Source organism: Melozone crissalis, unplaced genomic scaffold (genome assembly GCF_028551555.1).
Source record: "Melozone crissalis strain CALT ecotype California unplaced genomic scaffold, PUWL_Pcris_2 ptg000063l_1, whole genome shotgun sequence".
Lineage (NCBI taxonomy): Eukaryota > Metazoa > Chordata > Aves > Passeriformes > Passerellidae > Melozone > Melozone crissalis.
Window position 1 is genome coordinate 12,046,552 of NW_026535841.1, and position 106,154 is coordinate 12,152,705.

A 106,154-nucleotide genomic window follows, 5' to 3' on the forward strand; every position below is an offset into this window, starting at 1 on the left:
CCGCACCGTGGGCGCGGGGTCCGGCCGTGACAGAGCGGTCACAGCGGTGCCGAGCAGGACCGGGACTGGTGTGGGTGGACACGGGTCAGGCTCAGGCACCCCGCTGCCATCCTGGTGCCATCTCATCCCAGGGGAGCAGGGGCCCCGCGGCAGAGCCGCAGCCGCCCACTCTGCCGTGGGAAATGGAGCAAAAATAAACTTCCACTGCACCTTTTTCCAGTAAAGCGCTGGACTGTGGTCTGCACTGTCACGTCTGGCCCATTGACATCCCCCACTCGTGTTACCGATTGTACCAAGAGTTCCTACAAAGCCTTGTCTGGAATGGCAGCAGTGCCAGGGACACAGGGACAGATCCCCACGCAGAGGCCACTCACACTGGGCGGGCAAAAGTCACGGCAGAGCCCAGGATGTGGCACTGGGATTTCACACACACCACACAATGGATTTGCGGGTGGTGGGAAGGTGGAAGCTGCAGGAATTTGCCCTTGGAGAGTGGGCTGGGACACACTGAGCAGTTTGTGAACATCTGTGAGGGTCCATCCTCTGTGGCGCTTTAAATACACCTCAGTTGTTCACCCCATCCATTCCCAATCCATTTCCAGCGAAGAAAAGACTGAAATGCGAACTCCCCGCTGGAGCTGCGCCACCCCTGGACCGCAGCCGGTTTGGACAGAGCCCTGCTGCCCTTCTGCAGCCTCAGCAACCCCCCCGGATCGGATTTGAGCCATAACCCCAGAGCCCCTTCGGGCATCGCCAGGGATCCAGGTGGCTCTGCGTCCAATCAGCCTTTCCCAAACCCCACAAGGAAGTGGCTGGGAGCAGCTGACACGATAAAATCTTACCTTGAAATCTGCTTTTTAATTCCTCCCGCCGTTGCTTTATGCATAATTGCCCCTTCTGGCTCTTTTCCTGAGAGCGGAGGAGCGGCCGGCGGATCCGGGTGCCTGCCCCCCTTCCCGCGGGCGGCTGTCCCGGCTCCCAGCGATCGCACTTTCCTTTATCAACTTCATCTACGTCAGGTCATTTTCACATCTTTTCCCATCAAAACGCCCTCTCAGCGCCCTCAGCCCCAATGGCCTGAGATTTCTCCTTTGTTTTGCTTCCTGTATGGATTTTTCTCAGTCTCCAACTGCTAATTCACTACCCCCGACTTCTGCTTTTTTTTGTTTTTTGTTTGTGTGTGTGGAGCTGCGCAGATGCTCTTACACACACACACTCACTCACTCAGGCGCTGCTGCTTCCCTTCCGCTCTGCACTGCCCTCAGCTTTTAACCATTGCTGCTTTCTTCTGCTGTGTAAAACCCTTTACCAGCCTCCAGCCTTCCCGATTCCCTCCTTAACTGCTCTGCTCTGCCCCATTCTGTTTGCAGGATGGGTGCGGTGGTTTGGAAGAGTCTCATTCGCACATCTCGAGGTGCGGTGTAATGGGTTTCAGGTGACCTCTTCCACTCTGAGGTCTTGTCCGTCCCAAGCTGCCCGGAGGGGGTAACGACACCTGGAAATGCTCGGCTGTGAGGGTCGGTGCCGAGCTGCAAAATGCTCCCCAAAATCTCAGCCTGGCTTTTACCGAGGTTGGGTGTGGGGGAGATGGTAATGGAGGTGATTTAGGGATGGTTGGGTTGGTTTAGGAGGGGATGTTGATGGGCAGGGCGGCGATGGAGCGGGATGGAGGCGGTGATGGAGAGAGATGGAGGCAGTGATGGAGCGGGATTGAGGCAGTGATGGAGCGGGATGGAGGCGGTGATGGAGCGGGATGGAGGCGGTGATGGAGCGAGATGGAGGCAGTGATGGAGCGGGATGGAGGCAGGGATGCAGGCAGTGATGGAGCGGGATGGAGGCAGAGATGCAGGCAGTGATGGAGCGGGATGCAGGCAGTGATGGAGCGGGATGGAGGCAGTGATGGAGCGGGATGGAGGCAGTGATGGAGCGGGATGCAGGCAGTGATGGAGCGGGATGGAGGCAGGGATGCAGGCAGGGATGGAGGCAGGGATGGAGCGGGATGGAGGCAGTGATGGAGGCAGGGATGGAGGCAATGATGGAGCGGGATGGAGGCAGGGATGGAGGCAGGGATGCAGGCAGGGATGGAGGCAGTGATGGAGCGGGATGCAGGCGGCGATGGAGGCAGTGATGGAGGCGGACAGAGGCAGTGACGGGGCTGGCTGCCCCCGCAGCGCTCCGGCCGCCGTGCCCGGGCTCCCGCCGCCCTCTCCCGGCCCTTCCCCGCGCTGCAGCCGCCGCCTCCGGCCCTTACCCTGCTCGGAGGGGTCCCGGTGCCCGGTGGAGGCGGCGTGGGACGAGAACCCCGCGTGGAGCGGAGCGGGGCAGGTCCCGCACCCCCAGAGGCGCCGGGAGCCCCCCACGCCCGCGGTCTGTGACAGTCGGGACTCGCTCGCCTTGAACGCCGAGGCACGGCCTGGGATCCATTTGGGTTCCATTTGGGTTCTCTGCACGGAGCCGGGTATCCGAGAGCCCCCGGTACCCCAGCACCCCAAAATTCCCGGCACTGGGGGTGACTCAGAGCCCCCGCTCTCCTCTCTGAGCCTTCCAGCACTCGCTGCTGTGTAATCGCCCCCAGTCACCGGTCATGGGAGCAGCAGGAAGCGACGGCCAAGGCCATCCCACGTCCAGAAATGTTCCTGGCACCCCTCACCTCCTTTCAGACCCTTTTCTTCTCCCTTTCCCCTGCTATCGGGAAAGTCCAACATGGGAGGTCATTTTCACATCTTTCCCATCAAAACTTGATGGGGAAACTGAGGAATGAGGTCTGGGCTCCTCCTGGGGGACAAAAGGGAAAACATGGAGCTGCTCAGAAAGGGAAGTCCTGGAGCTTGTGCAGCAACACATGACTGTCCCAAGAGAGACTCAATGGGAAGCAAAAATCCACAGGGGAATTTTGTCGGTGTTTTTGAGGAATTGGGATGATTTTCCAGAGCAGCTGTGGAGGGGGAACAACTTCTGCAAGATGAACATGTGGCTTTGGAGTCCCAGGAAAGGAAAGCAGAGCTGGGAGCGCTGTTGCCTTTTTCCAATTACCCGAGCTGCTCTAATAAAGATATTGCTTCTCCCCACAGCCCTTCCCATCCTAATCTTGCCGTGTGAAAAGCCATCTCTGAGCTAGGCAGGGAGATAAGTGCTGCAGAGCCCCAAGAGCTTCCCACCAGCGACCTTGAGCAGAGCTGCTCTGTTCAGGAGGGAAGATAAAGCCCAGATGGTTTTAGTGCTGGTTTGAATCCCTTTTTATAGCCTGAAAGTGAAAGTCTGCAGGTGACAAGGAAAACCCTCGGTGAACTGAAAACCTCTGACACAAGCAGAAAATTGCAAAGTCCCGAGCAGCTGTGCAGGGAAATGAGGGCGTCTGTGGGTGGGGATGAACCACAACCTGCGGCAGAGGTCAGGGACAGCAGGGTTTCTGGGATGGGGACCTGTAAAATTGCTGCCAGTGCCTCGATTGCCAAAACGCACGCATGTCTGTGGAGCAGAGCAGAGGGGTGAAGAAACTGGAGGAAAGGGACAGGAGATAAGGATAAGGAGATAAGGAGAGCAAATCCTTGACGCTGGCATTCACTGGGACGTGGTGAGGACAGCAACACTGCCAAGGTGGTCCTGTGAGCCTGGCAGGCCAACCAAGAGCAGAAGTCAGACTGGAGACTTGTCCCACTCACTTCTTCTGTCCCTCTGCACCGAGACCGCCCCACACGTGCCTGTGGCCCGAGGATGTGGCTGGAGGGTCAGGAGAGCAGCCAGGACTTGCAGCCTGGTCCCCTGCAGCATCCCCCACCCACACAGGACCAGTCCATGTCCTGCCACCAACCTTCCTTGTGGGGCTTGTATTGTCCACCTCATCCACCAACCTCTGCCCTTTCCCTAACAGATGCTGCCGGAATCCCAATTCTTTCCCTCCAAAATATGATCAAAAATTCAACGTTGTGCAGCCACCTTCAGAACTGAACTCCTGGGTTTCCCACACGTGCATATCCCCGAGTAAACCCATACATTCATCCCGGGATGTGCATATCCCCTGCACCCTTCAATGCGTGCCCTCATCTCCCCCTTCCCCCCTCGCTCTCCCCGCTGCTGTCCGGTGCCCTGAGCCGTGACCTGCCGCGGGTTTTGGGCCGAGCCAGGATCTCCCTGCCCCGGGGCCGAGCTCCGGAGCGCTTTTCCAGCTCCTCCCTCCCTGCCGGCCGCGGGGATGGGCGGTGGCGGCGGCGGAGGCGGGCGGGAGCAGCGCTCCGCCCGCGGGGCCGGGCGGGCCGGGCCGGTGGGAGCCGAGGACAAAGGTGACGGTGCGGGAGCCGCGCCCCAAAGCCCCCTCAGGCCCCTGGCACCATCCCACCCCGGACCCAGCGCTCTCACGGCCACCGCGGCCACTCGCGCGTCGTTGATGCTGGTGAGCGCCGCACACCGCAGGTAGAGCCCAGGTGAGTGCAAAGTCTGGCGCGGCGAGGCCACCAGCGATTAGGGGACAGGAGCAGCGGTGGCCTTGCCCGGGGGACAGGGTTCATGGCCACGGCTCTCCGGAGCGGCAGCCAGATCCGCGGCGCCGGCCAAAGCCTTCCGTGCCGCCGCAGGGAGGAGCGAAGGGACACGGAAAGCGCGGCGCCGGCGGGAAGGTCACCTGCGCCAGGTGAGGCACCGGGACAGGCCCTGCCCGGGGCTCCTCCCTGGGAAAACACTGCCGGGGTGGTGGTGGGGGGCGAACCTCATCCCTTGGGCAGCCAGAGCCCACGGGGCATCCGCCGGACTCAGCCCCTTATCAGCGAGTCCTCTTATCCCGGCTATCCCGGCGTTGTTTATTCAGCAGCTCCATTTCCTGGGCGCCAGGGCTGCTGCTGCCGCCAGCACGAACAAAAAGGCGCTGGTTCGTTTCCGTGCCATCAATGCGCGGCGCTGAGCACCCCCTGTCCCCGCAGGGCGCGCAGCCATGAAGCTGAACGAGCGCAGCTTGGCTTTCTACGCTACCTGCGACTCCCCGGCCGACAACTGCGGCTTCCTCTACAAGCGCGGCGAGCGGCACACGGCCTATCACCGCCGCTGGTTCGTGCTCAAGGGAAACATGCTCTTCTACTTCGAGGAGCGCGACAGCCGGGAGCCCGTGGGCGTCATCGTGCTGGAGGGCTGCAATGTGGAGCTCTGCGATTCGGCCGAGAACTTCGCCTTCGCCATCCGCTTCGGCGGCAGCAAATCCCGCACCTACGTGCTGGCGGCGGAGAGCCAGGAGGCCATGGAGTCGTGGGTGAAGTCGCTGTCCCGAGCCAGCTTTGACTACATGCGGCTGGTGGTGCGGGAGCTGGAGAAGCAGCTGCAGGAGATGAGCCGGGGGCTGCCCGGAGGATGCTCCCAGGACGCTCCCGACCCTTGGAAGCCGAAGCCGTCGGGGCTGGAGCAGTGCCGGGAGCGGCTGCCGGCTCTGCCCGCCGTCCCGCCGAAGGAGAACGGCTGTGCGGTGTGGAACAACGTGCTGGAGGCCGAGGAGCGGCCGCCCGACACCTCTGGGCACGATGAGGAGGGGGCGCCGCGGCCGCCGCCGCTGCCGCCCCGCCGGAGGGTGTCGAACGGCAGCGGGACAGCGAGCGCCGTGGCACAGAGCCCGTCCGCGTTCTGCCGCCTCCACGAGCAGTACAGCCGGGAGGTGGCCCGGCTGCGGCAGGACTGGCAGCAGAAGCGGCGTGGCTCCCAGCCCTGAGCGGTGGATGAGCCCTGGGAACCTAGCAGGAGCTGGGGCAGGGTGGAGGTGGCCGTCCGTGGTGATGGACATGTCCCCTCCTCGCCCCAGGGTGTGCAGACCTGGCTGTGGTGGTGTTGGTGGTGCCAGCGAGGGCTGGGCACCAAGGGACACCAGTGATGGTGAAATGGGCACCACAGGGGTGCTCTCAAGCCATCCCTCATGTGGGTTTGGGGTGCTCCACTCAGCACCAGCAAACTACAAACCACTCACTGCCTGAGTGGAAATCAACCTCTGCTCTGGCTCTGCTGGGGCCTCTGGGTGCTCTTGCAGTGGGATCACACCCTGACAACTTCTGGAGGAGGATTGTGATGGGATCCCGCCCGCCTGAGCTCCCTGTGGGTTCCACAGTGGAGAGAGCCTGCCACCGACTTCCCCTCCTGGCCCAGCACAGGGCTGAGGTCGGCTGAGCTCTGCCAGATCCCTCTGCTCCAGCAGGATGTGGTTTGAAATGAAAATATCAGTGAGTGCAGCCCTTCCTTAATGGCAGCAGCAGCTCCGCACGCTCCGGGGAGCTGGTGACGCCCAGCCCCGGGCATTTCACAGGGAGCAATTGCTGCTTGCAGCCTGGATGGTGAATGTGGGGGGGGTCGTACCCTGGGGGAGTTCAGCAGCTGCAGACATTGCTTTGCTGGTGGGTATTTTGGGGCAGCACATCATCCCCGTGCCAGCTCACTAAGGGGAAGCATCGCTCGTGGTGGCAAAGGGGAACGTGTGTGTCAGCAGCAGAGCGTGAGGAATGATTCATGTGCCAAACCAGAGCAAAGCTGGTGTCTCATGCCTGTGTTCCTATCTTATTTCCACATCAGAAACTCAAGCTGCTGGCCCAGAGGTGGGGTGGCCCGCCCTGGAGCAGGGGGGAGCAGTCAGGGTGCCCTGGCTCAGGGCTGGGTGGCTCCAGCTCCCTTTGCTCCCTTGGGACAGGCACAGGGTTTTTTTACAATAAAAGTTGTAGATTTTTCTACAATAAAAGTTCAGAACTTCCCTCCCATCCATGGTCCTTGTTTGTGCCTCTAAGCCTCTAGGGATGGGGGTTCAGGTGGGAATAAATGATTTATTTTAATTCTCCTTCTGTCCCCACCATGTCTGTGGGGCTGGTCAGGGAGGGACTGTGTCACCTGAAGGGGACATGGCCAATGCCAGGGTCTTGCAGTGCCCTGGAGCCCCATATCTGCCTGCAGCGATGGGGTGAGATGGGATGGCGCCACCCTGGGGACATCAGGACACCCAGTGCCAGGGTGGTCCCCTGTCAGGGCATCTCTTAACCAGGACAAAGTATCTGTTCCCCTGTCGATGCCCCACAGGGACCAAGGATTCTGCCCTTGTGAAAGTGGCCAGCACATCCCCATGTCCCTGCCCACACATCCCAATCTGCATAAACGTCTCCAACTTCTCTTTAATACAGGGTCTGGCAGAGGCTGGGCAATCACTTATTGGGGAAACTGAGGCACGAAGCCAGCCAGGGTCACCTACTCACTGAGAGCCCTGCAGAGCATGGAGCCTGTCCCTGGCCAGGCAGGGGACACCATCCCTCTATGGAATGTGGCATTTGGAGCAGTGCCAAGGGCAGCCAGGCTGCAGCTGCACCCAGATGGTTCCGTGGCTCCGTCCTTTGCCACAGGGAAGATCCTGGTTTCCATGGCAGCTGGCACAGCTTCGCCAGACGTTCAGATATCCATCAATAAAAGTCCTTCTCAACATGTTAGCTGACAAACAAGCTCAAACAGATATGCAACATATGGATTTATTAATTCATCAGACACAAACAGCCCTGCCTGGTGTCAGGAGCTGCCGACTTGCCCAGCAATGTTGGCTCTGAACAAGAGCCGTGCTGGGGCACGGTGCCACTGGCACTGCCAGGCTGGACAGGGCTTTGGGCAGCCTGGTCTAGCGGAATGTGTCCCTGCCCATGGCAGGGGGTTGGAGTAAGATGATCCCTAAGGTCTCTTTTAACTCAAACCATTCCAGGAAATGATGATTTTATGATAAACTCATGCTGGAAGATGCTGAGCTACCCCAGGGGCAGGAGCAAACCTGCAGCAGGGATGAGCACAGGAATTTCATGGGGCAGGATCACACCCTGAGCTGGACTAATCCCATTTAAAACCCTCTTTTTTTATCCCCCACTCACTGGGATAATGAGAGCTCTTGCCACAATCCCAAAGCAAAGCTGTGACTTCTGAGGGTGCCAACACTGGGCAAGTGCGAGAGGGGTTCCCATTCCATCACCTCCAGACAAAACACACCCCAAGGCCAGAGTCGTATCCAACTTCTGTATTTAGTGGCTCTTTACAGAACTTGTTCCTTCCAAAATTGTTAAACAAAGTTCATCGATCTCATAGAAACTTTTGAAGTACAGAACATGAGCCTAACAAAAACGTGACCGGTGTGTCCCGCTGGCTTTCATACATCAGGATTGCCGTGCTCAGGACTGTCCCAAGTGCTTCCTCAAATCCCATTCCACTGAAGCTCCCTCTAGCACTCAAAGGAGAAGGCAGGCAGTGCTCACACCTCCACCTGCCGCAGCACGGTGGCAGAGCAGCCCTGGGGTTTGTCAGGGCAGGAGAGGCAGGCAAGGAGAGCTGTGCCCCCACCCAGCATTGCTCCACTACCACCCGAGTACAAAAATACCCTTTATTCTGATAAAAACATCTGCAGTGGAAAATCTGTCAATGGGAACCTGGGAGCCAGCCAAGCACCCACTTGGTGGGTGATGGTTGATGCTGTGTGGGCAGGGGACAGGGCAGAGCAGGCCAGGGTGGGACTCTCTACATTGTTTAAAGGCATTTGGTTAGCAGAGGCTGGCTGGAGGTGGTGGGGTCAGGGAGGTGACAGGGAGCATGCCGAGATGGTGCCACCACTGAACTTCTGCGTCTGCACAGGATCAGCCCTGGAAAGCCAAAGCTCGGTGGTGCTTTGCCCAGCTCAGGGTTGAGCTTGCCCAGTTTAGGCAGGAGCCTGCTGTGACATCCCAGAGCTCATCCTGGCATCACTGACACCCACCACCTGGGACATGGCTGTGGGAAGGGGATGCTCTTCCTGCCCAGGTGCTCTCCCTAAAAATGTGCTGGGCTGTGATGCTGGAGCAGCCCTGAGGAGGGCTCAGCCTGTGAGTGGGTGGCTCACGATTTTTGGGTGCTCACCTCAAGCACTGCTGCCCTAGAGCCAAAGCTCAGAGGCTGCATCTTTCTCTTTCGTCAGTGGATGGGGAATCGGGATGCCATGGATATCCATCCCCAGTGAGCAGGTACCATCCTCAAGCACCACACCCAGGGACATTTTCCCATCCCAAGCTCACTCGGGCTGCTTTCTTTGCTTTTGCCTCATTTTCTCTCCTCCTTTGGGAGCTGGCACAAGCTGCAGATGGCAGATGGGAGCTGCCACCGGCCACCAGCTGGAGGAAGCGCGAGGGACGGCGTTGGGACCATGCTACATCTTGTTCCAGAAGGCTATTGCAGACATTTCTACAACATATACAACCGCACGGGACATTCTGTGTTACAAAGGCTTCCAAAAACATAAACCACCAGAACTAAATACATACTTGATGGCGTCGGGGGCTTTAGAGTCTTCAGGGACTAGGACGCAGTCTCTGGCTGGGGCAGAAGCGATGCAGTGTCTTACAGACAGGGGTGGAAACTGCAAAAGTTTCTTAAATTTGGTCAGTCTCATAGTGCTTCTTGATGGCTTTGCTCAAAAAGTCTTTCTGTGGGTTGGTTTTCTTTTTTTTTTTTTTGTTTACTTGTTTTTAATCTCATCCAGTGGCAAACTACAAGACTTCAGTGTACATTTAATGACACGACTGCTACATCATCTTGATTTTATAGCTATCTTTAATATCAAAGCAGCTTAAGCTGTTAATAAATTCCAAAGTATCCTTTTATTAAAATATCTAAAAGAGGTCTATAAATATTTTTTGTTTTTTTGTTTTTCTTTTCTAAAATTGTTCCCAGTTTTTCACATTTAAAACAAAGCCAGAGGGGTGGGGCGGATTCACAGAGAGGGGTCCCCTCTTTTTCACGGGCGCTTCTCTTCCGTGGCGCCGGCCACTCGTCACCTCTCGGTGCACACTGCATTTATCAAAATATATATATATGTGTGGGGTGTGTATATATATTTGGGGTGTCAGGGGGCTCAGAACTCCCACTCGAGGGCCTCCTCGCGGTTGGCAGCCCGCTCCAGGCGGTGGATGATGTTGTTGAGGTTGGCCATCTTCTCGTGGCGCCGCTGCACGCTGGTGCTGAGCCGGGGGCCGGCAGCCGGTGGCAGCGCCGGCGACACCGGCCCGGCAGAGGACGGTCCTGGAGAGGCTGAGCCGGTGAGGCCGGGCGAGGAAGCTGCCGAGGGTGACGTTGGGGACACCACCAAGCTGCAGCGGGACGAGCCCGCCGAGGACTGGGAGCTGTCGGGGTGTGGTGGCGGTGGCGGCGGTTGGGGTCCCCCAGCGGTGGCACCGGCGCGGCCTCCCCGCCGCGGGAGGCTGGGGGCGGCGGCGTGGGGGGCCGCCCCCCGCTCCTCGTGGGGAGGTCCGGTCCCTTCGGCCGCGCCGGCCGGGCTGCGTGAGTCCCGCCGGCGGCTCCAGCCGCCCGGATCGCCCTGCTCCTCCTTCACCTTCACGGGCGCAGCCGCACAGGGGGGCTCGCCCCCCACCAACACGGGTTTGTGGTCCTCGGGGTCCGAGTCGGGGCTGTGGGGGGCCCGGCGCCCGGGGATGGCGGTCCCGCCACTCTGCTCCGGGTCCGTGTCGTTGTCCTGCGCGCCCTCCACCAGCATCTCTCGGCGCATCCGTGACCTGCGGGACACAACCACGGAGGGGTGGCAACAACCACCCACTGCCCCATGCCACATCTCCAGCCAGTGGATGAACTGTCCACTGCAATGTCACCTAAGGATGAAACCTGTGCTGCTCCCCGGGGCTGGGCTGCTGTGGGGATGGATCCCGTGCTCCAGCAGCCTCCATAAGGCTCTCCCCCTTCACAGAGATCCCGCTCTGGGGTGAGCAGGTGAATGTGAGCATGGAAACCACTTTAGATGCTCAACATGACTTGGTCAAAGTAGCCAACACCACCTACCAACCTGGAGACCTCCAGTGAGTCTGCACCTCTCATCTAGGGAAGAGTGACATGGAAGGCTGGAAGGGGAACAGAGACACCCCCTCTGTGTCACAGCACCCCCAAAGCCTGGGAGTGCCCATACCTGTAGTTGTGGAACCAGTTGATGACGGTGTTGGTCTTGAGGTTGAGCTGGAAGGAGAGCAGCTCGATGGTCTGCTGGGAGGGATATGGCTCCAGCTGGTAGGCTTTCTTTAGGGCTTCCTTCTCCTCCGGTGCCAGCACCACCCGCGGCTTCTTGATCTGGAGCAGGCTGAGGTCCTGTGGCGGCGCGCTGGGGCTGGCGCACTCGGAGCGCGCGCTGGGGGACTCGCTGTCCGAGCCAGCGCTCATCAGCCCGTACCGGCGCTTCAGGTAGGCTGCAGGAGAGGACACCCAGCTGGCACCACTCGCCCCCCAGCCCAGGACCCCCCCTCAGCCAGTGGGATGTGTCACCTAACACAGCGGGGCCATGTCACCCCGTCCCTCACCCTTCTTCTCCAGCTTCTTCATGTCGCGCAGCTTCTCCACGTTGTGGGGGTCGTTGAGCCAGAGCTGCATGCGCACGAAGGGCTCCCTCCCCTTCAGGCTCAGCTTGTGCCACGGCTTGGGCCTGGAGAGGAGATCGGACACCGAGCCCTGCGTCAGGCCCAGGATGCTCTCCCCAAACAGCCGCTGGCCTGGCGGAGGAGAAGCAGAGGTGGTTAGCGGGGTAGAGCAGCGGGACGGGCGCTGCAGTCCCCCTGCAGAGCAGGTGCACCCCATTTCCCAGCCAGCATCCTCCTGGAATTCCCATGACCACCCACAGAGAAACATCTGGAAGGGGGGGTTGCACCTACAGGAACTGGGGGGCTGGATCCATGCAGTCTCACCAGCAGCTCCCAAAAACCTGGGCAGAGAGAGGGCCCGCACCTAAATTGTTGTCTGTCAGGACCTCCTTGACCTTCTTGGTGATGGAGTAGGTGTCCAGCTCGGGGGACATGGCGACGATCTCCTGGATGCCCATGGGGCCCTGGTTGTTGGGATACATCTTCCCACCCAGCGCAGGCGTCGAGCGGCTCTCGGGCTGCTGGTTCTCCTTGCTGCTCTCCAAGGCCAGGGTGAGGGGCTCCTGGCAGCCCTTCTCGTGCTCTGAGGGGCTGGGGGGCGGCGAGGGGGACGGCTGGGGCTCTGCCGGGCTGGCTGTGTGACACCAGGGCACAGGGGTCAGCGGGAGGGGACGGGGCAGGGAGCAGGAAGGGCATTTGGGGGAAACCTGTGGATTTGCTCTTTAGAGAAGAGGGATACCAGCCAAGCTTCTCCAAAGTGGGAGATGATGGTGGTGGAATAATTAAAGAGAGAAAATGCCACCAATATAACACAAAAAATCCAGTTATTGCTTTATGTCAGGCACGAAGCCCAAGGTTTTCGATGTGGCTTTCCTTTTATTTTTGTTTTAAATGAAGGAGGCTGGGGATGGAAGGGACTTCCCAGGATGTGGGTGCTAGTATTGGAGTTGGCAGGGACAGCTCTTCCCAGTGCTGGGGTGGGAGCAGGACAAACTCCCTGGGATGCAGGGGATGGACACAGAAGTGGTGGGGACACTGATGGCACATGGGGACAGTGACGTCACTTACCCTGGGAGGGTGTGGGCTGCTGGCTGATCCCCTGGCCCAGCTGGTCTGTCAGCCAGAGCTGCATGCGGATGAAGGGCTCCCGACCCTTCTGTGTCAGCTTGCTCCATGGTTTGGGCCGCGACAGCATGTCACTCACACTGCCCTGGGACAGTCCCAGCACCTGGGCACCACGCAGGTGTCACCCACTGAAGGTGGGCTGCACTCCCCCAGTGCTGGGAAGCCACCTGCCCTCCACTCCCCTGTCAGGGGACGGGGGGCAGGATGCCACCCGCTGCCACTCGCTGCCCCACAGCATGTCTGGACCCTCTGTCCCCAGCCATGGGTGCTGATGGTGGGCCCCCCGGGATACCCAGTGGGATGGGAGGCTGGTCCCCAAAGGGCTCTGTTTAGGGGACTGTGTACTCTTGGGGGAAGTGACACCAACCAATTAATGGTGGCCACTGGGAGACTGGGCTTGGGTCAGATCCTGAGGACTCAGAGTCCTCCAAGGGGAAACAGACCAGGGAAAAGGAAGACTCTGGAAGGAGCTGGTGAAGGCTATCAATGAGCCCCAGGTCCTGGGTCACAGAGCAGAGGGGACACCAGACCCCCCCTTCTCCAGGCTGGTACCTTCTCTCCGAAGATCCTCTGGCAGATGCCGTTCTTGGCCAACTTCTCCTTGACCTGCCGGGTCAGCTCCAGCGTATCCACCTCCCTGTACATGTACATCTCATACTGCTCCGGCGTCAGCGGCGGCACCGTCGGCTTCAGGGTCCGTGGCACGTACGTGGGGTAGTAGGACAGACGCCCACCGGCCGCCGGCTCCGCTCCAGCTCCCTCTGCCTTCATCTCCGACAGCCGCTGGGGCTCCTCATCCGCCGGCTGCAGCTCGTCCTCGTTGGTGCCGCCCTCACCGGGCTCCCCCCGCGGCCAGCCCCGGCCGTTGGCCATGCTGGAGTAGCTGGAGGAGGAGGAGGACAGCGAGGGCGACACGGAGGTGTAGGGCCGGCTGAGCAGGCTCCGCTCCGACGCCCAGTGCTGGTCGAAGTAGGAGCCGGCGTCGCCGATCTCCGACTTCACCTTGCGGATGATGCTCTGGACGAAGGCGGCGGGGGAGAGCACGGCCAGGGGCGTCTGCGGCGGGCCAGGGCTGGCCCCGCTGCCCTCCTCCTGCTTGACCAGGGCGGGGGTGATGTTCTGGCTGACGGTGCCCAGCGTGGAGCGCTCGGAGGGCGCCGTGTCCCCTCCACGCCCGCCGGGCCCCGACTCCATGTCCAGCAGCGCCTGCTGCTGCGCCTGCATCTCCCGCCGCGCCTGCTCCAGGATGCTCTTGATGGCATCCTCCGAGCTGCTGCTGCCCGCCCCGTTGGCCACTGCCTGTGATGCTGATGGTGTTTTGGGCTCCCCTGTAGAGAAAAGCAGTGAGGGCAGCCCCGAGGAGCAGCAGACATCGTTTACTGTGCGGCCACAACTTGCGGTTTATCCCAATCTGGTTTGGACCAGCAGCATCCACAAAGCAAAAGCGTCAACAGCCCCAGCTCAAAGCCAACTTCTTTTTTGATGATTGCAAAATAAATCCTATTACCAACAATGCGATAGACAAACATGTTTGTTTTCCCTGCCTGTTTTTTCCACCGTTGCCGTCTAATTTAATTCTCCGGGATTCTGCTTTCTCAGCAGACTACCTGTTTTAATGTATTTCATTTCTTGTAATTGACTGTGAGAGCAGCTGCTTTAATGGTTCCTCGTGCCAGATGGATCCTGAATACTCATTTAATCATCTGGTTTGGGGCAGGGGGGAGGAAAAAGAGTGCATCCAAAGTTTCTGAAAGCCCAGAACTGAACTCTGCTGCACAGGGACTCTTCCATCCCACACAGCATTTCCTTCCAACATGCCCTAAAATTCTACATGGATGTCAATGGGTGAAACACCCACAAAAAGCCAATTTTTGGGACGGGTGCTGCTGCCACAGGGCAGAGCAGGGACTTGACCACCCCCATGGCAGCACCTACCTCCCTTCTGCGACTCAATCTCCTTTTTTGCCTGCTCCAGGATGCTTTTGATGGCGTCGTCGGAGCCGGTCTCCGGTGTCCTGATCCGTGGTGTGATGCTACCTGATCAAAGAGGCAGGATAACAGCTTTGTCACCAGCGCTGGTTTTACAAGCTCCACTTGTATGTCAGGAAGTATTTACTGCTCCTCATGTTCGGTTATTTTTAGGGATGCTGGTTTGAAGACAAATGTCACTCCCGATTAGTCGCTACCGGAGCACAGGGAGCCCTGGTAGCCCTGGCTGCCAGCTCCTGCCTCTGGCACAGCATCTCCCACCACCTTGCTCATCCCAGCCAAGGGCACCCTCTCCCCACCAGGAGCAGAGACATGGGCACAGAGACCATGTCCCCATCCTTGGCACTGTGCCCTCCTGCCTGTTAATAGAAGTATTAATGACGGATCAGATCCAGGGGATAAATCAGAGCCCTCCAGGCTTAAACCAGCAGGTGCATGGACCATGGGTGTGCATTGTCCACTCCTGGTGTGCATTGTCCAGTCCTGGTGCCACCACGGGGACTCGAGTGACCCGCTGCCACTGCTGAGATGTGGCCAGCAGCCACTGTCCCCAGAGACGGGAGTCACCATTCCATGACAGTGCCAACGCCGCGCCAAGGTTCCGCAGCACTAAAACTTCATTATTTTAATGAAATATTCCCCAGCACATTGATTCATACAGCACAGACCAGCCTAATGAATAATTAAATGGCACTTGTCAGAATAAATGAGTAAAGCACGTCCGGGGATGCAGTTCCACAGCCATGGGTTGCTGTTAATTGCTGCCGTTTGCCAGGGCTCATCCCACCCAGCAGCCAGCTCCATCCCAGCAGGGAAAATCCTGGGGAACAGCATCCCAGCACATCAGGGTCTGGTGAGCAAGCCTGCCACGGCATGGGGCACCCCAGGGTGAACTGGGGTGCACTGGGGTGCACTGGGAGGGGGACAGGACCCGTTGTCCAGGGCCACCCCAACCACTCACCTCTCTGGCGCACCTGGATAGTCCTCAGGGCCAGCACGTTCTGCTCGTCGGACAGGAACTGCTTCATCTTGATGAACGGCTCCTTGCCCTTCACCGTCAGCTTGTGCCAGGGCTTGGGCCGCGCCAGGATCTCGCTGACGGAGCCCTGGGACAGCCCCAGCACGTAGTGCCCGAAGACCCTCTGCCCAATGTTGTGCTTCAGCAGCTGCTCCTTCACCTGGAAGGCGATTTCGGCCGTGTCCAGCTGCTCCTCCTCGCCGGAGCTGCCGGCGCTGCCCTCGGAGGGCTCGCCAGGAGGGCTGGTGGCACTGGTGGCCGGCACGGGGACGGGGTGCACGGTGCTGCTTTTGGACCCGAAGAAGGAGGAGGGGAAGGGCGGCGCCCCACTGCTGCTCTCGCTCTTGTAGCTGGGCACAGCGAGGTGGGGGGCCTTGGGGTCCCCTGAGAGCCGCTCAGCCCCCGGGAAGGGGGACAGCGAGAAAGTCCGGGGACCGTCAGGGGCCACGCCGGGGCCAGGCAGCGGCGGGAGGGGAGTGGGGGACGCGGGGTCATCAGCTGGGGCGTGGTGGGGAGATGGGTACGGCTGCTCCATGCCCAGTGGATCCTTCCCTGACTCGTCTTCGGAGTGATCCTCCTCTAGAGATGAAGGAGAGAGAGGGAGACACACTAGAGTCCCCCTGGCCACGGCTCAGGCACAGCCCTGCAGCCAAACAGCTCCTGCCTCAGTTTCCCCAGGCGACATCCCACCCCACCACAGTCAGGCCACCCACATTCCCACGGATATTCCCAGCAGGATGCCACAGAATCTAAGGTCCCTACCAGTGCTGGCCAGCAGACTGGGCTTCTCCAGCAGGTACTTCTGGGAGGGGTAGAAAGCCTCCTTCCCCAGCAGCAGGGCCTCCTCCGCCTTGGAGATGCTCTGCAAGGAGCCAGGGCGAGATGGGGACAGGCGGCGGAGGCACCGTCGGCAGGGCTGGCTCAGCCCGGCCAGCGCCTCGGGACGCGCCACGCCACTTGCCTGGGGCAGGCTGCAGCCAGCAGAGGCCACCTTCATCGCCTTCAGGATGCTGGCAGGGAGACAAGGGGGTGACATGGTGGCTGCGTCACAGCTGTGGTGCTGGGACACCAGCGAGGAGGCAGCCATGGGTGCCGGTCAAGCCATACCTCAGCTCGGTTTTGATCTCCTCGTAGTCAGCCTGTGCCTGCAGCTTCTCCTCCAGCTTCTGTGGAGCAGAGGAGGGGACTCCTTGCAGCCAGCTCCTGGTGGCCACACGGCACGGCTGGACCCATGTCCCCCACCCCTGGCATGGCAGGACCCGTGTCCCCCACCCTGGCACACCCCAAGCCCCCGCAGGCGCACCTCGATGGCCTCGTTCTTGGCGGCCAGCTGTCCCTCCAGCTCGGCGATCTGGGTGGCAGAGGACTCCTCCAGCTCCTGCAGAGAGCTCTGGAGGTGCTGCACGTCCTTCAGGAGCCGCAGGATCTCCCGGTCCTTGGCAGCCAGAGCTGCCTCCAACCTCGACCCTGAGCACATGGAATAGTTCACTTTGTCCTGCTGGGAGAGGGGACACTGTCAGCTCCCGGCCGCCCAAGGTGGGGACAAGGGCCACCCTCCCCGTTGGACATGTCCCTGCAGGAAGCAGGGCTCAGCTGAGTGCATTGGGGACATTGGTGACAGAGCCCTGGGGAGGGACAGACCTTCCTTGTGACCTTAAAGGTCTCCCAGGTGCATTTCAGTGCTGTGGGGGTGCGTGTCCCCGTCTCTGTGAGAGGCTGACAGGCACAGCCAGTTCTACTGCCTCAGGGTGGAAACACTCCTCATGCATTTTGGGTTTCCTCCCCTCAGGCATTTTGGGCTTGCTCCCAAACACAAAAAGGTGCTCCCTGCATCAGCAGGGTGTTCCCAAATGCAGTGGGACGCTCCTGGCTGTGACAGATGCTGCCGGCCCCAAAGGATGCTGCAGGCCCCAAAGGATGCTGCAGGCCCCAGGGCTGTCCCTGGCCCTAAGGGGTGCTCCTGGCCCCAAGGGCTGTTCCTGAGGGGTGCTCCTGGCCCCAGGGATGCCCTCACCCCCGTGGTGCCCGTCGGGGAGCAGCAGGCCAGGCGCAGGGAGCTGTTGACGGCCGCCAGCTGCTCCCGCAAACTCTCCACTTCCCTCTGCGCCGCCTCCGCCCGCTGCAAGAGAACAGAGCAGGAATCACACCAGGCACTGCAGCTCATCCCACCCCACACAGGGCCCAGGATCTGCCCCAGTCTCTGCCTCTCCTGAGCATCCCACTCCCACCTCCAGCATCCTAAGCCCAGCCCAGATAATTAAGCTCCCCCCATGTATTTAAGGTCCCCATGTCCTAGCACAGTTCCTGATCCCAATCCTTCAGCATTGGCTGCAGACCATCTCCAGGACATCATTTTTTCCCACCCAAAAGGGAGGTTTTATTTACATAAATTGTTCTTTAGACCTCTTGTATTATCCACATGCACTTATTTGTACCTACATTTTCAGAATTAAAAAAAACACTAATTAAGAGGAGTGGATAAGACCAAGAGAGATTTCAACGGAATCTAACACAGGAACAGTGGGGGTTGTGTCCTAAAACACCCGTGGGAGGCTGGAGGTGACAAGTGCCAGCTCCAGCAGCCAAATGGAGCCTGGCAGAATCCCAAACACACCCTTGACCCCATACATGGGGCACGGGGTCCCACCAAGGGGAGGAAACTGAGCCCTCCTTTGTAGGAATTCCCAATCTTGGTGCCTGTCAACCCCTTATCAGTTTTGGGGACAGACACCCAGGCCACACAGATGCCTGGGGTGCATGCATCACCCTGGGCTCTGCAGGGCCAACCCCACCAGCCCCTGCCCAGTCAGCTCCTGGCTCACCTGGTTGGCTTTCTCAAGGTTGGTCATGATCATGGCCACTTCATCTGCCCTGAGACAGGAAACAAGAGGTGTCAGAGGGTGTGGGGGCACAGACACAGCCCAAAGCTGGTGGAAATTACACAACTTTCAAAATTTTTTTACAGCTTTAATCAGGGGCTTGTTTGCCTTTGCCCAGGGGGAGGAGAACTGAAGTTTCTCCTCAAAAGACTCCCGGGGAAGAACTGGGAGTAGCCAGGAGATAACAGGAGATAAGCGAACATTAACAAACATTTCCCCCCTGGTGGGTCGGAGACACCTGGTCTGGGAAAAGATCGATAAGAGAACCCTAGGATGAGGACCCAATTAACATCGAAGGTGAAGGAATTAATAACCAATAGGAGATGGAATACTAAGGATTGCGTCATTTGAGATCAATGAATGTGAATTTCTGTGGGGCTTTTATGTACTAATAAATAAAGGTCTGGTACAAAACCAGGCGTGATTGAATGATTTTCACTTCGTAACCCGGGCATGAGTGGATGAAACAATTTCTGTTGCACATCCCGGCCAGAATAAAGCAACACCTTGGCTCTCCAACACTTAAAAGATGTTGTTGGAGAGTTTATGTTTCTCTCACAATTTCGGTGACACCACAACTCAGGATGTTCCAGCAGGGGCTTGAAGTACCTCAGCTCCTCAAGCAGCACCACGGAGATGTCCCAGTGCTGCCAGAAGTGGCTCAGCTCAGCTCTGAGCACAACCCAGCCCTGCTGGGAACTTACTTGGACGCCGCTTCCTCGTCGTATTTACAGCGCAGCTCCAGCAGCTCCGTCTGCGTGGCCTTCAGCGCTGGCAAGAGGAAGAGGAGGGTGAGCTGTGGGGTGGGGGCCAGGCCCTGCGTGGTCAGCAGCCCCTGTCCCGGCCCCACTACCTGCGTGGAGCACTTTGATCTTCTCCTCTGCCTCCCCCAGCCGAGCGGCCAAGGTGACCTGAGCTTCCTGCAGGCCCCTGCGAGAGACGGGCACCAGGGATGGACCAGGGATGGAGTGGGAGACCACCGACCCCACAGCCCCCCAAAACCACACAGAGACCCATCAGAGTCCCCTCCTCTACCCCATCACTCACTGAAGCCAGGAAACTCCCACCAGTGGATACCAGGATGTGTCCAAGCTGTGTTACCCCTCAGTAACATGTTTAATGTTTATTGCCCCAAGTGTAAAAAAAATTCACATTGGGTTGAAAATGGTCCCTGATCCCTGAGGCTGAAACCCCTCTGAGGGGGGCATGGCAGCCCACCCCCACCTGTAATTAACTGGAGGAGAGGGAAGCAATCAGGGCAAAGTTATTCTGCATTATTTATAGCCTGCACTTGCCAGGAACTTACTCGCAGAGATCTGCAATTTAGGGTTTAAAGATTCTTCATTTGTTTCCCTGGTGCAGCGTGTTAAGGAATAACAATGAAGGCACCAGAGCATCCGAATTAAAAGGTCATCTAATGAGGTTCACACAGCGACCTGGATTGAGCCCACCAGTCCGAGCAAAGCCATGAGCCAGGGATTCCGTGGAAGGGGACAACAGGAGGGACCTGTCCCCGCTGTGCCTGTGCCTGCTGCTTCCCCAAAACCACCCGGGATGGGGATGGACAGACAGACAGACACTGGGAGAGTCTGGTGTCAGATTTCTGAGCATGATGTGACCGCTCCCAACCAGACAGCAAAGGGAAGGAGAAGATGGATGGATGGATGGATGGATGGATGGATGGATGGATGGATGGATGGATGGACGGACAACCCGCTGCAGGAGCAGGGAGAGAGCCAAGCGTCCTCACAGCGCCCCAAACCCACCCCATTTGGGCTCCCACGTACTTTTGCTTGTCTGCCTCATGTCTCTGCAGGGGGGTCTCTGCGCCGGGCGCTTTGGCTTTGCCGTCGGGGCCGGGCAGCGGGGGCTCGGCTGCGGGCGACCTCGCGTCCCTGCGCTCTGCGGGGACACAGGCACACACACACGGCTGCGGAGGGGACACAGCGGCGGCCAGGGGGCAATCCTGGCCCTGCATGCCAGGGATGCTCCCAGGGGCTGCCCCTGTCCCAGTACCTTTGGTGCTGCCGAGCTCCGGGTGCTTCTTCCAGGGCCGGCTGAGATCCTTGAGGGGCGGCGGCGGCTCCGGCTCGAGGCGCTGCAGCTGCTGCAGCCGATCCTCCAGGCTCCGGGCAGCCTCCAGCACAGGAGCGGGGTCTGCGGGAGGTGGCATAGGCGGTGAGCAGTGGGATGGCTCTCCAGAGGCCCTCTCCCACCTCCCTGTGCTGTGGGGACATCCAGCGTCCTGCCTTGCCCAAAGCCATGGGGACACGCCAGGTCCTGAGTTTCTAGGAGGCGTGGGGACATCCTGAATTCTGTCATTCCAGGAGCCATGGGGACATGCCAGGTCCTGCTTTTCTAGCAGCCATGCGGACATCCTGCCATTCCAGGTGCCATGGGGACACCCCCCTAGTCCTGCCTTTCTAGGAACTGTGGGGACACACCAAGTCCTGCTTTTCTAGGAGCCATGGGGACATTCTGAATTCTGCTATTCCAGGTGCCATGGGGACAAGCCAAGTCCTATTTTTCCAGCATCCATGGGGACATCCTGCCATTCCAGGAGCCATGGGGACACCTCCCAAGTCCTGCCTTTCTAGGAGCCATGGGGACACATCACATCCTGCCTTTCTAGCAGCCATGGGGACATCCTTCTATTCCAGGAGCCATGGGGACATCCTGCCCTTCCAGGTGCCATGGGAACACCCCCCGAGTCGTGCCCTTCTAGGAGCCATGGCGACACGCCAGGTCCTGCCTTTCCAGGAGCCGTGGGGACACACCAAGTGCCTCTTTTCCAGCAGCCGTGGGGACATCCTGCCATTCCAGGAACGTCCCTGCCTTTCCCTGCCAGCCCCGCGACACGGAGGGACGGGCTGGGGACGTGGGGACATCACCTCCCCGGGCACGGTGGCTCCTGCAGGGCTGCTTTGGGCACAGACAATGGAGGTTTGTGCCGAGGTAAGCAGGTGCATCCGGAGCCGTCCGTCTTCCCTCTGTCAGCATTACACCATCATTAGCTGGTGTCTGCTCAGCGGGGTGTGCCATTATGTCTCCCAGGGCTGATGTAATTATACATTGACATAATTAACCCAGCAAGCCCATTAAGCAGGCCAGCTAAAAATTCATCTATAATTATTTGTTGTGTGCATGCTAATGAGTCCATCTGCACTGCCATTGTACAACATGAACAAATTAATTTACAAGTCTGGGTTTTTTAATAAGTTCAAGAAAATGCCTCCTATTGAGCCAGGTTAATGTAGGTTTGGAGGATTATTTTTTTTTTTGTTGGGTTTTTTTTTTTCATGGAAAAGAAGAGGAGAGAAAATAGATTTGAATTCTCCAGGGTCAAAAAGTTAGGCAAACAGGGAAGTGGGGTGGAGTTGGGCATGCTACCGTACGGCACGTGGCAGGCATCCAAGGGTAAAAGATAATAACAGTGGGTGGTGGAAAAAAATTCCAACAACTGGCTGCCTCCACTCAGAACGGGACACAGAGCAGTTCTGCTGCTTGGCAAGCCCCTGGCTGAGATGGAAGAGGGATGAAGGGGGTCAAACATGGGATTTGGGGGTCAAACACAGCACCAGACGATTTTGGGGGTGAACCCGCCCAGAAGATGCAAGATTTGGTCCATGCCAACGTGGATGCTCCTTGCAAACAAGAAATGCCAAGGCTGTGCTCCTCCAAAGGGGATTTGTGGGTCTGTCTGTCCCATTGCTGCCATCCCACACCATCACACCCCACAGCATCCCCCCAGGATTAGTGACTGCCAGACCAGAGCATCCTCCACAGGGAATGTTATCCCTTCTTTCTGCTGGACATCACAAATGAATGGATGGAATAAGAGGTTTGTGCCATGAGGATCCAGAGGCAGATGCTGAGTGCTGTCAGCTTTGTCACTGAAACAGGGACGTGGCTCCAGCTGGGACCCTCATGGGGATGCTCACGGCATCCCTCAGCTTCTGGTGTGTCTCACTCAGCTCAGCATCCCCCAGGCTGGCTCCCCACCCAGGGGTGTGGGGTGGCAGTGATGCAGCACAGCCCCAGCCAGCCTGGATGCTCCCACAGCCATTAATAACTCCATAACAACATGAGGGGAGATAAGGATATGGATAATTAAACCCTGCACTCCGGGGGCTGCTGGGATCCCCCCTGTCCCCCCCAGCCCTGGGGGTGCTGGCAGGAGGCTCCGTGCCAGCCTGTGAGCTGCCTCCATGGAGATAAACACTGGGACAGGCCCTGTTTGATCCACACCAGCAGCTCCTCCTGCCTCCAAGATGAGAAATAATATGGGAAAAATGCGTCTGAGTGATAAAGCACCAGGGATTTTCCTCGGGTCAGCATTTTCCTTCCCATGAGCTGCAGCCCTCCGTGTGCTGTTCCCTGTTTGGAGCTGCCAGCCTGGGATGGAATGGTGGGAGCAGCGCTTTGGGAAGGGAAGAACAAACCTTTACAACAGCCAGGGCAGCGCAGATGCCAAATTCCTGGCTGGAATAACTGCACTGAGCTAATGCCACACTGCCCACCCACTGGGAAACGCCATCCTCGGCTGTGGGGCTGGCTCTGCCACCACCTGTGAGATATTGGGGTGTAATCCCTTCCTCCATGGATCACATCTTCCACTGGGACAGGTTAGACCTGACACTGGCCAGCAGCACAGATGGGTGACACGAGGGACACGTGTGCCTAAACAGGACCTGAGGGCATCACTCTGGGGCCATAAATATATATTTATTTATTTAATATATATAAACTGCATATGTAGTGGGTGAGGATATGAAGCGATAGATCAGCATGCCTGAGAAACAGTGTGTCCCTGCCCTGGCACGCTGATCTATCCCTCCATACCCTCACCCATTATATTTGCAGTTTATATATATTAATTAAATAAATAAATACAAATATAAGTGCCACCACTAGCCGGCGTCATTGGCCATCCTTTAGTGGCAGTGCTGCAGCAGGATCACAGAATCACAAAATATCCTGAGCTGGAAGGGACCACAAGGATCCAGGAGTCCAAGCCCTGGCCCTGCACAGACACCCCAACAATCCCACCCTGTGCGTTCCTCAGAGTGTTGTCCAAGTGTTCCCAGAGCTCTAGCAGCCTCAGGGCTGTGCCCATTCCCTGGGGAACATTCTCTCTGGGGGAGAACTTTTCCCTGATATCCAACCTAAACCTCCCTGACACAGCTCCAGCCATTCCCTGGGTCCTGTCCCTGCTCACTGAGATTGGAGCTGTCCCTGCACTGCCCCTCCTGAGGATGCTGTGAGTTGGGATGAAGGCTCCCCTCAGTCTCCTCCACACTGAACAAACCAAGTGCCCCCAGCTGCTCCTCAAATGACTCCTCCTCCAGACCCTTCTCCACAGCTCTCCTTTGGTTGCTCACTAACAGGGACAGGGGCAGCTCTGAGCGCTCCTCACCTTCTCCTGAGCAGACGAGCACCTGTATCCCTGGGCATCACCAGCTAATCCCGGTGCCAGGGCCATGCTACCCAGCCCACCTTCCATGCTGCTGCCGCCTGGCTCCAGGAGGAGCACAGGTCACCCGTGGTGCACCCATGGGACACCTACTGCACCTCCATAGTGCTGTCACCTCTCCTCTGCCACCCCATCCCAACCTGCTCCAACACATCCAGCAGCGCCCTACGAATCCCTCCACGAGTCAAAGTCAGCCTTAAATCAAATCATCCCCAACAACAATGACATTAATTATGCTTTTAACACATTTTACTGCTTCCCCCCCTTCCCTTCACGCCACATCTGTGTGAACAATATCCAAAAGATTTACGGTTTTCTCCCGTAATTACAGACACACAGCCAGCTCACTTATCAAAATACTTGCTGAGCAATCAGGCTCCGTTACAGTCTCTGCCAGAGATTTGTGTTGACAGCAGCCATTCAAAGCAAAAAATGTCGAATCAGGACTTATGTGGCGCTTGGAAAGTATTCCACAAAGAGTTTGCCTGTCGAGAGACATGCGGACATGGAACAGACGGGGATGAACCGCGGGAGGGAGGATTTGGGGTGCAGGAGAGGAGCCAGAGATGCTGTGGAGAGCAGAGAGAGGAGAAGGAGGAGTGCAGAGAGCTCAGGGAAGGAGTTTTGGGGCGTGCATGTGTGTGTGCATCCATGTGCAGGCGGGAGGAGCCGGCGGGTGAGCGCGGGGAGGTGGGGAGGGAAGATAACTGGGTTCTGCAAGCCGAGCTGACATTTGGTTCTCGTAGCACAGGAGAAAATTTAATGAGGACAAAAATATGTCTCCCTAATTCCCCTAAGAAATCATTAAAACATTTTGTTATTCCTAAATGTCTGGAAAATGAATTAGTGGCCCTGCAGGAGCCTTTCCGCGCGTTTTCAGCCGTTTGCAGCTCTCAGCCCCCGACGTGCCGGGGGACGCTCCGTGCCTGGCGCACACCAAATCCCCCAAAGTGGGGAGCAGCAGGAGGGGGCTCCCAGCCTCTCACCCATCCCTAGGACCAGCTCTGCCAACACAAACCTCAGGGCTGCCCCGTGCCTCAGTTTCCCCCTCCCAGGACGGGGTGACAGAGGAAGGATGTCCCCGTGGCGGTGCTGCGAGCCGGAGCTCGGCCGTTTCGCTCAACTTACCGTCAAACAGACAAGTGGGAATAGCCGCAGTGTTACTACACGGGCTGAGCAAATGTATTCCTTTCCTAATGTCAAGATGCATTTGGCTCAGGGGCTGAAACACAGCGATGGCAAAAGCTGCTTCCTCTCCTCTCTTCGGCTGGGATCTCCAGAGCACCATGCGCCGGCCGCGGTGGGCGACGCCAGCCGTGCCAGGGACGGTGCCAGCTGTGCTGGGGACGGTGCCAGCCGCGCCAGGGATGGTGCCAGGGATGGTGCCAGGGATGGTGCCACGGTCCTCGCTGGCTCCTCTGGGCACCGGCACGCGACTCGTTAGGCAGCCAGGTCGCCACCACGCTGCTTACCTGGAGCTCCGAGCAATTGCGTGTAAACGCTCAGGAAAGCCGTCTCAGCCTCCTTGCTGCTCTTACTAAGTGCAATCACCTGCGGGGAGAGGGAAAAAGGGGTCAGGGATGGGCTTGGAGGGAGGAACTGGCCGAGCTGGTGGGATCAGCACCACCACAGCCCCACACGGGTCCCCCCGGCGCGGCTCCGTGCTCCGCGCAGCCGTCGCTGCCTGTGGCCAAACTCCTCGTGCTGCTGCCATGTCACGTCGCCCTAAATCATTGATGTGCTCTGAGTAAATGAAAATTATAATTTAATGTCGGCGCTTAAATAAGGAATAAAGAAGCGCGCCCGCTGTTGTGCCCGCCGGGCCGCATCCGGCGCGCGGCCTCGCCCAGAGCCCTGCCAGGCTGGTGCTGGGGGTGGAGGGGATGCTCACATTGGGAATGGGACACATCCTCCTGTCCCTGTCCCCCTTGGCTGTTGGGGTACCACAGTGCTGGTGACACTCATGCCAGCCTCATCCCAATAACCCAACAACGTTAATCTGCTGTGTGTTCCCATCCAACATTTATGAGCATGAATCATTTACTCCCTTTAATTTTTCAAGGCACAAGGACACCTCGGGGCAGGGGCTGCTGCCCACCAGGTTCCTGTTGGTTACCCCTCACATCCAGCCCCACCTGGAGTGGATGGGATGGGGCAGCAGAGAGACACGAGGGCACAAGCATCAGGGATGGAAATGACCCATTCCCAGCTGGAAAGAGCCAAATTGGGCACTCACACCAGCCAGTGACGGAGGAAGAGGTGCCCACCCAGCAGACACACTGTTATGACAGGGAAATAATCAATTAAATTGCTCTTAAGCCACCGATGGGCTAATTATGAAACAAAGCCTGAACTTTGGGCCTCAGTCTGGTGGCATCTCCCACACTGGAGCATTTCCCCCTCCTGTGTGCCAGCAGAGCTCCTGGCTCACCCCTGCAGCCCGGATTGCCACGGCTTGTCATTGCAACCCAAAGCAAACGGCTCATTTGTAATCCAGCAGCCACCTGAGCAAGCCGCCTTCTCCTCCGGAGCTCGCAGGCACTGGAGCACAAAGATCATTTTTCTATTGTTAAAATTGTATAAGCCAGGCTTTTTATAGCAGCTCGTACACAAACCCACTTTCTCAGCACCGCGGCTCCAGCAGAGGAGGAATTTGGGGGCTTTTCTTCGGCGTTCTGCAAAAATGCTTGGCTTCAGGGTGCTTTAAAATAATAATAGTGAAGAGGGAAAAGGAGGGAGGAGGCAGCCAGGAGCCAGCACTGCCTGTGTGCTGGAGCAGGACAGATCCATGCCTGATGAATCTGACAGTGGGGGATTTGTAGGGATGTGGCATCTGCCCTGTGTGACCTCCCCATTCCCAAACCCTTTGGAATGCACAGGAGTGGAGCAGGAACATAAAAGGGGCCATGGGGATGCCTGGATCTCTCCCAGCTGCTCTGAAGAGCTGCATCTCCCCTGAGCTGGTATCAGCCAAAGGATGCAAAGCAAAGATCCAGCCCAAACGGTCTCCATTCCCTCTCCATCACCCCGCGTCTGTCCCTGTGCACCCCCAATCCATGCCAAACCAAACCAACTCCAAACCAAGCTGTTTGCACTGCATCTCCTCCCTCAAGTCACATCTCAGAGACAAAGCATTTTCCAAGGGGAACCCTTCCCTCTCCTCAGCAATCCCCGTGGAGGTCTGAGCACCCCCGTTGAGGGATGGGAAGGAGCCTGCAGCATCCCCTGAGCTGGCTTCCAGCACATTCCAGCCCATGTCAGTGCCAGGGCAGCACCAGTGTGAGCAACTGGCACGTGGTGAGCCAGACACCCACTCCGCTCTTCCACAGTCCCACTAAACTTGTAGGAAATGTCAGCAGAAAAAAAGATATTTAACATTTTCAGTGATCTTTTCCAGATGGGGGATAATTTACTCAAATGCCAGGGGGAGATTCTTGCTGGAGCAGCTCTGAGTCCCACACAGGGATGGCTCACCCAACATTGAAACTGCTGTAATTCCTCACACAGCACTGAATAAACACCTGGAAAAAGCTCACAGCATCCCTAAAATCAAGATCTTATAACAAAACACCTAAATTCTCACTTTTTCGAGGTAGAACCAAACCCTGCATCCGCATCCAAGAAAGCAACACCTGAAAACATGCTGAAAAGAGGAGGAAACGGCTAAAAGCGGGGGAGCTGGGTTCAGGTCAGGATGGCATCGCTCCCATTCTCCCCGTGAGTGACACAAACCCAGTGCCCACCTGCAGAGCCCTCAGTGCCCGCTCTGAGCGAGCTCTGCCTGTGCATTAAACACCCAGCTATTCTTCATTCCCGTTTTTCCCCCTGCACAGCACCCATGGGCTCAAGGTGAGGCTCGGCACGGGATCGCCGCCGTCTGATAAATTACATTTCCGCGCCGGGTCCTTTTCATGGCTGGTGACTTTCCAGCAAAGCAATTATCACTGCAGAATGCGTAATAGCCTAATTAATTACTATTGTCAGGCTGGCCTCTGTGCCATGATTATACCTTCCGAAGCCAACTTTTTAAACATTTGGAAGCAGAAATATTATTATAATTGAGTGACAAAAATGGTAAAACTCCCCCGGCGCTCGGAGCGTCTGAGCATCCCCGCTCCAGAGGCGCGGGATCTGCGGAGAGTTTATTCTTGCATCCACCAGATCAAGTGCAGGATAAGTAGTGGGTTATTTCCATCTAAATACTGGTGGCAGTAAACCACAAATGAGCTCTTTTTCAGCGTGGAGGAACAGCTGTCGGGGGAGAAAGCAGCAGCAGAGACCCCAAATGTTGAAGAAAAGTGATGAAAAAGAAATTAATTCAAGGCTTCGCTGTTTTTTTCTTGGGTGTTTTTTTTTTTGCTGATGTGTAAAGAAGTTGGGGAGAGAGAGAGAAGGTGGCAAGGAGGGGGAGGTTGGGAAGGAGGCGCTGTCCTGGGTGATGGGGCTGGACCACCACGAGGAACCAGACACGTGTTGGGGTCCTTCGGTGCCTCTGCGTCCAAACAACCCCTTAAATCCACCAAAATTGTGCACAGAGCCATTGTGCACCCACAGATTCATCCCACGCCCCCACAGATCCATCACAGACACACACAAACCCCTCACACACATCCACAGACCCATCAAACACTCACAGACCCATCACACCCCTGTAAACCCACTGCACACCCACCCAAACCCATCACACCCACCCAGATCCCACAGCATCCCCCCACTCCCACCATTCCCCCAAAGGCAGGAGCAGCTCCCAAGATTTTCACAAGGCCAAAAAGCAATTCATGTCAAAAAGATCAATAATATAAAAATAAAGCCTGAGAATTCTAGTTAAAGGGAACATCACAGAAATATGTTGTTCACGTCCATGATTCGGAGATTAAAAAAAGAAAAGGGGGGAGGAAAAAGAAGAATCAATAAAAGTTCTTTAGATGATGTTACTTCTAATGAGAAATACACCAAGACTGCTGCAAATAACTGCTTAACGGAGGAAAAAAAATGCATTAATAATTTACTTTCTAAAGCGCGGGATCCCGAATGAGAGAAAATTGCTGCTGGTTCTTAATTTTGTTGTAATATTGCCTGACAAGTTCAGTGATGTTTTGGCAAAGTTCTCGAGAGCAGAGACGGAGAATACTCAGTTCATTAGGTTATTTTTCCTCTCTTTTTTCCCACATCATCCTGACCCTGCTGCCTCTGGGAGAAGGTGCCCAAGCTCTTTCCTTCCTGTGCACCACAGAATTTCTTGGGCTGAGCACCCACACCAGCAACAGGGAAAATATTTCCAGCTTATCCACCCTCCCCACCATAACTTAATCCATGTTTTTTCACTGACTATTCGAGCTGGTTCTTTCCTTCTTTTTTTTTGTTCTCCCAATTCTTTTTCCCTGAATTTATTTTTTTAGTGCATTTGCTGACAGTTGGCAGCTCTGAACCATCTGCCACCACCACAAATCTCAAAATCAAAGTTTTCAGCACCCAACCCAACGAGGAACAGGGCTGATTTCTGACCACCACCAGGAGAAGGTGCCACCTGGGCAGGTTAATTCCCAGCAAGGATTTCTTGCAATCCCCCCATAATTATTTTGCATGAAAAATATTTTCCTGGAAATTTACGCTTGTGAAAAAATATTTTCTTGCAAAAATAGGGAAAATTGTGAGGCTGACAGCAGTGGGCCAGGTTGGTGTGGGATACAGGCAGGGATGCTCAGGCTCTGCATCCTTGGCATGGATTAAGGGGGTGATGAGGGGGTTCCCATTGATCCCCAGATTTGGGATGCAACCAGGCTGGCCCCGCACCCCAAGGATTGCAAAGTTTCACCTCCCACTTAGCAGAACAAAACTTTTAATTTAGATGTTTTCATCTATCTATCAGAGTAAAAAAAAATAAGTTTAAAATAATGACTGTAATAAATGAAGGTAATTAATTGTAGTTTGTTCCTTTACTGTCTAGTCAGCTTAATTTTACCTTTTCATCTAATAATGAGAAAATAATTTTTGTGCTCTGAGGGTTAATGATATGTAACTGCAAGAGCTGCTAATTGCATGTTGCAAACTATTCATCAAAATCCCCATCTGCGCTACTTGATTATGTTTGCTAAATTATTGCTTTGAATTATCTTTCATAAAGCAACTTTTGTAATTAGCAGGGCTTTCGCTCTGCTCTTTTCTCCGGCACAAGGATATTCAAACTTTGTCCCTCTCAAGCTGTTGCCATTAAACTGCTTTTGGGGAGAGAAAGGAGCTGCCCTTTAGTTGAAGAGGGGGGAAAAAATAAAAGCTGGGTTTATCCTCTGTGGTTACAATTTCTTCTAGTCCTGCTACTCCTTCCTTGTGTAAGCGCCTAAATATTTAGGAGATGTATTCAGGAATAGGAGAGAGAAAGGGCCTAACAAGCCCATCCAGGTTAATATTTAAAAATGATTTTTTTTCCACTTTTTTCCTTCCAATTTAGAGGAAGGAGCAGGGGAGGAATGTTTGCCATCCATCACCCTGAGTTTACGGGGTGATGCACTCAGCTCTTCCTGCCTAATATTCATGGGGAGAGAGGAAAAGTGGGGTTTGAGGGGGAAATATATGGGATGGGAGTGCTGCAGGTTTTCAAAAATTTGAAAAATAGGAAAAAAGACACGAAAAAAGGAAAAAAAGAGGGGGAAGGGGGAAAAAGGAAAAAAGAAGGAGGGAAAGGGAAAAAAGGGGGAAAAGAGAAAAAAGGTAAAAGCGGAAAAATGGAAAAGAGAAGAAACAAGGAACAAAGAGGGGAAAAGAGGGAGAAAAAGAAAAAGAAGAAACAGAAAAGAGGAAAAAGCATAAAGAGAGAAAAGAGAGAAAATAAGAAAAAGATGAAAAGGAGGAAAAAGGAAAAATATTTGAGAAGAAGAGGAAAATAGAGAAGGATTAAAGGGAAGGGGAAAAATGATAGGGGAAAAGGAAGCGGCAAAGGGGAAGGGAAAAGAGGGAAGGGAAAAGAGGGAAGGGAAAAGAGGGGAGAAAGGGGAAAAAGGGGAAGAACAGAGTCCTGATCCCCCTTAACCCTGGCTCCAGGAGCAGCAGCACCTCACTTGTATCCACCCTGCACCGCCTGGCACCAAAGCAGCCCAGAAACCCAACATGAAGGCAGCAGAATCCACTTTTTTTTTTGGGCTAAAACCCCCCAAAACCTCCTGTGGAAAAACCCCCTGGTGGGAGGAAGGAAGGTGGCAGAGCTGGGTTTGCAGCTGCTGCTGGGCTGGGAATTGCATCCTGCGCTCCCTGACACCCCCATAAATCCGGAGCCACTTGGGCGGAGGGGCCGGCTGGGCTTCCCGAAGGACATTGCTCACGTCCCCGGAGCGGATCTAATGAAGACTATTGGAAAAAATGCAGTATTTAAGAGACTGAAAATGTATTCCTATTGTTATCACTCTCTTTTTATGTGTTTATGCACAGTGCATCGGAATGAATCAATACTGGATTGCTCTATAAATAAATGAGCATATCAGTAAACCCAGTAATAAAATGAAGTGATGAAAAATATGGAAATCAGCCACATTTGTGTAAATCCACTTATTGTTTACTTTAATATTTTCCTATGCAGCTCCGTGGCTCCGAAGAGACAGATTTAAAACCAGGTAATGCTCAGCAGATGACAGATCCTAATGTGTCGCTGCTGGCGAGCTCGGAACACCAGCAGCTCTCCAGGGGTTTCCATCCAAGCACATTAGAGGAGCACGGGAGGCAGCCCCTGAAGAAAACACTGAATTGCCAGGGAGAAAAGAGGTGTCCTGAAGTGCCATGCATCAAGGGCCAAAGCCAAGGCTCATGTCGGTGTGGAGCACCTGGCTCAGGATGGAGAAGCCTCCCCTGGCAGCATGGTGGGCTGGGACCACGTTGTCCCACCCCAGTGGCTTGGTTCCTCCTCAGATCCCCCACTGCAAGCTCATCCTGGGATCCTGGATGTGCCACAGCCCCTCCACAGCATTTCCCAGTTACATCGAGGCATTTCCCAGGCACGGCATCTCACTGCGCTTCCTGGTCACGCTTTGGCGACTCCTGAAAACGTCATGGCATCTCCAAACCACACCTGGCATCTCCAAACCACACCTGGCATCTTCAAGCCACACTTGGAACCTCCTGGCCACACCCTGGCACCTCCCAGACACATCTTGGCCCCTTCTGGCACCTCCCAGCACTGGTGGCTCCTTGCCCTGCCTGGAAGCTCTGTCCACTCTGTCCTTCCCAGGGCTCTCCCCATTTCAACCCCCCAAGAGCCAACAGGCTGGGAAAGGCCTGGGATCATGCCCAGGGCCGTGGGTGGCGAGGGCAGGTCCTGATCCTGTTGCCCAGCTCCCCTCTGAGCATTCCCCACAATGCTGCCAGTTTTCCCTCCCACCCAGCCAGGCTGGTAGAAACACCCCTCCCCACACAGCCTCCAAGAAAAGCTATTTTAGAGTTGCTCTTTTTTTTTTCCCTCCCCCCCCAGCCTTTCTCATCTTTTTTTAATTCATTTTTTTTTTCTAACAAACAACCCATCTCCCCCCATCTGGGCTGCGAGCTGGGTGCCAGCAGCTCCGCGCCAGGCGCTCAACGTTTGCTTTTTATAAACGCCTCGAAACCCAAAATTCCCTCCCGCGCTGCTGGGATGCTTCCAGGTGGATACTGCATCCAGCAGGATGCTGCACCCCCCTCAAGGAGCCCCTTTCCTACAGCTCTGCCCACCCAACAGAGCTACCAGAGGTGGCAAGAGCCAGAAATCCCCAAACCTCAAGGTTAGGGGCTAAAAATTTGCCTTTGTGGCCAGTTAACTTCCCTTTTGTTAGTCACTCACATCTACAGCTCCCAAAAATCTCATTGCTGGGGAGGAAAATCCGCTGTCCTGCCGAGTTAATTCCCAAACAGCAGATCTCCTGAACCTGAGGTGCACTTTTTCCTAAATTCCCAACTGAGTTCAATTAAATGTTTATGAGACTCTGTGCTTTCCTCCCACCACCCTGCCAGCACCATGAAGCTCCTTCTGGAACAAAACCAAAACAAAAGGTGGACAAAAACAACAAGAAAAATAGGGGAAAAATAAAATAAAGGGGGTTTAGGAGGGCTGGAGTCTGAATTTGAGGAATACAATTCCCCCGGACCAGTTTTGCTCGGTGTCGCGCTGGCGGTATCGACAACGGGGTTCACATGAATAATTGAAGGAATTCTGTATTCCCCGCAAAAAGAAAAGGCAAGCCGAGAGGGCTGTTGAGATAATCAGGAGCTTGCTAATCAATATTCTCAGCCCCAGCCTCCTCCTCGCTTCTCCAAAAGGAGCAGTGCCATAAGCTCATCAGTAACTGTAAAAAAAACATCGCACTCCGAGTGTCAAAATAGTCAAGCACAGCATATTGTATTGCCAGATTTCCCTCCCGGTCCACCTCGGTGCCAGATTCCATCCATCAGCAGGGAGGGAAGCCGTCCAAAGATGACTTACTTACGCTTAAGTGTTCATAAATAAGGTTTTTAAGATATAGATGGCTTTTTAATTTTGGTGGAATGTAGGGGGAAAAAAAATAAAATCGAATTAAAAAAATGACGGGGCGGATGCGGTGGGGAGAGATCTCTTGGGTGCTGCCTGGTAAATTCCACAGCCCAGGGGATGTCCTGGTCCTTGTCCAGCTTGTACCAGGGTGAAAACAGCTGGAAAAAATTTAGGTTGGCACCATAAACTGTGGCAAAAGCTTTGTCTGGTGGGGAGATACGGCAAGAGGACGTATTCCCGCTATGGAAACCTCATTAGACAGACTCTAATTACTGCCCTGCAGTTGGGGGGAAAGAGACAGACACCATAAAAACCTGGGCGGGGGGGTGTCCATTAATTGCTTTTTGATAAATTGGGGGCTGAGGTGCTGCTGGCCGAGGTCAGGAGGTGCCTGCCTGAGGCTCAGCTGTGCCCCAGGCTCTGGCTGCTGGTGATTCAATCCCATCCTGCTCCCAAAACGGGCATTTTTGGGGCAAATTTGGTTTGTGATGCAAGGAGCCGCCTCCCTCTTTATCAGCAGCTGGTCCTGACCTGCAGGACTTGCAGTTTGCTCCATTTCCACCTCCCAGCAAAACCTCAAAACTCCCATGAAACCAGCCCTGCACCCCAGCAAGGTGGGGATTTAAGCTGCCTGAATCACAAGGGATTTGGCTCTTTCCTCTCTGGCATCACCAAAAGCCACCTGGCTGTGCCATGATGGGATGTGGGCCAGGACACTGGGCACAGTGGGACAGCAGCCCCCTCTGGCCATCCATCACCCCCTTCCCTCTATGTAAATCCCTGATGCCAAAGATGTATGGAGCCAATTACCAGGGGTCACTGCCGGGTGGAAAATTCAGACAACGAAGCTCCCGGTCTCCGATGAATTTGTGCGAGATTGCAAGTTACTGCCTTTTATTGGACAATATAAATATTTCACTGTTATATAAAAAAATATTGGCGAGAAAGCAGATAAAGCCGGGTCCTGTGTGTATACAGAGAAGCAGGGAGTGAAAAACGGCCGTCAGCAGGTTTTTAACAGCCTCTGGTGCAGCACAGGAACGGCTGCGGAGGCGTTGGATGGCCACGGTGGCACCACAGGACTGGGGCATCTCAGGGACCCCCCAAGGATACAGTGGGAATGGGAATGGTGCTGGAATGAGCCCAGACACACAGACAGCGGGGTGGTCAAAGGGGTTGTGTCCTGAGCCAGCAGAGAGCAACACACAGGATGAAGAAGCAGACACAGAAACCTTGGAGGCTCAGCGCCATTCCCAAAAAATGGATGTTGTCCCCAAGGCTGTGCCTACCACAGAGGATGCCCAGGAAGGTTGGGGCAGGAACAGCCTCATCCATATAGACGAATCCCAAATGCATTTTCCTAAGTCTTTCCCAATTTGTCCTTCTGCAATCCCCATCTGCAGAACCCGTGCCAGCACAGGACACCCTAATTTCATGCTCACCAACACATCAGCACATTCTGTGTGACAATGAAGCCAGAGGAGTGAAAAAATAAAAAGCCTATATAGGAATCAATACCTCTTTCTCTCTTTCCCTATATTTTATTAAAAACTTTAGCATCAATATTAATGTTTAAATCCCCACCAAGCTGAGTTTAATTACCTGTAAACTGCATCCACAGCTACGTGGACTTTGCTCCTCGCTGCAGTAAATACAGCTGAGAAGGAGCAGTGCCAACACCTCTGAGTATCCCCTCCCCATTCCTGCAGGAGGGGATGAATCCAGCACCCCCTACCCTCAGCAGCATGTGGGGAGGGGATGGTGGGTGATGGAGCCAGAGCCACGACCCCATCCGAGCATGGATGGAGCTGAAAGGAGAAAGGGGGAGAGAAGGGAAAAATTGAGATCCCGGGAAGAAAATGATGCGTAAATATAAAATATCTGGGACTCTCACTGCCAAAAGGAATCTGCTTCCAGCCACTACATGAATCACACTGGCGGGGGGGACGAGGGAGAGGCAGTTGAATGGAGTCCATTAGTGGCTGAGGACGATGAATAACTCGCAGGCAGCAGGAGCCGCTCGGGAACGCGGCGAGGGCACGGAGGGCTGGGAGCTGCCAGGGAAACCAAGAGGGACTGGGAGCAGATGCCCCTGAACCCCCACCAGCAGCCACCTCCTCCCTTTGCCTGCTGGGCCAGAAAAGAGGAATACAAGCTTGTTGTGATTTCCCAACTGCTCCAGCCACATCTTTAACCCCTGGCACTCGTGGGCACACAGCAAACGGCACAGCAGCCAAGGGAGGAGGGATTGGTCCCCACTGGTGCCACTGGTCACCCCAGGGCCCATCCCAGGGCCACCAATGGTCCAGGGCACAGATGCTGAGAGTGAGGTTTCAGCATCTAAAATGGAATCGGGGTTTACAGAGCATTATCAGAAGAGCTGTAATGGGATCTCGCAGAGGGCAGAGATTTGAGACCTGCATCAGATTCCCATTCCCAGGGAGGCAGGAACAGGCTGTGTGCTTAAAAAACCCATCTATCAAGGGATGCTATCACACACTCTGGTGTTCTGGTGCTCACAGGCAGCTCCAGAGTTTTGCCATCCTGCTCCTTCCAGAGGCCAAAGAGGGGCTGATGGAAGGGCCCAGCCTGGTCCTGCCCCTCCAGACCCCACATCCTGGCAAATCCCCCACCAGGCTTCTCCTGCATCCCACAGCCCCTCCCAGCCAGCTTCTTTAAGGCCCCTTCCCTATTAGATCCACCCCAGGCAGCTTCCCAGGGCCAGGGCTGGGACGGGCGTTCGAGGGCTCCACTCCCACAATAATATTCATTTCCATATTCATTCCGTGTTTATCTCGCAGATGTACGGATCCGTTACAATGGAGAAAAAAGAGAACTCAGAATTTGTTCTCAAAAGATATTCAAATTAGTTAATCAAGAGTCCTTTTATCACGTGTCTCCTGTACCAGCAGCAACTATCCATCGAGATAAATGATCAGCTGCTAATAACTGATTACACTGCAGCAAGTGTTTTCTTATCCCCATTACCACCATGTTTAAAGACATTTTATAAATTTCTAATTATCGTAAATTGTTTCTCCTTTGGAAAACATCTTCCCATAGTCATCAGCTGTCAATTTGCTCTGAAAATCTCTCTTTGAAATGAGCTTATTGCAAGATGCTTGGGAAGCAGAGAAAACCCTCCCAGGCTCCTGGCTGGTGGGATGCAGCCTGGACACCTCCACTCCGGGGCATTGGGGGACTGGGATGTTCCTCCATCCCCTCAGAAGTGGATCAGGCTTGAAAGTAAAATAAAAGCATCCATGAGTGGGATCAATCCTGGATGAAGGTGCTGCCTTTACCTGGCTCATGATGCCAAGGAACTGCGTGGTGGAATGGGCTGTGGCACCAGATGGATTCGCTCTCCAGCGAACCATGGAACAATAAATAAACCAACGGTTCATAAAGCAGCTCTTGGCAAGCACCAGCTCCTTCCAGCACTGGCATCCCAGGATGGATCTGGGCCTGGGAGGGCCCTAAATAAGATCCTGCTGGTTTTCTGTGTATTTTACTGATGAAAGCTAAAATAGTGGAGAGGGTTTGAAGCCAACCAGGACTTTAAATCCAGCGGTGGCCTCGAGCCGCCGCTCCGGCTGATTTCTGGGCCCCATTCATTATTGCAATCAATCAGCTTAAAGAAAAACAACCGCATAAACAACAATAAACCAACCTCTAAACTCTCTCAGGCACTTTAATGGGTCCTTCCATCTTCCCCAGCCGTGACCACAGGGCTGGAGCTGCCATCCATGGGCCAGGATACAGATGGGAATAGGACCACGATGGCACAGGCAGGGCATCCGTGTGCTCCTGGATGCAATGAGCTCCCCTGACACCCACTATTCCCCAAAAGCACCAGTCACACAGCCCCCCTTGGGTGATGGTGGCTCCGCTGGTGACATTCACTGCCTGGGGATGACCACGACAGGCACATCCCAACTGTCCTCCATGGTGTATCCAGACCCTGGAGATATTCGTCAGGGTTTGGCCAAGTGCCTCCGTGCCGGAGCTGACCGAGCCAAAGCTGCCAGAGGCAGAGGCAACACAGGATGGGAGGAGGAGGAGGAGGAGGAGGAGGAGGAGGAGGAGGAGGAGGAGGAGGAGGAGGAGGAAGGCTGCCCAGGATAAGCTCCCTGCAGAGGATCAGGGTGTCCAGCCAAGCCTGTCCTCCAGGCAGAGCAGGGCCCGTGGATGCCAGGAAAGGGAGGAGCAGCCGCCGGGACGCGGAGCCTGGCACGGAGCAGCCAAGGTCCTTGCCGGCTCCAGGGGGGCTCAGACCAGGGGAGGAGACGCCGCAGGCACCAGCCATGCCATTATACGCTTTATTGATGCTGTTCTGAAGAAAGCTAATCAATATATTAGATTTCCCAAAGAAAGAAAACACCAGCTGCCAGCAGCACATAACTCCTCCGCCGCCGCCGCGCTGCATTTTTCCATCAAGCCCCGGAGCCGCGCGTGGCTGCGCAAGATGAGGTCACGTTCAAGAGGAGACTCTGTGCTCCTCTGGCCACCAGGTCAGAGCCAGGGCCACGGCCACTGGGCAGCCACATGCCAAAGCCCACGGCCCCTGCCTGGGGTTGAATTAAAATGTGGGATTCTCCAGTTATTTTGCACCAGCATCGAGTGTGGGGTGCAGGGAGAGAGCCCAGCACCCAGCAGGACAAACCCAGCCTGGTCCAACAGGGCTCCCTCCCCAGGGAAGTCCCAGCCCTGGTGCCTGTATGGACTCACAGCCCCCATTTGCAGTTCACAAGGTTCCCCAAGAGCTTTTCCCACTGGGAAAAGCCATTTGGAAACTGCCCTTTCCCAGCCACATTTCCCTATAGAGACATTCCCATGACACTGATCAGTCCCAAGTGTGGCCACACACCAGGACTGGAGGGAAGCTGGAAAGCACCAAACCAATGGATGCTCCTGGGATCCCGGCACACTGAACCCTGGCACACCAAACTGTGGCACCTGATGTGCCCTGCTCCCCACTGCCCACTCCCCATCACCACTGCTGGGAGTGACCACTCCTCAAACCGTTAAAGCCTGTGCTGTGGCAGCTCCAAAAGCCATTTTAAAAGGACAGGATAAATCCACATTGGACAGGCAGGAAAGCAGACTGACGTCACAGGGAATTGATTAGTGCTTTAATAGAATTGGATCATTGGGAGGGCTGCAGACCCTGTTTCAGAAACCCAAATGTTATGCAGATTCACACTGAAAACCCTAATCCAGGGCGCATTTATTTAACCAAGGCAGAGTAAATGTCCCACATTTCCCCAGGATTATCTGAACCATATCAGATATAATCCAATGATCTGTAAAGTGATTATACCCAACTGAATATACGAGATCTCTTCTGGTAATGCAATATTTCATCCAGCTGCAGACATTAGGAGGAGGCAAACAAAGGAGGAGATTTAATAAGTGGAAATAAAACTATAGGCAGAGATAGTTTTAAATTTTTCTTTTTTTTTTGTATCGCATCTAATTGCAATCAACAACAGACATCTGACACAGTGACAGCATCAGCAAAATTGCTGCTGAGAGCACAGAATCTTTGTCTAAAAATAATCAGACATTCAGCGCACCACTGTTTGTTATAATGGTAATCGATGCTGGAGGCTTTGAATTCCATCAATTTATAGATCTGCTCTGTTCTGCCTGGTGATTGTGTTCTGCACACATCCCCTCCCGCTCGGCGCAGGCAGCGCCGGGGCACTGTGTGATTAAGATAAGCTCAGATTCCTTTCATACATTCCTTATCAGCTCTAATTCTCCACCAGGCAGAGATGTTCACAGCAGTTAAAGATTAGTTCAGCTTCTCAGACGCCAAATTTGAGGGTATTGATCAATAAATCAAATCACGGCAATCAATCGCCCGATCCAAGTCTAGCCGATGCATTATTACTGGCGCCTTCCAAGCCCAGGCTTTTTCATGGGTTTCATCAAAACGCCGCTTCCCTGGCTCCCCGCCAGCTCCTGGGCTGCCTAATAGACTCCACAGCAGAGGAGCTCCAGCCCAGCAGAAGAGCAATAAATCTCTCATCAAACAGCCGATAGAGAAACAAGATGAACATCTGTTTTGCTGCAATGAAACTCCTGTGTTCTTCAGAAGCTGCAAACCAGGTCTGACAGACCACCCCAAAGGCAGCTTTGCCTTCAACAAAGCAGCAAAGCAGAATATTTGCCGGTTATTTCAATCAGGTAATTTAAGAAGACTTTGCATTCTCCTCTCTGCAGCTGCCGGAGCTTTACAGACAGGATTCCTGCTCAGTCGATAATAAAAGCCATCCTGGGACCCTGTACTATGAAGGCAATTTTATGATACCCATTATGTGGCAATGTAACTTCATTAAAAGCTGTTTATTCCCTCTAAGCATTTTAAGCACTTTCCCTCACCTATAAAGAAGAGCACTGGGAAGGTTATTTGTGCCGGGAGCTGCTTTTTGGGGATTTCTGAGCAGGATGAGGGTCATGCCAGCAGCAGGATCCTGGCAAAGGGGCTTCTCCTCCCATCCAGCAGCGAGTCAGGAGCTGTATATTATTTTTATTACCCACTCCAGATGAGCTGCACTTACTGGAGCTACATTCAGGTGACATTCATTATTTATTTCTCTTAGAAATTATTATGGACGAGCGCCCCAAAAATCTACCATCACTGCAAGGATGGGCTGGCTCCTCTGAAGGTTTGCTGTACAGCCACTTGCTCTTCCATTTGGGGTAATCTGGGGTGCGTCAGCCCTAGGAACTTGATTTTCTAACCCAATGCTATAATTCAGCAACCAAGGATGGAGCTGTAACCATGGCAAAGCAGGAGCCAAAGCCCATCCTGCAGCCAACTGCATTCCAAGAGTCACCTTGCTCCAAAGGAGGGACAAAATGAAATCCTTCCAAACATCTTCACCAATTCATAATTAGAACAACCATTGGCACAAATATCCATGCTTCAAGGAAAAGAAAATTCCCTCCTTACTACCTTCAAAAAACCTGCACCTTTCTCCAAATAAATGGATGCAGAGACCTTGCATAGCTTGTGGGAAGAGCGCGGGACAGGACAGGATCCTGAGCTCATCACTGAGCACCAAACTCAACAGCAACAGCTCAATATTCTCCCACAAACACACAAACAAACGTGGAAAATGCTGTTAATGGCTCAGTATTTCTTTAAACAGAGTCGCCCAGGAAAAACAGAATTACTAGAATACATTTTAATTGATTTACAACAGCACTTAGTAACAGTGATAAAAGAAAAACTTGTTTTATTGGACCTCCTGCTAATTAGCTGGACTGACTCTAGGTTGGAAAAGTGTATTCCTGCAACCTGGCACGACCCCGACCAGCACCTAACACCAAACAGCTTTTGAGAACAGAAATTCCTTCAGGAGAATCAGAGCAAACACACAGCCAGGTGGTTACGGCCAAGAGACAGTGGAGAAAAAAAGGGCTGGAGCCCCTGACCAGGATTCACCAACCCCTCCAGCAGATTCCAGCATCCTCTTCCCATCCATAAATATGCCTCTGTCATGACTTTGATATATCCTTCCCTTAATGACTTTTAAGGGCACCAGATAAAGTCGAAAGGAGTGCACAGGCAACAGGCAAATGCTTAATATTCAATAAATGTGTCAATTTTACATACGGACGCAAATGGGGCTTTATTGAAGAATTGGTAAACTTCCTTGGAGGAAAGTAAGTGCGTTTTAGCCTTCAAGGGGTCCCCGAAGAATAGAAATGGAATGTGATTTGTGATAAAACTCAGCTGCTCTATAAAAGACGTTAAATAAATGTTGCTGTTTCACTGGGGATATACAGAATTGATTGCATTATAGACCCATTGGAAGGCGCGCGATCCCGCCCGCCACCCGCTCGCTCCGCACAGCCCCCTTCCATCCTCTCATGTTGGCATCTTAATTCCATCACAGAATTTTCTGGAAATGCTTTAAAACAGCCTTTCTCTGTGGTTTTGCCTGGTATGGCACCCCAAGCATCAGCTGGGCTGGATCTGGCTGATTCCTGATTTCAGGGAAACACCAGACCCTGCGCTGCAGGGTGAGAGCCACCACGGCTGATAGAATCACGGAATGGTCTGGCTTGGAAGGTGCTGGGATTCATAAAGTTAGAGGGTTTTGAGAAAATGGTTAAAAAGGACAGGTCTTTGAGAGAGCTGTTAACGCCCTATCTCCATTGTCCTAACAATGTACTGAGACTGATGTGCTGAATAAATAGCTCACGACACTGGTTCGGATTTGCCCCGTCTCCGTTTGCGATTGTAAATACCGGCCAGCGGCATAGGAAGGGACCTTAAAGATCATCTTGTTCCAACCCCACTACCACGGGCAGGAACACCTTCCATTACACTGAGTTGCTGCTCTGGATCCATCCCAGGCTGCTCAACTCTCACAAAACCCCAACATTCCCCTATTTTTGCATCACCACATCGACAGCGCAGAAACCGGAATTACCGCCACACACAGAACGGGGGGGAACAGAAACAATTAAAACCACTTTCACCACAGGGACAACACCGAGTCCCCAAGCACCCCGAGCCTCCTCTGCCGGCGCCAGGGGACCCATCAGAGCGAGGAGCAACACCCGGGAAGGGCGAGGAGAACAAACCAATCTCCGACAGACAAATGAGAGGCCAACGGTAGCACCGCGGCGAGCACAAACTGTGATATAATTGTGCTGCTGCTACATCATCTTTAATCAATAACATGATTGTGCACAGCCCAAATCCCAGCCTCCGCCAAGAAACAGCATGTTGTTAAAAAGCCCAATAGCTTTTTTTTCCCCCGCTAATAGGTGGCTCGTTCCCTCAACCCTGCTGATTTTTTAAATAAAGCTAAATTCCAATAATTGTTTAATGTTTATTTTTATTTAGCTCTGGTTCACCTACCCTGGGCTCTGTGTGTCAGAAATTGATATTTTGCTCCGGTGACTGGGGGAAAAAATAAAATAAAATTAGGAAACTGGTGGTTATGTCTTGTCATAGTTAGCCATGGTGTAACTGCAGCTTGGGGCAGCCTCCTGGGTTGCCAGAGGATCTGTGCTCTCTAAATTTGTATTTGCTGTGTTTCCCGGGGATCAGCTTGCCCCAGGACCCTTGGGTTTCCAGGAGACATGGGCTTCCCCATAAATATGTGATCATTTTTTTCTTCTGCCTCACAAAAGCCTGGATTTAAGCCCAAAGGAGATATTTTTGCTTTCCAGGTGGATTCATCCCTTTAAAACCCACCAGTGCCACACAGCAGTGCTGCTGCCTTCCTGTCCCCCACCCCGAGCAGGGTTGAAGGTGATCCTGGAAAAGTACAGGAATGCTACAACCAATTCCTTTAGGAGATCCATCACGTCAGATTAGCAACTTAGTTTCTTATTAGCTATTTTCCATCCTATCATATTAATATTTGTTTTCACTATACAATGCAGGAGTCTTATCATATTAGCAACTTTCACATCACATTAGTGAAAACAAATACTAATACAATACAATACAATACTAATATGACATGATCTGATGGGAAATTGCTAATACAATAAGACTCTCCTACCATATTAGCACAGAGACGTGGTGTGTCCCACTTACAGCTCTCTCTGAACTGGGTGGATACCTGGAATTCCCAGAACCAGCCACGGTCCTGTCCAAAGGTGCCCGTGTGGAATGGGAGGAGGTGGAGGGTTGGGCACTGCTCTGTCCCCACAGCAGATGCATTAAATTGCAATGAGATTCCTGACTTAGAAGTGAATCTGATTTAGAAGAGTGAAATTCTTGATTTAGAAGAGGCATTTGGGTGCTCTCTCCATGGGACTGAGTGTCCTGGCCAGGGATGGAGATCCAAGGCAGCCGCCAAAATCTGGGAATGGCACACGGCTCTGGGAAACATCGTGGGCTGAAAACTTGTACAAGCACTAATAATTTGAATTAAACCAAGATTAAACCAAAAATTTCAATTAAACCAAGAGCCTGATATGTAGTTCCTGCAGCAGCAGGACCATGGGGAGCCCCAGTCAGTGTCCCCAAGACAGGGATGTTCCCCTGGAGCTTGGGGAGTCCAAGCTCAGCACCAGGCCAGGAATGGGATGTGATCCATGCATTGGGAAAAGCAAATAGCTTGAAACACTGGCTCCATCAGGAGTTCATCCTCCCACACCAGCTTTACTCCCTCCTTTCTCACCAGCATCTAGAGCCATTTTCCCGCTCTCCTGCTTCAGCTCTCACACAGGTCCCAGTTAACATCTCCCAGTCCCTGATCACAAATTACTGAATTGAAAGCAAAGGGGGGTTTCTCTCCCCACCTCCAGAGGCACTCTCTGGCTCAGCTCTGGCACTGACACATCCTGGGATGCCCCGTGTCACCCTGGCCAACATGCCACAGCCACTGAGGAAAAGCTCTCAGCATAGGCAGCGCCTCTCCTCCCAGCCATGCCCAGCTTCGGCACGCTCAGCAATTTTCTATTCTCTCAGCAATTTTCTGTTCTACTGAATTAGTAGTTTGTATTGAATTAGTATTCATTTTCCCTAATATGATATATAAGCATAATCATGTTAGTGACTTTGATATCGCATTAGGCTGCAAAGCAGGAGCGCGTCCCGGGCCCCGCAGCGCCGGTGGGGAGCACCACGGCCAAGGAGGAGCCTTCTGTGTGAATACTCCACATGTGGGGCTGCATCCTGCTCTCACCAACCTCCCCCAGCCCCACGGGGCCAAGCTGAGGTCAGGATTTCCCTGCCTGTGGTGGCAAACCAAGCTGAAGGACGCTGCATCCCGAACGAGGAGCTCCATCTCAAATACAAGATTCCCAAAGGTAAAAGGAGCAGCAGCCAGCAGCAGCCATCCCCAGGGACATGGCCCTGGTAGCACTGGGTGCTCCTCACCTCACAGAGCCAGGGAAACTTGGGAATTCAAGCTGAGCCAAGAGCAGGGTGCAGGAGGTGGAGGGGGGTCACGGCAGGGATGGGGGATGCTCGCTCTGCTGGAGCCAAGGGCTGGCATCCCCATGGGAAAACCCCAGCCAGCACTGAGCCTGCCTCAGTTTTCCCACCAGGATGACACCAGGGCCCAATCCTTAATTAACTGATGAAACTGTAATGAGCAGAAGCAGCCAGAGGGAGCTGGGGGCCCAGGGAAGGTCCCTGCCCTGCAGGCAGCAGACATTGGGAGGGAGGGAATGGCACCAGGGCCAGCACAGGGACACCAAGGGGCACAGAGCCCATCCTGCCCAGCCCCAGGAGCCTGGCAGCAGGACAGGAACGGGCTTTGTGTCAGGGTGAGGGCTCCCAGAGCTGCAGCACCAGCACACAGCTCCCTGCTGGCCACCTGCCACCTCCCCAAGAGCTCCTGGATGGATTCAAATTGTCCTCACATCACCATGAAACCGTGGGGGTTTTTAATCCACTGCCCCCAAGGCTCTGACAGCACCACACCTGTGCCTCTGATTCCATCTCCCACCACAGCCTTGAGCAGTGCTGGGAAGAGCCAGAACAGTGCCAGGACCAGAGCTGAGCTGCCCAAGGAGCAGCAGCCAACATCAGAGCAAGTCAGGCTGTAAGAGCTGAACTCTCACTATGCACCTTCTACATTTGAAAATTTACTTTTATACGAGGTAAATATATTTTAATATAGAAACCCCTACCTGCTGGTGCCCACACAAACACCCCTGGAGGGCTGGCAGATCTCAGCACTGAGCACCCAACCAAGAGCCCCAAGGTTTGCAAGGAAAACGTTCCTGGGCATGCACAGATGTGCACACACGCGTGCAAACACACACAGAGGCATCTTTTAAAATCTTAAGAAAACCCTGAGTCTTCACTGTCAGTGCTGTATATCACTTTGAGATATATACCATATTAGCAAAAAGAACTGAATTATATTGCATTCATGATGCAATTAAACACTTCACTAGGAATCAATGTAAAACTGATGAGGCCTGAAAGTAGTGCATATGGCTTAGAACATTATAAAACATTACCTTCACTCAAATCCTTTTCAGTAGCAATTTAAATCTTCTTACAGTTACTGCTGCCAATGGTAAACCATCTACTGATTCATAACAGTGCATGAGAACGAATGAATTTTTTTAAAAATTTATTCAACTACTAAATTACCCATGAAACCGGAATAGCTGACAGAAGTAATCTGAATTATTATTAGCTCTGCAAGTATTCTGCATTAGCCAATTTAAAACCACGGCTCACAGGCAGAAACCAGTTAGTACAGGCAGGGTGTTAAATGACTGCCATAGTTCTTCATTTTACTGCTGCTTACGTTTAAAGGTCAAGAGATAAAAATTACATATGACTGCAAACACAGAAAGGGTGTTTATCTTTTCTTTTTTTTTTCCTACGAATCAGGTCAACCAGAAACTTCCAAAACATTTGGAGAGATGAGTGTGTAAAGCACAACGCCGCTCAACTACCTCAGGATTTAGGAGGGGGTTGTGGAGCTGCAACAAAGGGGGTTATTCTTCCTCTTCATCCTCATCGCTTTTCATGGGAGAAGATGGGAAAAATGGTCCTGAACTCCGAAAAATGGGCACAGTGTGATGACCTGACTGCCAGGCAAGCTGGGCATGCAGGGATGATGATCCCCACAGTGACCCAGGGTCCGGGGTGAGGAGCAGGGGTGGCTGGAGGGGCTTTCCCACCCCTCTCCATCGACTCCAGCACCGGGAGCTGCTCGCAGGAGGATGAGCAATTCATCTCCAGCTGATAGCCCTGCTGGGCTCCTAATCCAGGGGCTGATTAATCAGAAAGCAAAACTACCTGGGGATTTGGGCACCAGCTGCTCCTGGCAGTGTCAGGCCCTGGCGCTCCTGGAGCAAGGGCAGGGGGTGGCACCTGGGGACAGGTGCCACAAACCCTCCATTTACAAACCCCCTCACGGTGAAAGCAGCCCCTCAGATGCCAGAAGTGCCCCAGGTTAATTTTCCTCTCACCTGGGGAGGGATGGGCTCAGCATCCTCAGGGATGGGCTCAGCACCCTCAGGGTCCCCGCTGCCCATTTGGGGGTGCAGAACGTGTCTGACCCCCCCAAACAAAAGCAGTGATGGGGAAAACAATGCCACAGCCCCATCCCAGAGGATCCCACAGTCACTTTGCCCCTTTCCCATGGATGGAGGGGGTAGGCTGGGGCAGGTGCCCAGCAGAAGCCCCCAGTGCCAGCACGGAGCACAGGCGGTGTCTCTTTGCCTGACCATAACACTGCATCATCCTTTCTCTTCCCATTTTCAGTTTTATTAGCAAAGCAGCACAATGTTTATACGAGTGGGTATTACATTTGCCAGAACAATTACGCTATGACAAATGGCACATCAATGTAATCCATCAACCCGGCCCAGACAGGAATCCTTTATCCCGGGCTGCCATTAATTCCCAGCCGGGTCCCTGGGGTCCCATGCCTCAGTAACCATGACAACCCAGGGGACGCTGGCAGGGACTGGGAGAGGTGGGCACCTCAGCAGGGCACTGGGGTTTCAGCTTTGGGGATGGCACGGCAGCCCTGGAGTGGGATATGGGGGAGGCATTCGCAGGGTGGGATCCCTCTGTGAGGGAACCAGGACCAGGCAGGAGCCCAAAGTCAGTGTGGGGACACCAGGGGAAGATGTGGCACGGACAGGGGGTGGCACAGGAGGATGGTGGCACAGCCCAGGACATGGCACACAGCTCCCAGGGGGATTCATCAGCGTCTCACATGATGGCTGTGCTCATATCCCCTCTCCCCATCAAGGAAAATCATGTAAGGTGCTTTTCTCTGGCCCATTTCCATGGAAGATTTTGGAGAATCTCTTAAAACACATCACCAGCACCTAAGTTAAAATTAACCAAAGGAATTCAGTGTTGGATCCATCCAAGCCTCAGCCCTGCAGGGAGCCAGGCACAGGGGGACAGGGATAAGACACAGCAGCACCAAACCCTGGCCAAAACCACCTGTCCCTCAGCAGACACATCCCAAATCCTGTGGGGTTGTGGCCTGCAGACTTTAGCAGAAACTCAGAGGGTTTAACTCTTGTTTAAGGTTTTAGGTAATCCTAAATTTCTTAGATGATGGTAAGGATTATAGGGGAGATAGGAAGGAGGTTGACGGACATCCTCTGGGAGATTCCTCAATGCTCCCCTTCATCTGTGACCTCTCATCACCAAAAAATGAATGCAAATTCCACCAGGCAAAAATTCCCAGAGCCACACAGGAGCCAAAACCAAGAGGGAAAATCAAACCCTGTCCATGGCCATGCTGCCCAAAGCACCAAAGGGTTTCTCCTCCTCTGCCAAATCGATGTGGCCCTGACCCAAAGGTGCACACAGACATCCTCACCCATCTCCCCTGCTCCATTAAGCCATTCCCAGAACCATCTCATCCCCATTTATAATGTTCAATACATGGTCTGAAGACTTCTCTAATCCAGTAATTAAATGCAACGCTTCGAGGGATGAAATTGGGAGGGAATTTCACTCAATTATGCTGCATTTTCCAAGGGGCTGCCCTGATTTCAACCTCCCAGTTCCCTCCATCCATGCCTGGAAATGGTTCAGCTCACTTTGGGGAAAGCAGATGGATTTGGGGGGTAATGTCACCATCCCAAACTCTTCACTTAAATTGGGATTTCCCCTCAGCACAGATCCAGGAATATCCCTGGAGCATCCTCACCATCTCTCTTCCCATCCATCCCCAAGCAGAGCTGAGCAGAGAGGAAAACTGAGGTTTTCCCCATTTTTCTGTAGGTAACACCCTGGCTGCTGCAGCTGCCACAATAAAACCATTTTCTCTCCAGCCTCTCCCACGTGCAGGGCCAGGCTTTATCCCCCTGAATCCTGTAAATCATCTCAAAGCCATCCTTGCAATTTATAGGGGAGGACATTAAACATTATGGCCACTGACGGCATCAAATTACGCTTGAAAAATTGAGTTCTGCCGGAAAATGAATTTAAAAACTAAATTAAATTAAAACCTAACTAAATTAAAATTAGGTTTCTAAACAAAAATGACTTTTTAATATTTTCAGGAGGAAAAAAAATAAAACCACCACCCTTCTGTCAACTAATAAAATTTGCCAGTGTCTTTTATAGCTGACAAGTCTTGTCTGAGAGCAATCCTGGTGATGCTGCATAATAAATAACTGGGATAGGAAAGGTGGAGGAGGATGGGATGATCAGCTGTGCCATCTCAGCTCCTTCAAAGGGGGCTGGGAAGGAGCAAAAAGACCCTCAAAGCAATTAAAAAATCATCATAATTAACACAGTCTTGAGCAAACACCTGGATGGGGCAAATCCAGCTGCGACCACGGCGTGGTAATGATGTTGATGCAGTCCTGGAGAACTTGGGATATTTGGGGATCATCCCAGGCCATGGAGCATGGATCAGGCATCATTCCACGAGGACACTGGGCTAGGGGTGCTGGAGGAGAGTCTGCTGATGTGGGATGCAGGGATTCCATTCATTAGGAATGAGGGCATTTAGGTATTTTTCCCCCAGATCCATTCCTGGCAGAGCTCCAGGGACCCTTCACATCCTACAAATTTGGGTTGCTCTCATGAAGATGGGGAACATGGACCAGACCATCCCAGCCCATGGGCGAGGATACTCAGTTGGAGGGAGGTTTGGGGATGCAGGACCAAAGGATCAGGGAAAAGAAATCTCTAGGTAGGAATTTCCTCCGCCAGACCTGCAGGGACTCATCCAACCCTACAAATCTGGGTCGATCTCACATGGATGGAGACCATGAACCACATCACCCTGCACTTAGAACAGAATCACCAGCACTGAAGGACTCTAAGGTGCCACCTACTCAGCTTCTCCAGCCTCGGAACCTCCAGCTGCAGCTTCCCAGAGTCTCTCCCCGGTCATTAACAGCGGTAATTAATTCATCCTGCTTTTCAAAGAGCGCTCGATGGACGAGCTGCCCGCTCCCATCCTGGTCTGGAGCTGTCAGGGCTGTGACAGAGGAGCTGCACACACAGCCTGGGTGACCATCCCTCCATCGATCCCTGGGCAGCACGCTGAACACCAGAGCTGGATCGGGAGGGAACCAAACGAGGTTTGGGAGATGGGAGGGATCCAGGAGCGGCCAGCAGATCCCAGCAGCTCCCAGCTGCTCCCAACGTCTCCCAGTAGCTCCCAGCATCTCCCAGTTGCTCCCAGCAGCTCCCAGAATCTCCCAGCAGCTTCCAGCATCTCCCATCATCTCCCAGCAGCTCCCAGCATTTCCCAGCAGCTCCCAGCTGCTCCCAGCATCTCCCAGTATCTCCCAGCAACTCCCAGAAGTTCCAGCATCTCCCAGCTCCTCCCAGTTGCTCCCAGCATCTCCCAGAATCTCCCAGTAGCTCCCAGCATCTCCCAGCTGCTCCCAGCATCTTCCAGTAGATCCCAGCACCTCAAAGCAGCTCCCAGTATCTCCCATCATCTCCCAGCAGCTCCCAGTATCTCCCAGCTAGTCCCAGCATTTCCCAGCAGCTCCCAGCATCTCCCAGCTGCTCCCATCTGCTCCAGAATGTCCCAGCATCTCCCATCTGGCCCCAGGGATTTGGCCCTGGCCGAGCACCCAGAGGAGTCACACCATGAGGACGCTGCGGATCGCACACCGCCCTCGCAGGCAGGGAAGTTTCTCGACAGCATCCCCCCTTTCTAAATGTTCATTTGAATCTCCTGATATTATTTATTGCTCTGTTCAATTGGCAGCTCCCTCAGTGGGGGATTTTCCCCCCTCCCTGGCTCTCTGCTGCTGCTTCCCGAGATGCCAGACTGGGGGCCAGCCTGCGAGACGCCAACCCCACGGTCCTCTTTCAACAACATTAATTATCTCGAGCTTTCCATAACAAAAAAAATAAAAATTCTTGATCCCACTGGCTGCCAATAGTGGAGGAGCTGGTGGAGGAAAAGGCTTTTATCTCCACATCTCAGAGAAGAGCCTCCTGTTTGATCAGTCGGGGTGTTTTTTTTTTTTCCTTCCCTCTTTGTACGTTTTGAACTTTATAGACTGATTAATTCCTGCTATCGTGGTAAACTGCTGTGTATACTCTCGAGTGTTGACTCGATTTTCTTTCTATTAAAAAATAAATATCTTCATAAGAAATTAAAAGAGCTGAGCACATCTCTGCTCCGTAAGCAGGACGGGAAGAACCTCAGCCTGGAGGAGGGGAGAGAGGCGAGTTGAAAAGATTTCTTTATTTTAAATTAAAGTTTAGGATTAAAGGCATCAGGCTTTCAAGAGTTATTGTGAAAGCCTTTTTAAAAAAGTCCCAAGTGCATAGTCCATAATCTTCTTTTAAATGGCTAAATTTAGAACCAGAAACCCTCCAGCCCTCCACGTCTGGCACACGGCACCAGAGAGGGCTCGGGGGCTTTTTTGACATGATCCCTGTTTCACAAATACCAAACAAGATTTACACTATTTTGGTAAAACCTGGCTCCACAAAGCCCAGCTTTGCTGAGCTCGGTATCAATTGGATAACAAACAAGTGCCTGTCTCTGCTGCCCACAGCACAAGGGATGGAGTCAGGAGAAAAAGGCTGGAGCCACTGAGTTCAAAAGTTAATTTCTATGGCTAGGCAGAGAAGGCAGAGTCAGGCACCATCCCAAATATCGACAGGCCACATCAGAAATCCTATTTATTGTTATTTATTCCCTACTTTTTCATTTTGCCAAATTATCTTAACCCTTGCCTCTTACCACGGATCAATGGATCAGCTGGCAGAAACTCCAGGTTGGTCACAGAAAAATAAGGTTTATGTTTTGCTCTTTTACTTTGCAGCCTCAGCTCTGTAATTGTGTCCAAGACACACAGGATTTGACTGAGTTTGCAGCTATTTGGGTTAATAAATGCTTCCAGATTTATGGTAGTTATTCATGCAAGGACCACATTACACGTAAATCAATACCAGAATGAACTATTTGCTAAAAATACAAATACCATGTTTAGGCTTCAGTGATATTATCAAAGTGGGATTGTTTGGGGCTGTATGTAAAATAACTGCACCTGTTGGAATGATCAAGAGGATCAGAATAGTGCTCAATGTTAGTCCACCCTAAAATAAGAAATACCAGCAACAACTGCTCTTCCAGAACAGCTCCCAAAGCCCCAAGGGGCTGGGAGACTTTGCTCTCCATCCACATGAATGCTCAGTTACAGAAATCAGAAATAATTGCAAGTAAATAAAAATAATTTGCAATTAGATGGTAATTAATGCTTAAATAAATGTGAAAGCTGCTGCAAACCCACTTGCAAGGAGACACCAGAGACAGCAGCCTTTTTTGGGGACCTGAGCCCTCCTGCCCATCCATCTCCCAGTGCGGACCAGAGATGGACCCACAGGTGGCTTTTCCACTCCAGCCTGACCACCACCACCCATCTCTTCATTTGGCTGATTACAAGGGAGGCAAGCAGAGAATTGGGGTTTATTTTTGCCCTGGTTTTTGGTTTTCCCTCCCCAGCCAGAGCTGGGCATCCCCATCCCACAGCAGGGATGTGCCAGCACTGTGGCAGGATGGCAGCTGGAAAAGGACCTTTCCTGTGGGATCCAGGGCTGTGCTGAAGAGAGACATCTCTGCCTGTAACTCCATAACTCAGAATAAAAAGCTGAAGCTCGAACACAGCGCAATTAATGCAGGAAGCATCGATCCCTGCACGGCACCAAGCTGCCTCATTAATCCCAGGTGCTCCTACGAGCCAATTCCAGCACTGGCCTCCCTCAACAGGAGCCAAATGGGAGAGCACCAAAGGCTGAGATTCCTTCGTGCACAGAGCTCCAAACACTTCCCAAATCCACGTCCATTCCTGGTGCTGCAGAGCCACCGTCCTGGGAAATGCCAGCCCAGGCTCTGGTTCCAGGAGCAGCATCCCACTGCCCCTGCCAGGAACTGGGATCACACAGGGATGGCATTTTGTATGGGAGGTACAAGCCAGCTCCACTGGATCCTCACACAGTCCCCCTTAACCCCTTGGGCTGCCCAGCAGGATGGACACAACGGATGGGAGAATTCCCAGAGCTTTTGGGAAGCTGCTGGAAGCTCCTTAACCCCTGCAAACCACCAGAGACCCAGGTCACTGCTGCAGTGCCACCTGGCCAGGAGAGCATCTCCCCACACTGGGAACCTGCAGGCTCCAACATCCCTGGATGTAAAAACAGGCTCAGGCAGAAAAAATAGAAACCTGAGGCAGGACCCAGCTGCCTTTTTGATGCAAACACCCCCAAGTTATGTCCCAGGCAGCCAAAACATAACTCCAAGGAGGGGACAAACATAACACCAAGGAGGGGACAAGCTTCTTCACCCCAAACACCAGGATCTGTGTGGCTGGAGGCTGGAAACCCTCTGGAAGCTGCAAGGAGAGAGAGAAAGGAGCAGCCAGGCTGGATGCAGAGCTTGCAGCACCCAGAGCATCCCCATGTCCCTGGATGCAGCCAGCAGGGAAGGCAGCAGCATCCTCCCCGCCGGAACAAATGCCAAATCTGGTTTGCACTTGACAGAGCCTGACAAGAGCAACAATCACAGATTAGTAGGAAAACTTCTTGCTTTTCAACAAAGGTTAATAAATAGTGACAGCATTAAGTCTCTTCTGATTAACTATGCTGAAAGATATTATTGCCGTTTGGAACACGGGATCATTATTGGATTAACCACAGTGTATAAAAATGAAATGCGAGTTTTAATCTCTGGTGCAGGCTGGGCAACGTGGAATAGCTCCTTCCTATTAAATTCCCCGACTCTGGCTGTGGAGAAATTCCATCTAAACCAAGTCACCTTTCCAGTTTTGGGGTTTTTTTTGTCCCTTTCCTCGACTACAACAAAGCCACCATCTAAAAACGAGCCACGATTTTCTAAGGAAACATTAAAAGGAAAACTCCCAAATCCACAAGGCAATTCCCAGGCTGACCCTGCTCGTGTCCATGCAGGAGAGAGGGAAGGGAAAATCCACAAACAAACCACAGGATTTGCTGTAAATGAACAATTTCCATACATCCCATCACTTCTCTTCAGCTGCTCACAGGGCATCTGTGCCCAAGCTCGATGCTCAAAATAGAGAGAAGGTGCTGCTGCATTTAATTAGACAAACTTGGGCCAAATCCAGGCATGGTCCAGCCTGTGTGATGCCAGGAAGGAATTTTACCCATTTCTACTTAAAAGTTATCTGCTGAAAAAGAAAAGCTCATGACTGAGGATTCTGTCAGCCTTCGGGTGTGTTTGGGATTCCTCCCTCCAGGCCTCCCACCAGGGCTTAAAATACCTCCAGGCTTGGCCAGGGGGTAACACAATAAATATCAACCTTTAATGAAAATTACAGGTGAAAATTGGAGGGGAGAGAAGGCAAAGGCACATCCCACCCTCAGGGAAAGTATGGATGGAAAACCCTGCAGGTCCCACTGGAGCTGTCCTGGGTGAGACCATGGGACAGGACCCAGCATCCCAGTGAAGGCACCAACCCTAGAGCACCCAAAAGATCTGCCTGCCTCCCTCATCCTTAAAAAAATCCCAAACTAGTAGCAGGAGTGGTTATTTTTTCACAAAACCCCATCGTTTTTATGAAAAACAATGAATTTTCACCAGAAAAGGCATTTCTGGAGATGGAAATACTGGGGAAAAAAAAAATCCAAGCGTCTCCCAAAAGTGGAAATTTCTGTGGTTTTATTTTAGGAGGGTTCTCTCCCATTTATCATTCCCACTGTTGGCTTTACACCCACCTCACTTCAGTGCACAGCACCAGGACTGGTTTACAACATGACATAACAGCTCCACTATTCCATTATTATATTTTTTCTTATTTTTATTTTTAAAAACCCTTAAGAGCAGCTGCTACTTAGCACCAATTGAAACCCCTTATCTCCCTTTCTGGATGAAAGGGGGGGATCTGTTTGTTGTAGTAAAACCAGTTTGCACCTAGATCAAAGCCTGCACTGTTTGCATCTCCGGGAAAGTGTTTGACACTCGTGTCAAAGTGTCAAACTCTTTCATTACCACGCAAAGAGGAGACACTTTGACTAGAGGAGATAAGATGTTTCTGTCAATCAGCATCCAGAAACAGCCTCCCCATGATGATTAAAAAAAAAAAAAAAAAAAAAGTAAAATACAATACAATACAATTAAATTAAATTAAATTAATAAAAAATTATTTAAAAATAAAATAAAAAATATAAAATAATAAATAAATAAATAAATAAATATTATAAAATAAAATAAAATAAAATAAAATAAAATAAAATAACATAACAAGGTGGTTTCGGCCACAGCATCCGAACAGTGGCTGTGCAGGGGAGAGATGGAGTAATAAATAATGGGCTGAAAGCAAAGCTCCACTGCAAGGAATGAGCAGCCCACTGTGCTCTTTCTGGGGGAATTCCACCTGATAAATGGGGAAAAAAGCAGAGAAAATAAAGAATTGTTGCCCAAGGGGAGAGGGGATGTTGGTGCTGGCTTGTTCTGCCGTCAGATCCAGAGTCCAACATTTGAGGATGGAGTTTGGGGGATTTTCCTGGTCCCGCAGGTGGGAAAAGATGAGTCAAGCCAGAGAAATGTCAGAAAGTCTAAAAACAACCCAAAATCCTCTGCCCACAGAAAATCCACATGGGAGCTGCTGGTGGTTGGAAACACTTGGATGAAACATCCCAAAAAATCTGTTCCTCCCCATTCCTGCTCATTCCTCCCTAAACCATCTCTTACAGGAACAGGGTTGGGGTCCACATGGTGACATGGAGAGCTCAGACACTCATGGTTGGTGCCAGGGGGTGGCACAGTCCCAGCAGCGTCACCATCCCAGCAGTGCCACCATCCCAGCAGTGCCACCAAGCTGTGCCAAAAGCAATAAAGCACCCTAAAACAGGATCTCCTTAACAGTGGGAGCAATTAATGAGTTTGTTCAAGGGAAAACAGAGCTGGAAGCAGCATCCAGCCATGGTGGACATTAGAGAAAAGCCTGCTCAGAGCAGCCACGTTGGAGGAGCTACACAGGAGCTCCCCATCCACATGTAAATACTGCCACCAAAATTCCAGCACTGCTCCTGGACCAGCCAAACTCTGCTGGTTTAATTCCCCTTCAGGCACACTCACCTCACCCAAATGCTCTGCCTGGAGGAAGGAGATATTCCTCAGGCTCACCTCCCATGGGATCCACAGGGATTCATGGATTCAGGAGGAGGAGGAGGAGAGTGGCCACCCCACACTGAGGGGATTTCTGAATTTCCCAGGTTAATCCAGGTCGAGCTCCTGGCTGCAGATACAGATCCTCTCCGCTGACCCCTTTGCAAACTCCTCTTGCAAAATTGGTTTTTAGCAAAGCCACTTATCACCTTAACCATCTATTGATTCCCTGACTCCTGGCCTGAGCTCCCAGGATCCAGCAGCAGGGCAGGAGCAGCTGAGGGACTCACAGCAAAAGAGGGAACCACAAATGGGGCCAGAAAAGGAGGCTCAGGAGGGACCTTTTGGCTCTCACAGCTCCCTGAGAGGAGGGGGCAGCCAGGGGGGATCAGGGTTTGCTCCCAGGGAGCAAAGGACAAGAGGGGAACAGCCTCAAGCTGGGCATGGGGAGGTTCAGATTGGAAATTCAGGAAAATTCTTTCACTGAAAGGTCGGTCAGGTATTGGAAAAGGCTGCCCAGGGCAGGGGTGGAATCACCACCCTTGGAACCACTTGTGGCACCTGGGGACATGGCTAAGAGGAGAACATGACAGTGTTGGGTTAATGGTTGGACTCAATGATCTTGGGAGATCTTTCCCAGCCTGAATGACCCCAGGACTCAATTCCATCACTGAGCTGGGACCTGGACCCCCATCCCACACAGAAATTATGAGGAAAATAAACAAACAACACCCTCCCCACGAGCATCCCTCCCCAGGGAATCCTCCCCATCACTCCTGTGCCACCTGAACCCCATGGAAGCATCCAGGAGTGGTTGGGAGCAGCAGCTCCAGGCCAGGGCTGCAGCAGGAGCTCGCTGCCTCTCCCAGCAATATTGATCCCCCAGCAGTTACAGCTGGTATAATTTTTGCTTAGCTTCAAATACCTGGTGATCATGAATTCTTTGGCCACAAGGTTATAAAGCATTCTCTAAAACATGAGGAAAAGATTAAGCCTGCTTATAGTTAATAATATACTGTACACTGTCTATCAAGCTGGCTGTTTGCTATTGAGAGCCTACTATTAGACACTTATTTAAAAGGCCTTTCAAAGCTTCCCAAGAAAGTGCAGTTATGCATTTTTTTTTCTGGCAAGAACTACTATAGATAAACATCAATTCGCTCCTGCGGATCACAGTCGCAGTAAATAAATTTTTCAGGAAGCTAAGTTCCATACAAAGCCTCCTCAAAGCTCCCATTTCACACAACATCAATGTTTTGGCCTCTAAGAAAGAAAAAGCTGCAAGGTGGCTTTATCCAGAGCTAAATTATCAATTGTGGCTGCTTAGGAAAAAAAATTAAGTGTGTCAATGAGAAATGGGGGTAGGAGAACTGTGGCTGGATGGTGATGCTGGGTGAAAATGGGGAAAAACTGGGATTTTTGGGGATGGATCTGCATCCTCCAGGATGGCACTGCCAGCTCCAAAATCATCATCACTGCCAGCTCCAAAATCATCCCTGCAGCTCCACATCATGATGGTGAGGAGGGAACAACGAGCTCTGGGCCAGCTCAGCATCCAAAGGTGCTTTTTGGAGCAGCTTCCTGGGATTCACCCATGGGTAAGAAAGAGGGGCAGGAAAAGCATCTCAGCTCACCCCAATGCCTTTGGAATTTTGGTGGTGCTCATTCCAACCCTGAGCTCCAGGAGCTGCTGGCACTGTTGGGAGCCAGGGCCATGCTAATACCCAGAGCACTCCATCTGCTCTTTAAACAAAGAGATGCTGGGCTCTGTCATTATGGTTTAATTATTAGCCTAAAAAAGGACAGAAATGCAGAGAAACCCTTCCAGGCTCAGGTTGTGCACCCTGGTGGGAAGGGGGTTCTTCCATAAGGGAAGGGATGGGCAGAGAAGACCACTGCTGTCAAAAGGTAAATTTGTATGGTCCCCACAGCGAGACCTAATGAACCCAAACACCCCGTGGTGCCCAAAATTATTGCAGCATCATACTTGGCTAAATGGATTAAAAAAAAAATAAAGGAGGAAGGAGGAGAGGATGGTTTGCAGGTTTTGGTAACTCTGGATCAAATCCAAGCAGCTTTGGAGTGACACACAGGGTTGTACCTGGGACTGGCTGGGGTACAAATTCATACACCCAAAATGAATCACAGAATAAAAAATGCTTTGGGTTGGAAGGGACCTTGAACATCATCTCTTGAACATCATCCCCCTGCCATGAGCACGGGGACTTGACAGAACCCCAGGTTGCCCCAAGCCCTGTATAACCTGCTGTTGAAAAGTTCCAGGGATGGGAACTCTGGAAAAAAACCCTGAGCTGCAAAGGAGCAACCCCTTTGCACGGCCTCAAGGTGCAAAGGAAGGAGCCAAGCACCATTTCCAGCCCCTCCTGGGCTGTTTGCTCTCTCCATGCCAGACCCAGCTCCCACAGGGCAGCAGCACCAGCTCTGGAGCTGTTCTGGGTCAATCCTGCCCAGAGCAGGGACATTAAAACCCAGGCACCCATCAGCAATACACATTTACCCAGCTGCTAAACACAAGGACAATTTTTGGAGTTAATAAGTTACCAGAGGAGGAAGAACTGGGCAAGTTCCCAGAGCAACTCCCACTGCCCAAATCGGGCACTAATCCCCATCACTGCTTCCCAAGCACCCTTTATTTAATAAAAACCAGCCCAGGAGTCCCTCCACTCTTTGCAAAGCTGTTTTTTTTCCCAACTCTTGTCAGAAAATAACCAGCAGATGCTCAAGAGAAGCAGCACATTTTCCATCACTAAAATAAACTTCATTTGGACGCCCCAAACTTGTGACACCCGTCGCTCTCCTGCAGATAAACCTGCCAGGGATGATAAAATCTGCATATTTAACCTTCTCACTGTGCTAATGATCTTAGGAGAGGCTGATACATCACCTGTGTCCGCTGAGAGCAAACACCCATTACCTGCAGAGCTATTTCCAGGTTATAGGAATGAGCCCTTGGGAGCAGGAAATCCAATGGGATCAGGAAATCCATCCCAACTTTCACATCTCCACCTCCAGCCAGAGCCCTCAGCTTCTCCCAATACTTAAATCGTCACCTCATCAAATCAACAAAAAACCTCTACCTATAAATTCAGAAATTCACCAATTTTTTAAGAAGCAACCACACTTTCGAGAAAAAAAATGAAGAAAAACAAAAAATCTACCAGGAGCAATTTCTCACCATGATCTTAATTGACCCAAGGGAGAATATTTATTTAGGTTAAGGAGACTGCCAGAAGGCACAAGTTTTAAAAGAAAAATCCCAAAGAGCCCAGGGCAAACCCATGCAAATTATCATCCCAATAAGTTCTTTTTTATATCAGTATCTGCCAGTGAAAGAGAGTCCCCAGCCAGTGGGATTGTACCATTGTACCCTGCTGACACTCTTCCCAAAATTACATTTATGAGACTTTTAACTTTTCTGTTATTAAAAAACATAATTTGATTTTCAGGGAGTCCTGTGATGGTGGCTGTTAACCACTTGACTGGCTTCAAGCCAAAATTTTGATCCAGTGGATTCCATTAAAAACCCACTAATTTATTATTTTAAAAAAATATTTATTTCAGAAAGAAAGAAACACGTGCAGTTGATCAAGATGCAACGAAATATGTCAACTTTGGAAATTTTTTTTGTGCCCAAGAATCAAAACCAAATAATTTAGAAAATAAATAAGCAAAGCTTATTTAAGCAAATAACCAAAGCAAAGCCAGGTCCCCCACTCAGTATTTACCTTTTCCATGGGGATACAGCTCTTTTGAATGATAAAACCAAAAGTTATTCCCTCAGAAACTTTGCTCACAGGCAGGAATTTGACCAGGATATTTCTGCATACCACCAGGGTTTGTTCCCTGCTCTCCCATCACCCACAAGCCCATCCTGGTGGTCCTTGGAGAGGGGAGCTCCATGAAGGATGCTCAGGAAAACCTGAATAAAACATCCCCAAAACGTAAAATAGTTCTAAGTGACTGGTAAGTAAATGCTTTCCATCGATAACAAGATAGTTAAATCAAAGCTTCAGCAGCAGCATGGATTTCCCACCCAGTCACAGGATGGATCAAACACCTGGCAGGAGGCTGCAGATAATCCCAGCGATTTATTTTGGGGGATCCAGGGCCAGGGAAGGGGGGGAGAGGCTCCAGCCCCAGCGAGGATTTGCGTATTAGTAAAAACAAACAATCCTGTAAATAACGAGCCCCTCGTCCTGTCTCCACCACGCTCCTCTTATCGAGTGAGTCAGATGTTCTGCTGATTAAAAATTGATCCATTTCAAAATCTAATCAACAGAATAGGATTCTTTCATATGTTATCAAGGCAGATGCTGACAACAAAAACCAAACCTGTTATTAACCCATGAACCCCGGTGACCTGAACCTGGCTGGGCTCTGCAACTGTAAATTATTCAGTAGTCCAAGAGCAATACCCGTAAGCCTGATGAATTTACTGGTGCTGCTGGGGGTTAAAGCCAATATCACAGAGCCAGGGGTCCCTGGGGACACGGTTCATGACATGCTGCCACTCTGTGTCATGCCTGGGAATACATTACTGGCATCTGCTCCCCTTTGCCTTGCAAATGTCTAGATGTCTAGCCTTTTTCCTTTTTTTTTTTTTTTTTTTTGGTCGTTTTTTTCTTTGTTTTTAAGTGACTTTCTGCCTTCAGCACAGCCCTGTGGGGAGTGGAACTCCTCAGTCCTGCTGGTCTCTGCTCCAAGCCTGTGTCACCACCAGGGCAAAGGGTTTGTGTCCCTGCTTCAGCCACAGCCCAGCATTGCTCATTCAGTGCCTCACTCTGACTATGAGGAACAGGAAAATTGAGGGAATAACTGGGATTTATTTTGATTTCAATCCTTATTTTTAAGCCCCATTGGCATCCCTGCCCACGCTGCTCAACCCAGCAATGGGGGCATTGCCACGGGGTGATGCCACTGCTTGGTGGCACCTTGGATTTCTCTTTGTGGGCTGGTGACAATCCCACCTGCTCACTCATCCTGCTGACTTGTCCCTCCCCAAAAGCACCCAAAAGATGATGATGATGATGATGATGATGCAGAGAAACCCCAGCCCTGACACAGATTCCAGCCCAGAATCACTGCCAGCTGCATCACCACAGCATCACTTGGTTCCCCAACCCTCAAACCAACACCTTTCTCCAAGTTTTGGGGGGAAAGCAGCAGTTCTAAGCACAGATTCTAAAGCTTTTTGAGGCAAAGCCCCCCTTCCCAGCACTGCTGAATCCTTTATTTCCTCCCCCAAGCCCTATCCAGGTGCTGCTCCAGCCTGGCTGATCCTCCTGGCTGGAATCAGAACGGGGAAAAAATTGGCGCCACATAAACCAAGTTCAAAGATAATGACAGCTCTTCTCTTAAACAGTAATACATTTATAAGTGTAATGACTCTCTGACCTCTCCTTAAAGCCCAAACAACCCCAGGGGAGCCCCCTCAGCCTGGCCACGATCGATCCTGGCTGGGCTGCAGCTCCAGGGATGCTCCAGGGATGCTCCAAAGCCCCTCCTGCTCCCCTCAAAATCCCACTGGGGGCCAGCACCACTCTGTTCTGTTATTTCATAGTGAGGCCCCACCATCCTTCACCCCACAACATCAGGGGGAGCCCAGCTGGCACCATATGGCTAAAACCACCAAATATTGATCTTTTTTTTTTTCTCTATATCAAATCCAAAAGGGCTTTAACAACAACTGGTTCCTGGATGCTCAGGAGGGAAGCCCAGGCTCTTCCCCGGCAGGGATTTTGAAGATTTTGGAGCACTGTGCCCTTCCTGGCACACTGGAGCCACAGCCCATCCCTGCAGCCCCACTATCAGTGCACAGGCACCACCTCCATCAATTCTGGATCCAAAGGGGGCAAGAAAACCAGCAGAAATTGAGTGGTTTTATCCTTTCTTAAATCCTGCCAGGATAAAGACTCCTGGCTGGGCAGCCCCAGGCTCCACAGCCAGAGCAGGTGGGATCCCCCAGCTTTGGGGTACCTGGATCCAGCCCCAGCAGCTGCATCCCCACATCCCTCCTGGTGCATGTCCAGCCTGCAGGGATCCCCCAGCCACATCCTCACAGGGATCCCAGGGACACCAGAGGGATCCAGGCACGGGGAGCACAGCAGGGGTTTGCCTCTCAATAAACCAGTTATTGCATCAAATTCCATCATGTTGCAAGAGACAAAACAGGCAGCGAGCCTTGGAGGAGGAACTGAGTGATGGACCCATCCCATCCTAGGATGCATTCCCACAATCTGCAGGGATACAAGGGAACAACTGCTGGTTTGCCTCACCATCCTCATCTTCCTCCTCCTCCTCGTGGCCAGGGCAGCCCAGATCACCCAGCTCCGACCTCGGCTCCCTCCTCCCCATCTCATAATCACACTTGTGCAAAGCCTTTTCCTACACGAGGAGGAGAGAAAACATCCTTGGAGAGCCTCACAATCAGACAATTTTTAAGATCATGGAGCATTAAACCATTCCCAATAGGGTTTACTAATCAAACAGCCAAATCCTTCATAACCAACCAATCCCTACAGAGCAATTAAATCCTTCCCCTTTAAAACACTTGGCACGCTGTCTGGGGAGAAAAAGAAAAATTTGCAAAATTCATTTGATAAATTAACCAGGGAAAAGAAAGAAGTGAATCAAGCTTTGTTCTTTTCATTTTTTTTAATTATGGAATTCACAATGCCTGAATAATGTTTAATAAGAACTATGAAAATTCCTAACAGTATTACAACACAACACAAAAGAATTAACCTGGTTACCGTGAAAAATTGCATATTTAATTAAGAACAGAGAGTTCAAAACTATCCAGAGATTTCAAAAGTACCGTTGCCTAAGGGGCTAAATTACACGCTCGCAGTGCTGCTAACAGGGCTGGAGCTCACAATCATTACCCAAGTGTCCCCATTAAGTGACAATGGGCAGATGACATCAAATTCATTTCAAAAGCAACAGGACTTGAAGCATTCGCTTGGGTAGCGGAAAGGAAAGCGACTATCCTGCTGGTACAAACCAGACCCCTTGTTGATAAAGGCAATAATTAAAGAATAATGTTAATTAGCTGCTTTTATTTGAGAGGGAAGCGCGGTGGCGGGAGACGCTGCCGCGGCGTGTGCCGAGCGGAGCCGCTGGCCCGGGGTGCTGGGATGGAGCTGGAGCCGTGCCCAGGGCACAGCCCTGCCTGGCAGGGCACCCTCCAGCCCTCAGCCCTGCCAGGAACGGGGCTGGGAGGAGCTGGGATGGGCTGGCATCAGCAAATGATGGGCTGGTGCCAGAGGAGGGAACTGGAGCGGTGCGGGCACAGCATCCCACAGCATCCCATCCCACTGCATCCTATCCTATCTCATCTCACTGCATCCCATCCCACTGCATCCCACAGCATCCCATCCCATCCCACTGCATCCCATCCCACTGCATTCCACTGCATCTCATTCCATCCCACTGCATCCATCCTATCCCATCCCATCCCACTACATCCCATTATCCCATCCCATTGCATCCCATCCCACTGCACCTCACTCATCCCATCTCATTCCACTGCATCCCATTGCATCCCACAGCATCCCATCCCATCCACTACATTTTATCTCACTGCATCCCATCCCATCTCATCCCACAGCATCCCCTCCCACTGCATCCCATCCCAACCTGGCACAGCATCAGCAGCTGCTCAGGGGACAGACCCCACAGACTCACAGAACCATGGGGTGTCCTGAGTTGGAAAGGACCCAAAAGGATCATCGACCAACCAACCTCTGGTCCTGCACAGACACCCCAACAATCCCATCCTGGGAGTGTTGTCCAAATGCTCCTGGCAGCCTCGGGGCCGGGCCCATTCCCTGGGGAGCCTGGGCAGTGCCCAGCACTCTCTGGGGGCTGAACCTTTTCCTGATACCCAACCTATATCCAATCTATCCTACATTAAACCTAACCCTGCCCTGGATGGAGCTCAGCCCCACCATCCTGAGGGACAGCTACAGCATGGGGGTCCCCACCATTCTCCACCATGCTGGGCATCACAGGGGGCTTTTAACCCAAATTGTGCCCTCACAGAGCCCACAGCTCTCTCTCAGCCAAGAACCTGAGGGGGCAGGAGGGGCAGTGATGCCCCAGCTCGCGGGGATGCGGGGATGTTTGTGCAGCACTCCCAGAGCCGCAGACGGAGGCAGCTCTGCCCGTCAGTGATTAATAAGGAATAAATGTCCTCTGCAGCCAGGCTGAGCAATAACACCCCGGCTCTGCTTCGTGCTTACAGCACACATTACAAGCCCTGCTGCCAGCACCAGGTAATACTTTATTATGTTATCCTGACGGAGGAAAACAAAGGATGCTCGAGGTCCTGACTTTGGTGTAAAACCACGGGAGCGTTTCCAAAGGCAACGGCGGCGCGCTCGCAGCGGCTGACGCACGGCTCAGCTCCCACCAGAGGAATATTTACCCGGGGTTCAGACTGGTTATTTACTTTTTTGGGAATGTGTGTTGCAGGAGGAATGGCTGGCACAGGCACACGCCGAGAGTTAAAGATTAAATCGGCCCCACGCTCGCTTAAAGCACAGCAAAGTCAGTGCTCGGGGTGCTGGGGCAGCTTTGGGGAAATCACTTTGTGCTGCACCAAAGTAGGCAGAAAAATAATTAAACAGCAAGGCCATGTTAAAGAATAAAAGGCACCAAATCCATTTTGGGAGGAGGTGTTGGTGCAACCAGGGAACTCAGCTCAAAAAAGCCACCAGTGTTGGGAATATTGAATATTGCCCCTATTCCCCCAAATCCTCACCCAGCAAAGGCAGGAGAGGGGGAATCACAGCACAAAAGGGATCTCCAGCAAACCAGAGCACCAAAGGGATCTCCAGCAAGGCCATGCTAAAGAATAAAAGGCACTAAATCCATTTTGGAAGGAGGTGTCGGTGCAACCAGGGAACTCAGCTGAAAAAAGCCACCAATGTTGGGAATAATGAATATTGCCCCTATTCCCCCAAATCCTCACCCAGCAAAGACAGGAGAGGGGGAATCACAGCACAAAGCAAACCAGAGCCAGCACAGGGCCAAATCCTGCTTCCCAAATTGTGCTGTCTTGGAAAGGCAGCCCAAAAGCTGCAGGAAAACGTGCACCACAAAAAAACCAAAAAAAAAAGGTAATTAAAGAAAACTCAGTCACAGATCCTGTTGCAACACAGAGGAAAAAAGTGTTACAAAAGGGGAAAACTTTTTAATAAAGTCTGCAAGTATATATTCCTCCTTTATCAACCTCAAGATTTATTGACCCAAGGAGCCATATTGACTGAATAAATCTTGATAATGACCCCAGCAGAAGTCAATACCTGCTTATTATCTCCCAAGTTGGGGAATTACATCTTTCGGTAATAGGAGCAGGATGGTACAAAATGTTCTGAGAAACTTCACCCAGGGATTTGGGGGGGAATGGAAGTCTCTGATGTGCCTTTCCCAATCCCAGAGAGTGGGAATGTGCTACACTGTGGGTTCTGTCTTGAGGGAGCACACACCCATGGCTTTAAAATCCAAAATAAAACCCATTCCAAGGCATGCTAAGGAGCAGGATGCTGCTGCTCACCTTCCCCTGCCTGCAAACAATGGCCCTGTAATTTCAATTTGCTGTGTTTTGTTGGCAGCTCCCAGGATAATTCCCTGAAATTCGGGATGTGGGAATTCCTGCGGCCAGGGATGTGGCACCATGATTACAGCAGCACTCAAGGGAGGAGAGGAGAAGCAGCACTGCTGTCCCCTGGGACATGCAGCCACCTCTGGGAACCCAAACAGAACAATTTTCTCCAGTCAGCAAAGCAGGAATGGAAAATGGGGGAGCAGAGCCCCCAAAACCCACAGGCAAGCAAAGCCTCCTGCATTTAAAGATGATGATTCTTTTGCCAACAGCCAGCTTCCCATTCAGCAGAGAAAACAGGAGCCCTGGGACCAGCACACACAACAATTTGCCTGAATTTTCATCCCAGGTCCCTGCAGACAGCAAGAAAAATTAACTGCGGGAGGGAGCACAGGGAGGGAGATGCACCCCAAGCTCCGCAGGCTCTGCTGAGGATTTCAAGTTCAGCAAGAGCCTCCTGAAGGACTGGCAGGGCTGGGAGTGCACTGCTTCCTAAGCTGGTCATAAATAACAATTCACATCACCCAAGGCTTGAACCTTCCTCTCCCCCCAGCCCTGGGGGTGTCTCCCTGCTCCCCATCCACAGAGAGGCACCCCAGGACCCCCAGCCCTCAGCGCTGACCCCCATTTCAGTGGGCACAGCAGCCCTGGGCACCCCATTCAATCCCACACTGAGCTGGAACACCCACCAGGAGCTGCTCATCCCTGCAGCCCCACAAAAAAATCAAATTATATTTCCATCCCCGTCCCCCTAGCTGCCTGGTGGTCACAATCCCTTTTTTCCCCCCCTTGCTTCCAAGGCCACAGAGACAATCCACTAAACTGGATCAGGAGGCCAGCATGTACATCTCTAATGGGCTGCAGCACGCACACAATTAATTAATGGATTTATTAATTAGGGAAGAAGTCACTCTCCAGGCTGGAATTGGGGTCACCAGTTTCTAAAGTGAGAACTGTGGTGCTAAAGATAAACTCTCATTTTCTGCAGCTCTTCTTGTCTGGCAGCATCTCAATTATTCAGCCAGAAAAAAAAAAAAATTAAAAGGAAAAAAAAAAATCAGATTTCACTTCAGGAACTCCAGCCTCACTTTCCAGCGATGCTCAATAGTGACCCCAGAGCAGGTGGGACCAGAAGCAAGTCACATCTCCTCCTTGTCCTCATATATAAACTGGAAATAGCAGAAATATCAGGAATTAATGAAGGATTTGGGGGGTGGGATGGATCATCAAGGAGGGAACTGAGGAAGGGGACATCACAAGGCGGTCAATGACAGTGACATTCCAGGACAACTGAGTCCTCCCATGACCAGCATGACCAAATGCCACAGGATTTGTACGATTTGAACATTGCATCAGCATTTCAGTGCCCAGCTCAGCCGGACCTCCCTGCACTTCCAGCCCAGCATCCCTAAGGACACAGAGCTCCTGGGTAAAGCACAGGGGCGTCACTTGTGTCCCCACCAATGGGACACAGCCCTGCAGGAGAAGCCACCTGAAGAGCTGTGGTCAGGGGGAGCTCCCAGGAGGAGCACAGAGCCATCAGCCAGCAGCCAAGCCAAGCATGAGGCAGACATCTGCCCAAACTCCGATTAATTGTTCAAAGCAGATGATTCCACAGCCAGCGCTCCCCACGCCCCGCTGCACCGGGAGCAGCTGGAGCCACTGGAAAGCACAAACTGCATTCCCAGGCTTCCCAGCCAGCCCCTGGGCACAAGCTGCAATTCCACAAACCCGGAGATTTCAGCTGGGAAAGGCAAAAATCCCTCTGAGATGGGGGCACCCAGAGCTTCCTTGGGCTCCCCACGCTTTCCCTTGGGCACAGCCACCATCCCACCCGCCAGCAGGGATGGAGATGGAAAATGTTGGATCCTGGAGATGCTGGACCAAACTGGAATATCCCTCCAGTCTCTCCATAAGAGCCCCAAAAACCCAGGGCACCAGAGGCATTCATTCACAGAGGTGGAGCTGCCCCAGGAGCACCTCAGGCTCCCCCCAGGTTTCTCCTGCTGCTCCACAAGAATGCAGCTGAGTTTATTAGTCCAAGCTCCAGGAATTAAGCTCCAGCCAAGAGGACTGATGGCTTATTTACTGCTGTCGTCTATATAAAGCAGAATTTTGACACATTGTTAAATGATGCACATTTAGATAAGTCAAGCTGTCATATCATTTAATGGATGTCTAAACTCCCTCTGTAGCTGATATGTAAAATTTATGCACTTCAGAATATCATAAGGTTATAATATTTTAGTCACATCCACAGTTGTGGGGTGGGGGTTTTTTTTTGGTTTTTTTTTTTTTCTCTCCCCTAAACTTTAAAACAGCAAAAACATTTCACAAACCAGAGCAGGCTCGGAGCCCTCCACACCCGGCAGAGTCGCCGAAGTTTGTGCCCAACTCCAGCACACGGAGAGAGCATTTGCATTGCGGGAAATCAACCCAAGAACATTTTATTTGACGAGAACCAAAGGCTCGGAGCCGTGTAGCCGGAGCTCATCTGCATAATGAGATGTGAAGACATTTATAAAAGATGGCTTTAATCGCTCTCGCCCGCCCGTTGTATTTATTACCCCAAATCAGCAGCTCAAATCTCTTGCCCGTTTTTTTTTTTTTGCCGTTTTTAAGGCAGAACGGGTTGGATTAGAGCAGCACTATCCAGCGCAAGGAGCATCCCATAAATCCACCCTGTGCCAAGCAGAACGCGATAAACCCCAAGCAAATTAAACCCCAAAAACCCCACGAAGGTACGAATCCCGCTCTGCCTATCGCGTGCGAGAAAAGCTGTAAAAAAATACTGCATTAGTAATGTACACAATAAACCAATCTCATAACCCGGTGAAATACGCCTGGCATTATCTTTGATAGAATTTTATCTCTCCTCATTTCCGCGCCTCTCCGCCGTAAAAGGGCTCAGCGCGTTTCGATCCGAGCGCTGCCGAGCGCCACATTATCCCTGCGTTTTCCATATGCCCACCATTCATCAGGGCGGCTCAAACAACTCTACCATTCCCGGCCAGCCCCAGGCCACCAGAGCTGCTCAGACACATCCATTAAAAAGGAAGAAAAAAAAAAAAAAAAAAGAGAAAAAGCTCTTGGAAGAAGAATTATAAACTGATGGAAGAATTATAAATTGATTGCTTGCCTTCCTTTTTTTTTTTTCCTTTCCCCTCCTGTTTTTTTTTTTTTAATTTTTTTTTTCTTAATGGAGGGCATTAGGCCAAGCTGGCACAAGGTCACCTTTCCCAACGCGATCCTGCTGCCTGGACAGAAGTCAATCCCCAGCGCTCCCTCTCCAGCTCCGCACCCGGGCACAGGCACCGGCCAGGCGGAACGGCGGGGAAGGAAGGAAGGAAATAAGGAAGGGAGGAAGGAAATAAGGAAGGAAAAAGGGAGAGCCGCCACCTCCCTGCCCACCTCTCCCTCCGGCAAAGTTCGCCCCCGAAGTAAGCTGCCAATATTTATATTTAAATAAAGATGCTGCGCGCACCCGGGAAAAGTCATTAGAGCGATTTAGCGGGGAACGCTTTTGTATCCGAAGCGCTGAGAGCCGTAATCCCTTCCCGGCCACAATGCCAGGACTGAGCAGTCATGGCAAACCCACCGGCCGCGGTACCTGCGCTACTTTTCGGGTCGCGCAGCGCAGATGCAGCACGTAATCTGCTTAAAAGCCAAAATGCATTAAATGCTGGAACTGTTGATCCACTACCGGAGCCCCATCAATCGCATTTCAATTTGTTTACTCCCCTCCCAAGCACGCTGCATTTTAAACTCCGGAATATCCTACAGGGATAAACCCATTTAATATCCATGGAAATGCGCGTAGCGGCTCCAGGTTGGGTTTTCATCCCATTATGTTGGGAGAGCCATTGTGTTAATTACCCACCTCCTATTGAAGGTGCGTATTTAAGGTCACAAACTGTCAGCAGCCCCCGGCAACCTTCCCCCGCGCACGGTAACAAAGGACTTACCGGGAATTTCACAGACCGAGGGTGCCACGGTGGGATACGGCGGCCGTGACCTGCCCGGAGCCACAAAGGAGCTGCCGCCCCCCCGCCGCATCCATCCCCGCTGCGAGCAGCGCCGCCCGGTACCGACCCGCTCCCGGCGCTCAGGGCCGGCCGGGCCCCGCGCACCGGCCGCGGATAACAATGGCAGGGCGGCGGGGCTCGGGGCAGCCCCGCTCCGCCATCCCCGCACCCATCACCGCACCCGCGCGGCGCTGCCCGCCCCGGGGGACGCGGGCACCGAGCCGCCCCCGCTGCGGGCGGCGCCGGGCACGCTCCGGGCACCTGCGGCTCCGCTCGGCGGGCGGGCACCGCCACAAACTTGGCGGGGCGGCGCGGGGGGGCCGCGCTCCCCGCAACTTCATCCCGCGCAACTTCCCTCCCTCCTCTTCCTCCCTCCCTCCCGTCCTCCCTCCCGCCGGGGCGGAGCGGCGGCCGCCCCCCGGCCCTGCTGTCACCTCGGGGGCGGCGGGGCGGGGGCCGGGGCTCCATCGCGGCTCCATCGCCGCTAGCGCTGCTCCATGCTCTGCTCCAGGCTCCCGGGCGGGCGGCGCCGAACAAAGAGCGGCGGCGGCAGCGGCGGCGGGGATCAATTTCTGATACCTATCGATGGGGAAGGGCGGGCGGAGGGAGAGAGGGGGGCGGGCGCGGGGGGAGACGGAGGGAGGGACGGGGAGAGGGGTGGGGGAGTGATCGGGCGGCCGCCCCCATCCCTCCCTCCCTCCATCCCCTCCCTCCCTCCCGCCGCCGCCACCGACCTGGAGCCGGCGGGCATCAAACCGTGTCCGGTATCGACACATCCATCGATCCCACCTCGGCGGCCATCTTGGGGGAGCCCGGTGGCGCGGAGGGAGCGGGGGCCGCCCGTGCCCACCGGGGGCAGCAGGGATGGGGGTCCCTCCCTCCTGGACCAGCCCTGTCCCCCCCGGGGACATCCCCGAGCATCGCCCCCGCCGCTCCCGGACACCCCCCGAGGGTCTCAGTCTCTGTCCCCCCCGGTGATGGATTTTTTTTCCAGGCTAAATTAAAGGTTTTTAGCTGGAAAAATCGCCAGGCGGGAGCCGCCGGTTAAACTTTTCTCGGTTTGTTTGGTTTTTATCAGCCCAATCTGACCCTTCCCGCACCTTTGACCTGCTGGGAATGGCTACAGCAAACACGCTCCCAGCGTTCCGCAGCCAGAAATCCCCAAATTCACAAATACACCGAATTCAGGTTGGTTTGGGGCTGTATTTTTAAATTTCTCAATGGCTCTGAAGAATCCAACCAACTTCAGCAGAGGAACAGAGCCCAGCCAGCAGCGTCTGAGCACTCACAACACCTGTCCCAGAAATTCCCTCTCTGCTTCTCCACAAATAAAACCCAAAACGCCACAACTTTACATTTTCCGCACCACCTTGCCCCATAGCCTGTTGTACTGGCCATATCCAAGGGGCTTGGAGAATAAATTCCCAAATCCCTGGGGAAGCCTCCCAGCAGAGCCGTGCCACGTTTGTGCTGGAGGGACCCCCGCCCCAGTGGCCACGGCTCAGTTTTGGGCAGACAAGCACGGAGCTGCCCCTCTGTTGTATTGCAATAAATAGTTAATTAGTTGTTTGCGCTGGGTGCTCTGTAATTTGCGCTGTTCACATAATTTGTATCCTATCGCCACATGGTCTTCCCCTTTACCCCCCCCCGCAATTGTCAGCGTGGTGGTCTCTCCCTGGTTGGCCCCGCCCCTCTCCCCGCCTCCCTGTTATCCCATTGGCTGAGGTCCTCTAGCCCCGCCCCTCGTTCCCCCGGGTTAAAAGTTTCCCGCCATCAGGCATCGCGCTCTTTCCCGCCTTGGGAATAAACGTGGGGCGTTGTTCCTGCGTGGAGAAGAGAGTTCTGCTCTTTTACCTTTGTCCTTGTGAGATCGTGTGGGCTGGGGTCCGCAGCCGGCCGGGTTGGACCCGAACAGCCCGTCCAGACACGGAGTTGGCCCCCACGTGTTCATATCCCATGATGGTCAGAGGTGACATGCAGTAATTCCCGTGTGAATTATGTTAACTTTTGGGACTTCCAGCTTCCTCTGACTTCTTAGTCATTTTTTGGTCGGCGAGAAGGGTGGGATCAGCAAGCCTGCCTTGCCCAGGATGGACCAATTCTGGACAGAGGGCTGCCTTCCATCCTTCCAACCAAAGTCCCTAGGAGGAGCGAGCATAACCCAGACTGCCAGGGGGACCTCGAAGTGATCCCTGGAGGGTCTGGGTTATTTCCCATTGCAGCCCTGGCTGGAGGGCTCTGTGTTTGCAGGCGGTTTTTGCGGGTCCATAGCGGGTTACGAGGCGGCACAGCACGCTCCGCTGCGGCTCAAGGGCAGTGGCACAGCCCTGGCAGCCAGCAAAAGGAAGAAGAAGAAGAAGAAGGCAAAAAAGCCCAGATCCTGCTGGAGCAGGTCATGAGCAGCAAGAAGGAGCAGGAGGAGAAGCGTGGGCTGGACAAGCAGACCCCAGCACAGGTGGCTTTCGAGAGGATGCAGGAAAAGCGGCAAAGGGAGTGGATCCTGAAGAAAGCATTGAAAACCCCACAAGCAGCGAGTGGAGGAGTTCGACAGGCACTGGGATACTCTGACTGAGCACCATGACATTCCCAAAGTCAGCTGGACTAAATGACCAGGCTGCTTTTCACGGCTCTGGAGATGGAGTTGTGTTTTGTTTGTATCAAGCCATGTAAATCTGTCTTTTCTCCATATTGTCTAATAAACTGTCTGAGCTGTTATGGCTTTATACTGTCTTAATTTATGGACTTGTTTTATAAAACCAAGCATGCAGCAGTGTCTCCTCTAGGCTGAGGGGGATCCCTGTGCTCCCAGAAGGGCTGGAGGGAGATGGGGCAGCATTGACACCAGCAAACCCACCAGTGCTCTGCAGTGGTCATTGTAATCCTTACTGCTCCTAAAACTGCAGCAAATCTTGCATTGCTGGAGCCTCTCTCTGCACAAAGCTGGGGAGGAAGCAGCCCCTCGCTGCCCAGGTATCACCCTGCCTTTTGCAGGGCTCCTGGGATTCCACCAAAAAGCAGAGTTTGAGTTCAGAAGACACCGAAGAAAAGGGACACTCTTCAAACCGCACCCTGCCCTGCAGGTGCTTCCAAATTCTCACAGGGACAGGTGTGGGAAATTGTCCAAAAGGGTGAGGCAGACCCACAAAGTGACCTTGGCCCCACACTGCAGCACAAACAGCCAGGAAATGATCTGGTTCTTCTCATCTCTTCCACTCAGAGAAACTCAGAGCAGCTCACAATCCCACGATTGCAGAACGCCTCAGGCAGAAGAGCAAGTGAACAGAAAATCAAAGTTCAAAGGAAGATTTGCAGGAGTGGAGGCAGTTTGTGTGAGAGAGAGCCTGGATGCTCCTGTGAGCCCTGCACCAGCACCTTCCCTGCCTCAGAGCTAGCTGGAAAAGGGGCAAATGTTTCTTATGGTCCTGCAGCAAACATTGCCTGGAACTGGGGATCCCCAGATGAAAGTGCTGAGAGAGCTGAAATCCCAACACTGGTGCCATCAACAGCAAATTCCACAGACACTGAGACCCCAAATGTGAATGCCCAGGTGCTGCTCCTACTTGGAGGCACACAGGCCAAAGCCTCCAACTTTGCTCTGGCCACCCAAGTGCCATAAATAGATCCCCTCATCCCCCAAATCATAAAAACCAGGGAGTGGAAACCGCTGGGAGCCGCTGAGATTGGGGCTGCTGGTGGTGCCAGGAAGCTGCTTCACCTTAATGAGGCTGTAATTAGCTGGGGGTGGGAGCAGAGGCCCTGCAAGGGCAGATCCCAGGTGGGAATCATTCCCATCCCTCCCTCAGGAAGGGGAGGTTCGCTCATGGGTGGGTCAGTGAGCCCAGGTGGGATGAGTGGTCACAGCTGGTTCCTCCCCGTGCCAGCAGCAGGGATTGCCCAGCCTGTCCATGCTCCAGGAGCTCCTGGGATCTGCTGTTGGACACCACCAGGACAGGGATCTTCTCCCTGCACCCACAAAGCTGATCTCACCCCCATAAATCACTGCCCTGCTCTGCTGCCCAGGGAACGCAGGCGCCTGCTCATAAATCAGGAATAAAACTAACCTGGCATCTTTGGTGAGCAAATTAAATTGTGGGCTTTGGAGGAATGTCCCTGTTTGGCCAAATCATTAATAAATCAATGGGAGCAGGGAGGAAGAGGAGAGGGGCCGCACCCTGAGCCACCTGGAGGGACGGGGAGCTGCGGGGTGGCACAAACCAGCCGTGTCCCCTCTGTCCCCTGTGTCCCCTGGGGGCTGCCCCACGGCCCTGCAGCACCCCAGGGGGAGCAGGGGGACCCCAGAGCTGCCACCCCCTCCACAGAGGGCTCACCCCCCCCCGGGAGCACTGTGAGATGCAGGTTAATAAATCAGTTTGTCTCCAGCCCCGTTTGCTTTGTGTGCCTGACAATAGCCCGTTGTAAATGGCAGCCCCTTGCCTCCTCTCCTGAAAGGCTTTTAATTAAAATACGGAAGGGGCTTTTCTGTGTACTTTAACAAAAAAAAAAAAAAAAAAAAAAAAAAAAAAAGGAAAAAAAGGAAAAAAAAAAAAAGGGATTTCAGCACACTCCCATTCTCCCATTCCAGGCATTAATTTTTTCCTGCCTTGCTGTCTGTTTGTGATCCATGTAACTCCTTTGTGCAGTGAGCTGGCCCCATGAGGCAGCCCAGGGGTGATGCTGGCAGTGAGAGGTGCTGACGGTGACCAGTGCTGGTGGTGACCCAGTGCTGATGGTGACCCAATGCTGGTGGTGACCAGTCTGATGGTGACCCAGTGCTGATTGGGAGCTTGCTCAGTCCCAAGGATGGGCAGAGGGACACCAGGAGCCTCACCATGGCACAGCAGTGCCATCAGATAAGCAGGGATGTGTGAGGGCCTGGGGCTGCCCAGGAGCTCAGACCCAGCTGCAGCCCTGGGCACATCCCTCGTGGACACCCCGACAGCGGCTGCAGAGCTCTGTCCTCATCCTGTGCAGTCTCTGTCAACTGCCCCCAGTGGGTTTGGTCCTGGGGTCCCAGAAGCCCCTTTCCCAACCCCTTTCCCCCATCCCTTTCCCCCATCCCTTTCCCCAATGCCTTTCCCCCATCCCTTTTCCCCAACCCCTTTCCCCAACCCCTTTCCCCATCCCTTTCCCAATCCCTTTCCCCATCCCTTTCCCAATCCCTTTCCCCAATCCCTTTCCCCAACCCCTTTCCCCAATTCCCTTTCCCAATCCCTTTCCCCAATCCCTTTCCCCAACCCCTTTCCCCAATTCCCTTTCCCATTCCTCTCCTCTCCCTCTCCCGCCAGGACCTGGCAGCTCCCGCTACAACGTCGCCACCTGGCGGCCACCGCGGGAGCTGCAGCGCGTCCCCGCCGGCCGGGCCGGGGACACGGGGGGACACGGGGGGACACGAGCGGTCAGAGTGAGGGGACGCAAAGGAGCAAAGGGGGCACAGGAGTGCAGGGAGAGGCACCTTGGCTGCCCGCGACATCGCTGAGCTGTGCCCGGCCTCAGCCCCCGCTGCCCCCCGGGATGTGCAGGGTGGTACCCGGGATCCTCCACCGGCCGCCTTTCTGCCTCGGCTACTCGTTGCACGCACATTTCCCCTACAATTAGCACATGCTCTTTAATTAATTTTCCTCCTTTATTGCTTCTCCCGAATTATCTCAGCCCCGGCGCCGCTGGCGCGCTCACGGCGGATAACGCGGCTATTTATGGCTTTCCTGTCAATGCTGCGGCTCCCCCCAGGACCGCATCCTGTTCTCGGGGCAGGACACAGCCCTGGGACTCAGGAATTGCCCGTCCTCGTCCCCATCCCCGGCTCTATCAGGCAGGTGGCGGCTCTTGCCCAAATTCCTGAGCTGGGCAAAGCCTCCCGGCCATAACCACGGTGCTGGAACTTTCCAAGGGAAAACGGAGCTGAGTCAGGCAAAGCTGCGGCATCAAATCTGCCCGGAATAAGCTGCCGCACGTGGAAACCTTCTGAACACCGAGGGGAGAGGGGTAAAACCCTCTGAGGGCTCCTGAGAATGCTGCTGAGAGAAAGGAGCTGTGGGGGATGTGGTGGGCAAGGGAAGGATGTCCCCAAAATTCACACAAGAGGAACTGAGCTGCAGGGGTGTGATGGAGGGCACAGAAACCAGTCTGTGCCAGAGGAGATGAATTTCAGCCAGCACCAGAGCCCGTGGGTCACCCCCACACTCCCCAATTCGAGCATCAGGGATGGGGTGACCACCTCTGGCAGCTTCCAGCAGCAGCTCCCAGCAGGAATCTATCTTTCTACCCTTAATATGCTTCCCTCCTTTAAAATAATCATTACCAATAAACAAATATAGCAGCCAGTTGTATATAAGCATCGAATTAAGCAGGTACATGCATTTGTTATATTTGATATAGCCTTGTTAACTGGAAATTCCCAGGTTTGGAATATGTATTGATTTCAGCAAACATATATTACTTTACTGTAAGTACCCACAGCCATTGTAGTTAATATACAACAGTTTAATTTAAAATGCATTAGTTTAATAAAAATGCATAAAACAGAAGGGAATTGCATTAGCTTCAATAAAAAAAAAAAGAATTCAATTTCATAAATATTATCCAGTGTTAAAATGCATTGATTTCCTGGGAAAACGTATTGGTCAGAGGTAATTTACATTGGTTTGGATGGGAGCGTCCCGGGGTGTATACATATGTATTAGTTTAGTCAAATGTGTGTGAGCACTGAAAAAAACACCAGCTGGAGCAGAGGATATTCAGAAGGAACTGAGCTGGCTCTGGAGCATCCCAGCCCTCTGAGGGGGCTCAGGACACCCCCAGGGTGGTTCTGAGGGTGCTCAGGCCCGGGGGTACCGGGATTCTGTCGGGATTCCCGGGACACGGAGCCGTTATCAGCCCCGGGCAGGCCTGGCTCAGGCAGAGCACGCGCCCGGCACGGAGCAGGGGTTAATCAAATCCTTTTGACTCCATTTTTTATCGAGCTCAAGAGGGGCTGGCCTATTAATTAGAAAGGCTTTTTCATGTAAAACACAGGCTCTTTTGCAGATAAGGAGGGACGAGGCTTGATTTTGCTGTGGCACAGATCCGTGTGTTGTTCCTTGACATCCATTCACAGGCTGCAGCCACTTCCCACAGCTCTTTTGTTCACTCCAGGGCTCCAGAGGCAGGTTTGTGCATACAGACATATTTAAAGCACTCAGGTTTTCCTGGGGGCCAGCAAGGCCCCCGATATCCAGAGGAGGAGAAGGATGTGATGTGCCTGGAAGTGCTTCCATCTGCGGACTGGAGCAGGATCCTCAGGGGAGAGCAGGATCTGGCCTGGGCAGCACAGAGGATTTCAGCACTGGAGCAGATGCAACGCCTCACAAACCACAGCAGAAACCCTGGCAGCCATCTGCACCCCATGCCCATTCCAGATTTCTGCGCCACCCTCTGCACCCTGACCCTCCAAAGCCCCCAACCACAACCGGCCAACACCAGGGAGAGACACAGGTCTGGTTTCTTTCAGGCTGGGTGGGCAAAAATGGTTGTTCTTGACAAAATAACATTCTGGGAGGCCTCCACAGCTCCAGGGTTTCCTGCTGTGCCGTGCCCCAGGATGGGCATGGGCAGAGCCCAGGCGCCTCCACGGCCAGTCCTGTGGAACCACCACACATCGCTTCCCTGATGCTTATGGATTTTTCCTTAATGCCACAAATTAAGGTAATTGGGCTCGGCTGGATGATGAATCCAGCTGAACTTGGCAGGATGAGGGAGCGTCCGTGCCGCGATTGATCCCGATCATGCCCGGCTGTGCCCGGGGCTGCTCCTGGCCCCAGCTCTGCCCTGGCGGCTCCTTCTCCTGCCCTTTTTGCTCACACAGAGCCCAAAACACATCCTGAAATCCCTTCCCTGAGCTGCAGCTCCATCCAGGCCAGATGGTCATTCCCGGATCAGGAGTTTTTCTCCTCCACAGACACTTTTCCCTACACATTTTCCCCTGAAATCTCCTGGAATTGCCTGCTGAAATCCTCCCCGCAATGCCATCCTCGCTGGCACGGCGGTGGCAGCCGAGTGCCAGGGATTAAACACGATATTTGTGACCTCGGGGAGAACAAGGGCAGCGCCTGGGCAGAGCCCGGAGTTCCAGGGATCCGGTTTCACAATGCCTTTTGTTCCCAGCCCTCCCTGCTCGCCCACCGCCCTCCTGGGCATGCGGAGGGGACAATGCCAGGCAGCGAGGCCGCCGGGTCACGGCCATGGCACCGCAGAGCCCGGGGGGCTGATGGGCATCCCTGGGGCTGGCAGCGCCATTCCCACCCCAGCGTGAATCCTCCTCCAGCCTCATCCCGGGCAAGGCGAGAGGGAGCGGGGATGGAATGAACGGGCTGGAGACAAAAGGGAACCGCCCGGTCCCGGCAGCCACAAGCAGGGTCATATCAGAGGTTTTGTGGGATTGCTCCCCGTGGGTTCCTTGGATCTTTCTGCCGAGCCAGAGCCTGGGCACTGTGAGCGGCATCCCCGCAGGATGTGTCCCCGGGACAGAGCCCGGAATCGGGAGGGTTAAATGTGTGTGTCCCACCGGGATCGGGGCGAGCAAATGCTCGGCTTAAGTGGGTGACAGGTGCCTCAGTGGGGGTGACACATGAGAGAGGAGATTTCGTACCCGCCGGGCTCAGCATCCTGCTCCGGGATGGGGCTGCAGCTCCGGGGATGTCCCCGCTCGGACACGGGCTGGGTGACAAGGGAGCATCCCAAGGGAGGCGACCCACGGGCAGCCGAGCAGCTCCCGGCTGTGCCATGCCAAGGCTGCGATGGGGCTCCCAAAAACGCCTGGAAGCACCGAGGAGAAACATCCGTGTCCCAGAACTTGGGGGATTCTGGCGGGGGGTCCCCTGGGGCCAAGCCCTCCCAGCGGAGGGGACAAGCCCGGCCCCAGCCCGAGTGACAAAGGCAGGTGGGATTGTCCCCGAGCATCCCCGGTGTGGGAGCTGGGGGCCACCGGAGCTTGGCTAACCTTGAAACCCTGCCGGGCTCACATGTCACGTCAGCCGGTGACAACAACAAGCTGCCATTCCAGATTAGAGAGAGAGAGGGACAGAGAAAGGCAGAGACAACAGAGCTGGGGGCGGCCAAATTACCTATTACAGCCAAAAGTGGGCATGGGGCTATTTTTATCCCCCAGGGGGGTGTATTTATTGTTCCATCCGGGGGGGAGTGAGGGAGAGCCTCTGGGACACCCCTCACAGTGACATTGGCAGCTGAGCACAGCCATGGTGAGTGCTGAGAGACCAAGAGAGAAAATTAATTTGATTTTTCACCAGAATAGCTTTAATGGGCAGGGGGCAAAGGAGTCAGCAAGGAGTTGAGGGCCAAGGGTGTTGTCTGCCTTGGAAAGGGGGTGAGAAAACTGGGGAGCATCTGGGTGGATCAGCAGAATCTCACAGGGAGCAGAGAGGTGTCCCCCATGCTAGCAGAGCTTTCAAATGAGGGCAGATGGCTTTAGGGTCCAAATGCCATTTTTCCCTTTTCCCTTCCTTTGTGCTATGAGAGGAAGGGACATTTCGTGCCCCCAAAATCCTCCTCCTGACAGACCCCCATGAGAGGAAACAGCTGCAGGAGCAGGCACTGGAATGAGGGATAATGGGCTGGGTGGGACAGCAAGGGGCTCTTCAGTCCTTTAAAACACACATTGACCCATTTCTGACTGATTCAAGCCTCAGTGCAGGAGGAGGCAGATTTTTAATTAAGCCATATTTTAATATCTGCACAGCAGGGTAAAGAAGCACTGACTGACTCCAGCCCTTATGTGCAACCTCAGCAGTGCTCCCAAAACCAGGGTTCCAACAGGGATATCTCACCCCAGTGGGAGCAGTGATTTCACTCCTCATCTTTCTTTGGCCTTATTTGGCTAAATTCACCAGGAGCTGAAATTTAAGCAGGAATCTTAATGCCCCTCAGTATCCCAGAGCTGCAGGGAGAAACCACCAAGCCCCCAGGGAGGAGAGCCCCAGCCCAGAGCTCCCACCAAGGAGTCACAAATAAGAACAGGGCATTTTTTAGGCTTTTATTTGACCCCATAAAAAGCCAGTGAGCTAATGGAGAGTACCTGGACTCCTGCAGGCACCCAAGAAAGCCAAGAAGAGGATTGAGGGTGCCAATTCCAATGTCTTCTCCATGTTTGAGCAAGCCCAGATCCAGGAATTCAAGGAGGTAGGTGGGTTTGGTGGGAAGGACCGAGGGTCCTGGATGTGGTGTGACCTTCAGCTCTTTCCTTGGTGCTCCCAAGTGACAGCTGGCTCACACCAGGAGGCAGCAGGAGCAGTTTGGGGTTGTTTTATTTTAAAAGTGAGAATAGCAACTCAGTGACACTGTTAAATCTGGCAAAACTGCCCAGGAGGCAGATTCCCTGAGAGGATCAGCACATCTGAGGGAGCTGGAGCTCATCCCCCAGCTTCTGCCTGGCCAGGAGCTCTCACCCCTGCACAGCAGGCATGTGGTCCTGTGCAGATCCCAGTTCCAGGGATTACTGGCCCCAGTTGGAGGAGCCGGTGGCTCAGGCTGGCCTCTCTGCCTGGTGTCATACTGGGGTGAGAGGGATTTGGGCAAGGAAAGGGTTTGTACAGCTTTGGGGTTTGGATTGACATCACCCCAGGGTGCTGTGTGGGATTAGGGTGAGCGAGATCCCCAGAGCCCCTCCTGGGAGGATTCAAAACGCCCTTATCCCATCCAAGCTGAAGGGAGAAGGAGAAAGGTGCTAAAGCCTTTGCAAAGGCTGACAATTGTCCCTTTCCCTGTGCTCCCTGCCCTGCTCCTGTGCTTGCAGGCCTTCACCATCATGGATCAGAACCGGGACGGCTTCATCGACAAGGCAGACCTGAGAGACACCTTTGCTGCCCTCGGTGAGCCCAGCTCCAACAGCCTCCCCTCCCCAGATTTGCCAACATCAAACCTGTTCATTGAGAAACAAGGCAGGGTGGAGCATTTAACCAAGCCCCTGTCACTCACCTGACCTCCCATTTCACCAAAATCCTCCTGATCCCAACCCAAGGCTGCCAGCCTGGGAGATCCCTCATGGGTGACCTGGAGCAGCTCCCACAGCAGCTCTGGTTCATCCCCTTGGCACTGGGGCCACTCCTGGATTACAGAGCCCAACATCCCTGCCTTTCCCAGTTCCTCCCCTTGGCACTGGAGCCACTCCTGGATTACACAGCCCAACATTCCTGCCTTTCCCAGTCCCTCCCCTTGGCACTGGAGCCACTCCTGGATTGCACAGCCCAGCACTCCCTGCCTTTCCCTTAGGAGCACCTGGCTGTGCCCATCCCACGGCATCCCAGGGCGTGTGGGCATTAAGGGGATTTAGGGGATTTGTGGGAGGCTGTGACACTGCAGGCTTGGCTCTGCCATCAGAGGTCAGCATGAATCAGCAATGGAGCTCCAAGGACAGCACAGCCTCGGGAAAAAGGATGTAGGTGTTCAATCCTGTTTGCTTTTGGGGCTGGGGGACAGGGAGAACCCCAGTGCTGGTGGCCTTGGCCCAAACATTCCAAGGAGGGCTAAAAGAGGCTGATCCATGGGGCAGTGAGGCAAGGAAGCAGCACAGCTCAGTCCTTTCATCCTTCTTTTCTGTGACCCTGGAGAAGCCAGAGCTGGAGATGATTCTCTCACCTCACTGCTGCTCCCTCCATTCCTTGTCAGAGGTGGCTCCCCAGGAATGTGCTACTTCCCTCCAGTGGGGGAAAATCCCCAGGAAAAGGTTCTGTGGTGTGTATTTTAGCCCCCAGCACACAGAGCAGTACTTGGATCCATGACTGACCCACAGCTGCTCTCCCCAGGGCGCCTGAACGTGAAGAACGAGGAGATCGATGAGATGATAAAGGAGGCACCGGGCCCCATCAACTTCACCGTGTTCCTCACCATGTTTGGGGAGAAGCTCAAGGGTGAGAGGGCACCTGGGCAGCTGGGGGTGCTCACTGGTGCCCAGTACCATTCCTATGCCCCAAAATTCCTGATTTACAATACCAACCACCCCTAGGTCCAGAGATCCACATCTTATCCCACGACTCCCCAAACTGTTGTGGGGTGTGAGATGGTCTCTGTGCCTCAGTTTCCCCAGGCATTTACAAAACCCAAATGGCTGTGCTGCTGCTGCTGCTGCTGTCCCATAGGAAGAGGGGACAGCTCTTGCAGCACCTCTGAGCCTGCTGACAGCAGCAGCGCCAAGAGTGGCCCCCCTGCCTACAGCCAGACTCTGACCCATCAGCCCATCTGGCTGCACCCTGAATCACGTACTTAACCCAAGGAATGCAGATCTCCAAGAGGCTGCAGGGCCCCAGGGGCTGTGCCCGGAGCTGCAGGGCCCCAAGGGCTGTGCCTGGAGCTGCAGGGCCCCAAGGACTGTGCCTGGAGCTCTATAAATACCCCCAAGATTAGATAAACCCTGGATGCCAGAGTGGTGGCGACACTGCCTGCTCTGTGCTCACACACCACCACCCTACGGCTGCTCCTCCACATGCCACCAACTCCACTCAAGTGTCCAGCATTCCTGCAGGGGCCCCACTTTCCAGCCTGCCCCCCATTTTGCCCCCGAGGCTGGGAGAAGCAGGAGGCTGCAGGTGGTTTCCTCCTTTGCCATCTCCAATGGCCGTGGCTTTGTCACCCGCAGGTGCTGACCCAGAGGAGACAATCCTGAATGCATTCAAGGTGTTTGATCCAGAGGGAAAAGGCCTGAAATCTGCCTAGTGAGTGCAGCAGGGGTTTCTGTGGCAGGGAGTGATGGGGGTGTCCCCATGAGGACCTGCCTAGTGCTCACCATGATCTCTTGTTTGCAGCATCAAAGAAATGCTGATGACGCAGGGGGAGAGGTTTTCCCAGGAAGAGGTAGGATCTCCTTCCCACCCTCTGCCAGCCTCCCTCCATCCCAACAGACCCCATCCCTCCTCCCAGCCCTCCCATGCCACCTTTTGTCACTGCTCTTCCCCGGCAGATCGATCAGATGTTCGCTGCCTTCCCTCCGGACATGTCTGGCAACCTGGACTACAAGAACCTGGTCCATGTCATCACTCATGGTGAAGAGAAGGACTAGCCCAGGCTCAGGGCTGGGGCTGGCACTGCAAGATCACCTCTCCCTGGGTCACATAGAGGTTCCCTTTCCTCTTTCCCTGGAGAGGCATGTGCCTGGGAATTTGGCACGGGAATGGCATTCACATTAAAAAGCCTTTTGGCAAGAGGAAACCCAGCTGCTGGTGTGAGCAGTGCTTGGGCTTGTGTGGTGTGGGAGCCCTCAGACCCTTCCAGACCCTGCTGGCCTCAGCACCCCAAACCTACTGCACGTCCCCCTCATGTGTCCTTGAGTCCCTCTGCCTTCCACTCCCACACCCAGCCCCAAACCAGCCTGTTCCACACTGGGCTGTGCCCATCCCACCTGGTCCCAGGGCCAGCACTGAGCTCAGATTTCCTTTAGGCAGCAGAGAGCTGTCAGCTTCTGCCAGCTTAGCAGGGAGCACCCCAAGAGGACACCCATCCCTGCACCCCACCTGCCAGGCCCTGCAGGATTGGCACCATGGTCCCCATCTCTGGCTGTGGGCAGTGCCTTGGCTTGTGTGACAGGGATGTCACCCTCTGCTGGAGCAGCTGATCCCACCCTGGCTGCAGGTGCTACCAGCAGTGAGTGAAGCTATGCCAAGACACCACCTGGTGAGGTTCTGAGGCCTGTGAAAGGTGTTGGGCTCCTTCCAGAGAAGGAAGATGGAATGATGCGCAGCATGCAGAAGCTCAAGAATGAAACATCTTCTTTAATTCCCTGCTGGGGTCTTGGACCGTGATGGGCTCCCTGATGCACCGGGTGATGTGAACTTCCTCTTCTTCTTGCCCGCGCTGGGGGGCCTGCTCACCTCCTCCTGCTGCCTCTGGATGACGAGCTCCCGCAGCTCTTCCCGGCCCAGCGGCTCTTCCGCTGCCCAAGGGAACAGATATCCCATAAAACACACGGTTACAGGCCTCACACCCCTCACACACACTGTTACAGGCCTCACACCCCTCACACACACTGTTACAGGCCTCACACCCTTCACACACACTGTTACAGTTCTCACACCCCTCTTACACACTGTTACAGGCCTCACACCCCTCACACACACTGTTACAGTTCTCACACCCCTCATACACACTGTTACAGGCTCACACCCCTCACACACACTGTTACAGGCCTCACACCCCTCACACACACTGTTACATGCCTCACACCCCTCATACACACTTTCACAGGCCTCACACCCCCAGTGGGGCAGGACAGCCTGGAGGGGATGCATTGGGAAGGACATGGGGCAGCAGGGTTGGGCCAGGCAGCCACGGGGGATTGGGAAGGGCTTCTGCCCAGCCATGGCCTCTCTCTCTCCCCTGTCCCTGCTCACCGGTTCTGGGGTCAGCGCTCTCCTCCAGGTCTGGGGGTTGTGGGCAGAGCTTGGCCCTGTCCATGGTCCAGAGGTGGCTGGAGGCTTCCCGGAGGGGGCTGACGAAGCCCTGGGCGCGCTGGGAGCGGTCCAGGGAGGTGTAGCGCAGCAGGGACTCCCTCATCAGGAACTCCTTGACCTTGTTCTCCACGGGGCCTGGGGAGGAAGGAGCCATATTGTCCCACAGTGCCCCTGCAGCAGGACCCTGCCCAAAGCCAGCCCTGGCCGTCTGCAGTGCAGGGGATCCACTGACTTCCTTCAGGGCAGCCTGACCCCCTGGCTGGGTCATGGAATCATAAAATCACAGAGTTGTTAATGTTGGAACAGACCTCCAAAACCATCAAGTCCAACTTCATACTGAATATCCCCTGCCTGTTAAAGCATACCACAAAGTGCCACATACTCTTTATTTTTGGAGCACTTCAGGGGTGGTGACTCTACCACTTCCCTGGGAAGCCTGTTCCAACGCTTGACCACTACTGTGAAGAAATTGTTCCTAATATCCAACCTGAACCTCCCCTAGTGCAATTCCCCTTGTCCTCTTGCTGGCTGCCTGGGAGGAAAGGCTGACCCCCATTGCACTTCAGCACCCAGACCCACAGTGAGGCTTTGGGGATCCACTGGGATGTTAAAAATCCAAATTACCTCCTAAATTTGGCATTGCAAATTCACTTTAGGGCACACGTGACTGATGGGACAGGGGAAAACAAAAGCTCAATTTAAACACAGTGTAAGCAGGTGGTGGACAGGACCTCCCAGGGTGGAGGCACAGGAAGATGGGCAGCCCTGACCTACCAAAAACTGGCACCAAGCTGTCCCCAAGAGGCTTCACTATCTTTGTAGTGTCACAGTCCATTTCCTTCAAGAGGGTCTCAATGCGAGATTGGATCTGTCCCAGGAGTTGGCTGCTCTCCTTGTATTTGTTCTCATACTTGTTGGCTTCCTTGGTGGTCTCTGCTATTTTTGCCTACCAGCAAAGGTTTTTGTGTCACAAAGGTGTCACACCAGCCCCTCGCTGACCCCACCAGCCCAGTGCTGCCCAGTTCCAGTCTGGAGACAGAATCACAGCATGCCAGGATGGGCCAGGTTGGAAGGGACCATGATGGGTGGTCTGGTCCAACCTCTCCTTGAGCAGGGTCATCTCAGAGCACAGGGCACAGCGTTGTGTCCAGAGGGTTCTTGAAGGGTTCCACAGCCACCCTCTCACCCTGCAAGACCTTTGCAGGCCCCTTTTCCCCCCACACCTCTCCAGCCCCTGGCCAGAGCAGCATTTACAGGACCAGACTCCCTGGGACAAGTGCTGGCACAGACAGGGATGTGCTGCTCTTCCAGAGGGAATCCATGGCCACCATACCTTCAGCTCCTGCAGGACCTGAGTCTGGGTTGTCTCTGCCTGTTCCCTCTCCGTTGTCATGGCCTCCATATCATCCTGTGGGATGGGAACAGCAGCACATGGGGTGGAACTCTACCTGACCCAGCAGATGGAGACTGGGGACAGCCCAGGGAGCAGGGAAATGCAGAACTCCCGGGAAATGCTGCCAGCTCCCCGGGACCCTGCAGTGCTTGTGCTGGGTACACGGTGGCAGCATTGAGACACGTTCAGCTCCCAGAACACAGCGGAGCTCAGCTTTGGCCGCTCCTTTGCATCCCCCTCATCCTCCCCGTGTGGCTGGATGCGGGCAGCGGTGAAGGAAGGACACTCGGGAGAGGACAAAGCCACCCTGGCCCAAAATCACGGCCTGGAAAGGGGAGGCACGGAGAGGCAGGAACAGACCTGGACGGCCTCGATCCTCTGCCTGAGACTCTCATTCTTGACGTTCAGCCTAATGGCAAAGTTAAAGAGGATGAAGAATTTCCTGTCCTTCTCAAGGAAGTCCTCCAAGAAATCATCGATGTCTCCGTCCGACAGCTCCAGCAGACGCTTGTAGGCCACCTCATAGCTCTCCTTTTGGCTCGCTTTGGCCCTCTCAGCTGCCTCAAAGGCTGAGAAAGAGACAGAGAGCCGTGGTTGCCCTTTGCAGAGCCCTCCTGGCAGTGCTATGGGGTTTGGTGCAGGGCTGGGGCAGGAGGGAGCAGTGTGGAGGGGCAGAGGGTCCCTCTCTTGCCAGGAAACTGAGCAGGGATGTCATGGGAATGGAGCAAACACCATGGATTCCCTCCCAGGAGGACAGAATTATTAGATTAGATTAGATTTTAGAAAGAAATTCTTCCCTGTGAGGGTGATGAGGCTCTGGGACAGGTTGCCCAGAGAAGCTGCAGCTGCTCCATCCCTGGAAGCATCCAAGGCCAGGCTGGACAGGGCTTGGAGCAAGCTGGGATAGTGAAAGCTGTCCCTGCCCATGGAGGGGGTGGGACTGGATGAGTTTTAAGACTCCTTTCCAACCCAACCTGTTCTGTGGTGAAATGAGCCTTGGTTGCACACAGGAGCAGCTCCCTGTCCCGAGGGCACCCCAAGACACTCAGTCTCACTCAATTATCACTGCTCAGCCTTTTTGTTTGTAGGGTGAAGGTTGGGTGGGGGAGGCTGTGGGCAGGGCAGCCATCCTGCCTTTGGGGTGCAATTCCATAAACCACCATGAGCAGCCCAACCCCATCAACTCCACAGACTTTGGGTTTGTGCTCCCTGTGCCACAAATCCTGCTCTGTTACCTTCTCTCGCTTTGGCCTGTTCCTTCAATACAGAGAGATCTGCACATTTGCTGAGGAAGAAGTTCTTCAGCCTGCTCTCCTGGTGCAGGGCACACTTCCTCTCCAGCAGTCTGATGTTGTATTGGATGGTCTCCCTGTAGCGCACGTCCCGGATGTCCGAGATCCGCCCCAGATCCTCCATCCTGCACGGAGAGCAGCTCTCACACCTCGTGTGTGCACAAGACTCTGTGTTCCTGGCCACTCCCAGGCGGGCCAGACCTGCCAAAGCCCCTGTGGTGCTGTGCCCGTTCCCAGATCTCATCTGGATGGAGTGGAGTCAGTCCAGAGGGAATTCACAGCCACTAACACAGATTTTGGTGGGGTTTTGTACTTGGGCATAGCGCCCAGCTCTGATGAGACACAGAAAATAGACTTCTCCATGGGGCAGTCCATCCCATCCAAAGAAACATCTGGGACAGATGGAATGAAACACCCTGGAGGCACCAGTCTCCCCACAGTGACCAGGCACCCAACCCTCAGCACGCAGACCTAGATGGGAGTGGTCAGTCCTCCCCCTGAAGCCTCAGTTGGTCTCTGTGTTTGCACACTCATCACTGGCACCACCCAGCAGCCCCAAGTTCTGCCCAGAGGGCTGACAAGGCCCCGTACCACTGGTCGTAGTCCTCTGTGGCTTGCTCGATAGCAGCGTTCAGCAGCTTGTTCTGCAGGACCAGGCTTCTCTCCAGCTTCCAGTAGAGGTTGTCAAAACTGGCTTTCTGGATCTGCAGGCTCAGAGTCTCCTCTCTGAGCTTGTTGTTCCTGGCCACGACGGCGTTGTAACACACAGTGACCTGGGGAGAGCAAAGCAAAAGCTCTGGAGCTGGTGGGGGACTGGGGGGGTTCAGGTTGCTGCTTAAAGACCTTTACCAGGGCAGGGTCAAACACTGTGATGGGGTCTTATGTTGAGGGAAGAGACAAGGATTTGACTCTGTTTCATAAGGCTTGATTTATTATTTTATTATATATATTACATTAAAACTATACTAAAAGAATAGAAGAAAAGGTTTCATCAGAAGGCTAGCTAAGAATAGAAAAGAATGAATGACAAAGGTTTGTGGCTCGGACAGAGAGCCGAGCTAGCTGGACTGTGATTGGCCATTAATTAGAAACAAACACATGAGACCAATCACAGGTGCATTCCCCAGCAGCAGATAACCATTGTTTACATTCTATTCCTGAGGCCTCTCAGCTTCTCAGGAGGAAAAAATCCTAAGGAAAGGATTTTTCATGAAAGTTGTATGTGACAAAACACAGCCCAAGAGATTTGAAGCTGGCCCTGCACTGTCCTCCTCCCCAGGAGAGGAAAGGCAACAGAAGACCAAGTTGGTCACAACAGAGAGCTGGAGCTGGCTTTGTCCAGGGCAAGGTGGCTCCAGGAAGCCCAGTTTGATCACAAAGCAGGTGCAGACCCTCAGGCCTCTTGGCACAGCACAAGTGCTGCATTTGGGTCACCAAGCCTGAAGGAGCCTTTGAGATATTCTGAAATATTCTGGGAACGATCAGGCCAGGGGAACAAGGCAGGTGCTTCATGCAGCTTGTGGCAACCAAACACGTTTGCACCATGTGCTTTGTCCTGACCAGAAAGGTGTCAGGCCCCTGTGTGACCCCACAAATGTCCTCCAAAAGTCTCCAAAATGTTTCCTTACATGACGCAGACGCATCTCCAGTAACTCAATCGTCTTATGCAGCTGTTTGCGGGTCCTTGCTCCCAACTCCTTCCAGTTTGATTCTCTTTGATTCGCTATCTTTTTTTCCAGCTCTAAAACCTGCACACACACACAGGAAAAAAAAAAAACAACCCAGGAAGTATAATCTCCACCCCTACATTCTGGACTTTTGTCAGCACACAGAGCCAAAGAAAATCCCCTCTGTTGATCTGAACTACAGCAACCCTGTCATTAATGAGCTCTCAGTTATAGGAGCAGCTTTAATCCCAGAGGATCCCACCCTGCACATGCAGAAACATGAACTGTAACTGGGAATGGGGTTTTTTTGTGTCATGAAGGAAGTGCAGCTGGTTTTGGAGGGACTCCAGCAGGTGCTGAACATGGTACAGCAGCGCTTTGCAAGGTGGAAGAGGCAATGAGGATGGGGCTGTGGTAGAGATTTTGTGCTGGCCAGGCAGGGATCTGTGCAGTCCTCCCTGGGAAGGAGAGGAGGAAAACTTCTGCCAGAAGTGGGGAGATTCCAGAGGAAATAAATCCATGGAAGAGTGAAGCAGTTGGAGAATGGTGAAGCAGGGGGCAGGTGGGGGAGGGATGACTCAGGCAAGTCAGAGTTATCATCATCCCTGACAGAAAGCTAACCCTGCTGGGAAAGCTCTGCAGCACCTCCAGCAATGGCAAACTATCCCAGCATGTTCCCTGGAGTCCAGCCTGGGCAGCTGGCTCTGAGAGCAATGCTGAAGGGAACTGTCACTTCCATAGCCCACGTTTCCCTTGGCTTCCCACTCCCCTCCTGCCCAAATCCAACCAGATCCTCAGGAGAAGGGATGGGGCATCCCTCAGATGCTGCTGTTCCTGTATTTGGCACACCTCAGACGGCACTGTTCCAGTTTTACCTCTTTTTCAGGAGAATAAAAAGAAGTGAAGGGGGAAGGAGAGGGATTTTTGTGGCCCTGGGCTGGTGTGTGCCACCACACAGGGGTGCAGGGACCAGTGGGACAAGGCTGAGAGTCCAACCTCACTTTTCCAGTCAGTGCTGCTGACTTGAACGGGAGCCTGGCTCTATTTGTCACTGTCATGTGTCACTTGCCAGGAGGAATATTCCAAGGGCTGAATTAAATGTGTTTTACACTGAGGAGTTTCAGCCACAGGTCTCACTCTGTGACTCCGGCAGGGAACAGTCCAGGTGCTCTCACCTGCTTGGCCAGGTCAGCTAGCTGGGCTTTTCTCTCTTTGATCAGGGCATCATTCTGCATGCTGGTCTGCATGAGGTTTCGGACCTTCATGCGATTCCTGTTCACAAACACCATGCTGCTCGGTGAATAGAGCTGCTTCAGCGTTGCTGTCACATGTCCGTGCTCTTGCCTCAGATCAGCTATTTCTCTTCTGCAAAAATGGAACAGCAAATGACATTTAGCATATCACATCTGCCAGGGCAGCTCCTTACTCCTCCCCATCTCTGCTCTGTGGTCCCCAGATCTCTTTATCAAAAAGGGAGAGCAATCCCTTGATTGCTGTCAGAAAAGAGGGAGCAATGTTTTATATGGGCAGATGGATAGGACAAGAGGGAGGGGATTTAAGCTAAAAGAAGAGAGATTGAGATCAGATGTTAGGAAGAAATTCCTTGCTCAGAGTGGCGAGGCCCTGGCACAGGGGGCTCATAGAAGCTGTGGCTGCCCAATCCCTGGAAGTGTCCAAGGCCAGGCTGGACAGGGCTTGGAGCAGCCTGGGATAGTGGAGGGTGTCCCTGCCTGTGGGAGTCTATAAATCAGTGATTTTGGCATGGAGGAACTCCCCAAGCTCCAGGCAGTCAGGCAGAGCTGTACTCACTCCTGAGCCTGCATCTGCCGCCAGATTTCGGCGTCGAAGAATTTCCTCTTGTAGGCTTCATGATGGAAATGAGTCTGCAGGTGCCTGATCTCCACTTTAGCCCTGTATTCCTTCTCCTTTTCGGTGATATCCAGGTCTGCTGAGGCTTCTCTCCTCTGCCACAGACAAGGGAGGGTTTGGTCAATCGAGCAAACTCAGCCGGCAGCAGCAGCTCCAGCTCTTCCCTGGCACCTGAGATCTCCACCACCACCCAAAACACACAGAGCTGGCTGAGCTGCAGCCAGCACCTCCATTCCAGGACAGGGAGAGACCTCCACCAGTGCAGAGGACAGGTGATGGCAGGTTGTCACCTCTTTTATCACCCAACACAACAGCGAGGACCACAGGGGTGAGAACCAGAGCCATTGGTGCTGGGGACATGGACAAGCCCAGGAGTGGAGCAGGAATGGAGCAGGAGTGTTCCTGTCCTTGACCATCAGAAGGTGACTTCTAGCTGAGAAACTGCCCAGCAAGCAGGCACTGAAGGCAGTCAGACCCACCCCTACCTGTGTCCTCAGCTGGCTCCAATTCCCCAACTCTGCCTCTCCCAACACCCAAATCTCACCTAAATCTCCTCATTCCTGGCACAGGAGAAGCAGCCCCAGTGCTCCCCAGCACCTTGCTGGCAGGAGCAAACCTGCTGGATGTTTATTGCCATGGGTAAGATCCCCACAGCAGATCCTCCACAGTCCCTGTGAAGTCCAGCTTTAGTTTGTCCTATTTTACCTTCATTTTTCCCGTCTAACTCTGCTGGTTGCTCCGTAGACGCCTCGGGAAGGGAACAAGTGAAACTCTGCAGGCACAGGATTGCTTTCCAAGGGAAGAAATGAAACAGGAGTAATGGGGTGGCTGTGTCCTCCTGCCCATCCCTCAGCACCCGCTCGCGTGTTTGGCACATGAGGAAACCATCACAGATGGCTGCAAGAGGAGTAAAAGGAGAGCATTTCTGGTGATGTCATCGTGAAATTATCGAGTTTTATAAGTAGGGGGAGAACAGATGGTTTGAGCTGTTCCATCCCATTCAGTACCTGGGTTTCCATAGAAATTCCAGCGAGGCCAGTCCCCCCCCCCACACTGTGCCTGCAGAACACCTGGATTGAGCCCCTCTGCCCCACTGATGCCAGGAGGGCACTGGATGGACCCTGCAGCCCTTACCCCCAGAGCTGGTCCCCAGCAACCACACTGACTGCAGTCCCTTGGATGTCCCTGTGTCCCCTGACACTGCTCAGCCCCACACAGGGCACCTTCCTCTCCAGCCAGGAGACAGAACCACAGTGGCACTCAGGTTTTCCCAAAGATCCACCCCTATTTCCAGCAAGAAGCTCAGCAGAGGGAAGAACCTAGAAGAGAACTGGTCCCAGTCCTGCCCTGTACTGGCCCAGGTTCCATGGTTGCCAAGGCAGCATCACCACAACGGAGTGAGGGTGGTGCCCCATGGTGGACCCAGCAAGGAGCTGCTGGGACCCCACATTACATGGACCAAAGGGTTTCTGTGTCCCAAAACCAGCCTGAAGCTCCAGCATATCCCTGGCTGTGTGTCCACAGCAAGGAGAAACCCTCATTTGGAACTGGGCCATAACCTGGCATTCAAAGCCTTTTGCTCCAACAGGAGCAGCCAGGGGCTCACCATCCCCAGCAGTGCTTCAGGATTAGGGCTGCTGCTCACACCACATCCAGATTTTTGGCCTTCCAGCCTGGTTTTTATCTGTTTTGTTCACAATTAGACCATCACCCCCTCACTGCCCCCACTGCTGGCACCCTGAGCAGCAACGGTTGGCGCTGCCAAACTGGGGAAGGACCCTGGGGACAGGGACATGTTGGGTGGCTGATTAGGGGACAGATTGAGGCTTCATGCCCACTCCTCTCCTCCCTATGCAGGGAAGCACACAGGGGCTGTGGACTGAGCCATAAGAGCCACCATAATCCTTTCCCCGGGAGCCGGAGCGCATGGCCAACTCCTTCCCAGGGGCTGCACAAACTCTGGGATCCTCGGAGGGCAGCAGCACAGGGGCTGTGTTCTGTAGCCCTGGAGATGCTTACTCAGCTGTGGGCTGAAGGAGAATAGAGCAGAGCTCACTCTGAAGGTGAGCAGAGGGCAGCCTGTCCCAGTTTGCAGGGCTGCAGCGAGTTCAAAGCCGCGAGCAAAATCCCCGAGCAGAGCATCGGCACCTCCCCGTTATCCCGGAGACTTTGATGAGCTAACAGCCCAGGCACCAAGTCCCAGCCTAATTCCCAGCCAGACAGGCTCTGAGGAGGCATTTAATTGGAAATCATATTCATGGCAGCAAGCAGAATGTGGTGTTTGATAAGAAAAATCACAGCTGAGGGCAGAGCCCTGCTAGGGAGGCACCGGAGCCTGAGGATCCCACCAGGGCTGGGGGAAGCTCCCAGAGCTTTTCCTGCTGTTCCTGCATGAGCAACAGCTCCGTGGGATAATAACAGAACCTCTCCAGGGTGAGCTTGTCACTCAGTCCCTGTGGCCCTGGCTGAGTTATAGGGCACATCCCTTCTTTTCACCCTCAGCAGAAACAGAGCCAAACCCCCAGTTCACAGTAAAAGTGGAGGTGCAAGGGTGAACATTATGTTTACAGAAACAATGCCACTCAAAATCTTGTTTTTCCTTGGCTTGGACTAGTCCACCCTCAAAATACAGCCCATATTGTCTATCCTTTTTGTGCTCTTCTCCATGGACCAATTCTCAATTGTTTAGCAATGAGCAAGTCAGTAAATTAAACTATTCAGGAGGGCTCTGATTTGGTAGAGTCTGTGTCTGTCTCCCTCATTGCAGAAACACTGATTTGACTAAAGAGGACTTTTTTTCACCCAAACAATGCCTGACTGTCACACTTGCTCTCAGTGAGGGTGACTTCATTGTCTGGATGGACCTTTCAGCAGAAGAATATTTGGAGCAGGATGAGATTGTCCATAACATTTGAATCCAAAACGTCTCCAGCTTCTGGGAGAAACAGAAGAAAAGTGACTTTTTATGCAATTTTCAACTTAACCAATCTTGCCTGATTTAACAAGTACATTTAGCACTGATTGACATGCAGAAATTATTCCTTCAGCAGCAGATCTGGAGGCTAATTAAAACTCATTGTACTATATTAAGGGATGAATTCTGATCTGTGCAAGCAGTGTAAACTTTCCCTGATTCCAGCAATGATTTTCCTGTTTCTCTGGGTCCAGCTCACAGAGGCTGCAGGGGATGGTCAGAGCTGGGCTGACTCTGAGCTGAGCTCCCACCCGGGACCATCCCATCGATGTCAAACCAAATCTCTGGGGTGAGCTGCAGAATTGGGCCCATATTTTCATGCAAATGCAATACATTCATGTTACTTAATGCCTATTTATAATAAATCCAGAACTTAATTCTACTTAACCCGTCTTTAGTGTTTGACACATGAGATCGGTGAGTCACAGGGCTATATATGGAACTGTCAAAATTTTCTTTTTTCCCCTCCTCTAAAAGCCTGGATTAAATCATAATCAAACTCCCATCAGCTCCAGCAGCAGTGCTGGGATAAGCAGGAAGATGCTGACAACTGCTAAGGCAGCTGGTGGTGGGGAAAGATCTTCTCAGGCAACAAATTGATGGCTGAAACCTCAGAGGAAAGGTTCTGAATTCAGACACGTGCTACATCCATTTGCTGAAATTGTAAAACCAGAATGGCTTTGGTTGGGAGGAATCTTAAAGCTCATCCAGTTCCACCTCCTGCCGTGGCAGGGACACCTTCCACTGTCCCAGGCTGCTTCAAGCCCCATCCAACCCAGCCTTGGACACTTCCAAGGTTCCAGGGGCAGCCCCAGCTTCTCTGGGCACTCTGTGGCAATGCTTCAACACCCATCTGAGTAAAGAATTTCTTCTTAGCATCCAATCTAATCTCTTCTCTTTTAGTTTAATATCATTCCCCCTTGTCCTTTCACCATCTACCCCTGTAAATATTGTCCTGTGGTCCTGGAGATATCCCTTGGCCTCCTGGTGTCACCTTACCAAGATCTGGCTTGTGAATGGTGTCCCATGAGCACATTTTCTAGCCAGGTTTTTGTTTCTTTCCTCTGATGAATGTTATCTCCACGTGTGCACGAATCAGCTTTCAGCAGGCAAGACCAGTTTTGGCCCAAAACCATCACAAACACATTGAGAGTTGTAGACCTGCAGCATTTTGCAACTGGCTTGAGTTTTGCTCCGTGTTTCTTGGAGAAAAGGTTTAGTTTCAGATATACACCAGGTACTCCTCAGGTGCTGAGCTGTTTCTCCCTGCACAATATCAGCTCTTCCATTCTGTCCTTCCTGGGTGGGGTAGAGACATCTCTGTGCAGGGAAATGACTGAAAGGTTTTCAGGGTAATTGGTAGAGGCAGGGGGAGAGGAGGCTGTTGGCTGCCTCCTCGATTACAGCTGTAATTTCTCCACACTCCAAGAGGAAATTGTCATTGTAATTTCCTGCAGATGGTTTTCTCCTGAATTGCTGACACCGAGTGAAATGTGATTTCCAGCAGTGAACTGTCTCCTCCGTGCCTTTGCTGGGTATTATTTCAAGCCTTGCTTTAGGAGCAAGTTCCCCAAGCTTTGACTTTAGGAAAGTGAAACTCTCCCACAGCAGGCTGCACCACTCCAGCAGAGCCAAATAACGTGGATTTCATCTGTCTGCGCTAACTCCCAGGCACCTTTGGCTGCAGCAGGCACACTGAATTACTGCTCAAAGGCTGCTTCCACGGGGTGGAACGCAGGAGGGAAATAGTGGAGGATGTGCTGAAAGCACAGAAAGAAGAAACCTCCAAAAATTTCACTGGCCTGAGGTCAAACCTGGCACGTGACAGACACTGCAGGATGATTTTAGCTGAAGCACAGAGCAGGGGACTCCAGGACAGAGCCACTGTCTGACCTGGACAGGGTTCCCTGTGCCACCATGGGGTGCTGAGCCCTGGCACAGGCTGCCCAGAGAAGCTGGGGCTGCCCCATCCCTGCAAGTGTCCCAGGCTGGACAGAGCTTGGAGCAACCTGGGACAGTGGGAGGAGTCCCTGCCCATGGCAGGACGTGGAACAGGAGGAGATTTAAGGCTTTAAGGTCCCTTCCAACACAAATAATTCTGGGATTCTGCGACTTTCTTTTTTTTTTTTTTTGCTGAATTAGGCAAAACTGCACAAATTTACTCTCAGTAGCGCTGCTGATCCCTCACACCCAAGCAGGAGGCAGGGGTTTGCTCCAGGCTGGGATATGCAATGCACCAGCTCCCAAAGCCTGGCAGAGCTCTTGGCCAGGGCTGAGCTGAGCTAATAAATCCCCACTATGACCTCCCACACCCCATTCTTCCCCAGGGAAGTCTGTGGGCAAATCCAGACTTTGTGCTGGAAACCCTCCATGCCAGACTGGGCTGGGGAGCACTGGGAGGGTGGTCTGTGGCTGAGAAAGCAGCACAGAGAGAGCTGGGAAGGAAATTCCCTTTTCCATGGACTCCAGCAGCTCCCTGTCAGCTCTGGGCAGAGCTGGGCAGCACAGGAGAGCACAGCAGGTACAGCCTGGGTTAGAAGAGCTATTTCCAATTAATCATTCCTGATTACAGTCCCGTGCAAGGCTCCTGGTCAGGACTAAGAATACCTTATTAGTTGAACACACTCTGCAAGTGGCTTAAGGCAACTGAGGATTTGCCTGTGTAAGATTACTCAGGGAAACTGTACTGAATTAACATTTAAAGGCAATTAATTAAATTGCTGTATGGGTGTTCTGTACCATCTGCATGCCATTCTTTTCTTTTCCAAATCAAATGAAGGCCACTTGATCTCTGGGTTAATCACAGGAGGGAAAGAATCCTGGGGAGCCCCATGAAAAGAAACACAACTGAAATAAATCTTGGATGAATTGCAGCTTGGATGCTGATACGGACAGTTCCAGAGCTTCCTGTCTCCTCAGTTTTGGCTTTATGGGAGAAGTTTGGGCACCCTTGCTCCCTTCCAACAGCAATCACAGCGCTGGGGAGCAGCTGAGTGCCCTGATGCTCTGCTGCAGCTCAGTGACGTTGGTGGCTGATTAAGCAGGTGACGACACCAGGCAGGAGAAGCTCGGCCAAGCACGGGCAGAGCACCCAGAGTGGATCCCAGTGGCCCTGCCCAGGATTAGCTGGAGCAGAAAGCCAGGCCCAGCCACCAGGGCCGTGGCATGAGGCAGAGCACAAAGCTCCCTGGAGAGGAGTCAGCCCAGCAAAAGCACTCGCAGGTTTTCTGTCTGATTTAGGACACATCTCCTTGTAATTAGCCCGGCTTGGCCCCGCTGTTTTCTGCAGCAGGGTTTCAGACCTGCTCAGGCCAGGAATAGCCGCTTTCCCAGGCTGCTGCCGGCGCCACAGCCCCGCTCTGGAGCAGGAACAGATTGTTCTGAACAGTCTGGTCCATTTGCCATCCCTCCAAGCTGGCTGGGTTTGCTGTTTATTGCCACTCACTCAGCAACTGATCTTTTGCAAGATCCCAGCTATCAGTGCCTTCCCTCCCGTCTGCTCACGGCCCTTGAGGTTAGTTCAAGGCTTTACAAGAGACATCAGCTGATTTTTGTAATAGTTGTTACTCAAGAGTTCATTTAAATTAAAGCTTCAGCGAGGAAAATCCCAAGGGCTTGGGCTGCATGCTTCTCTTAGTGTAAATTTGAAGCAGCTTCCAAGGAAATGCAGAGGTGACATGAAGCAAAGCTGGGTTATAATGAATCCTCCCGGGTGTTTCCCCACATTTCTGGGACTAGTTCAAAAGGGAGCTGCACAGCTTGGAAATGGGCTGGGAAAGGGAGCCTGTTTCAAAACCCTGCTGCTGGAGGAGATTTGGATGTGCAAAAGGGAAGTCATTCCCAGCAGCCAGGAGCATCCTGTCCCACCAGCCACCAGGAGCAGGGGATTCAGGGATGCAGCCATCGCCTGCTCAGAGGGAGGAGAGGAGCAGGAGGCGGCAGAGCTGCGCCAGTTGCTTGGCAACTCCCTTGCAAATCTCCATCCTGTCAGAAAACATTTTTTTTCCAGCGATTTGGATGGGTTTTCACAGGCACAGGATCAGGTTTGGATGATCAGGTGGTTTTGAGAAACCTGAGGAGGAGCCAGGCACCCACTTTGACCAGAGGCTGGACTGGGCTGGTCCCTGCTCAGTGCTTGTGTCTCTCCATCATTGCAGGAGCAAGGTTGTGGTGGCATCATCCCCCTGATATCCCATGCCTCAGCTGTCCTTCAGTCCACACCTGGCTTCCTTGAGCCCCCAAACTCAGTGGCCAAGCCTGACCCAGAAATCCATCTCCCTCTTCTGGGTGGTTACTGTGTTCTGCACTTTGTGCAGAGAGGAAGGAGAAGGAAGCTGAGCCAGGCTGTTCCCAACTTTTGATGGAGAGCAAGCAAAGCAGAACACTGAGGACCATGCTGAGTTTGGTAGTGGAATAAAAAAAAAAAAAAAGAAAAAAAAAAGAAAAAAAATGCACAACAGCCCCAAATCACTGCCAAGAAGGCAGGATCCTGGCACAGACACCTTCTCTGTGCATCTCTACTTTGCTCCACTCCCACTTGCATTTCCCACGGGACATGCTCCTGGCTTTGTCACCTTAGAGCTGAAGAGCCAGTGAGGTGGCAGCACATCCTGCAGGGTCCCAGTGTCACCATCACCATCACCATCAACTAAGGGAGGGAGCACGAGCCACCCAAAACTCCCATTCAGCCCCTCTGCACTCCAGCACGAGCCCATTTGAGGGGGAGCTGATTCTTCTGCTCAGAGCTGATGAAGGGGGAATTTCCTCCAGGGAAATGAAAGGGTCTCAGCCTGAAAAGGATTTTCTCTTCTGGATTTTTTGGTTGGGAACAGCGGCTGGAATTTTCCTCTCGGCTATGCTGACACAACCCCTTCTCCTCCAGTGTGGGAGGGGAATTTGGCCTGCTGATATTCTGTGCCGAGTTTAGCTCGGGATAATGATACACTATTCGGGTTTCTATAGATCCTCAGGTCACTTTGAAAACATGAATTAATCCTGACAACGCAGCTGCGAGGAAACGGAGCTTTCATTGTCGCTGATTTAAAGAGAGGGAAACTCAGACCTGGGGAGTTCATGGTTTTTGTGAGGTTGCAGAGAAAACAAGCCACAGAGGCTGGGAGCAAAGGCAGGGTCCCAAAAGCCTTTCCGCTCCTCACCGCTCTGCAGAGCCTCCTTCCCACACAAACCCGTTCTGGAGCATCGTTTTACACCAGCCCAAAATGTAACTCCCTTTTTATATTTAGCTCCCAGGTTCTGTAAAGGGACGTTATGTAACAGACCTCAAGTGTGGCATTTTATAATTTACCAGCTCAACTTGTGTTGCTTCTAGAAAGTCGCCTGTGTGCAGAGCCCTCGCCCATCTCCTCCTGAGCTGGCAAAATATCCCGCTGGGCACCCATCTGTGGTTTTAGAGCACTGTGGTGTGCTGTCCCCACGGCCCCAGCCAGCCATGCTGTCTCCCAAGCAATTAGTGCTTGCCAGCTCCATTTTTTATTGTCAAATCCTCTGCCCTTGCGAGAGAAAGGGAGGAGGCAGCTGGATGTGCTGCTCTCGGAGGGCAGACACAGCTCTTGCTGGTGGAAAATCCTCTTTTGGCTTGCAGGATGGTTCAACAGGCTCTGAAATCTCAGTGGAAGGTGGGAGGGCACACAAGAACTACTGCCCAGATGGTCCCATCCATCCATCCATCCATCCATCCATCCATCCATCCATCCAGTGAACATGTGTGTCCCCAAATCTGGGAGTGAGTGAGGGTGAGGCAGCCAGCACCATGTGGTGAAGCTCTGCTGCCTCACAGTCCCTGCATCCCTGATGCTCTGGCAGCAAGAATCCTCCCTGGGCACAGCTGGTCCTGCCAGGGCACAGGAATCCACCTTGGCACGGAGCAGAGCAGGCAAACCCCAAACCACATCTGCACTGGCAGCCCACAGACCCCTGCCCCATCTGTTTGTTCAGCTTCTCAGTGCCCTGAACATCTATCGACAGTTTGGAAATCTGGGCTGCGAGGTGGGAAAGGCCAGGGAAGCGTTTTCTGGGCTCCAGGGAGGCTGCAGAGATGCACTGCAGGTAAAGCACCGTTGCAGGGCTGACACCTCCAAGGTGAGCTCTGCTGGCAGGACAAACAGGACTGACGGCGTTCCTGGCTTCAGTCCCTGCCTGCAGGCAGAGGCAGGAGACACGTTAGGGAATAATTGTTAGGGAATAATTGCTGAAGTGGCAAAACCCCCTTGCTCACCCCAGCTCACCCCTCGGCCCCTCTGCTGCTCCTGGGCTCTGGGACGAGCCAGCAGCAGCCCTGGATGGACGGACAGCCCTGCTGAGATCACCTCCAGGCCAGGACAACAACGTGATCCCTCACTCCTTTCAGCTGAGCTGAGCAATAACGTGGAATGGCCTTAAATCCTCCGTGTGCCTTTTCCAAGTCATTATTTCTGTAAGGAAATATAAAAACTGGAGCTCCCTGGAAGTTTTGCCATAAGCTTGGGTGCTGGTGCTGATGAGCAGCAAGAGCTCATTCAGCTGCTCTCTTCCCTCTCCCTCCAAAAGCCAAGCACTTGACTCCCAGATTATTTTAACCCCCAACATCTGCAATAAACAGCAGAAAGGACTTGGCATGTGGCTCAGAGAGGGATGAGGAAATGATCAGAAACTTCAAATCCTGAGCTGAAAGAACAGTTTTACTAAAAATACACACCCAGCCTGTTTCAGCACATGAGGCTGTCCCTGCCCTGGAGTTTCAGTCACATCTCTGAACATCATCATCAAACAAGTGAAACAGAAGAGCATTAATTAATCAAGAAGTTGATGGTGCAGCATTTAAAGGCTGTGCAAGAAGCAGGAGCAGAGAGCAGAGGATTTAAAACGTGGTTTTGTGCTCCTGCTGCAGCCCAGTGAAACCAGGGACAGCCCTCAGCCTGAGAGGCACCTCCAGAGCAGGATCACAGCTCAGGGATGTGCTCACCCTCCTCGGGCAGACGTGACAATTCCTATATTAACCAGAGCACAATAACAACCACCAAACAGGAAGGAGCTCCCAGAGCGGCCGAGCTGCCACCACACCAGTATCGAGTGTGGAGAGTGTTCTCCTTATTCCTGGGATTTCCAATCTCTCCCTGAAGCCCTGGTTTGGAGCCCCGGGGAATTCAGCAGCAGTACCGCAGTTTCACCGAGTGACTCACGCCTCTTCACCTTTAGATTTTATTTCCTCCCCTGCTCCCTTGCTTTCTCATGCAAATATTGCTGTGCCAAGGTGCTGTGGCTCCCGGAGCACTTCTGGCATCTCCTGCTGCTGGAAGGAGTGAGTCTGGGTGAGACTGGGCAGGTCCCTTCACTGGCTGGGGCTGGGAAGAGAGGCACTGCAATAGGCACACTTGGTAGGAAATAAATGCATAATTAAAATAAGTGTAATTGTGCAAAAAAAAAAATTAATTAAAATATGTCTGCGGTCAAGCCCTGTACCACCTCCTCCTTCATAGCTAGCAGAAGGGGCCAGAGCACCCAGTCACAGCACAAGGGACACTGGGCAGTGTGGGAGGAGGACACCCAGGTCTGGAAAAGGGCATTTGAGCAAACAAAATTTAAATGGGTGCAGGAAGAAAGAGGGCAGAGGCCATGGTGGCTGCTTGCCTTGTTTTAACCTGTTGCATACACTGACGTGGAAACAGAGAGAGCAGTGAGGATCAAGCAGAGAAGCTGCATCCCAGGGAGTGTCCAAGGCCAGGCTGGACAGGGCTTAGAGCAACCTGGGAAAGTGGAAGTTGTCCCTGATCATGGCAGGGGGTGGAATGAGATGAGATTTAAGATTCCTTCCAACTCAAACCATTCTGGGATTCTGTGGCTGGCAGAGAATCACAAACTGTGCCAGGACCATCCCTATGGTACCTCTGCAGAAGTCATGGATGAAGGCATCTCACCATCAGGGCAGGTTCCACCCTGGAATTGCCTCTCCCATGGTCCTCAAGGCACCCCAGACCCCAACAATGAGCAGGTTTTGGGGGTCAGCTCACAGCTTGTGCCCACCCCAACATTTTCCTCAGCACTTGCCCCCATTTTGCTGGCCCTGGCACATGCCATGGGTTTCCTTCCTTGGCAGGGGAAGGGCACTGACCTTGCCACAGCCTCTGCCTCGTGTGTGCCAAATCCCAGCTATAAAAAGGGAGAAAAGTTCAGCTGAAAAATACAGCTCACCTTTTTATAGAAGAATATGGGATCTGATACATTGCAGTTGAAACCCTTCCAAAAAGCCAGGTGGGACTTATTCTCTCTCTCTCTATATATATATCTAAACAAAACCATTTCTTCCCTTTTTTTTTTTTAAAAAAAAAAAGAAGAAGAAGGGAAAAAAAAAAAAAAGAACTCTGGCAACTATCCCACGCCAAGAAAGACATTTAATTGAAGGCACACAAAAGGCAGTCGGTCTCACCAGCAACTGCACTTCTATCGCCTCCAGACAGCCTGACGCAGATCCTGAGCTGAGGATGAATGTCAGCTGTCAGGTCCCTAAGGCTCTTCTCTGACCTACATGCTACTGAGAGAAAAATACACCCAACACTTGTTTGAGGTTGTGCTGGGAGAAGTGACAAAGGGAGCACGGCTTGGCACAGGGGATGTCACCCAGTGGGGGCTCGTGGTGTGAAGCCACTGGTGCATGGAATCACCCAGGAGCTGCTTTCACCGGTCCCCTCCTCATCCCATGTTAGAAAAGTTAAATTCACAGCAGGAACTCTGCAGGGAAGACAAAAAGTGGTGGAAAAAGACTGGAGGAAGAGCCTGAGGTTTGGAGACCAACAAGGTTTTGGCCATCAGTGCAAGCTGCAGAGAGCAAAGTGTGCAGGTAAAAGGAGATTCTCTGACCTCCAGCACATTTCTCCATCCTTAGAGATGTTCCTTCATCTCCAGAGACTTGTGATTCAGGCTGAACTATCTGGAAGAAATGTTTTGTTGTGAAGAGTGCTCTGTGACTGTCATCATCAGACAACTTCGGGCAGGCACAAAATTTCATAGACTGCTTTCCTTTTAAAATTCTGCCTCATGGCCTCAAAATCCACTTTTCCTCTTCAAGCCCAACAGGAAGGGACCTGTCCCTGCATCACCTCACATGTGTAGGATCAGTGAGGGTCTTGGGATTGTTGGCCTGATCCCTGTAGGGAATGCAGAGTCTCACATGGGATGTCTCTTCCCGGCTTGGATGTGAATCAGAAACAAGATGTTGTGGCATATTTGAAGCCTAAATGCATCCTGGAATCATCAAAGCTGTTCTGCCTGTGGGGTGAACACTTCCTCTAATCTCAATTTTGCTTTCTATGTGGAAGGAAAGGACTGCTGGTGTCCTCAGCCATTCACTCTGAGACAGAAGTTTAACCTCAGCCATCCGTGTCTGTCTGTCTGACCCGGAGCTGATGTGATGCTGAGATCTCACCCAACCCCAGCCCTGCCCTGGGCTGAATCTCACCCACAAATACACAGGAGATTCTTCCTGCAAACACAGAATCTGCTTCTAAACTGCAAGAAAAACACGTGAAGCAAAACATGGAGATAAAGAACGGGAAAATGGAGTTCCAGCAGAGCAGGAACAAGAGGGGCAAGTTTCCAAGGCTCCCTTTTCCCCCAGATTAACGCTCCCGCCCCTCCTGCCTCACCTGCTGCCTCACAGCTACGTGTGCAGGAAGCATTGACGTAAAAAAAAAACTGATTTATTGCCTAAACCCCACCATTGTGCACTCTGTCATTTGCAGCACTTGGATTTATCACCACATCCAGACCAAAACACTCGTGATTCATCAGCAGAGGCACCAGGCTGGAGAGCGGCGTGGGAGAGATCCTGGCTCCAGTGCTTTGGATCTGCCTCTGCTGTGGCCCTGAGATGGCATTGCAGCTCCCAGGGCTGGGTTTGCTGTGAAGCAGCACCCAAAGCACCCAATGTGGGTGCCATGAAGAGCCTTGTCCACCTTTACCTTGGGTTCAGCCCAAATTTTCCCTTTCTGCTGCTGGGCTAAGCCACAATGTCCACAGTGTTCCAGATGTTTGCTGGAAAGACCCTCCCAGGAGAAGGAGGAGAAAGAGGAGAAAGAGGAGAAAAGAAGAGAAAGAGGAGAAAGAAAGAGGAGAATGAGGAGAAAAAGGAAAAAGAAAGAGGAGAATGAGGAGAATGAGGAGAAAGAAAGAGGAGAAAGAGGAGAAAGAGGAGAAAAGAGGAGAATGAGGGTTTCCTCAGGTGGCTTAAGGCATCCTCTGGATGAGGGTGCAGGTTTTCCAGCCAAGAACACAGCTCAGCTCAACTTGGGCTGGGGATTTCAGTGAGTTTAATCCGTTTTGTACACGCTCCCTCAATTGGCTAATTACTGCTAATTACACAGGCTTGAACTCTGGTCACGCTCTCATGGAGACCTGGGAGAAGCTGCTCCTGTGTGCCCAGGAGAGCTGGCATGGGACCACATCTGCTGCCACAAGACAGCTGTGACCAAGGCAGCACTCGTGGAACGACCTGGAAACCAAGACCTGAGTGATGCCGGGGCAGGGGATGGGTTCCAAGGGATGCCAGAGATGCCCCAGCAGCTCACAGAGTTGTGCCCAAAATGCACAAACAAACCAGAAGGGAGTCCAGGGATCAAAGGTGATTCCAGCCACAGATCCCTCTGGATCCTTGCACACCAATTTTAGCGCAGTGTTACGTAAGAGCAGCTCCTGAAAATCTGCCAGGCTGGCGAGCAGCAAGGAGGAGGTGAGAATAGAAACAAATAAATAAGAATACGTGGCAGCTACCTCCACAATGGACCACGTTTCCAAATGCTGCATATGAGGAGAAATCCCAGGTGCCCAAGAGCTGCCAATGGGATTGTCTGGAGTTTCAGGAGTGTAAGGGAAAACAAAATCTGGATCAGCAAAGCTGCTGCCCTCTAGATCTTTGTTACCCATCCTTGGGAAGGCTTTGGTGCACCAGCCTTCAGGCACTTGCAGGTGGGATTTGCCACATATTTCACCTGCATTTCCATGGGAAAAGGCATGAATGAATGAATCAGGGATCTCTGGGGTGCATGGAAATTCTCCTCCTTGCTCCTGCATCTCGTGTTCAGTGGTTTGTCTCCCACTGGCAGAGGCACAGCAGCTGTTTGACCAATAGCAGATCACCAGGCCTTCATCCTATTTCCACTTTCCTGCTCCCCTGACAGCCCTCCTGATGCTGCTTTTCCATGGGTTTTAATTAGAGAAGCAGCTCAGCCATGAAGCTGGGCTGAGATCAGAGGCCGTGTCCCAGGCTGCAAACGTGCATCCCCGGCCAGGGCAGTGAGGAACATCCACGTGAGGCTGCAGCTGCACAGAAATGCCCCACTTTGAGCAGCAGAGTGGGAGTTTGAGTGGCTTCTCCTCGTTTTGCAAGGTCTGCTCACACCCCTCTGTGCCACCACATCCAGGTGAGCCGTGCTGAGAGTTACTGACGCTGCAAAGGGAAAGTTGTGCTCACCCCACCAAAAATCAGCTGGAAAATGGGCAAAAAACCTTTTCTGGGTGCTTAGCACTGGCTAGTGTCTGTGTTTTTCCCTTTCCCCTCGGAGAACAGCTCAGCTGAGCCCTGTGGAAGCCCACAAGAGCTTTCCAGCTGGTTATGCAACTCGCTTTGGCGGAGCAGAGGGATTCCTGAGGAAGAGGGGAAGACGGGGCTCCACTCGGTGCCAGAGCGGCGTCAACTGATCCTCCACGGCTGCTCTGCACTTAAAGTAGGACAAAGCCTCCTCTGGAGCTGTTCCTCCTCTTTCTCCAAGCAGCAGAGCAGACAATGCCTGCCCAGGGATGCTCTGTCACAGACAGGACACATCAAAATGGTTCTTGTGCCTCATCTCGGAGCTTTGAAATCAGATTCATCTGAGAAATTCATCAAGAGTGTGGAATATGCTGAGTTTTCCTAATCCAAAGAGCTGGAGTAGGAAAAATCCTATAGTGGTCGCTGCTATATTAGGAAAAAAGGGACTTATGACATTTTTACATGAGAAGGATTTTATTGGCAGTATTTTTGTGAGTATGAACCTTCCAAAACTCACCAACAGAATATTTTTCCATTTGAAAGTACCTTTCACCAGAAACCCATGAAGTACATCAACTTGAAACAAATAAATTTTTAAAAACCCACTAGGAGGGGAGGAAGGGCAAATCATATTTCTCCCACGTCAAAATTACCCGTCTCAGAATTTTCTGAGCTGAATTTTTTTACCTTTGGTGTCAAAAATGTGATTTTAACAAGCTAGAGATGGACTTGCCATTGGTGTTGAATTTTTTTACCTTTGGTATCAAAAATGTGATTTTAACACGCTTGAGATGGACTTGCCATTGGTGTTGAATTTTTTTACCTTTGGTATCAAAAATGTGATTTTAACACGCTAGAGATGGACTTGCCATTGGTGTTGACAGCTGTTGGGGGGAGGTTTCAGGTGGAGAACAGTTGTTAAGACTGGGAAACCATCGGCTTGGTGGAAATCAAGGCCTGGCTCTGGTGTGCAGAGAAGAGTGTAAGGAAATCTCCAGCAGGAATCCTGCTGCTGGCTGGCTGGGAATGAGGTCTCATTCAGCTTCTGCACAAGGTTTGAGTCCTTGGAGAGCCCCAAGGCAAAGCTGGAAGCTCAGGAGCAGCTGCCAGCCCCGAGCTCCTCGCACAGGAACGCGCAGGATCCTCAAGTTTTGTTGCTGGAGGGAGATCGTGGCGCTGAGTGTTTCGTAAATAAAACATGACACTAAGAAAACTCCTGCCCGTGCGTCAGCAGCTCCCTTTGGAGCAGGACACAGACCCTTCCATCTCCACATCAGCCTCGCAGCTTGCTCCAGCTGCTTCTCCTTTGTCTGACAAATCAGCGCCAGCCACCCCCAAAACCCTGCTGAAATCTGGGGGTTAGCAAAACATTTTAGGCGTGAAAAGCAAGAGGTGTGCATGAGGCTTTATCTCAATTGTAACACCAGGCAGGCTGGGTGCAAACAGTAGGAGTTATGAAAACATTGGAATCCTGGCTGTGGAGCGAGTTAGGAAAAATAACACCTGACCCACAAATCACCCATTCTTGTTTTGGCAGCGCTTGAAGAGCCCATGGAGATCTTTGTTTGAAATGTACACAAACACATTGAATTTCATGGGCTTAGCAAATATGTAATCTGAAAGTGTGGGTGCCTCACATTTCTCAGGATCTGCCCACAAACAGGGATAAATCAGGGAATATTTAATTATTTTTTGCACATATGTACACACATATGTATGTGTACATGGTGTAAATATGGATTATATTGTACTCACAATATATGCATGTGTATACATATATATATTACATATATATATTTTTATATATGTACAGAACAATACTGAAATCTTATTTTTCTTCTATATGTAGGTGGGTATTATATGTATAATTGATATATTCTTAAACTTAACCAGATTATGAGCAACAATACAATAATAAAGCTACATTTGCAAGGGAGGGTGAGGACAAATCAGTGGGGAAAGGTGTTTTACACAGA

General features: G+C 52.8%; 4 protein-coding genes and 1 pseudogene across 6 annotated transcripts; 3 read left to right on the forward strand and 2 right to left on the reverse strand.

Annotated features, from left to right (window-relative positions):
- Positions 1-4,903: 4,903 nt before the first annotated feature.
- On the forward strand, positions 4,904-5,686 carry PHETA1 (PH domain containing endocytic trafficking adaptor 1). The gene has a single exon (XM_054289021.1). The coding sequence runs from the start codon at positions 4,925-4,927 to the stop codon at positions 5,684-5,686; it is 762 nt and encodes a 253-aa protein (XP_054144996.1). The 5' UTR covers positions 4,904-4,924.
- Positions 5,687-8,420: 2,734 nt separating this feature from the next.
- CUX2 (cut like homeobox 2) lies at positions 8,421-69,851 on the reverse strand. 3 transcript variants are annotated; one of them, XM_054288588.1, is made up of 20 exons: positions 69,471-69,594; positions 25,320-25,398; positions 20,391-20,531; positions 20,162-20,276; positions 19,228-19,304; positions 19,079-19,145; positions 18,318-18,366; positions 17,510-17,614; positions 16,799-16,993; positions 16,603-16,661; positions 16,457-16,505; positions 16,258-16,357; positions 15,439-16,074; positions 14,424-14,525; positions 13,041-13,816; positions 12,432-12,591; positions 11,728-11,997; positions 11,307-11,495; positions 10,922-11,195; positions 8,421-10,517 (listed from the first exon to the last, which is right to left on the reverse strand). In XM_054288588.1, the coding sequence occupies exons 1-20, from the start codon at positions 69,513-69,515 to the stop codon at positions 9,860-9,862; spliced, it is 4,146 nt and encodes a 1,381-aa protein (XP_054144563.1). In that variant the 5' UTR covers positions 69,516-69,594; the 3' UTR covers positions 8,421-9,859. The 3 variants fall into 3 exon arrangements, with proteins under 3 accessions (XP_054144563.1, XP_054144562.1, XP_054144561.1); XM_054288587.1 differs by lacking the exon at positions 69,471-69,594 and adding an exon at positions 69,771-69,851 and having other exon boundaries at positions 16,258-16,505; positions 16,799-16,990; XM_054288586.1 differs by having other exon boundaries at positions 16,258-16,505; positions 16,799-16,990.
- Positions 69,852-70,660: 809 nt separating this feature from the next.
- On the forward strand, positions 70,661-71,654 carry LOC128945333 (protein FAM32A-like; annotated as a pseudogene).
- Positions 71,655-78,155: 6,501 nt separating this feature from the next.
- MYL2 (myosin light chain 2) lies at positions 78,156-82,078 on the forward strand. Its single transcript, XM_054288875.1, is given in 7 exon segments — positions 78,156-78,269; positions 79,117-79,206; positions 79,820-79,895; positions 80,829-80,933; positions 81,659-81,734; positions 81,825-81,873; positions 81,980-82,078. Coding segments are annotated over 7 exon segments (609 nt in total).
- Positions 82,079-82,787: 709 nt separating this feature from the next.
- Positions 82,788-90,397, reverse strand: CCDC63 (coiled-coil domain containing 63). The gene is made up of 12 exons (XM_054289058.1): positions 90,392-90,397; positions 89,627-89,781; positions 88,993-89,182; positions 87,779-87,898; positions 86,742-86,923; positions 86,094-86,275; positions 85,219-85,427; positions 85,021-85,143; positions 84,799-84,873; positions 84,240-84,411; positions 83,406-83,600; positions 82,788-82,948 (listed from the first exon to the last, which is right to left on the reverse strand). The coding sequence occupies exons 1-12, from the start codon at positions 90,395-90,397 to the stop codon at positions 82,788-82,790; spliced, it is 1,770 nt and encodes a 589-aa protein (XP_054145033.1).
- Between the last annotated feature and the right edge of the window lie 15,757 nt (positions 90,398-106,154).

Excerpts from the sequence above, each read along its gene's own strand:
- PHETA1 (XM_054289021.1), top strand. The coding sequence starts at position 4,925 with ATGAAGCTGAACGAGCGCAGCTTGGCTTTCTACGCTACCTGCGACTCC.
- CUX2 (XM_054288586.1), bottom strand. The coding sequence starts at position 69,515 with ATGGAGCCGCGATGGAGCCCCGGCCCCCGCCCCGCCGCCCCCGAG. Across the intron at positions 20,532-25,319 it reads GCAATTGCTCGGAGCTCCAG|ACCCCGCTCCTGTGCTGGAG; the intron begins GTAAGCAGCGTG and ends CACCTCCCGCAG. Across the intron at positions 16,506-16,602 it reads GAGATCAAAACCGAGCTGAG|CATCCTGAAGGCGATGAAGG; the intron begins GTATGGCTTGAC and ends TCTCCCTGCCAG.
- CCDC63 (XM_054289058.1), bottom strand. Across the intron at positions 86,276-86,741 it reads ACAGAGGACTACGACCAGTG|GATGGAGGATCTGGGGCGGA; the intron begins GTACGGGGCCTT and ends CTCTCCGTGCAG. Across the intron at positions 82,949-83,405 it reads GAGCGCTGACCCCAGAACCG|CGGAAGAGCCGCTGGGCCGG; the intron begins GTGAGCAGGGAC and ends TCCCTTGGGCAG.